Source organism: Juglans regia, chromosome 3 (assembly GCF_001411555.2).
Source record: "Juglans regia cultivar Chandler chromosome 3, Walnut 2.0, whole genome shotgun sequence".
Taxonomy (NCBI): Eukaryota; Viridiplantae; Streptophyta; class Magnoliopsida; order Fagales; family Juglandaceae; genus Juglans; species Juglans regia.
Genome location: NC_049903.1, coordinates 8,700,896 through 8,819,329, shown reverse-complemented (window position 1 = coordinate 8,819,329; position 118,434 = coordinate 8,700,896). Strand labels below are relative to the sequence as shown.

Here is a 118,434-nt window from a genome sequence, read left to right as displayed (position 1 = left end):
AACAATCACCCCAAAAAGTAATAGAAAACAATGCAAAGTGGTAAACGGGTTTATTTGGTACCAATTTCTTGGTCCCTACCCATTTCCTACGAGAGGACATTGTCTTATATAAAGACGGAAATATGTTCGCGAAAATGTAAACGATGGAACCACCGCTTGAGACGGTGGAACCTGCACTGGAAGCAGTAAAGGTGGCGGGTGCACTGTCACATATTATCTGAAGATGATTTTTGGAGAGGTCTACGATCACTCTTACAAGATCATTGGTTAGGAAAAACAATAACATAGGGTAGCAGCTGAAATCTAAGCCGAGTCATCGGTGACAAATCAACACAGCCAGTGGCGGCGTGTGCAGTACACGTGCCACTTGAGGAGGGGGATAGACAAGCAGATTTGAAGGATCTAAGACCTCTGAAGCCGGTGGGGCTGCGCGTGGCTACCAAAGCCACTCTAGGACACGGCTGAGGTTGAAAAACCCACACGGCAGGTGGCAGGGGTCGCGCGTGCGCCAAACGTGCCGAGCATAATCGCATTTTTCTATTGCGAACATGTAGATCTGTAACCAGGGAGGCTGAATCGGCATCGCATGTTGGTCGGAGGTTGCTGGAAAGCAGTAGATTGGAGAGGATCGGCACTAAGGAGGGAAAAAAAAAAAAAAGCAAACAAAAAAACATAAAGATGAAAAAGCATATGAGGCTAGCTAGAGGAGGTGGTGGTCGGAGCCTAAACTCCTAACCCCCTCTGCCTAGTGAAAACAAGGGAAGTTTCGGTCTGAAAATTTTAGAGAGAAAAATGAGAGGGAGAGAGACGAGGTAGGTGATTTTTTCCCTCCTTGAATGTTTGTACTGTCCTAGGCTTCATTTCAATTTCTTTCTTTCAAAATTGTGTCCATATTTTTTAGTATGTATCTTATGGCCGTTGTAAAAAAAAATATTGTTAAAAAATTATATCTATAGGAATAATATGAAAATTAAGAAATTAATGTGTACTTTTTTAATAACAAATAAATATTCCAATTACCATTAGAATTAAAATAAATGAAAATGTCAAAATTAATATTTTAATAAAATAATGATAGATATCATAGATTTAGAGAGAGTGTTATTTAGTGTCATTGAAAAGTAGTTAACTAAATTTGAAAAATTGAATTTTCTAGTCAAAATTTGGCCAAATAATGGCTAGGCCACTACTACTGCTCTTAAGGATGTCAATATGTGATATTGCTTGTTAATCCAATACGAACACAACACGAAATTAACGGATTTAGATTTAATGTTAACGGGTTCGGATCAAAACGAATTGACCCGTTAAGACATGATTCATTAATAGTCACTAACGGATCAACCCGTTTAAACCGTTAGTGACTAGTTAAATTTTTTACTCAAAATTACAATTATATCATTTTTAACTTAAAAATAAAAATATCCTAATCCTATTTCATATTTCCTAACCCTCTCTTTTCTGGTGATTTCCGTTGTTCTTCATTTTCTCCAACTATCTTTCTTTGCTTGTCCATTGTTTGCCCAGTTAACAAATAGACCAAAATGAAATCTCGATTTAATTTTCCGTTGCTTTTATTTGAAAGAACAAATACTTGTAACTCAAGTCAATCGGGACTACTATAATATGTTGAGCTGGAGCTTTTCGTGATGAAAGTTAAAAACTATTGGGTTTTCTTTCTCCTATTTTCCGCCATTTTCTCGGCAAACAAACAGAATATTATTTCGTTGTTTTACTTTTATTTAGTTATTTTGTCCGCTGGGTTGACAAAGGATGGATGACGCTCATCAAAGCGCTGAGGATAAAGTTATCTTTCCGAAGCATTGTTTCTGACGGAAACAAACATTCCGGCGAAAATACCAAAATCCGGCTGGAATGAACCGGAATATGCTGAAATGGCCAGAATTTAATCCCGAACGAAATACCCACCTAAGCCATGCGGGTTACTGTTCCGGCACGATAAATTCAGGAAATCGAAAGTGAAAACTTTCACTCTAACACTAATAATAGAAAGTGAAAAAGAATACCACCAACGTAAAAATTGGAAGAACCAAAAAAAAAAAAAATCTTAATACCATTGGCACATTTAATTTATGTGCATATTCTGCTGGGCTGCAACCAGCAACGTCATCTAGCTTCCCCTAAAAGTACCGTATGCCGTCAAAATGAAGTGCAATCTCGGACTGAACTGCAATCTCGGACTTTCACCTGGAATGAGTTTTAACGCCTTCTATTAATGATTTTCTTCATTTCCTATCACCGGAGGGCGTTCACAAAAGCAATTAAGGATTCAGCGTCCCTCTTCTCGGAAGGATACTTTATCGGCCGACAAGAGCCTTTAGGGAAGCAGAGTATTGTGGGGAAGCTTCCTAGTTGCAGTTCTCGCTTCGCATACTCCTTGTGCTCACCGTCTGCCCTGAACTTTCCCACCTTCACCCCCGTCCCTTCCATTTTATCCGCCAATTCAGCGTACGAGGCTTCCATTGCCTATTCAAAATTGAAACAAACTCCGTTCATGCAATCATTCGGAAAACATGAGTAACAGAATTCAGAAATGTCTGTAACAATAGTTACCTGGCAGAAGGTGCACCATGGTGCATAGAGCACAACAATCCATGGTTCTTTCCGATTCTCCAATCTTGCCAAATTCTCTATCCCGGTCCTGCACAAAGTAACTAGATTCTGGTTGTTGAAAATGTCAGGAACAGTGGCAGTTCCATTTGCTTGGGCTACTGCATTTCCATTACCATTCAGTTGAGCAGTGTTTTCCTCCTTGATATTTCCTTTGTGGAGGCCGCACTCCTTGGCCCTGGCATCCTCCCACCACCATCTTCCCTCCCTCTCATGCTGCCCTGGTAAGACCGGCCTTGTGCATGGCTCACAACCAATTGAGATATATCCTTGTGAATGCAATGAATTTACAGGCACATTCATGGTGCGGAGGAAGTTCCATATGTCTTGACCCTGGACATTTGAAACTGGATTCCACTTCACCAGGCTGCCAATCCCACCATCCACTCCTTCAAAAACTGGGTCCACCTGGACAACAGGAATCTCAGACCTAGTACCCGGAGATTGATCTTTCCTTTGGCCAGTGATCCAAGCACGAAGCCCCTTAAGGGCCCTCCTCAAAGGTCTCACCTTTCTTATTCGGCAGCACTCCTGGTGTCCATCTTCATAAAAAGAAAACAATCCCTTGTTCCTTACTAATGCCTGAACTTCAACAGCATCAGGAAACGTGTATTCAATGTGGATGCCATAATGCTTCTCTACTGTGTCAAATAATCGATAGGTTTCTGGATTTAGCCTCCCGGTATCCAGGCTGAAGACCCTAAATGGTCGACCAGTTAAATGTGCGTACTCAATCAGAGCAACGTCTTCAGCACCACTGCAGAAAAATATGATTTTGTTACTAAGCAGATTGCCTCGGTAGATAACACTCATAGCTTTGCAAAAAGTGCGATTCAGAAATTATACCCAGAAAATGGTCATATGAATACAAGGGATTCTGGATACAGGTCTAAATAACAAGGGCAAGCCATCAAATTGGCAAAAAGTTTAGTAGAATCTCTACACTTTTCAACATGGACGCAACAGCAAGCTTTCATTAGCCAATTTATAATGAATATTTCCTTTTTACTAGATCCCATTTTCTTATCGGTTTTTTACTAGTTCCCCATAAACCTGTTAGGGAGAGTCGAAAAAATCTTGGTGCTCTTTCCCACAAAACTCAACAGCACGTTTCTTAGAATCTTACCCTGAATTTTGGATGAAATAGTTTTGTTCCACTTGGTATCAAGTCAGTGTATACAATAAACTAATGAAAGTTTCAGAAGAAATATCTATATTTTTTTCTGCAAAAATCATTACTAGTATTTTAAAACTCTATCGTTGAGATCCAGAGGATACTAATCGTTGTATACAAATTCTCAAAACAAGGGATATTTGCTAAGATAGTAGCTCATTTGAAATCTTACATTCAACCTCAAAATTATGCATTTGAAATCTTATATTCGTTATACTCAGGCTTATCCAGAAATACAAATTCAACTGGATAGAGTAATCAAACAATGCAACTGTAAACGATAAACCGGTACATAAATAAAATGAATTTGGCCACAAGAAGTGAATAAAGAGATAGACTACCTAAAAGCAATTGCAATGTCGTTGCCAAACTTCTCTAGGGCCTTATCGATGACTTCAAGAGGGGAGGCACATTCAAGCTCTTTAGCCAATTGAATATAGTCCTCCACCTCTACTTTCTCCACCACTTCTACAACTTCTGCACAATTCAAATATAAATTTAACGCAATCGAACGAATTGGAGATTTCCATTCAAATCATCATCGGGATTACTTTAATCCTGAAATAATCAATGACGGGGCACAAACTTACCGGGGGCAACGATAGTTGCCGCAAGAGGGACAATCGAACCGTTCCGTTTAGGCTCGACGTTGACCGGCTTGACCGAGCAATTTCTTCGAGAAAAATTCACACCTTGGGATAGAACATGAGGCCGGTTCCAGTCCGATAGGCGAAGCGAACCGATTTGTGGAGCTGAAAACCCAAACACACACATCATCGTCATCATTATCAGAACAACATAATAAGCAAGAAAAAAACACCGTTCGATTGAGAAGAAAACGGAGGGAAAGAATAAGATTCTGCTACTAAAGATACAACAAATTTCGTTGAACAAAATCTAAGGCGCTAAAAATTCAGGAAAATTGAAGTAGCTCGAAATGAAATTACATTTACCGCTAAGCTCAGACGAATAAGTGGAAAATGGAAAGGGAGAACTAGAAATTGAGGTGGAAGGAGAGGAAGAAGAAGCAACATTGAGCGCCATTGGAGAAATTGTTCTGAACCCGTCTCTCTGAAGTTTTCTTCAGTCTCTTGTTCCGATTGTTCGTCAGACCAGTCGTCTAAGCCTAAAATAAGATAAAAAGAGCACCGTTCTCAGGTTCATTGAATCTGGACGATATTCTGTACCGCTAGCAAGCCTCTGTCGCCTTGCTTACGTGGGCGACTCTGATTGGGTGAAATCCCGATCGCGTCGCTCTCTCTGTGGATGTTCGATTTCGCGGATCCTTCTGGGTCCCTTCCAGTTTTCCCTGAAAATTACGAACCTCACACTTTTTCCCCTTGACTTGGTTCTGATAGCCTCCCATTTTATTTTGCTCTGAACTGAAGAAAGTGGATGATAAATGTATTTTCAGAGTTTTATCGTCCTTTACATAATTTGATATATGGTAATTTTAATTATTTTTTTATTGAAATAATTATTTTATTTATTAAATTACTTAAACTAATATCAGTCTGGATGAGACGTGAGAAAAAAATAGCCAACAAAATAGTCTATAATCAGGTTAAAAAAAAAAGAAAAAATAGAGAGAGATGAGGAAGTATTGGCAAATAAATCGTTTTGGTCACTGAAATTTGGTCTTTTTGTTTTTCCAAAAATTCTCAATTTAATCTCATTTAATCTCATTTAATTATTATAATTTTTTTAAATTTTTATATAAAATAAAATAAATTTTTTAAATTTTAAAATATAAATAATATTAAAAAAATATATTTTAATAATATTTTATTTAATTTTTAACTTTCATCTCAATTCATTTTATTGCAAGCACTCATCGCTTGCAATAATCGACACAAAAGCACTTTGTGAAATTAGAGCCAATTCCTGTGGAGTGGGTGAAATAGGAGGGGATGAATTGGAGAGGTACGTAATGAGCAATGAGTATTGGGTTAATCTAAAGGGATGCAATTTTATCTCTGGACCCCGATGCATAAGAATGAATACAACTTTTAATACATACGACACATTAGTAGGCAGGCCACTTGTTTATCATGGCGGTGGCCGGGAAAGAGGAACAACGTACGGGCTATGTTGAAAGGTACGTGCAATGGCGACCGCATGCAAGAAACCAAGGTGTTAGTTATCAATTTCATATATTAACGCACTATTTATTGTGATATTTATTGAATAACTACTTATTGTGGAATTTGTTACGGTTATAAAGAAAGTTAAAACATTAATATTTTTTTTGGTAGGACATTTTTTTTTTTTTTGATAGGAAAATAACTTCATTACAAATAGGCACAAAAGGCCTGAAGAGTGCTTACAAGAAAAAGCATCAATGTAAACAACATTATCAGTAAAATAAGGAACTCCTTGCCACCACAATTGCATATCAAAAAATGGACCAAGCATGTCTTGCTAGGTAATGAGCTGCTGCATTAGCCATATGGAAACCATGTTGGATCTTACATTGCATGAATCTAAGCATAAGTCTTCTAATTTTAGCAATCATAGTTCTCATAGTTGAACAAGCCTCGGCATCACTGTTTATTTCCTCAACTAAATGAAAGCAATCACTTTCAATAAGTAGATTATGAATCCCAATCTGAAGACAGAATTGCAAACCTCTCAAAACTACCATAGCCTTCACATTTTCTAGTTCTAAGAATTCATCTTCTACTTTGCTAAGAGCCATGATCACATCACCGCAAGCATTATAAAGTATAGCTCTAATTCCAGTTTTATTGTAGTCAAAGAAGAGTGTCCCATCTACATTTAGCTTAAACCAGTCTGGTGGAGGTGGACTCCACCTATAGTTCAAATTCTTGACAGTAGCTTGTTGTTGAAGACCTATAGGCAGAATACCTTTCAAGGAAAGAATATAGCTTAAAACTTGTCGAGGAGGCAGATTAATATTTTCATAAATCATCTTATTCCTTTTATACCAAAACCCCCGTGCCATGAGGATGAAATCTGCTAAACTTTCAGTAGACTGTGTAGAATTAATCTCCATAGCAGTAAGCATAAAAGATTTGAAAGATTCCACTTTTTGTAAAGCAACAAATTTGTTCACCTAGATTTGATGTATAGCTGGACAAAAAAAATAGAGCATGAGCTAAATCTTCCATCGTTTGATCACAGAAACAGCAAGAGTCATCCACCATTACCCTTTTTCTCAGAATGTTAGACTCTATGGAAAGAATCTCTTTGCATGCCCTCCATGCGGAAATTCTGACTTTGTGGGGAATTTTCAGTTTCCATAAAGCCTTCAAAATCTTTTTTTTAGAGGTCCTAGATGATGTCTCCCCTATATTTGTGGTAACTAATCCTTTGAAAAACTTGTATGCACTTCGAACACTGAAAACACCACTCCTTTCATGCTCCCAAATCCACTTATCTGGCTCATTAGAAAAATTGAGATGAATTCTCAACACTGTCTCAACAATTTTTGAATCGAAGAGAGTCTTGATCTTAGACATATTCCACCAATGTTTATTGCACTCAATTAAAGAAGAACCTTGATCATTCAATTAAGTTAGAATATTATTGTACTGGTTGCAATTAACAGATGCTTCCTTACTTAATTCTTGAAAGTCCAGAATCCAAGGGTCCTTGAGGATATAGATACTTCTACCATTACTCACACTCCAACTTGGTAAGACCTATTTTATTGGTGTGTTGAGTGGTATAAAAAATATTGTAAATAGTTTTTTTTCCCATTCAAATAGATTAGCCTTATACGTGTCGTGTGGCTCTTAAACGTCTATATATTCATAATTAAGAAGTTGAAATTGACGAAATTTTAAAGAAAAAGTAGATTTATAAATGGTTGGGAAGGGTGCATTTGCTTATACGAAAATATTTTATTTGTAATAAAAGTTAAATTCTTAAACTTTTAATGTTAATAAAAATCCATGATATCAAAAAGTGCTTGATGAGCTTGTGTCCTCAACAGACTCGCAAGTAAAGAGTTTTAGGGTACGTTTGGTTAGTGAGAAGTGTTGAGAATATTTATGAATAATAATAAAAAAGTAATGAAAAAGTAATAATAAAATATTGAATAGTAGTAAAAAGTAAGTGAAAAATAATGAATAGTAAAAAAATAGATAAAAAGTAATAATAAAATAAAGAATAATAATGAGAGTACTTGAGGTACTCTCACTTGTCAAACATAGCCTTAATTCGAAATACAATATCATTCAACAGGAAGAGATTAACAATCAACTCAAAGGGTTCTTCACATAAAATAAATGTTTATACTTTATAGTAGTCTAAAATCATTTATAGATTTAATAAGCCCAAAAAAACAGAAAATCCGATTTTTCTTAAAAATAAACGAGAATTTGAGATTAGTGTTCATAAGAAAACGTAGCTGAGCATTTTTCACCAAAGGAGAAAGCAAATGCAATCCAAACCCATCATCAGAACGGTCAAACATAAACAGACGAGCAAAAATGGCAGCGAAAAGTGGCTCCCTCGTGGCCACACCTTTTCTAGTACTAGCATGCATCATGCGTATGCATTCTTGTACCGTGATCCGCGTCGTTTGTTTTTGTAAAATTTTTTATTTATTTTTATAATTTTTATATAAAATAAAATAAAATATTTAATTTTTCAAAATTTTTAAATAAAAATAATATTAAAAAAATAATATTTATTTAATTTTTATTTTAATTCATTTTATTTTATTTATAAAAATAAACGAGCGCAAATTCAGGAGAAAATTGATTATAAAAAAATTATTATTTTATTTATTTTTAACCGTTACAAGTACAGATATTTTGAATTAAAGTAAAAAATATTAATATTTTAACTATAATAGTAGTTAAATTGTAATATAGTGGGTGATCTGTCGCGTCAGGGCTTTTCAAACTTTTACACTCTTCTCTTCACTCTCGGACACTCTGTAAGCTCTCTCTCTCTCTATGAATTTGGGATGGAGAATCGGAGATTATTGTAGGGTAAATTAGTACCGGTTTTGATTGTTTACGTTCCTGATTGATCTGTAAGTGCATCATTTTCAGAAACTTTGTTTATGCTTGTGAATACGATGATTGTTTCATGTGTTTGGCTGGACTTCAAAAACACCATTTTGAACGAAATCGTCAAAAGATTGTTACTTGTTTGTTCAAAATGTTGCCTTTGATTTCCTAGAGTCGCAGGCTTTTTCTTAAAAAAAATATATATAGAAATATTATATTGAAGTCTTATGGAACTGGAAGCATTCCGTTAATTTGAAATTCCTATTTCGTCAATTGAAAGATAAAGATGAAGAAATTATTCAACCGTTTTTCTCTTGGGCAAGGGATGGGATTGTTTGGCTTGATCTTATGTTATTTTTCCTTACAACTTTGTTTGCGACGCGTATGAAAGAGAACGTTATTTGGGGGTCGGATTGTGGCAGAGTTCTGAACTGGTGTTTTTAATTAAATGGGTCAAGTTTCGTAGGATTTAATAATTGTATATTGTTATCCGCTAGGATTTAGAAGCTCCACTGTAGAGCCACCGAGGATCCTGATCATAGTTAACTATTAATGGAGGCAATTTCTCATTATTTTAGCTATTTTGACCCAATATTTGTCCATGTAATTGTGGTGGGGTAAGAATGAACGGTAACCACCATTATGGGTTTTTCGCTGCTTGTGGTTTGTACTTATAATAAAATATTTATTTTTTATGTGTGTTATAATACAATATATGGATGAAACTAGATAATTTGGGGCAAAAGAATACTTCTCTTGGATTCATTTCATGATGGATTGACACAGGTAAATTGCATTGATTCGGTTTTGTAATGGCTGAGGCTGAACCTGTAACTGTTCCTAATGCTGAGTTGCTTGAATGGCCTAAGAAGGATAAGCGCCGATTCCTCCATGCGGTCTATCGTGTTGGTGATCTTGACCGTGCAATCAAGTACGTGGTTAAAGGCATTGCTGTTGAAGTTTTTAATGAGTTTTGTGAATTGGCTATGCTAGAATTTTTATTTTTTTTATACTGAATGTTTTGGGATGAAGCTGCTGAGGAAAAGGGACATTCCTGAAGAGAAATACTCTAATGCTTTTCTTGGGTTTCAGGTTTTATACTGAATGTTTTGGGATGAAGCTGCTGAGGAAAAGGGACATTCCTGAAGAGAAATACTCTAATGCTTTTCTTGGGTTTGGCTCAGAAGAGTCTAATTTTGTTGTGGAATTGACGTACAGTGAGTTGCTTAGACTTGTTACCTCGAACTTTATTTTCTCATGGTACACTGAGTAGTGGTTAAACTTGTTATCGGCGCCTTGATCTGATCTGTTAGTGCCCTCTGTTGAAGCATTATTACTTTATTTTGAACCACAGCAAGATAATGGTCTGTTTTAGGGATTCCTTGTTTAGAATGCTTTAAGGTTTGTTTTTCCATTACTAAGATTGTTTTGTTGCTACTTATCAAAAAGTTAAAAAGATTGTTTTGGCCCTGATATTTGAATTTATTGGCATGTTGCTCAATGCCTAGGATGTGATTTATAGATATGGTAAAGAGAGTACTATATCAAATACTTGGTCATGTTCCCCTTCGTTACCTCTACACTTGTATATCTAGGGATGAATATCATTTTTCAATACTCAATTTGTTGGTAGAAGTAGCTTAATAAAATGATTCCAAATTATAAAAATGGAAAAGGTATAGAGAGCATTTTGTGACAGTTGATACTTCTACTAAGTGGGTGAGATTCTTACTGAGTGCATGATTATGCCTTTAGTTTTTGTTAACTTTATGATCTCCAACTCACGAAATGCTATTCACTTATCCCCAAAAAAATATATGATCTCTGAGAAATTAGTTTGATATTGTTTACAGATTATGGTGTGACGTCATATGATATTGGATCTGGTTTTGGTCATTTTGCTATTGCATCTCAAGATGTAAGTATCATTCTCCATTGTAGAGTGACTTTGATCTGATTTCTGTTTTAGTGCTGACACTTGTTATGCATGGCCTGAACTTGTAGGTTTACAAATTGGTTGAAGACATCCGGGCTAAGGGTGGGGTTATCACTAGAGAGCCTGGTCCTGTTAAAGGTGGGAAAAGTGTCATTGCCTTTGTTAAGGACCCCGATGGTTATGTGTTTGAACTTATCCAAAGAGGCCCAACTCCTGAGCCACTCTGTCAAGTAATGCTTCGTGTTGGTGATTTGGATCGATCTATCAAGTTCTATGAAAAGGTATAAGCAATGACACTTTTAAGTGCATATGTTATAAATTTGATGGTTTGATTAATAGATATATATATATATATCGTGTGCATGTATATCAAAAGTCACCCAGCATATTCTTATAAGTGCATAATTTATGCATTTGAAGTGTCAGAGGATTATTTTCTTGTATGATCAATTAGAAAAGATTGAAGACCGGTCTCAGTTTACAGGAGGAAGCCTGGAACTTTTTTTTGTAGCTATTAGCCTTTGATTCTTGTACCACATAAGCACATTAAAGCTTGACACGATTGATATAATAATATACATAAAATTCGTCTATGTTCTTCCAATATGATCTTCCTGATCTTTTTGGTTTCCCTTCTATGCAGGCCTTGGGAATGAGGGTGGTGAAGAAGGTTGATAGACCTGAATACAAGGTTTGTTTTCTCATATGATATACACAGCAATCTTAGCAGAAGCAGATTAGTCTTCTTTAAGCCACCAAAGGGCTTATAGAATTCCTTAATCTGTGTTGCATGTATGTGACAGTACACCATAGCCATGTTGGGATATGCAGAAGAACATGAGACAACTGTTCTAGAATTGACTTACAATTATGGTGTGACCGAATATACCAAGGGAAATGCATATGCACAGGTCAATTTATTATATTATTATTTCCTCTTGGACTAGTTTTCTTCATTATGGAAACTTCTGCCACCAATTTTTTTTTTTTTGTCACTGTGGTATTCTCTGCAGGTTGCTATTGGCACTGATGATGTATACAAAAGTGCTGAGGTTGTCAGCCTGGTCACTCAAGAGCTTGGAGGAAAGATTACTCGACCAGCTGGGCCAATTCCAGGTCTCAATACCAAGATTACCTCTTTCCTAGATCCAGATGGCTGGAAAACTGTAAGTGCTTTTTAGTAGTGATTACTGTGATGCCTTTTTAGTTGTATCGATTTTATAAGCAGTGTTGCCTTTAGGGTTGGAAGTTATTCCATTGTTTTGAGAATGTGGCATTTGGTCTTTCTAAATTAATGCAAGAGACTGCTATGCATATGATGTTACTATTGTTTTGTGGACAGAATTTAATATTGGCCGGAAAGGGTTTGCTGGCTAGTAATTGGGTATATATAACTATATTTTGATAGAAAGTGAAATGGGCATTCAATCCAAGTGGAATATAGAATGAAGTGGTCGAAACTATTCAAATTGTATGCATTTGAGCTTTAATTATTTATGTAAAATAGACAGCAAAAGACACTAGGTTTTCAAAATCAAAGCTCTCATTTGTGGTTAATGAGTAAAGAGCGAGAAAAGAGTATAATTGGCTTCTTTGGGCTGTATTAACAGTATACTCTTTAGGATTGATAATGAATGAAATGAGCTGACGTTTGAAGGAATAGGCTCATTTGAAGTGGGATAAAAGACTTTAGTTGTAGATGCATGATGTTTTCTATAGCTGAAAGATTTCATGGTGTAGGTTCTAATCAAAATCCAATTGGATGCGGATGCTGTTGTGTATATTGGTGTTTGTTCAATATCGGTCAATTTACCCTATTGCTTTCCTTGTTAACCGCATGATATTGCTCTTTTGCTTCATACTCGTAGGTCCTGGTCGACAACGAAGATTTCCTGAAGGAGCTGCACCAGTGAAGAGTAACTGCTTAATGGGGAAGACTATGGATGATTGAGCACTTTCGTCCTGATACTCCACTTAGAATAAATTGGCTGTCTAGCATTGATCGATACCGATAGTGTATGCTTGTTTTGAATGTGTTTGTCCACATAACCAGTATGTTAGTTTGGTATGTATGGTGGTTCTCTGTGCGACTCAGAATCATATTTGAGGTACTTGTATATGTTGCATCAATTGGTGGTATATGGAGTGTGGAGCCAAGTTTATGTATGTATGTATTATGCGTTATGAAAATCTCAAGTCCAAAAAGAAAATTATGAAAAACAAGTATACAAACTTATGCATCAAATTGTCAAAATCTGTTTATTATTGGTTCGACGTAATGCATCACATCATATAAGTTTGTAAAAATGATTCTCATTATAGGATAAGTACCTTTCATTTTGTTTTGCTTTTCACGCCTATTTACGGAAGTAAAAGGTCTAGAATATTTGAGCATGAGAAGAGGAAAACTTGAAGGCTTTAAAACTACGTTTTCTTGTTAATATCGAAGCATTAAGGTTATGGGGGAAATGTCTTAAGCATGAGAATTGAGCAAGAGAGGATTTTTAGGGAAAAAAAAAATTCTCGGTCACAATATGGAAAATGTTGTTAAAGATCCAACTGTTGATGCAACAGTTCTAATACTAATTTGATTAAATTTTTAACTTTTAGGATTAATTAATTTGATCTAGTGGTAGCTATTTTCCTTTTGGTGGTTTCACTCATTTGTCAATATTCAATGACTTTAACACTATACCCATACAAAGTATCAATATATTTTAATCCAGCTCATAAATCATCCCCTCCTTAACTTGTACCCATGACGTGATCTCTACTCTGATACTAATTGTTAAAATTCCAACTATTGATCTAAAAATCCTAGAATTGTTAGATACTGTTTTGATTAAACTTTTAACTCTCAGGATTATAACAAATGTTTTTATCTCAAAAATCTTTATGATTTTCAATGATGAAAATTTGTTCAACAGAAGAACGAGATCCAAACGAAAATAAAAGGCATGTCAGTTCTCTGTTTGTAGCCATGGCACTTTATTTTGGCAATTTTGTGTGATAATACTTAATTTTCCATGTAAATACTAATTATTTCCCCAAAAAATAAATGTAATTGCCGATAACGAGTTATTTCATTCCTTTTCTCTATGGTGGTTACTTCCTTAACTCGGTAAAGAAACATGAGCCCAAGCAAATTTATTGCCTCCAATTACCTTTTTTTTTTTTTTTTAATCTCTATGCAAATAGAGTAATATAGTATTTATTGGGACTCTCCACCCCCTCCTTTTGTATCTTTCTTTTGAACTCATCAAAAAGAACAAAAGATTACAAAGACCTGTAATTTTGGTATGAACATTTGCAGGTAAAATAGAATGGTGAATGGAAATTTCCTTCCATGCATAAACTTGGCCACAATCCAAGTAAAACCTCTTCCAGCACTGGCTCCTGTAGGATCATATCTATGTACAACAATACAAGGTCAAGCTTCTGCTTGCAGGTTTGGCCATCCGAGTCAAACTAACTGAAGTGACCTGCTTCTATAGAACTGTATCTATCGGATAGCTGCCAAGGACACGAAGAAATCTTGCGAATTCCTGCTACAAAAGAAAAAAGGTAACATACCTTATATACTCTTCGATCCATAAAAAAAATTTTCAACTCAATAGCATAACAATGCTGGATTTTCTCTTGCAATCAGGACAATAGACTGACCTGCAGATGTCCTAAAGCATGTTGGGCGCGAGGCTCTGCCATTGAAGCTTCAAAGTCGATGAAGAATAGGTAGTCAAAATGCCTGCCACCAAAAAACATTGAGTATTAACTGCAGCATGGAGGATTTCAGGAGACGATTACCATTCTAAAATCCCATGGCCATTTTTCAATAAGTCACGTATAATCACCCTTTTTCCTTCTCTTTTCATCTAAAAATTTGCAAAGCTCTTCTTTATTTTTTTGGGAAATCTCTCTACAACTTAACCAATGAACTTCTTAAATAGCTTTTATGTGACAACAAATACATCAAGTTGATAGAATTGAGTCCTATCATTTGTTCTCTTTTCTATTTCTATGAATTCTTTTGCTGGAGAAATATTATTTAAGCGTCTTTCTTGGGCAATCAACTACGACGCTAAGGGTGGTAGCTCAAGTCGAGGGAAGACTAAAAAGAGGGCATCATGAAGACATTCTTGTAGAGGGAGTTTCGGGGGGAGTATTAGTCTTACCAGAAACAAGGGGTTGGGGTTGGATAGGTGTGTTTTTTATTCCAATTCGGGCTTAGTGTATTTTAGGTAGTTTTTCACGGGCTTTTTGGGTCTTTAGGAGCTCTCTAGTATGGGCTAGGTGTTTTCTTGTATACGTCCAGTGTACTTGGTTACTCCTATTGATATATATAATATTTTTACTTATAAAAAAAATATTATTTAATTCCACCTGGTCTAATTTTCATAACAATTACTAAAAAGAAAGCCCCATCCATAACATTTAACACCAGTGAATATGCATATTAACTCCAGGATAGCTCAAACATTAAATTCTACAGTTGCAAATCTGAATTCAAAAGATAATAGCACTCACTTGGCACTCCCTTCATTGGAATTATCAACAACACTCAAAGGGTGCTGTTTCCATGGTCGACTCTCAATCTAAAATTTATCCAAAACAGATGAAAACAATCAAAGCCTATTGATACATTGAAATTTAAAAACTTAATTATAATTGGAGATTACCTTAGACAAATTAATGCTCCTCAGAGCAAAGACCGATAAAGCTTTGAATAGTACACCAGGACCTTCTTCTAGAGTAAACACAATGCTTGTCTAGGAACAGAATCAACAGATAAATATTTCATCACCATATTGACAGCAAGGACACAATGCCCAGGAAAAATTATACCTTATAGGGCCTATCAGTTCCGGGAATTATAGGTTCTCTTGCAAGTATCAGGAAACGAGTGATATTATCATTATCATCCTGTCATTACAAGGTGGGAACAATCTGGTTAAGCTGCACTTGCGTGATTCATGACATTAAGCTATTGATAATGAACAACAAAAATGGAAGAGACAAATCAAATAAGAATACTAAACAAAGCCTCAAAGATGTCAATATTTGCAGCTATTACATGTAAAAAAGCATTCATGTACAAACTAGCAAGTAGTTGCATGTATCACGTGTCGAGGAATAGTTTTCCAATAACAGAATAGCATTACAAAGATTATGTGTATGTATGACAGGGTGAGCAATTCTGCAGCTTCACTATTACATTTGACATCGGCACATTTAAAAATTGGGTAAGATTTTCAGTCATACTATGCTGTTGGGTCTCTGAATTATATGCTAGGCTCCAATTGATGTGGAAAACATTGAAATGGGCCACAGTATCAATTTATCAATTTTTGTGACATCAAGATCTTCATTTTGGTTGAAATGGATAAATTGCATTTAATTAAGAATTTTAAGGATGAGATTGGAGCTCTTAAAATTTGCAGACAAATTGAAAATTTCCCTAAATTTCAGTGATAGAAATTAGAGTTTAACCTAGTATTTTTCATTGAAGATGGCGTATAGACTCTGCATGCATCACCAACCCAAAAAAATGCATGAAAATAAAAAACTGCTACAGACACAGAGATTACACAAAAGCAAACCTACAAACTGATGTGGTTTCATGGGATCCGTTAGATCTACTTTACAATAAAAGTAACTTTACAATCTGATGTACCACATCAGTTTGTGGATTTACTTTTGTGTAATCCCTTTGTATCTAAAGTATTTCCCTGAAAATATTAGGAATAAAGATTTAATGGTGTCATCTCGTAAATATATCTATATATATATAGATATATATACATGCCTATCTAATTTTGTCTGAAGACTGCCCTTGTTTCCCAAATTATAGAAGCAAATACAAAATGATGCAAGACAATTACAGCAGTTTGTCTTATTCAACTCTCAATAGCTCTGTATATGTCACTATATGATCCTTTAGTCCTTTAATTGTGCTAGGGAAAATCTTGAAAGAACGGTATTCAAAATTTTCCGCATCTTAGCAATTCTGTCCTTAATGTAAAGAAAGAAGTTTAGACAGATGTTCCCCTAGAACTAAACATGCTATCCACTTACCACGTAGCAATGAATTACTATATACTGCAAAATATTATTATTCTGATATAAAAGATAAAATTAAACATAAAACTAGTTCAATGATCACATAACCCAAAAAAAACACAAATGTAAATTTTGAAACAAAGCATATAAGGAAAACTAATTGACAGAGAGATATCACCTCCCAAACAAAAAAAAGAAATTTACATGATGAGTCCCTGACCAACAATACATGAGATTCCCACTCATCAACCATACAAAATTAAAAAGGGAGAATTTGGCAAGACTGTAAATACCAAAGTTTGGCAATTTGCAGCCTTGGTCCAGATCTGACTGTTATGATCGTGCTGGGTGTCCTATTTTTCATCAGTCTAAACGGTCAAATCTGGACTCTCTACAAATTGCAAAATTTTGGTGGTTTAGGGTACAAATTGAAATAACAATGGAAATTTTTGGGTACAAAATGTATTAAAAATACAAAAAACAAAGATTTTGGAGCCAAAGACAAATACATCGAAAAGAAACTGAGCATATAGAAAAGAAAAAGGCATAAAATAACATAACAAGCTACACTAGAAGAGAATTGGGACCCTGTCTACCCCCTCTCCTCTCACTCTACATCCCAAGCTTTCTGTTACTTTCTTTCCCTTTCCAGCATTCTGCTTTCCTGGGAAATCAATTTTAATTTTAATTTGATCCTATCAAAAAAATACTATCATTTTAATTTGATCCCTTCTAGTTCACAATGCTCCAACCCCAAAAAAAAAAAAAAAAATCATAGCCCTCTTCCTTAAATACGTACTGAAATATTCCTTAAAAGTATTCCTTATATTCTCCCAAGCCATTTTTCGTTTAAGAAATTTATAAAACAGTGAGTTTTTTCTTTTCAGATGGAAACGGTTTTGGATGGATATTGCTTTTTGTGAATTTGGAATCCACTACTTGGCTTCAGGTTGTTGTAGAGAAAGCCTGAGATTTTCTAAAAATTAATAGCCTTCTTTGATTGCATTTTCATTATCTGCATCTTGTCATGGTGAGAAAAAGAATCGAGGAGAACAGATTTGTCAAAAACTCCTTGGGAAAAACATATAAAAATATATATATATATATATATCTGTGTGTGTGTGTCTAGAGAGAGAGAGAGAGATCAGTTTTGTATATCATAACTGGTTGGGTTAACCATGTCGGTACCCCCGTTTAGATAGAGTCCTACCACCGAGAGGAGAAAACACCAACTGAACATTGCCGATTCGAGTAAGTGTAGTCAAGTTGGTTGGTTAGGGCTGACCCAATAATCCCCATAAGCAGAATGTTCCCAGTCTACGGTATTGATATCAAATAAAGGAAATAATGCAAAATCTGTGGTTTATCTTAAACCTATGCTATGAACATTAACTAAAAGTATTTACTGGAACAACCCTTTTATTTCACGTGATATATGCCTAAGGCATATGAGACTGAAAGGGAAGTCTTACCTGGATCTTTTCAGCAAGAATGTCGAGCCCATAAATTTCTGCAGCTTTGGCGCTTGCAATGGCCCCGGTCTCTCTTACGCCAGTTGACGCCACCATCTGTCCAAAATGCTCAAAGCAATTAATATATTCAGCGTCTAATGTAATTCAGAGGAAAAAAACATGTTGAGTTCACCAAGGTTGAACATATAACCTGAGCAGCTCCAGCAGTATCATAAGCACTAATCCTGAGAACACCTAAATCACATAGCATCATGTCACATTGAGCAAGAGCCTGCAAGCGAAAATATTTTTGAGACGGAAACTTAAGAACAAAGCAAACCCATGCCTTTCATCTCAAATAGGATTTACTAGTAACATGGTCAGCTCTATTACAAAAAATATTTTGGGTTTGTAAACCCAAGTATTAGATGGCAAAAGAATTGTATCAAGACCTTGTTGACTAACCTTTTAACTGTTTCAGTGTTTTGTAACAGCTGAGATTGACTGATTGGGACATCCTAAAGCTATTAGGATAAACAAAATTAACTAATTTTTTTTTTTTTATCGGTAAAAAAAATTTTATTGATCAAAAGTGAGACAGAGAATGCCCAAGTATACGGGACATATACATGAGCAAGTTTAAGTGTAGCTTAGGGATACAAGGAAATCATGAAAAGACCTGCCCTGAAAATCAATTACAATTGACCAATGGAGTAAAGTAATGAAAACAAAGTTCTAAGCTCTTCCATTGATCTCTCTTGATTTTCAAAGCATCTTGCATTTCACTCCCTCCAAATGCACCACCATAGACAAAACAAAATTAACTAATATTTTGACAATCATAACTGATATTTTGACAATCATATCGAGTGCCCATGTCATTTGTGCAGAATTAGGTCAAAGAATGCATCAGATTTCCCCTTCACAACAAGACTAGAAGAATGAAAGAGAAGCAAGATGACTGACCATAGGATGGCTCAAAACACTTTTTATCTCCTCTTTTCTAGTGCCAGGCAATCCTAAAAGGCAATGGTTAACTTGCAACTGCACCTCCCCGACTATGTGGAGCCTATGTCGAAGTAGCAGGTCATAATTACGGTGGATGCTCCCACCAACAGAATTCTCGATGGGAAGAACTGCTTTATCCACTAACCACAGTTCAACAGCCTGTCAAATTTCACATCAATAAACACATAAAAAACAATACATTGACAACCAATAAAAGCATGTAAATAACAATTATTTGAACCTTGAATACTTCTTCAAACTGATCACATGGAACGGTCTCACATTTAGGGTATGCTTTTAGGGCTGCAGCCTCACTATATGCTCCTGGTAACCCCTATTATTACAATACACCTGATATGAGAATACTAAAAATTCCATTGGGATAAGAATGATAAAGTGCTATACCTGATAGGCCACCCGTACTTTTGAACCATCACTTGGAGAAGAAGATAGGCCATTTGCAGTCAATGGTTCTGCAATTTATTTATATATTCAAGCCATGAGATTGCAACCGAAAAACATAAATAAAAAAAGAAAAAATGTAAGCTATACATTTTACCAAATGCTCAAGTATTATTAAATATGAAAGAAATCTTTATAGTTATTATTAGTAACTTAAAAAATATGCATTCTAACTTACAAAAAATGACTCATTCTAAATAACTAAAACCATTTTAATTTCAGAGTTGATATCTAACAAGCGTTGTCCCGATCATATGCCACCTAATCTGAAAACATGCAAAACGTGATCATACTCGAGCATCTATAGGTTATTGACTTGTTGCATGCATGAAAAGAGCCATTTTCCAACTGGACAGCATTGACATAAAATTCAAAAATTCCAAAAAAATGCCTTATCCATGATTGATGACTTGCTTACCAGAAGTAATCAAACTATATACTCACAACCTTGCTATTTAGAGCAATTCAGCTCAGCCTTTTAGGAAACGAATCAAGATACCCTACAATTCTATACTAAACACTCTACAATTAAAAAAGATACCGTTGGGTCCAAACAAAAAACTTGTATACGTATAAAAACATGTACAGCAAAATTACAAAATATGAAAGAAATCTTTATAATTATTATTAGTCAACTGGAAAAAAATGCATTCTAACTAATAAAAAAAAGACACTTCTAAATAACTAAACCATTTTAATTTCAGTGTTGATATCTAGCAACTAGGGAGGTTGCATAATACTTGTATTAGAACAAGCATTGCCCCAATCATATGCCACCTAATCTGAAAACATGCAAAACGTGATTATACTCAAACATCTAGAAGTTGCTGACTTGTTGCATGCATGAAAGGAGCTGCCTTCCAACTAGACAGCATCAATGGAATTCACAAATTCCAAAAAATGCCTTACCCATGATCGATGACTAAATGTTTACCAGAAGTAATCAAACTAAATACTCCCAACCTTGCTATTTAAAGCAATTCAACTCAACGTTTTAGGAAACAAATCAAGCTACCCGACAATTCTATCCTAAACACTCTACAATTCAAAAAAAGATAGATACATCATGCGGATCCCAAACAATATTTAATGCTGAAGTCTACACCAGCCACAGGAAACATTTAATACCACTAAGTCCAAACACAAAATTGTATACGTATAAAAATATGTATAGCAAACTTACAAAATATGAAAGAAATTTTTATAATTATTATTAGTCAACTGGAAAAAGATGCATTCTAACTTATAAAGAAAAATAGACGCTTTTAAATAACTAAAACCATTTTTTTATGAGTAAAATTAAAACTTTATTAATAGGAAAAGGCATAACCCAAGTACATGGGAAGTATACACAGAAATAAATAACTAAACCATTTTAATTTCAGTGTTGATATCTACTAACCAGGGAGGTTGCATAATACTTCTATTAGAGCAAGCATTGCCCCAATCATATGCCACCTAATCTGAAAACATGCAAAACGTGATCATACTCAAGCATCTAGAAGTTGTTGACTTGTTGCATGCATGGAAAGAGCCGCCTTCCAACTCGACAGCACCAGTATGGAATTCACAAATTCCAAAAAATGCCTTATCCGTGATCGATGAATAAATTTTTGCCAGAAGTAATCGAACTAAATACTCCCAACCTTGCTATTTAAAGCAATTCAACTCAACCTTTTAGGAAATGAATCTAGATACCCTATATATCTATGCTAAACACTTTTTACAATTCAATGAGAGATAGATACAAATATTTAATGCAGAGCTCTACACTGCCCACAGGAAACATTTATATGTTTGGTTGTTGAACCAAACTCAACTCATCTCAAACCAATAATTGATGGGACCAACTACTTTTTCAATTTTTCATAAAAAAGTTAAACTCATTTAAACCTATTTCATACATTTCAACCTAAAAAGTTTAACCCATCTCAACCTAAAAAAGTTAAACTCATCTCAGTGGAACCCACAAAATACTATTATTCACAATTCATCTCAACATCCAAACGCAGCCTTAATACCGTTGGGTCCACGTATTGTGCTTCTCTCTCACACACACCAAATGACATATCATTAGACCTATATCTATAACTACGAAAACTCAAGACCTACAAGCAGTGCCGAGGGAGAGCCCAACCACCCCCCAAAGTTTTTTTTTTTTAAATACTCTTCCATCTTTATTCTCCACTAAAAAAATAATAAAAAGGAAAAATCTCCGGTCCCCTCTAAAATATTGAAACAACCCCCTCACCCCCAAAAAACTTATACTAATGCATAGTTTATGTTTCGTACATCCAAAAGGTAAACTAACTCAAGTTCTTGCCAAAACTTAAAATTTAGCCTTAAATCTAGAAATATCTAGAGTTTTTCTAAAAACTTAAAGCTTTGGCTGAAAATAAATTTGAAAGCCACAAAATATATATTTTTTAAATTCATAACAACCTTTCTCAATCCTCTCTTTAGTTCAGTCAATCTCACCTTAATCTCCGTTTGCCATGTAGGTTGATACACGCTGATTTTTTTTTTTTAATCGAATTACGTTTGTAATTTTTTTGTATAACTATATATTGCAAAATATATAGTATCTAAGAAAACAAGGTTAATTATTAAAAATTAGTCGACCTCCCAAAGATCAATTCCTGCTTCGCCACTGCCTACAAGCATTATCGTAACATGGCATACCAACCTACATTGCTTAATACCATATTATGACCTATTAAACATAAGTATCAGGTAAACCATATTATTCCAACTAGAAAGAATGAAGAAATAAATAAATCTTAACACAAAAACACAATTACAAATGTGAGATTTTGAGTTAACTCACTGGGAAGAAGATTCAAATCCTTGTGAAACCCCCTGGGCTCATTACCCCGAGTCCGCTCAATGGCCCCAGAAGACTCAACCCCAGGCATATGCGGCTTCTCATCTTCCACAGGAGTGATAGCTTGCTGAGTCAAAGCACCAAAACGACAACATTCCCATTTGCGGAACTTTTCCAAATCGAGCTTAAAACTGATCAAAGCGGCCCCAGAATTCCCGGACCCACAATCTGAGGCCCCGAGATTAGAACAAGGATTTCTGGCGCAAACCCAGAGGGATGCACATTTAAGAGCCATTCACAACGAAGCCAATCTTGGAACCCAGAACACGAAGTCTCGGCCAAATGCAAAAGGTTGTGGTTGGTGAGGAGGGGTTTGTTGGCTAGTTTTGGTGAAACCCAGTACGGCATTGTCAAGGAGGTGGACGAGAATGGTAGTGGGGCTTGTTTGGACCCCACAAAAACGTTATATTCAGTCTGTATTTCGTGCTGTGCTGGAGTGAAAATGGAACTTCTGGATGTATAGATTTGAGAGAGAGAGAGAGAGAGAGAGAAAGAAACTCAGGAAAAAGCGTCCTACTTGTTAAAAGAATGGAGACTTTTAGAGGAAGAAAGACGGGGAGAAAGAGGTAGGTGAGCAAAAATGTTGGCCACGCGTTTTCTCGGATTGCATTAGACAGACAGATAGACGAGAGGGATCAGCATCATGTAACCGCTCTACTTTTGTAATACTTTGAACAAGTGAACCTTTGCGGCTTTGCCCAACCAACAGAAGTTTGCCATAGACAAAAACTTACTATTTTATTAGAAGCATTGCCATTTTTGGAGATAAAATCAGACTGCTTTCCCAATTCCGGCCCACCTACCGTGAAAAACTTATACTTTTCTACTTTTGGTACTGTTTATAACTTAAGGAAACAACATAGCTGGAAATCCAACTTTAGAAAAATGAAATAATTTTTCTTTAGCATGCATAATTATTAATAATATCATATATTTTATATATGATTAATGAATATTAAATAATTTAATTGTATACATAGATTATTTATACTTACTTACAACTTAAGTATCAAATAATTTTATATATGGTTATTCGTGTATGATTTATTATTAATTGATAGCATATATTGTTTTATATTTTTATATGGTTAATGATAATAAATTAGATAAAAATTACATTTTTGTAATGAATGTTATATACGTGAGTAGTACGTGGACGCATTTTTCGTTACATTTGACTCTGCTGGTAGATAGAAGGGGAGATTAATAAGTTTTGAAAATAAGCGAGTCTACTTTAATGCAATTATTAGTTTCAGAAGCATATTATAAATTAAATGAAAGTTAAAATGGACAAAGTGTAATTAACCTGATAATAAACTACAATAGATGAACTAAAAACATTAAGGAATCTTCTAAGATGATAAAATTGATATTTGGAAATGCTAACTTATAGTGCTATCGAGTTGAGAAGATAGAAGGACCGATAACGAGAGCTATGAAATGAAAGAGAAGTAACTTTGATTAGAATGGCCATCAAGGATGGTGGTCCAATGGTCATCAAGTTATTTTCAAGTAGCTTGGCATGTACTAGATTTTCGGTTCATATTTGAATATAAATTTACCTTAAACTATTGATATTGGAGGCTTAAAAATTTATTGAATTTGAGTTAATATGATTCAACGACAATTAGTCCCTCCTACCTTTTTTGGTCACATAGACTTTATTCGGTCTCGCTTGTGGGCTCAAGGTTCATTTGGTTCAGGATGCCGGCTAACTCATTTGGGTCACATCATGTGGGCTAGTTTACATGAATAATCTCGTACTTCCGCTAACAATTTAATTTAAAATAATATTCAACTTTAAATTAGAATGTCCAAAAAAAAATACTGAATAGTAATAAAAAATAAGTTTAAAAAATCATAAAAAGATAAATAGAAGTGAGATATTATCAGAATATCAAAAAATACCTTGACATCCAAACTAAGCGTATAGCTAGTGGCCGGGACATGCACAAAATTAATGAGGACAAGTGAAGAATAGGCTTCGTTTGAAAAGTAAATTCATTTCAATTCATTAATATAATTTTTTTAAATGTCAACATAAAATATAATAAACAATTCAACTTATTTAAATTTTAAAATATATTCTAATAATATTTTATCATCTTAATTTAATTCAACTTAACTCAATTTAACATTCAAATTTCAAGATGGAGGAGATCATAACATTAATTCTGTGGTCATGAAGGTATTGTTCTCTTTTCATCATTTTGTGGGGGTGTCGTCTATTTAATTAGGAAGTTTGGTGGAGCTAGCTTTATTTATTTTATTGGTCAAAACAAAAGAGAGAAAAAAAAGTCCTCATCGACATCACCTAACTAATTTGGTAAGATCAATAACCTAAATCATCACTTGGTTGATTAGGCCAGCAGCTGCGCGCATGCATCCATGCATGCAGTAGTACTACCTGCATGCCCATATATCTACTACATAGTCTATATATATACTAGTCTGAATGAATGGTTTTTTGTCGACTTATATTTAATAGTGAAGTCCTCACTTAAAATTCTCTCTCTCTCTCTCTTCCTTAATTTGGAAACTAATGATCGAGGAGAGAAATCTAAATTGTTGATAAATTATATATAAAAAAAGAAATTATATTTACAGTTTTCAAATATTTGTAATCTCTATTTAAAAATTATATGTGCAAACTCTTCACTTGATAGAAAAAGTATCATTTTAATAAAGATATTATTATAATTTTTAAAAAATTTAAAGATAAAATTAACTAGACTTGCAATACAGTCTCTATTTAAAGATTGTACGTAACATTACTCATATAAAAAAATGAAATAATGCTACGTACAGTCTCTAAATAGAGACTGCATTACAAGTTTAGTTAATTTTATCTTTAAATTTTTTTAAAATTATAATAATATCCTTATTAAAATTATAATTTTTTTTTATTTAATAAAAGACTTATACATGCCGTCTCTTAATAAAAATTACAAATAAAATTCCTCTAAAAAAATGCTTGGAGATAGTCAAGTAAGTTTTTTAGTACGGAAATTATATATGTCTTGCCGGGGGCTATCGTTGGTAGCCCCCGCTCTCAATTTTTTATTATTTTTACTTAATGATTAAGAATGTATTTTTTAATAATATTATAATTTTTTATTTTTTTTTAAAAATATTTTAAAAGGAAAATGCTAGATCTCCTGTTGGGGTCTAGTATTTTATTTTTATGTATTTTTTTAAATTTTTTATATAAATTTTGTTAATAATTTTTAATATCTAAAAATAAATAAAAAAATATAATATTATTAAAAATACTTTCTTAATCACAAAATAAAATAAAAAATTATAAAAATAATTTTTTAAATTTATTAAAAAATTTATTTTATTTTTTAAAAATATTAAAAAATATTAAAAAATTTATATAAAAATAACTTAAATAAAATATATATAAAATAATACTACACTCTCAACCAGAGTTCCAACAAAAACCCTCAGAAGCTGTAGCATGATCCATATTAAAAATATATATATAAAAAAAACCAAAAAAACAAAAAAAAATTTAAGACTAGTGGTGGCTCTGGCGGTGACTGTAGGGCCACTCCTTTTGTAGCGTCAGTGCTACTCTCAAATTTGTTTGACTGTGTCAGTGCTACCCTCTCAAGTTGAAATGGTGAAAGCTAAAAGTACATAATGTCATATGTGAGTTAAACTTTTTAATTAGTATGTCAAATCAAAATTATTATATTAATGAATTTGAGAATATTTTAGTGATACGTTTGAGTGTTGGGAGGTAATTTTAAATATTTTATAAGAAAATTTAAATTTAAAATTGTAAATATACAATATATAAAATTAAATTTTAAAACTTTTATCATATATAGAATTAATATATAGAATAAGATGGTACTGGAAATGAAAGGCCCCACAAGAATAAAAGACCAAACCAAAATGATTGTGACAAAGGAAGGAAAATTAAATGGAATAGGTGGGGTTCACATACGCCGGCTGCGCCCAAATTTTCACCATGAATTGTTCATGTGAATAATATTAATTATGACATGAATTTGGTGGCAATTAAATCAACCATATATGATCATGATGTCAACCCAAGCCGTGGCTTTAATTCCCGGCCGGTGTTTGTACCAATATTGCTGTATTCGAAAATATTGTTCAAATTTATAATCAAAGGCCGTGACACATGATCCATCGACCCCAAAATCAAGTTAACTTATAAATTAATTAATGCATTAAACCAATATCATATAACTACATCCATCAATAATGGAATATATATATATATATATATATAATTCCCAAATAACGAGCTGAGCAATCCTATGCCAGCTTAATTAAATCCTAATTTCCTCCTAATTTAAAGAATAAACGTACATGAACTTATAACATGAATTATACATCTCTGCCAAATTATTATTTAGGAATAAATGGAAATATTCACTAAATATTTCTTTTTTGTTCATGCAGTTGTATTGGGCTTCGCTACCTAACTATGGAACCTTTTTATTTCCGATCGACCGAGAGTACGCACTCATAAGTGAGAAAGTCTCGTTCCGACGGGAAAGTAAGACACGGGAATTGGAGGGGCCGGGCTTGATCTCTTGGAGGACTTGTTCTTAGACTTGGCTCTCTTGAGGACTTTGGTTTCGTTGCTCGCTTTCCCATGTGTCCTTTCCTCTCCTGCTCGATCGTCACTGCATGCAACCCTGCGGCTGCTGCCAGAATCGGTAAAGCAACCAAAGAAGCTTGACAACAAGAAAGCCATTGATTTCTTTTTCTGTTGCCGCAGATAAGAGAAATCAGACTGAATTCTTCAAAAACAGAAAAGCAGCTAAAGAAGATGGCCGGGTGGTCTTATTTGTTCGTGTTGTTGAGCTTTAACATATATACTAGATCTCTTCGATCCTCTCCCTCCTCTCCTATATATATATATATATATATATATATATATATATAATAGAAAGAGTGCCAAAGAGAACATCCTGATCTTGCAAGTTCGAAGAAGTATCTGGGAAAGCTGAATTTATGTTGACAACTTTGGTTAAATTAATGTAGTCCGGACCCCTGCTCACAGAGACGGGGGACATCTGGCATTGGAGGTGCCTTCGAGGAAACGGGATTTGTTAAAGCCACGCAATCTGTGCATGTACGATTGGTCACATTTCTTTACCGAGTCAAATTGTGCACTGACTCAGCACAAAGGCCGACAGTCAACTACTTCGGACGAACATGCACCAGTCGATTTTCAAAATTTGACACGATCATCATGGGTTTAATTGATCGAATACGGCAAGTCTCATGACATAGACCGTACCAGACACGTGATTAATTATAATTGCAATGAACCAAAGTCCTACGACTCGGCCAGTCCGGTTGATCTTGACTTCACCTGGATGCTAATTATCTTACTCATATTTTTAAATTCAGCTACATAACAAAAATAGACTATTTCTTTTAAGAATTCTTCTATACTACAGCCCCCTTTTGACCGCACACCACACTCCAACTAACAAGCAGGTGCTAGGTTTTTTTTTATTAAAAATATATAAAATGTAGAATAATCTAAATTATATGTTACTCCCAACATTAAATTGTGACTTCTCAAAAATTCAAAGTCATCGTCCTCAAATCCCAATCTCTTCCAAATGTGATCTTCATTCTTCCAATTATTTCAACTTCATTTCTATTTTCTACTATCTCACTTAATCTCACTGTCAGCAACCACAATCTCACTCAAATTCATTGTGGGCATCTACTACCATATATGACCTAACTAGCAACTAACACCTCCAAAACTCAACAAAACTTTCTTCTTGATCTCAACACGGAATTCATTCAAGATGATTTTGCCTGGAAAACTTATTGAAAGAACATCAGTCTCATGAGTCTCTCTCAAATCTTGAGTTATTACTTGATCGAAAAGTGAAATAGTCATGCTACTCAGATGAGATTTGGGTTGAAGTGAGAGAAGAACAACGTTGTAAAAATGGAGCTTGAAATGTGTAGGGATAGAGAACTTTAAACTAGGACTAGAGGTTGAAAGCTTGTAAACGGATGAGAGAACAAGGAGAACACAGTTGGAATGGAAGTGAAAGAGAACACCATTAAAAAAAGGACGAATGAATCAAAGGGGAGGGGGAGAGAACAGAGCTGGAAAAAGGAAGGGGGAAAGAGAACGTATAGTGTTGGGGGAAGAATCTCCAAGCCCATTATTTTACTTTTTCTCTTTAAACGGTTAAATAGACTTGATTGACCACGTATTGAACCGGTGTAGGGCTGATACCCTCATGGTGCGGGGCGGGGGGTGCCCTCCCCCTCACCATGCGGGGGTTGGGGATGGCATCGGGGTGGGGGAAAAAATTCAATCCACCCCGTCCCCCGCCTAGGCACCATATTGTGTTTAAAAAAAAAAAATTAAAAAATATTTTTTTAGACTCAAATTATAATATAATTAAAATAATAAATTAAAATTTATAAATATAAAAAAAAAAATTTAAACTCATTAGAGTTAGATTTTGGATTGATTTGGCCTAGGAGGCCAAAGCAATCCAATGATTTGAATATAATTTTAAGTCTATAATAAATTGTATATATCTATAGACAATATATTTATTTATATGTATATAAATAAATAAAAAAATTTATATGTGGAGCGGGGGCAGGGGCGGGATGACCCCTTTTCGATATTGTTGTATGTTTTTTTAAGAAATATTTATTTGTAGAACCCTTTTCGATACACTGATCAGCACACTATTAAATATGATAAAAATAAAAAATTGATATTTTAACCTTTTTTTTGTAACTAATAAGAATCACAACAACTGGTACACTAGGCTTAGATCATTAGTATTAGAATAGCCTATATTTTTGCTAAATTAACATATTTTTCCTTTTGTCTATTGCGTTCAAAAGAGATTTATATATTGAATTATCTGTCAAAATAATAATAAATATTATTAATTTAATAATAATAATATTTTTTATAATTTAATTTTTTATATTTTGCAATTCTACTTATCAATAATCAAATTATAATTAAATTAAATTATTACATAAAAAATTTATAATTAAATTAATATAAATTTGACTTGTAAGCAAGAATTTGCCTTTCGATCGATCAAGCGAGAGAGTCTGAGTAGGAGGAGAGAGAAATTAACATAAATTATTCAATAGATTGGGAACAATAACTATACAAATATGTAGAATTACAGTACCTTGCAATAAATTTTTTTTTTGCCTTTGCCTCTTCTAATGTAGACAATTTTATGGGATTATTAGCTAAATTTTGATTTGCATTTATATTTGACTACACCAATTCTGAAGTTTTAGCTCTTTAGAGCATTCCCAATAGGTTATATAAAACCCATGTTTTTGTAAAATTTGAAAGAAATAGCTTAAAATAGCCCATCCAATGGATTATGTATTTATCACTAATATCCAATTGGGAAATGCTTTGGGTCCCGAAAGTGTCTCCCGAATGTAATTTTTTTTTTTACTGAATGATTAAAAAAATATTTTTAAATGATGTTGTGATTTTTTTATTTTTTTAAAAAATGTTTATAATGATTAAAAAAATATATAAAAATAAAAATAAAAATAAAAAGCAAATTCGGGACACAAAATGGGTCCCGAATTCGGGACCCATAGCAGTTCCCTATCCAATTTGCTATAATACCACCTCTACATCTATGGGACACTATACGCACTTGTATGAATATTTAATTAATTTCTCTCTCTACTTTCTACTTGTTTCTTCACTGTAAGAAGTACCATTTATTAATTTCTCTTTTTACTTTCTCCTTTCTACTTTATTTGAAATGAATAAAATATATTAAAAGGTATAATATTTAAATGATATAAATAAAAAATAGATAAATTGATGTATAATATATTATAAAAGTCAATATGTAAAATAAAAAAAAAAATTTTTTGTGATATATTTTAAATGATAGGATGAAAAAACTAAGTAACAAACCTTGTCAATAAACATCAAGTTGCCTTTGTAGTTTTGGTCCGTACCATTTTCACTGTTCTTGTTGCTTGCTCTTTATAGGTGACATGTTATCTGTAGCATGAGCCCGAAGAAAGCCCATGAACAGCGCTATTAATTTGCTTGAATGCGAGCCCAAAGTCCATACACGCTGCTATTAATCTTCTTGACCCAAACGGCTTAAAAGGAAGACCCAAGATGTAGTAGGGAAAAAAGGGGTCCTGGGCTGGGCGGCCTTGTCAACATGACAACACATTTCTGAATTCTGAAATAGTTGCTTTTACTTTTCAAAGGACAGAGGTAGAGGCCCGAGGGACAGTCATTCAGAAATTCCCGTACGGCGTTTTGTCTGTGTTAAAGCAGACATGGTCCTCTGTTCTCTCAGTTGCAAATGTGGTCACCACAGACTACAGAGTGAGTGAGTGAGAGAGAGAGACGCTGACCACTCAGCTTCTGAATCATCCTCTATCATCAACCCCAAGATTACTGTACAGTGTACACCAATCCCACGCTCCAATCATTCCCATACATTTTTTTTTTTTTTTTCAGCCAACTGTTAGCTTGGCGCCGGCCGGCACATCATAGGCCAATTTGATATGATATTATTGGATTGAAATTCATGGATTTAATATTTTTTAATTAGAGAGGTGCTGCGTAAAAAAAAAAGACTATTTAAAAATAACTTCGTATAATAAATGCGTTAGTTTTTTTTTTTCTTTCTATTGAGTCATTGACATTATATTCTGCCTATTAAAAATGTAGAATGATATTTGTAATTGTGTAATAGGTAAACGTATTTTTTTTAAAAATATGTAAATGTATTGATATTATATTCTATCTTAGGGTACGATTGGATCTTTAATTCCTCTTAATTTATCACTATAATTTTTGTAAATTTCAACATAAAATATAATAACTAATTTAATTTTTTTAAATTCTAAATTAATAATAATATTAAAAAATAATATTATAATAATATTTTATCATCTCAACTCAACTTAACATCCAAACGTAACCTAAATATGATATCTACATTAAAAAGGATTTTTTTTTTTAAAATAATTATGCAATACTTTTATATTTTATAACTGTATATAATATTATTATTTACAAAACCTTTTCACTTTGAGAATTCTTCTAAGAAAATGTATGCTCACGACACTTCAACCAAACAAATTTTAAAAAATAGTAATGCTATGTATATTTATAATTTTACATTTTTTTATAAATTTAAAATTTAAAAGCAAATGTTATAATTTTTAATATATCAATAAGTTGTTATATAAGTAAAACTTATAAATACAAAATTTTCTTTTAATATCAACTGGAGTTGATTTTAAACCGGCCAGTATTTCCAATTTTGGCGTACCTTTTTTTTGTACTTAAGTTTGTTTGGATTTTCTTGTTTTTGTTGTGTGGAGCTTCCTTAAAGGGGCAGAACTTCTTCCAAAAGTTGTAGTATGTTACCATATGCCGCAAGCACCCGGGGTTGTATGGTGAACATGGTTTAATGGTGGTTCAAGTAGCCAACAACTATGTCCAATGAAGATTTTTTTATTGGCATCCTTGACTAATTTCAAGAAAAACTTTATTAAGCAGTCCGATATATTTATTTTTATTTTTCTTCACTTTTTTTTTTCTTACTCTCGAGTTTGTATGTGGTATAGGACTATTGAGTAGAAGAACTCTAATTTTAATGGTGCATCACTTCTGACAAAAGATTTTTCTGTAAATACACTTTGGTTAATTCAAGAAAAAATATTTCAATTTGATGACTTTTTGGAGAGTGAAATGAAAATTTTTGGTTTTAAATTAAAATTTAAAATATTATTATTGTTTTATTATTTAAAAAAGTTGAATTATTTATTATATTTTGTGTGAAAATTGAGAAAAATTGTGATGATGAGATGATATGAGATGAAATGAAAAATCTTATCTGATCTTTACTCCCAAACCTGCCCTAAGGTTAGGTTTAAATGTTGAGTTGAATTGAGTTGTGAATAGTAATATTTTGTAGGTTCTATTGAAATAAGTTTTTTAGGTTAAGATAGATTTAACTTTTTAAATTAAAATGTCTGAAGTAGATTGGAATGTGTTTAATTTTTTTATAAAAATTTAAAAAAGTAAAATAAATTCCATCAATAATTAGTTTGAAATTAGCATTATCTATTACATTAGGTTCTCTGTTTTTTTCCTTCCTAAACTACTTTTCTTGATGCTTCACGTTAGACCATAGATTAAAGGTGTTCCACAACAACACTATTAAGTTAGCAACACGATCGATGCAATAATTAAAAGATGAATCAGGTCAGTTTATAATTTGATCTCAAACTCCCGAACAAAGGTAATGATTGTTGGGTAGTACTAACTACTATATATTGTCGAAGACAATAGTTTAGATGTCTTGACGATGTTGATGTCCATTCAACGAGTAACCCTGAAATATTTGCTCAAAATGACATCAATTTTATTAAATAAAGATTATAATAAATGGTAATGTTCATAAATGTTGAAAGGGCATATTTTCGCACAAAAAGGGATAACAAATTAGGGAAGAGAGGAAAGAAAAAGACGTGGAAGTAGAGGACAGACATGGAAACGACAAAAGAACCGAAGCTAAAGTACCTGAGTCTACTGACATGAAAGGAAAAAAAAAATCTCAACAAGAAAAACTAATATCACTGCTAGAATTACCAAAAGTCGCGCCGATTGCGTGTCTTCAGCCTCTCTCTCTCTCTCCTCCCATCACGTTTATCAATAAAGAACCTGCTGTATGACGATACTACCCCCCTCCCTTCCGTTTTTCCATAACATTCCCTTTTTCTATCGTCATCAAAGTCCACAACCAGAGCAGAGTAGAGCACTCTGCCAACTCACTCCATTTTCCTAAGAATGGCGAAGCACTCCGCGGCCACAACGACGTCGTTCCCGCAGATCAAACCGGAGGACTACACTCATAGCCCTGTCCACTACGCCGTCGCAGTCGGTGATCACACCACCCTGTCTCGTCTCGTTTCCACCCTCCCCAAACTCGCCGACCCTGCTCAGATCCACTCCGAGTCAGACTCTCTCTCTCAGGAACGACTCAGCGACCAGATATCCGCCTTGCTCGACCGCCGTGACGTGCCATTCCGCGAGACCCCTCTCCACCTCGCCGTGCGCCTAAACGACGCCGTCTCCGCTCGCGCTCTCGCCCTTGCCGGTGCTGATGTGTCCCTCCAGAACTCTGCGGGATGGAACCCCCTCCAGGAGGCTCTCGTTCGCCGTTGCTCCGAAATTTCTCTCATCCTCCTCCGCCAGCACCACCGCTCAGCCTGGGCCAAGTGGCGTCGCCGTTTGCCGCGTGTCATTGCCGTGCTCCGCAGGATGCGAGACTTTTACATGGAGATCTCCTTCCACTTCGAGAGTTCCGTTATCCCCTTCGTCGGTAAAATTGCTCCATCCGACACTTATAAAATCTGGAAGCGCGACGGTAACCTACGTGCCGACACGTCCTTGGCCGGTTTCGACGGCTTGAAGATACAGCGCGCCGATCAGAGCTTCCTCTTCCTCGGAGATGGCGATCAGAGCCACGACATTCCCTCCGGGGCTCTCTTGGTTCTCAATCGCGACGATCGCAAAATCTTCGACGCCTTCGAGAACGCTGGAGCTCCGATGAGCGAGTCCGACATTGCTGGCTTCTGCTCCCAGACAAGCGTGTATCGACCCGGTATGGACGTTACCAAAGCCGAACTCGTAGGAAGGACCAACTGGAGGCGTCAGGAGAAAACGGAGAATGTGGGAGAGTGGAAAGCCAAGGTCTACGAGATTCACAATGTGGTCTTCAGCTTCCGGTCACGTAAGGTCGCCGGTGGAGACTCTGACGTGGCTGGTAGTGAGCAGGTCCTTCCTCTAGAGCTTGACGAGGACGACGACGGTTTTTTGGTGGCTGAGAATCCGAATTTCGGATTTGCCCCGGATCAGCGGAGACACAGTAGCTTTGTTAGGGAGGAGAGGGAATGGGTGATGATGCCGAGGAAGAGCGTTGATGTTCTTCCCTCGGCGCCGCTGGTGTCGAGGAGAGCTGCTTCGGCTGTGACTGCGCCGCAGACTAAGGAGAAGGAGTACGTTCGGAGCTTGCGGCCGTCGGTCTGGTTAACTGAGCAATTCCCATTGAAAACGGAGGAGTTGTTGCCGTTACTAGACATTTTGGCGAACAAAGTGAAAGCCGTGAGAAGGATGAGAGAGTTGCTCACGACCAAGTTTCCTCCGGGAACGTTCCCGGTAAAGGTAAGGGCATTCTGGGAAAAGGATATTTCGGGGGTCCACGGATTTTTTTTTTTTCGTGGACCCTTCGCTCTTTGCTTTAGTTTTCGGTTCTTTTGATGGGGCAAAGACAACTAGTAACGGTCTTCCTTGCGGACCTCGACCGCGAGGGTGGGACCTCGGTCCTCTGATTACTGATTAGTGGAGAAGCTTTTGTGGGGGCCAATGGTGGTCGGTGAATTGACGTGGAACTTTTAGATTATAGTTTGAATTTGATCCGACGGTGATAGAGGGTGGGACCCTCATATCATCCGAGGTTTTTATTTCCCTTCCGACACCGTAGGGTCCAATGTTAAAATATATAAAACAGTTTTGACCGTGATTTTGCCACGTGATCTGGACCACCAAAATGCAGGTAATGACGTGGCGAGATCACTGTGGGACATGCATCGTGGATGATCGTTTTTATAATAGACGCGGTTCGGTATGTCAAATATTAATCAGACGGTGATTGCTTAGTTTGACTTTGTTTTGTTTTGTGGGACAGGTGGCAATTCCGGTAGTTCCTACAGTTAGAGTGGTGATAACGTTCACAAAGTTCGTGGAGCTCCAACCAACCGAACAATTCTACACGCCGTTCTCAAGTCCCAGACACTTGTTTCATGGAGGACGAGGAGGCCACTCGGAAGAGGATCATAAATCAGATACCCACTACTCTTCATTACCGTCATCGTCGTCATCTTCAACGTGGTTGCGGCGAAACAATAGCCACTCGGTATCGGCGAGCAAGCAGCAACAACAACAACAGAGAAATTCAGCGGCGGGGGCGCAAGAGTCGGATCCTTTTGCCATACCTAGTGGATACACGTGGACTAGCGTGGACGATAAGTCACGCAAAATGAAGAAATCCAAGTCCACGAGGAAATCCAAGTAATTGCGTCCTCCTGAGAAATGGTAAACAAAAAGACAGATGGAGAGAAAAAAGAGAAGGACAAAACCCAAAATCATTAGAAGAAAATGGTTTACATACATGGGGTTGGCATGTTTGGTTAATTAGTTGGTGAATTTGATTCGTGACCTGATTTTTAACCATCCCATTTAGGCGTTGTGCTATGTTTATAGAAAGACTCGGCAACAGTACTTTTGAACCCAAATTAGAAGTTTTCATCGAAAGAGATGCTCCCAATTTTGCTTTGTTTTTGTTTTTAATCTATTGTGTAATGTTTTTGCCTCCCTTTCCTTTTAGAGAAACTATATATAGGCATCATTTCATGCATTGAACAACAAATTGTGCTATGTTTTTATACCCGCGCATATAAAATTATCATATAATTATAAAATATTGTAAATAGATTGAAAGCAAAATAGAAAGTTGTGTCTTGAATGAAACGTAGTGTGGAAACCAAAGTTTAAGGAGGGCATTTAAGAATGAAGAACTCGAGTTGCCTGATGTATGTCCTTAATCACAATAAATGTAGATTTTCTGACATTATTGATGTTCCAAGACCGCGTGTCCTCAAATGCCGGCCGCATTATTATAAGTGGAACACTAATCTTCCTCGCTTTCCATTCAATTAATGAAAACTATGAAACAATCTACAAAGGGTAGAGATAAGGTTACTACTTATCTACTATCTATTTATTATTCAAGCACATTTTAAATTATTTTTATTTTTTTATCATTTTTTAAAGTATTTTTTTACCATTCTTAATCATTAAGAAAAAATTAAAAAAATATATAATTTTATTAATATTCACTTCCTTAATCATTAAGTAAAATAAAAAATTAAAAAAAAATCAAATACAATTTGAATAGTAAATAGATAGTAATAGGATAACAATCCTATCATTATTCATCTACAAAACCATCTGACAGTACTGCAGTAGATGTTTTATACTTCATTCACTAAAGAGTGGGTGTAAACATGCAATAAAATACTCTCCACCCAGCGGGAGATTAAAAAAGAAATATTGTTTTCACTTCTAATATTAGGAGAAATGTACGTTAGGAGAATTATAGAAGATAAATTTAATTATATAATGATTGTAGTTTGATGCTAATATTTTATAACTGTTTTTATATTCTCACATCTCAATTTGTAAAATTTATTTTTACTTTTTACTACCATTCTTCTTTCAATTTAGTGCTTGCCAGATTTTTTTGGGCCTTCGTTTTGATTATAGTAACAAGCATTGAGATAGAAAATGCCGCATGCCTAAAAGGTTGTCGCACTTAAATAAGTTGTACGGAGTGAGATGTGCCTTACGGTCATGCTTTTTTATACATAGAAATGATAGTTGTAGTTGTGAGTGCGCAAACGTTGTATAATCACTTTAAAAAAAGTGAATAAATACGAGACCCACATGAAAAAAAAAATTTTAATTTTTTAATAGTAGACTCCATTCTTTTTCAAAGCGACTGTGCGGTATTTGCACACTCTATAACTGTATGTAACTTTACTCTCCCATATAGGGGTATGAACTCGGCATTATTCAGTCTAACCTCAATATGAAATCGTTGTTTAATTTGAACTGAAAATCCAACATATTTATGGCAGTGTCATCTATATGAGGACATCGAATAAATTTAAATGATAAAGAGAATGCAAAAGATCGATGACTATCACATACTGAGAAATTTACTTGAATGTGAAACAGTAGGCAAAAGAGTTTTGATAATTGGGCAGAGCCCCGGTGAAACAATGGATCTAGTAGTAGTGGAGGCAAATCAATGTGCTTGAGAGGGTGGTGGGACAAAGCAAACTGGAGACAGACATGAGCTACAAATACTAGTCCAATTATTCGAGGATGAGAAAGAAACATGGGTTGGCCTACTAATTTAATATGCAAAAGATCATACCGATATGATTAGGATTATAATTGAAAGACTTTTAATAAAGAAAAGAAAAGAAAAGATGCCAAACAGAGTTTGCTTCGTTAGATGGAAACTATAACTACTGAGGTGTCAAGTCCCTTTTTTTAACTAAAGTGTAAGATGTGGGCGTACAAGATAATCCCCACCCACATGTGACCTTTGGTTTGTCTCGCCTGGGTATAAGGTCTTTCAACTCTTCCTTCCTTCCTTCCTTCCCCCACCACCATTAACTCCCAACTTTCTCATTCTACTCCTCCTTGCTTATCCATTTACAAGGTATACTCTCTCTCTCTCTCTCTCTCTCTCTCTCACGCGATTCATGTTCTTTGAAAGGTTTAATCTTTGTGTTTTCTGGGGATTAAGAGATTGTGAAAGGTTAAGAGTGTTATATTGTATATTGTTTAGATCTTGCTCTATGTTTCTTTGAGGGTGAAGTGGTTTTGTACAACCGAAAATGCTTTGATATGTTCCTATCAGATCCGTTTTCTTTTTATCACCTCCGAAAAAAAAATGAGAACAAGAAAGATTTTCGTCTCTGCAGACTGCATGCCATTTAGATATGGCTGCTACAGCTGCTTTTTCGGTAAATTTTCCTGGAAAAATCATGTTAGCATTGTTAGGTGTGGAAACGGAAACCCAGACTGGACAATCCCTATGAAAATGTAAGAGAAACTGAATCCCTTGAAAACCTTATCATGTTCCTGGAAATGGAGTTGCAGTTGTAGAATTTCAACTTCTTGAATGAAAACTTCAGAATGTTACAAATAAAGCACAAAGAAATAACCCAATTGGGTAAAACAAACTGTAATTTTCTAAGATTTTTATTGATAATGTTATTTCTTTGATGTTCTTGCATCTTTGAATTAATTAACCATATTCGTTTGAGAAATTAGATTTGCATAGACATACAAGACGATAACATGGCCACTGAAGCACCAAGCTGGGCAGATCAATGGGGTGCTGGAGGAATCGGTGCCATGGAGGAAGATGACAGCGCTAATACCAAGAGAGAAAGCAGCGGCAACAAGAAGGGGAATGCAAAAGCTGGATTGAATAAAGCCAAAGCAACCGCCATGGTTGGAGCACTAAAGATCAAGAGCGGAGCATCAGCCGGCATCAAATGGGTCAAGAATCAATGTCAGAAAAAGGGCTCGCCTAAATGAAATTGTTCTCTCAACTCCCGTTGTATTGAAAAAAAGTAGAATCAAAGGAATGTTTGCAATTACTTTTGAATTTGAATGCAAGCCCATGGTTTTATGCAACCACATGCACAGACTTCTCATGATTTCTTTTATCATTATTCCTTCTCTCTTCTAATGAAAAAGGCGCATCCATTAATTTACCCTATCACTATCGAAATACAATAGAACGTTCAGTTCACGAAATGAATCGAGTAAATTTCATTCTTGCCCATGAGTCCTGAGGATCCCACCAGGGGCGCCTTTTGAATTGCTTTATTTGAACCGAATAGGGTTCAAAAAGTATCATCAAGAACAAGCTGTACATGCACTGAGATGAATAGTTGCGTTAATTTCATATTTCACCCATGTAAATGGTAAAACCATGCTCATTTCAGCAACAAAAGACACTGTTAATGCCAATTCTTCATGATCTTTGAACTTTAGAACAAAACAAACAGAAATTACTTTCATAAATAGTCACTGGGTATAAGGCCTGTGCTACTATTGCAGATTTGACATCTCCAGGGTAATGCAGTCCCACAACAACATCGTTTGCATTTTAGGAGTTGGTCGACGCTTTGGTTGTAAGGATTCACAGTTGTGAGCACTGTACCAAAGTTGTTGATGCACATAGTTTTCGTGTATTATTCGCCTCATATAATTGCAAATGCGAGAGATAATATCATCCAAGGGTTCCACTGGATTTGGAGAGAACACCAGTGCAAGCGATATTCAAGCAACAACGAAGGTAAATACCACGTGGAACCGTAGCATGTTTAACCAGTGCATCTTTAACAAGGACCGTTCTAACTTGTTCAAAAAAAAAAAAAAGAGGAACATCACCAACTAACACAACTGGGAAATTACTCTACATTTGATTCCCTATTTTCAAATACATGGTAAAGATACTATATGTATTCAAACCACTTCCAGCATGAATTAATCCAAATCAAGACCAAGCTCAACAATAGGCAAGCAGGTAAGTCAAGCTGCTTGAGAGAGACCGCTGAGAATTTACACCTTCCAAGCTTTATTTACACAAAGTGGAATCCAGGCTCCAGGCTCTTAGAGGGATCCAAAAGTATTTTCTCCACTGTAAGTCAAGTAAAGAAAACCATCTTCATCCTTGTTTTCCTCATAAATTGCAGATATCAGGGAAGCTGTAACAACAAATGACAGATTGAAAACTCAACTTTGAAAAATGTTACTCAAAATCACTTAAAATTTAGCACATCGACAGTCACCAGTTGGAGGTAGAGTATTCTTCACAAAGACGAATATAGCCTTCTCAGCACTGAGCTTGATCCTTTTCCGCACAACATAAACAAACTGCCCAACAGTCAAGTCAGCTGGAACAAGGTATCTGCAGCAACAAACAAGAAGTATGTGTGATACAGCATCAGCAATACAAGAGTAGAGGATAAATGCTCCAAACAAAAGTCCCATTACAGTGAAGGTAATGCTAGAAAAAAAGAATTGTGGGCAATGGACCAAAGATCAGGGCCCATGTTCCTTTGCAAAAACCAAGGAGGTGACTAGTGGTGGTCCAAATGGGGGACCAAATAGTTGCGGTTGGAACCAAAAAGGAGCACTCCGATGGGCTACTTGAATGTACTTGGTGAAAATATTCACTTTCAATACCTCTGGTTCCTCATTCAGGAAAAGCTGCCAGACAACAAGACACTCAAGATTGAGCGGTCTAGAACTTTGGCTGCACCCAGAGAATACATGCGGCTATACCAACACATGGGGCTCATGCACTTGTTAGAAAGGGGTGGAGAGGCTCAAATCTTGAAGAGTTAAAGTTGAGGAAGTCGTCAATAACGTGTACGGTCGTTGAAGTAGTGATGGCATGGCGTCAAGTGGAACTCATACCTGGCTTGGGTAGCATGTGAGCCCCATGCACTAATCAAATGTGACGATTCTGGACTCATTAGGAAGATCAGTGGCTAGGGGATGTTGTAGTGTTGTGCGTGTGATCGACCAATGAGTGGCTGAAAACAATAAATCAGGACTTTTCTGATCCCACTCCGGGTAATGGCCTTCCAACTCACCTACCACGCACCATATCCATGAGAAGATTTATCATCCTCTCAAACAACATTCCACACACTCTTCAAATTAGGCAAGACAGCCATAGTAAGTATATAACCACAAATAAAAATCTCCTAGCATTTATTTCAAAGAAGAAACTTAGATTATTTACCTCTCTCCAGACTCTTAATATAGTAACACCACCACTAGTTGCAAGTACTGCATTGTTGCAAACAATATGGAGAGGGTGAAAACACGATCAGTCTTACCATAACTCAGTTTTGCGGCAACTACAACCACAATCCTTCCATAATACCAACTCCACAATCCAAACAGCGGTACCTCCATCATCCAGTCTATGGAATCCACCACCCTAGATCACCATTTCAGCCAAACAGCCTTTCCTTAACACACGTTATTACACTGTGAGGTGGCCAGGGAGATATGGGTTGGGGTTCTTAGTAGAGCTGGGTTGAGTTGGGTTATGCCAATGAGAGTGGTGGATCTACTAGCATGTTGGAATAGGCGGCACAGAAGCTCTCAGTTGGCAGCGGCATGGAGGATGATACCTTTGTGTATTATGTGGTGTTTATGGATAGAAAGGAATGAGCGGTGCTTCAACGACAAAGAGCAAACTGTTGAGGATATCTGGAAATTGTTTGTCTTCTTTGCTGCAGTGGTTATCGGCTATTTTCCTTAAGGGAGGAAATGTTCAAGAGTTTTTGTTTTCTTTTCAAGTTTCTAGAATGTAATTAGGTGCTTCTTTTGTATACTTCCTTTGTACATGGGCTTCGCCTAGTTTCATTAAATAAAGTTTTTCTTACTTGCCAAAAAAAAAAAAAAAACACACACACACACATGCTATACCATGAAGACCACCTAACCACGTTATACCATGAAGACCACCTTTATGAAACCACAACCAAAATAAATACCTTCTAATCCTTGCAACATTTATTGTCTCGCATCAGAACATTTATTTTCATTTAAACTCCAAATGAACCACAAAGCAAGAAAAAAGTTCAGCATTATAATTGGTGTACATGTGGTGAATTGCGAATCACAAGCAAAAAAGAGACTCCGCAGATTGAACCCCAAAATCTAAGAGGAGCCAAGAATTGCAAAATAATCACCAAAATTGGATATGAATCACAAGAACAATAAAGTAAGCACATTAAAAACAAGAAAAGGGAAGATGCGACTAACTTCTTCTTATCAATGTCAGGAATGTCACTTCTTTCAGCCTTCTCCACAATCACCTACACAGCAGCACAGCATACTCAGATTAGGCCAGCAAGTATACTGAAGGAATGCATGAAAAGAAAAGGGTTGTCATTGATGTGAGTCCTCACAGGTACTCTATCTGGATATTTGTCTCTGATTCGAGCAGCTTCCGCTAGCCTCCTTTCTGAGATGTAAAAAACCATAAAATTTGGAACAAAAATGGTCATATACATGCATATGATGAAAAAATGCATGAAGATACCAAAATCAAATCAAATCAATGATATAAGAGGATGATAAAAATTGCTTTTCCGCATCCGAAAACGAATAAAAAATTGCACTCTCCAATGGGAAATGGCAACATTTTGTAGTCATGACTTCATTCCTAAATGTACAAGGTCACTTTTTTTTTTCTTTGATAAGTAATAATATTATATATATATATATATATCAATAGAAGTAACCAAGTACACTGGACGTATACAAGAAAACACCCAGCCCATACAAAAGAGCTCCTACTGACTCAAAAAGCCCATGAAACCTACCTAAAATACACCAAGCCCGAATTGGAATGTAACACACCTCCCCAACCCCAGCCCTTTTTTCCTTAAAACTAATCCTCTACCCAAACATCCCACTACGAGATCGTCTTCACAATGCCCTCCCTTTAGTCTTCCCTCAACTTGAGCTACCTCCATTAGTATCGTAGTTGATTGCCCATGAAAGGCGCTTTAACTCCCTGCTTTTCTTAAAATGTGATTTGATTTCAAGCACGTGACTCGCCTCAATCGTAGTGATTAGAGCTTTAAATTGGTCTTCACATTCTCCATGTTCTCCATATGAAAGCCCCAGGATTTGAAGCCCGTTAACTTTGTTCAGAACCCAATCCGATGGTGAACCCGCTATATTGTTTAACGGAAGAAGAGAAACCAGGGGAACGACATTATCCCCAGCCACAATACCCAATTGCACTACCGATTCTAAACCTTCCCCCACACGAGGCACCAACGAAAAACCGCTAGTTTCCTTCCCGCCATATGGTTGCTCGACAGCTATATGGTTGTTGTCTATTGTTTTTGTCACCATTACAGGTTCCTCCCCTCCATCAACATTGCTTGACTTTGAACCACCCCCCAACGATCCTTGCCGTGTCACTTTGTCTGACCCTACTGCTCCCTCCGTAGATCAGGTGGGGGAAGCACTACCTTTTGAAACCCCGTTTGCATCTTCTAAAAGAAGCTCGATTGTTTCTTCCAAAGTACTTGAGACCTTGGAGGGACCCCCGTCTACAACTAAAGATGAGTCCTGGATAGAAGTACCAACCCCATCTGCATCTGGTGCCTAAGGCCTACAGCTCCCTCAAGAGGCATAATGACACTGGCATGGACAATGATGCCGGCGTCCAACAACCCTATTTGTGACGGCGTTGAAACGCCCTTTGCCGACACACTTGTGGCCTTCAAACCCGTAAGATCTACCCCCACCCTCCCTCATCCATACTCGACCCACCGCCAAAACCCACGACTAGGTCCAACCCCTTATCCACTTTAATCATCAGATCTTTCACATACTCCATAACTCCCTTCAATTGAGCTTTGACATCCCACAAGACCCCCTTCACCTCTCCCAATGTCACCTAACAATCTTTGTCTGCTACGAGTGCCTTACTCTTTCCTTCTGCCGCTGAGCTGATCTCAGCTGGACTACCTACCATTGACATCAACACCACAGCATACGAAGCACCTTTGACTAAGGACGACCTTCCCTCCATCAACAAACTCCCCACTTCGAATTGTGGTTTTGGACTCAACAACACTTCAAATGGACTGCAAAAAGCCTTTCCATCCAATGCCATTTGCGCTCTCCGGAATCACCAACAAACCTTTCCTCCTTCCATTCTGGAATTCTGAGAGTTGCAAAAAGTTGCCCCTTGCGTTCGCATGATCCCTCTTTCGTAAAAACGAAAGTTTTTTATTCCACTTTCAACCACCTCTCGCCTTCCAGCTGAGACGAATCCACATCGCGCGTCTTCCTCGTCAAATCCCACTGCAAATTTGTGCCCACTGCTCCCTACTGCCCCCCACTTCATCCTCTTAAGGTAAAAAATAGATATGTGCCCATAGAATGGACTCCCGATCGTCGGATTCCGTCGATCAAGTCAAAAGCAGGTCGCAGGCAAAGGCTCAATGCAACTCAAAAAACTAGTACTGTGCAGACTCAATGCAACTCAAAAAACCCGGTCGCCGGAGGGGAACCGACATCAGAAGGCCCTCAAAAGAATCATCTGAGCCCGTCAACCTTGTCTGGGCCGGTGGTGAGAAGTCACTCGCCAGTGGCCAAGGGCGCGGGGCGAGACGTCGAAGGGCTCAGAGAAAGAGTCTAGCAAAAAAAGCCAGGTCGTCGACGCCAAGACCTACGCCGGACGGCCCTCAACACTATCTTCAGGGCCCGTCGACCTTGTCTAGGACGGTGGTGCAAATACACTCGTCTGTGGTCGACGTCATCTTTGAGAAATGACAGAGAGAAAACTTGCGAAAAAAGAAAACCAGGTCGCCGGCGCTAGGACCTACGCTGGACAACCCTCAGCGGGGTCGCCGGAGTCCATCAATCTTGTCTGTGCCAGCGGTGAGGGGTCACTCGCCGGTCTAAGGTGGTAGCAAGGCAACGGTTCTTCTCTCTCCGTAAGGTTTTCTATCGCACGTTAACGACTAGGGTTTCTCAGAAACTTCTATTGGAAAAAGGCACAAGCAAAAAAAAAAAGGCCACAAATCTTTGTTGATATTGTGTCATTTATACGTTGGAGTTCAGCCTTAAAATGTCAAGTCCACTTGGGATTTGGACTCCTGGTGGGAGTAAAAGGTTATCGGTGCATTCCTATTATACGACCCTCTCGAGATTCTCTAATGATTATTGTTTTCCTTGGAAGAGTAAATGGAATTATAAGGTTCCCCCTAAGATTGCTTTCTTTATATGGACTGCATCTCTTGGAAGAATCCTCACCATTGACAATTTGATAAAACGTGGTCTCAGTGTATTCCTATTATAAGCCCTCTTGGGATTCTCTAATGATCATTGTTTCCCTTGGAAGAGTATATGGAATTATAAGGTTCCTCCTAAGATTGTTTTCTTTATATGGACTGCATCCCTTGAGAGAATCCTCACCACCAACAATTTGAGACGTGGTCTCATCATTATGGATTGATGCTTCTTATGTAAGAAAAATGATGAATCCATGGATCATCTATTGTTACATTGTGAGGTGGCTCGGTTTTTGTGGAATGAGATCCTTAACCAGATTGGTGTGGCATGGGTTATGCCTGGAAGAGTTATGGATATTTTTAAGTGCTGAACAGGTATTAGGGGAAATGTTCACATTGCCGCTATGTGGAAAATGATATTGTATTATGTGGAATTTGTGGTTGGAGAGAAATAATAGGTGTTTTAAAAACCGGGAGCGTTCCTTGAATGAGCTGAAGAGATTCTTTTGTAATACATTATTTCTTGGGCTTCGGTCATTATTTGTAATGAGGACAGCTTTTGTAATTTGCTTGTATCCATCACTAGTACTTTGCGGTACTTGGGCATATACTGTGTATATTCCATGTGTACTTAGGCTATGCCTTTTTCTATTAATAAAATTTTCCTTTTACTTATCAAAAAAGAAATTTCAGGTCCAAACCAAAAAAGGTCCTATCAATGTGGTCACCAACAACCTTTTCTAGTCTCAACCAATGAACTAACAATTTGAAATTCGGCTTCATAAAAATTTGCAAATGCAATTCCACCAAAAAGGGAGTCACTTCTTCACCCTTTGCTTGTCTACCAACTCACTTTATCTTTTCTATTGACAAGTGTATGATTGAGTTACAACTAACTACAGAAACAAAAAGTTGTAAAATTTGTTACCAAAATGTTGCCACAAACCACCAAAAAGACTCACCATTTAAAGGTTTATTAGGTGCCCATACAAAAAATTCAGTGGACTCCCACATCTATAACTTATCCCAATTGCTTCAACTGTGTGTCACCTTCTTTAAACAAAAGACCCATTAATTAAGTTCAACTAAAAGAATAGCTTCAATAAAAGTCACCCCAAAATCCATTTCTTTATTTATTTATTTACAACATGGAACCTCACCAACATAGGGCCCTTCAGGCCCATCCTAGGGAATTAAACCTTGGATACACCACCCAATCTGTTAGAACTGAACTGTATATCAGGTATCCAGGGGAACTCCTATTGAGCCCAAGATGTCCGAGTCTACAGCTCATCCCAAGCCTACCGTCTGACCAATAGGAAAAGTCCTAAAGATTCTAACACAAACAACCGAATGGAGCATAAATTTCAATTAATGAAAACCATTCAAAAAATAAACCACCTCTTCATATCTTCTTTTTTTTTTTTTTTTTTAATAATTAATAAGAATTTTATTACCAAGAATAGGCACATCCCAAGTACACATGAAGTATACAGAGGAAATGCCTACTACAGACTAGAATGCAGGAAACTACGACAGAAACAGATTCAGTACATTATCATCATTCCTTACAAAATCCTAGCCCACAAACTCAAAGTAGAAAAGAAAAAATAACGAAGATCTTCAAAAGAACGCTTTTCGTCTTCAAAACACTAGAAAGCAGGAAACTACCTCTTCATATCAATCACCTATTTTTAGAACTTCGAACAATCACCAACAGAATCCATCACAGAAATTACGGTTATAACTGAAAATCCAAACTTTTCATAGGAGCAAAGGAAAAAGAGAACAAATCCTAACGGCCCTTTCACCAATTTCTCACATACTCAAAACTCGAAACATTCACTCACAAAACTTAACAAAGAAAATACAAGAATATCACCAAAAATCAAAACTTAATATAGAAAGGCGGAAAAAAACAAAGGGCGGACGAACCCAATGGATGTTCGAGCTTGAACGAGGTTTTGGCCATGGCGAAACCAGCAGTACGATTGCTCCCTGAAAAAACCAAATATCGAAACATTAAACCCCACAAACCATTTCTTACCCACATAGCAAAAAATCCAAAAAGAATTGAGAAAACAATAACATCTATGAAAGCACCAGACTTTAACATACCGAACACGAAAAGGGATCGATCAGCGTTGCAGAAACTAATTGAATTATTGATCGAGTGATTAAAAAGACGGGAAAAGAGAAGACGCTCCGAAAATAAAAAAGGAGAAAGAGAATATGAATAGGATAATAAAAATTAAGGGATTTTGGTTCGGAGAAGAAACTTCAGAGGGTTGGTTTCTGATTCCTATACGGAATATAAACATATGGGAAACATATATGCCTTGGCAGTCTGTCCCGTACATGGATTCGATTACCTGCATCACAAGCAAAATCGACGTGGTCCTGTACCCTCTCAACTAAAAGAACGGTGTCGTTTGGAGACTGTATAGTTGGGCTTAAAATCCGTAGGGACTATAGAGTAATCACCGGCGGGCCAATTTTTTTTTAATGTTTTTAACCACATTGAAAAGAAAAAGGAAAATATTTTAATAATAAAAGAATTAAATAAAAATAATTTTATAAACTGATTTAGTTTAATTTAATTTATCTAAAGTTATTATTGTTATAAAAAAAATCTAATAGATAGTACGAAATAACATCAATTTATGAAATTAATTTTATATAATTTTAACATACTTATAACATTTATTAAAGAAAAAATGCTAAACTATAATGGAACAGAATGCGTGGACTCTGGAGGGAAGGAAGCGTGCAAGAGCCGGCAAACTAGCACAGGTAACTCCCAACTATAAATCTTAACTCATTGATCTCCTCCAAAGTTCATCTAGTGTTAAATGATAAAAAATCACCTAGACACAATTATTTAAGAGTAATATTATTATGTCCCTAATTTATACTACTCATTTTACTCTTTTGATGTGGTATTATAATAAGGTATCACGTGACTTTTTAAAAAAATTAAAAAAATATATATTTAAAACAAAATAACTTCTAAAAATACAAAAAGATGAAGATTAAAAAGTCACATAACACCGTATTGTGGTATCACATCAAGAGATAAAATGAGTGGTATAAAGTAAGGAGCATAGTAACATTTTCCATTATTTTATAACTCTTACACAATTGTTTAAAAAATATTATTATATTTTGTATTTATATGCATGTATGTTATTTGATTTTAATGGGTTGAGATTAAAAGATGATAATAATAATATTATATATATATATAAATTATAAAATAATTGTGTACTTACCATTTTTTGCCAAAAGGCTCATCAAAATCCACCATAGTCTAACAAGCATGCACCCGTAACTCCCTTAGGGGCGTTCCTGCACCCCGCATTTGGGGTTGGAGTTTCTCCCTCGGGATCCAGCCCCACACTCCGGGATGGGGTCCCTCATTCAAGTGCCAGGGGGCAGATGGACCAAGATCTGCCCCCATCCAACCCAAATGGGCTCATGGTCTACTGGGGCCAAACTTGTTTTTGGACTAAAAAAATAGCTAAGAACCTATTTCTTTATGGACCATTTTGGGTCCATATATTAAAAAATTTGTCTAAAGTAAAATGTAAAAAAAAAAAAAAGTAAATAAAAATAAAAACTATCTTATACAAATTACAGAAAATGAAACAAAGGTTAAAACATAAACCATAAAAATCTAACTTCTAACTATTAACTTCTAAGTTTTAACTAATAATTCTAACCTATTACAGTAATACAAATTAATCTAAAACTATTAAAAATTATCAAATAGTTTAAATGAATAATAATGTTTCAATGAAATTTAAAGACTAAAATTGTAGCAAGATAAAGACGACTTTGATATTGACTTTGATCAGTCTTGAGATTGGGATTTGGGGGTGATGGCCAAGTGAGACTATAAAATTTGAAAAACAAAATAAGAAAAAAAAATCATAAATACAAATATTATATTGATATGTGAAAAAGTTTAAAAATTAAAAGTACAAACCATGAGATCGTTGGATTAAGATTGGACATGTGACAATGATATTACAAAAATCTGACACGATGGTATGATGCAAAAATCACATAACAACAAGAATTATAGTCATGAACATTGAAACAGTTTTGGGGTTTCAGTTTTGAAACTTTAGATTTAATTTAGGAATTTTAGTTTTAAACCCCAAAACAGATTGGAGTTTCAATATTAAAACCTCTAAATTAATTAATGGTTATGGATTAAAACCCTTTCACACAAATCTCTATACATCACACAAATCCTAACCCTATCCTCCAAATCTATTCACGAATCTTATCCTCCATAATCCAATCTGAAACATCCATTGTAAAACTCAAAATTAATTTAAAGCCCTTGGGATACTTATAGAATGTAGGTAAGAGACACACAGGCTCGACGACGGCTAAAGTGAGACATAAAGGTCTGTGTGTGTGGGTGCGAGAGAGAAAGATGAGAGAGTTGATAGAGAGATGGAACTGGAAGAATCAAGAAGGAGTGGGAAAGATTTATGCATTAAACAAAACGATGACGTTTTGAAGTATGTATAAGTTTTTCTTATGCATTAAACAAAACGTTAACGTTTAATGCACGTTTGCCCAATTGGAAGAATAGGAAAGTTCTTCCTAGAATTAAATATTCTTTGTAAAGGCAAATTATTGCTAAAAATCGACTAAGAATTATGAATATCACAATCAATAGGTAATAGTACTATATGATTGACTGTATAATAGACAGAAACATCAATCTAATTAATAATGGTACGGATTTATTCAAATTCACCATGCGGGTAAGGAATACGTGGATGTCTAAACTGGACATATTATATAGGATATGGTAAAGTAAATATACAAAGTAGTTAAAACATGTTCATAAAGTACGAAGTGGAAGAATACAAAGTTAAAACAGATCGGAAATTGATGCAAGTTTAGTGAAGAAGCAACCATGACAATTTAAATAACAGTCTTTGCAGCCAACAGTAGATACCATACCAATGTGTCATTCATTCATTAAAATAGAACACTTCGCAGTTTGGTGGGAGTCATATTTAGTGTTTTTGTTGTTGTCACAACAAAAAATCTGGCCTTTTGCGGCGAGTAGTATTCGCAGCAAAAGGCATATTTTCCGCCACAAATGACTTCATGCGACCGATATGCGTTCGCAGCAAATTGGCCGAGAATAAATCGTCTGTGTTGATCAATTACGGTGACCCTCAGATTTCGTAGGATGGAATATCTTTTTCTGCGAAAAAGTGTCGTCGAAAATAAGCTTTTTACGCAAGGTAGAATCATTTTTGGCGCTAGATTAGTTCTCCAGAAACAACTATTTGTGGCGAATACTACTCGCCGCAAATAATGATAAACATTAAAAAAATATATCTGCAGCGAATTAGGATTCGCAGCAAAGAACAATTATGCCTAAAAAAAATATAAATGCAGAACAGGGTATTCATCAAAATCCAAGCGATGCACTAATTTTATATTTTAAGGAAAATAAATATACATCCAAGCACAATAAAAATTAACCAAAAGAATAAAAATAAATGTCCCTAAAAGATAAACATCATATAAAAGTTGAAGATACAAACATGACACATGGATTTCACCTGTATCATTGACAAAACATCCTCAGAAATATGTTTGCAATAGATTCACTAAATGCAATCTTGGATAATGTGCACATATGGGTTTCACATACAGCCACAACAACTTTAAATATGTAAACATTTTCACAGCCAAAAATTGTATAGTAACCAAAAAGAAAGCATCAAAGTTCTAATATGTACTAACCTCCAATATATTTATTTCTTCTGTGGCTCTAAGTAATTTTCTTTTCAAATGTTAAACCTCTTGTTTATGATTCTTGGAAGAACAAGTCTGAGAGAATGTAATGAGTCCAACCAAAACAAACATAAAACTTTAAGCTCCAACATAAAAACTAAATGATACAAACATTAAAAAAAACACTGAAGCATGCATGCAGTAGTACTGGAAAGCATCATGTGCAGTGATTATTCCCCTGCCTTCTTTATTGTCTTTATCTTCTCGGTTTGAATAAAATCTTCAAATGGTCAAAATCTTGAAACTAGAACACAAGTTGCATATAGATCAATGGTACTGAGGCATATTTGCTAGTTATTTTAGCTGACTTACATATATGTGTGTGTATATATATACTTTACCAAAATCATTAAATTCTAATAGAATATATTGTCCAATAAAATTGCAGGAAAAATAGCAAATCTCAGTAATGTAGATATAGCTATTGATCATTAATACCATCGGTACAAGGTATAATTTGCACATAATAACTTAATTAAAAAGAATGGTGATCACTCATATTAATCCCAATTATATAATTAATTATTACTTCCTGAGTCGGTTATGAAAACTTTATAAATTCTCTAATCATTGAACTATAGTACTAGATATATTAACATAGGTTGACGAAATTTTTTCTCGATGATTATGTAACGTAAACCAACTTAAGAGCGTAAACCAAAGTCCTCAAGCTAATATTTAATCCTCAAGATCATCAAAATTATACAAGAATTACAAGAGAAAACAAAAGTGAAATGAAAGTCTCAAGATACCAAACCAGCAAAATCAAATTGAGAGATAATTCTAACACATGCCTCAAATACTAACACATGAGGCAGCAGCCTTAATGGCTCGAGTCAGTGACCCTAAATGACATTTTCAGAGACTTATAAATCCTAGACCATTTGGAGATAAGTGGAGCTGATAGCTAGCAAGTCAACCTAGCTACCAAGTATGATCCATGATCAGAAAGAGAGCTATTAGAATTATGTGCTATTAGAAAGAGAGCTACTAGAAAACATCTAAAGAGAGCTATTAGAATCTGGTTTTACGGCAATCAGAACCAGAAAGAGTATGAATGACATGTATTCAACTCATTGAGATACTATGAGCATCCAAATACCTAGCTAGTAAAAATTTCAATAAAAAAAATTTTTTTTGACCGGTAAAACAGATAGGTAGAAATCAGTAGTTCAATAAGAGAACAAGTAAATGTAGCAATTTTTGAAGATCACTATAGCTAGCAATTTTTGAACAAGTAAATCTAGCAACAAGAGAACAAGTAAACTATATCGCCGGCCAAGCAAGAAAGGCCAGAGACTGAGAGTTTTGAAGATCACTTGAAAACATATTTCCGACCCATATTTTACTTGCATGAAAAAAAAAAGAAAAAAAAAAAAGCCCTCCATAAAAGGGTCAATCATGATACAACTACAAACAACCATGAGGAATTCAGAAACACATAGGAAAAAAAATAGCCAACTATTTGGGAAAAGAAAAGGCATGGACCTGAATATACTAAAAGCTCTCGACATCATCAACCTTCCCTGCAAGCATTTAATCTGAAACAAAAAATAGCCAACTAATAATTGAAACAACAGAATAGAGGAATGTTCACAGGATTGCAAATCTACAAAATGAAAACAAACATAGATGAAGAATAGCACTATGCTCAGATGAAATGCTTGCAATACATACCTAAAACGGGAGGGGAAAAATTTGAAAAACACGTACAGACCCATTCATTGAGCAGCAGCCCCCCTCGTCCACGATCCGGCTGAGATCTCCCACATACGACGATGAAACTGAGAGAGAGAAAATTAGGGCGAAATAGAGAGTGAGAGAAACCGACAGGGAGAGAGGCGCACACACACATAGACAAAGATAGAGAAAGAAACAGACGGAGGATTGAGAGACTCATCTCCTCGGCGAGGTGGCGACGGCACTGCAGCAGGCACGGCTTGGGAAGGCGGCAGCAAACTCAAACGATAGAGAGGGAGTCTCGATTTGGGGAAAAAGAAAGAAGCGGGAGAGGTAAAGAAAGAAGGGGGAAAAAGAAAGAAGGGGACGCGCGTTGCACTTTGCGGGATTTTAATCTCACATTTTGCAGCGCTTCAAAATTGCCGCAGATACAGTGAAAATGTCGCCGTCAAAGACCCATAAGTGTTATATTATCTAGGATTATATTTGCGGCGACATGTTGTCTCCGCATATAGTCTTTTTAGCGGTCGTTTACTCGCTCTCCACAAGAAAAACACCGCTACAGTTAAAAAGGCCTTTTGTCGTCCAACACCAGCTCGCCACAATTTTCTTTGGCCGCATAAACGGCTTTTTCTTGTAGTGACATCAAATAAAACAATTGAATATTACCTTCGCTTCCAATTATATAAAACTGTGCATGATACATCAATGAATAATAAAATTCTCAATTATCTAACAAATTTAATTTAAATATAACGAATAAAATACTTTTTCAAAATCAACAAATAAAAAGTTGATTTGATTTGTTTCATTTAATAAGTCGTGGCAGTGGAAAAAAATACATAATGGAGACAAAGAACTCCAACAAAGGTCTAAAGATTGTACATCTTTCTCTCAATGATTAATAGAAATATGCACAACCAATCTCTTTTTAGGAACCGACAATGTTTTATAAAATCCTAAACGAGTATTTGAAAGATTTACCACTATTAAAACACACCGGTGAAATCCAAAATATAGATAAATTTTGGACTTGTAATCTACATTGGACTAGTAAAAAATGTTTAGTTTAGATTTTGAGCTACAGTAATTCCAAAGACTTATCCAAACTTGGAGAGGCACTGTTCATCCATAACCCATATTTTATTCACAAATAACCATCAACAGTAAAACTATATATATATATATATCTCTCTCTCTCTATTTTTTTTCTTTTCCCGTTTCGTTGTCTCTTTCTCTCTCCGTCTAGCCGTTGTTCTTTCGTTGGCTTGGTTGAAGGACCAAACAACAACCCTTTGTGTTTATTCTACACCAATAATCGGTAGCTACTAGCTAGCTTCCTTTCGGCCTGTGCTACGACGCCTTTTGAGCAACTTCGATCCAAAGCCCAAGAATTTTCCTTGCTTGCATTACTTGTGAAGTGGGTCTTCTTTCTTTTGCTCTCAAAGATGAAGGTCACTGTCGTTTCACGGAGTGGTAGAGAAGTTATCAAGGGTGGCCTTGAGCTCAGTGATTCAGTACGATTTTGTTCTCTTTCTCTTGTTCGTTATCTTTGTAATTCCTAAACTAGTGTGGGCTGATGCTCTTCTGTAATTGATATATGCTTTCGGTTCTGGATCCCAAGAAATCGAAGACACTCGATTCATTTGGGTCAAAAGGTGGTGTTGGGTCCAATTTAATTGGAAGATTGATTTTTTAAAAGAGGGCTGCTAGATACACAAATGGATCCCACATATTGATATGACACACTAATAGTGTGCCACATCTTCCTTATTTCTTTCGTTTTTTCTCTCGTTCTCCCCCCTCTCCCCTCCTCCCCCTTTCCATCTCTCTTTCTCCATCCCGAGGTGGTTCCCGACCACCACAAACGGCCAAAGGACAGTGACCATCTACCATGCAAGTTGTTGGCTCAGATCCCGATCGACCACCCCGGCCACGTAGCGGTCAACCACGCACACGGTATGTGAAATGTGCACCAACGTGCATAGCGAGCTCTCGTGAGCTCCATTATGCCGACGGTGCCACTTGGACTGCCAGCTTCTTTTGCCCACCCTGAGGTAGTTCTTGACAACCATGGCCGGCACAGAGAGAGGCACCAGGAGAGGGCAGGGGTGGCAGGCACGGGGGAGGGGGAATCCCTTTTGTGAGATTTCTTTGTGTCTATAGTATTTTTCTTTTTAAAAAACTTTCTTTAAATTATTGTGTTTAATTATATTCCTTCCACCATCGTTTTAACGTTTTAGATGGAGCCCAGGGGATGCAGTTTGTGATATGTATGTCTTGGTGTTAATTTGCAGGCTACGGTAGCAGATCTGTAGGAGGCGATTCATCAGCTAAGTAAGTGCTAGATGTGGTTCCCTTTATTGTTACGTTATTTATGCATATTTTTAGCCTGAACAACCAACTTAATTCGCTTTGTTGGTCAGTTAATCAATGTTTAGCAAATTAGTTTAGCTTCGGTTGTTTTTGGGAGGCAATAGGGTTACTTTCTACTAGCGAGTCTCAGTAGTTAGTACTGATTTCATTTATTAGAGTTCGCGTAATTGGTTGTGCATGGTCTCTAGCTAGATACAACTTAGCATAGTAGCTAGAGAATCAGAAGACGGGTCAGTGTTATTCTGCGCCACCAACAGAACTAGGATGCCCGTGTGCGGAGATTTCATCCTTCAAGAAAAGATGTCTGGCAAAGGCCAAAGAACAACGGTCCAGGTTTTTTTACATCTTTATAAGGAGGTGTTTAAAATTTTTGTGCTTCAATTCTCACCCTCTAGCTGTTTTGCTGTTATAAATAACTTATACCAAAAACCATTTTGCAGCCGTACTTATGAATCGCAGACCCCTTCAATCTGCTTTTTGTGTTTTGATGGCTTTATGGTCAAAACTGCAAGAGAACATCATCAACTTTAGCGGTGAAGTTATACCTTATTAATTGCACTACTTGAGATTTACATTTACTTCTCCAAATTAAGGTTGCCTTAGGTCGGACATCAATATCGTACAGCTGTTCAGGATTTAAACAATGAGAACCCTAGCTAGCTAGACAAAAAAATAAACGAAAAGATAACAAGAGACCAGGGTTTGGTATCGATGATAATATACAGGATGGCGGAATGATCAGTTGAAAGGTAATTAATGCATTGCAGAGTTTACACGTGAAAATAGCCATTAAAAGTGAAATTGTTCTCAAAAGAAGATGGGAAACAGACATGACGTCCAGCCTTAATTCACGTGAGGGAAGGGACACCACGGCGAGCAAGATCTATTGTTTGGCAGGGCTTGCCGGCTTGGGATCGAAATTAGGGTTTGGCAATAATATCCTAATTACTTGCTTCTGTCTTCTTATAGTACTAAGTATTGTTTTCATAATTATTTTCAATTCATCTGATTTAGTCATTATAATTTTTTTAAAATTTTTACATAAAATAAAATAAAAAATTTAAATTTTTTTAAATTTTAAAATAAAAATAATATATTCTAATAATATTTTATTTAACTTTTAACTCTAATCTCAATTTATTTCGTCTAATTTCATTTGCGAAAACAATCGAGAACGCCTAATTCTTCTTCCTTTGATATATGTTTCTTTTATAACAAGAAAAGGAAGAATCCTATAACCCACAAATCTTGCATGCACCCATATATATCATATATATATATATATATATATACTTCAACTTTAAACCGAAGATCGATTAATTTTCTTTGAAGATTAAGGAGTTTGATTGATCATATATAGCAAGATTTAAACAGTCCTTGAATAGTACTTGAGACCAAACTGTGGTTTTCTGATTTTTTTCACCGAATTTAATAATTAGAATTTAATCATTTGTACGTACTTTTCAATCAAAAGAAGATCATAATATAATTTAGCTAAGCCATCCATGGATGGAACCTAAAAAAGAGAAAATAATAGCACGAGGGACAGTTGTAAATTAACTGGAATAATTGAAATATTGGTTAAGATGTCAATTTTCTTTGGAAAGGTGATAATCCACGGTAGTACTACGGCTAGCTAGCAGCTTTAATTTGCTTCTTTTCTCAATCTGTTACTAATTCCTAGGCCGATAGGGTTAAATCAAAGTTTGCTTAGGCTAGGATTACTTTCCAGCTTAATTAATATAAGAGATTTCTTACAAATTTATAATTAATTAATTAATTAGTTGCTCGATCGATCGACTTTGGTTCAATAAAAAACATAGAGGTTTCTTATTAATTCATGATCTTTTTTATTTCCTCCAATTACTTGTTACTATTCTTAATTTGAATCAACATGCATGGGATTATATATATATATATATATATATATATGCTTTTTCTCTAACGTACATTAACGAGGTCTCAAGATATATAGTGATCTTATTCGATCGGCCTGGTGTAAATACAAATCAATAGATCTAACAGCTAGCATTGATTTCTTTTTCACGTTTTCTCTCTTAGATAGTACTCCTCCAATATATGATCATTTATGAAACAAAAACTAATGTAAGGATGAGCAAATATTTATTAGAGAATCTTCCATCACATAAATTCATGCGCTGATTTCGAATTCCAGCTCTGATATCTCTCTCTCTCTCTCTCTCACACACACACACAGACAAAAACGCAGGACATTAATTTCACTTGGTATTTACTCCAAGATTTGTTTCATCTTTGTTCTGTCTATGGACAACACCTTTATGATCAGGAACAGTACTACGCTTCAACCAATAACATGAGTTAGACGTGGATTCTGACAACAATAATGAATGTGTCCAAGCATTGCCATAAGGCGAGGCCATTCTAGCTAGCAGGGTCCCATGCATGATTCAAATTTCTAGGCCCCGCGCTTCCAACATTAATTAGTTAATTTGTGGTTTTATTTGGTTTCGATCTCTTAATTCACTTACTTTTATGTCAGCCAATTTATATTGTTGCATCAGTTGTTTTCTGATAATTAATTCTCCCTAACTACATGATGCTCTTGATATATATATATATATATATATATATATATAGTAAACATGAAGACAGCGTCGGGGCCGCGCGCATGCATGTGATGAGGTGAAACCCTAGCTATTATACCTTTTTAGCTTTTCCACCCATCAGTTTGATGCCCCCTTGCTTGTGATCTAAAATTATTAGTTGATCTGGGGGGTACCCAAGATGAGATAAACTACAGGAGCTATTATTATATATACATGCATGCATGTCAAATTTATATAGACTGGCGTTGTACATGTAAATATTAGCTATGCATGGTAAATCATGGAAGATCAAACACATTTGGGCATGTGAATGGCTCAGGCTTGACCAATCTTCTAACTTAGAAGGTGGTCGCGCGGTTTGCCATAATTTGGTAGAGGAAAAAGACATGGTTTTGCTGTAACTTTGCTTTTAGCTCTTGATATCTTAGGTGAACTAGGAAAGTCGACCGAACTAATTAAGAGACTGTGGTTGTGGTGTCACCTGCAAGGCCAGTCTTCGTGTTGCATCCATTAGCTAGGGACCGGGCTACAATTCAAATGCAACTTCAAAAGAACAGATTAATTAAGGGGCACTAACAAATTGATCAAGTTATTGATGAAATGCAAGTCCACTCACATTTTTTAATGTTAAAGAGATATATAACTATATATACATATATATAATTAGTACTATATATATATATGTGTGCCTTTCTTGATGTAGGTTGAAAGTCAGCATGTTTGGAACTTGGATTGAATTAAGATCAACTCAATATTTCAGTTTAATTTTAAGCTGAATCTAATATTCAAAACACTTAATTCTCAAATTATTAAAACTCATCTCAACTCAAAGCTTCTTTATACGTGAGACTCACAACCCTTTTGAACTCAACATCGCTTTACACATGAGACACACTTTTCAACTTTCCATAAATAGATCTAAACTCATCTTAATATCAAAACACATCTAAATTAATCTTAAGTAGTATTTACAAAACTCACTTTACCATCTAAATTTATTACTATCTATAAAAAAAAAAATTCAACTCAACTCAACTCAACATTAAACAGGCCTAAAACTTTTGTAATTGCTGAGCGTTGATTGTTGACCAAAGCTTCTGGTGACATGCATGGGTCAGAATATAATTAGTTACCGCGCCAAAGTCATGGTCGGAAGCTGTCAGAACACTAAACCAAACAGTGCATGTGGTTAAGGGATTACTTTCTGCAGTGTCGGCTGTTACAAGAGAAACAAAACGAAGATGCCCAAAATATAGTCTGTCGACCGAAGTTTCTTAGCTATATATGCATGGATTTCTACGGGTTTTGTTAGCATATATATCCGTAGAGTAGAAATTTTCTTTTCCATTTCCCAATATATGCATGTTTGTGTAGGGGCCGGGAAGAAATTGGTAAATTTTTGTTTGAAAACTAATTTAATTTGACTGGAATTCAAAAGTTGGTTTGGTGGCACCTAAAGATTAAGTTCACCAACCAAGTAAGGACCTATTTTCTTAGCCTCTCGAATTTCAAATGTTGGTGACACAATACCAACATGCCCTCTTTTAATCCCATAATACAAAAATTGAATGATCAAGGTTTTGCCCTCAGCAAGCTTAGTTTGAATTCAATGCACCCACCACCTTTACGTTGTGGGGTTGTTGGCAAATTCAATGCGATCCGCCTCCCTCTCTCAGGCTCCACATTAATATATGAGATCCTCGCAACGCATCCCATTTACTCCAAACAAACACATCACACTTTCTTTGCCGAGCTCTAGCTTGTTTCTTCTGTGTCCTTGAAGCTATTCATTTCAGCCTCTTGAAGGTCTCTTTGTACACATGCTTGCTGGATATTTTATTGTGTATGTGTGTGCGTCCAGCAGCATCTCTTGACTCTTGATTTCACGACTACGTTTATTCTCTCTCTTAGACAATTACAGCAAAATCTGCATGATGAGACTGTACAAGGAACTGGTTACGCTATCGCTCAGTAAAAATATAACGTGAGATGTTGGCGCGGTTCAATCAGAAAACAGCACTCTCAGGCTAGAGCTCTGTTAATTTGATTGAGCCGTGCCAATATCACATGTAATCATAGCTTGATCTGTGCATCACAACTGCTTCACTTGTTTTGTTAATCTCTCTCTCTCTCTCTCTCTCTCTCTCTCTCTCTCTCTCTCTCTCTCTCTCTCTCTCTCTCATTCAAGGCATTTCGTTTGACCAGATTCAGCAGTGTGGACAGCTTCATGACAAGGTAAGGTTAGGAACAAGTACTGTAGTTCATCTGGATTTCAGCTTCTCTTGCAGGTTTTGGAAGCTCCAACAGATGAGAGAAAAAACATCGTCCTCTCTACCTTATTAATTAGCAGCATTGTCTTTTTGCTAGGTTTTAAGTAACACCATATAACTTTGTATATAATATATTGGTCATTCTTTGAATTCCATTATCTTTTGCGTATAAATAAAGGATGATCGAAGCTCAGAAACATCATCATCAACAACAACAATAATAATAAAAAAAAAGGGGTTACCATCTGTAGTACTCTTTGATGTGAGTTTTAAGTTGTACGTGTGGCGTAGGCTGCTAGCTAGGTACGTACTTAGTGAGCATGGGTTTAGTGGAAATTCTTTTTGTATTAGTTTACTTTTACAGAAAGGTCACAACCTTTTTTCGACATTAATTAATGTTGTCATATAAATGCAACTAATGAACTCTCGGGATTCGAGAGATTTCAAGAGCAACTTCAGATCTTGAGGAGGTTAGACAGAGAGGAAACTTTGAACCTGCGGCAGAGTATATAAAGATGAAGATCTTCTCTCATTGGGAAGCTGTACTTGTTGCTTTGAAGGGGGAAGAGCTAGACATTAACAAAAATTATATTATATATGAAGCAAAAGTTGTTCACAAAGATTATTACCACATTATTGAGCTCAATGGTGATGCATGGCAGAAAACAAAGAATAAAGCCCTCCCACCATATAAAGAATATAGATTGTAATTCTGTTCATTCTCTCTTGCCGCTATAGAGGTTGACTTCCTCTACTAAATTGCAGGCTCGTCAGCAGCAAGACCTCTCTTCTCCTTAATTGTGATCTCTTATGCTGGTAGTGAAAACTTCCACTGTAGTCTATACTTAACAAAATATGAAGAAATTGTCTAGGATATATAATGACCATTTATATGATTTTCTCTTCATGTATATGTAAATCCTTCCTGAGTTTGGAGGAACAGCTGCCTGTCTCTCAGAAGCTTGCAGTCAACAGAGCACTCTCATCCTCACCACACCGCTGGTGAATGTCTGAGATTCTTTCAACAGGCTTGCAAATCCCACTGCACTTCCAATCAAATGAAGCAGCACAGATGTTTCCGGCCTGTGCCTTCCACTCACAGTCTGCAGGAACACATCATCAGGATACACCGACTCTTACCGGAAAATCAATGCAAGCAGCAGTTCATTTTTTAAAATCTATCTTCGCCCTTCTGAAAAAATTGAAATTTTAGCACCATAGAGCTTGGTGCTGTGTTTCCATCGTATGAACATATCATAGAGCATATTTGTACTAATCAGGTAATCTTAAGTTTAACCTTATAAAATAAAATTAGCAATAATGGAAAGGACCGAGAGTTCCATGGTGTCTAGTGAACCAGAATCAATTCTTGAGCATATTTGAATTTTGGACCAATGAATTGTTAGATTATAACAGAGTTGATGAACTGGTAGGCCAAATGCCAAACTTCACGTTATTGTTTCTTCCTTATACTGAAAACTAATACCTGCTCCAACCTACTCAAGTTTTAATTTGAAATGGAGAGACAGTAAGAAAGCATAAAAAATGATCCATAATTGGTACCAATTGGTGACAATAGAGACTAAAGAAAAGCATGATATTTGTGAAGAAAAAGTGTAACTCAGATTTCGTTGAAAACAGCAAAACTATTTTAGAGCCACACAGCAGCCACAGATTAGACTTGGCAATTCAGGATGTTGAGCAGAACTAAAAGCTAGACAAATCAGAGAGAATCAATTTTCTAACCCGGAGCCGGTCATTTCACAGACTTAATGGGTACCTAGTAATTACAATACATGAACAAATGAACATGTATTCAATAAATAAATAGTAAGATTACCTGACAGAAAATCTAAATTTCTATTCAAAATAAAATTAATATGTATTCAATAAATATTTAGAATAACTTTGAGTTATAGATAAGGTATGGGACTAAATAAAATTACTATATATAATTATAAAATAAAGTCTGTTTAGATTTTTTATAATGCATTTCCTAACCAGTGTTTTATTTCTTCATAAGTTTATATACATCGAGTGGCTATGGGTTTTAGAAATAAAATTCTGAGTTGGTTTAGGTTTTAGAAAACTGACATTTGATAAATTCCTTTGCCAAAAAAATATAAGAGTTTTCACATCCAGTATGCACATATTTTAGGGGTGTAGAACTGGGCCAGATTTTTTCCCAATCTGGTCCGAAACCCGGAATCTAGGTGTATCCGGGTAGGGCGGTTGAAACCTGGATCCAGTTACGGATCCGGTTTTATGACCCGATTATCCATAACCGGGTCCCTTTTTTTAAAAAAAAAAAATCATGCTTCCAATTAGTTATGATGTGAAGAGTAGTAGCATTGTATTAGTCTAATTAGTTATGATGTATTATTATTTATTTTGTTCTTTGTAAATTAATATTTTGCATTGTTATGTAACAACAATATTATTTATTTATTTATTTTAAAAAGTGCTATAAAAGTATTTTTTAAAGTTTAAACAGTTTTTTTTTTTTTTTAAATATTAATAAATCTGGTTACAATCCGGATATCCGGATTTATAGCCAAAAAGGGGAAAAAAATCTGGATATTTGAATCTGGTTATCCGCCCGGATTATTTCTGGATTAATCTAGATGGATAACCGCCCGGTTTTTAGAATCCAGATTCGATTATGGCCGGATATCCGGAGCCGAATCCGGTTGCACACCCCTAACATATTTAGACACATTTTTCATTTGCGGAAAGATATTGACAAGTTGCTTTATTAAAAGAAATGCTATTCAAATGGTAGAAAGTGGTCGCAATTCCTCAAAAAGGAAAAGGAAAAAGTAATTAAGTGACAAAATGAAACTTTACATTACCTGGAGGTGTTCCACAACAAAGTCTCCTATCGTCCACATGCTCCACATCTAAACCAATTAACCAAGATCCTAATGCAACATCTTCGTTGGCATATTTGTGCAGTACATTCCTGAGATTATTCCAAACAACATTATCATCTGAAGATTAAAGATCAGCTCATTCAACTATAACGAGCTCTGTGGCATCGTAACCACCTGTTGGCTGTCAGCTCATTCAATCATAACAACTTCGAATTTTCTTTTAACACAAAAAGTAAAAACACTGAAAGCTTACTGGTTTATTGATATATACGTAGCCAAATCTTTTGAAATACCATATAATTGTCCTGTCGCATGACGGAAATAGCGGTTTCCCACCCCGCCAAATTTCCAATACTCTGGTTCATGGTATCTCACTCCCCTGTTTCAGAAAAGGACGATGAAGAAACCAGATTTTTATCCTTTACAATATATTCAGCTAGTTAAAAAACAGAAAAATCAGCTTACTTCCGAGCAAGAACAGGACCAGACTTCATGCAGCCAATATAAACTCGAGGTTTTATACGGTGTCTAGCTAGAATCGTTCCAAGGGTAGCTGCAGTATAAAAGTAAATAAACTCAAATGAGGTTTTTTTTTTTTTATTACTATTTATTATTTTATATATATATATAGAATAAAAGTAAATAAACTCAAATGAGGTAAAGGACCTAACGTATTAAAAAGAGTGATATTATGCACTCAAATAAATTTCTCCTTATTAATAAACTCCAGATAGAGCCAATCGTGTATTTCAATAATAGCCTCTGTGAGCAAATTTTGTGTGGTTTATGCAAAAATGCTTAATAATCAGAATCTAGTTTCCCTTATGGTTAATATTGGAAATGTTTTTAACATGGATAATAAATTTGAAAGGAGTAGATATATCAACAAAAAAATTTTGCTACATGGACATTATTCTCATCAAAATGAACTATCCATTAATCCAGTAATCCCTAGTGATGATCTAACCAGTTCAATTAATCTGAAGTGAGTTTCTCCGACAACCCACTTAGTGGAGAAATTGATTCTTACATGATTATAAATACTTTGAATACCACTATTTTTGCTATCAATCAATTATGACAATTACCAGCAGATAAAATACTTAGTACATAGGAATCAAAACATCAATGTTAGAGGACCATGAAAATCTTCTCCGGCGTAGATAGCAGCAAAAACAAAACAACATGTTAACCCAACTATTTCTATACGTGATTTTTATGAATCAAGTGTTGATACACTTTCTATACCTTTTTTTAGCAATAGACTTCTATTTTTAGCTTGTTTAATAAGCAGTCTAGTTTCTATGTCACACTTTCCACATCTTTTGAAGGGAAAACAAAAATTTTGTAGTGCATTGTTTATGAGACTTATGACCTTTCACTCACAGAAAAAGAATCATCCTTCATTTTCAACTGGTTCATTTTCTTCTTCTTTTTTCTAAATAATTTTTCTGTCTGTGTTTTGAAGAAATAAGAACGATAGCTACATCACTTCTATAAAAATCAGTATACTCATCTCAAGAAACGTAGATCCTATAATTCTTATTTTGAATAGAAAACTAAGATATATAGCAAAGGAGTTTTTAGTATCTACAAATCACAAATCCAAGATGAATGAAAATATATGGGAAAACTGAACTTTCTCACCTAAATTTACATGTACATCATCATCAACTTTAATGTAAAATTCTGCATCCCACAAGGCAACAGCAGTTGAAAAATAAGTCTTTGTCTTGGCTGATAATTCCATGTAGCCCTCTACATGGTCCTGGTTTCATATAATTAGGAAAAAAATTTGAGGGCCTATTAATATTTCTGATTAGTCTATTGCCATACTAACCAAATTTCAAATAACTGGTAGTTTCAGTAGCAGTTAAAACTTGTCCAACAGCTTAAAAAAGGTACAACAATAAGCTCACCAGCTGCAAGAAGTCGGCATGCAACATCTCCTCTGCTTTGATTGCTTTATCAAGGATACCACCAGAGGTCGAACTGATGAAAAAAGAACAATTAATAAGAAATCCATGTAATTTACTCTAGTTCATGCATAGCACCACCTTAAAGTAAAATTGGCCAATTAAAGAAAATACAGAGAACTGCTCTGCTGAGGCCACAAACTTTGTGTCTTATTATTGTAAAAGAACTAGCCAGGCTCAGCAGCATGAGTAGGTAACTTAAAGAATTTTGGGAACATGAATAAATAGGAACAAGTATATGTGGCACTAACTGGCAATAGGTATGAAGCCGTATGAAGATCACCTGTGACCTATGACAAAGCGTATCACTATGCCCTTCTCTTCCTCCAACTTCTTTCTCTTCTCACCTAGTAATGTTTAATCCATGAAAACCCATTGATCACAGATGAGATATGACAAGAAAATAGAATAGCATATAACAGGTTCTCAATTTAGAGAGAAAAAGAGAGAGATGGAGCCAAGTTAATGCACCTTGTGGCATCCAAGTAGCACGAACAGAATCTCTTCGTTTGCGGCTACTAAAAGCTGTGTTGATTCCTATAACCATAAAGTATTTTCTTTTCATATTTGTTTCAATATTTTTCAAGCTTCCTGATATGGAAAAGCCATCCCTTGCAGATCCATGTGCTGCCCTAGCAGCTGTCGATTTCAGCTCCAATTTTGGAATTGTCTTGTCCAGTTTCCTGCATTTCGAAAACAGCAATAAAGTTTCCATGTAAGTCAATGCAGAAGCATATAAGGGAAATTGAGGCTAAACAAGCAACACAGTAGCTTGTTAATAACATGCTGTGTCCTTAACACTTACCCTATACTGTCATTGCTGCTTCGATGTATAACGTTCTGATGAGGCAAGAAAGTTAGAGAAAATATTGTTACAAATATCAAATGCAGGTGATTAACATTAAGAAGCAAAATTAACTCTTAAGATAAACAAATCATACATAATGCTAAGTATGTAAGAAAGAATGATCCCAGAAGCAACTAGAGAGAGTTTCAATCGTCATGGTAACCAAATTTTCAAGGATAAGAAATCAAATGGCATTGTCAGTAACCCACCACCCAATCCTATTCTCCCAAAACTAAAAATGAAGTTATCTGGACTTCCAAAGGCATTCTGTACTAGAAACGACATTTCCAAGCACTATGGTCTCGTTATAAAGTAATTCGTCAATATAAAGGCGATGGAATAGTAAGACTTCTATTGATGGATGACATGGCTCATTATTAGAAGTTGCTGAATGAACTCACAAATTGTGGATCACCATCCTCAGATTTTATGTTTATTTGGGCATCTTCAAGTCTTGATGTCCTTGCCATATCTTTAGTCTCAGGCACCGTCCACATCCTGATACAAAACCTTTTGATCAATATCACTTGCATATGCATAAAAAACAGCTGCCTTTTTTATATGTAAGTTACCTAAAAAAAGGTAATAAAAAGATAGATCCTCTTAGCAACTAGGTTTTTTTCCCTATTTGAAATAATAATAGCCTTTTATCTATTAAGGTGGAACCTGGTCATAAGGCATACAATTATAGGACCGAAAAAGGTAACAATAAGAAAAAATAAATTAATCCCATAAAAAAAAAAAGAAAATAAAAAATAGATTAATAAGCCTGAGAAGCAGTATTAAATATAATTTTTAGTCCAGATATAAGGGGGAAAATAACGTAATTTTGAATATCAGATGTTTCCATAATGGACCTAAAATAACAAGCACCTCCATCAGTTCACCCTACTCCAACAACTTGGTCTGGATGAGTTGAATTTATTTTCAGTAATTAAAACGATATAAAGTAGATATTTCGAACTCTTTGCAATTTCGCTACAATTCATGCAGGCAACACTCTCAACAGCTAATGATAGAGATACCGGGATATGTCACAGTTTAACAAGCACAGAAAATTCGGAAGAAAACGAAGTACTGTGTAAAGGAAAAAAATGCAAAGGGATAGAATCGGTTATTATGTGATTCCAAAACACCCACATTCACAAACCACACATACTACAATACACAGAAAACATTAGTTCACTACAACACTCCTCATGAAATGCAAAAATTACCCGATTCACAAGAGCGGCCACTAAAACAAGTTAAAGACGTACAATCAAGATATACTCTTCGTATTTATTTCACAAAATCCACGCTTTCCACCCTTTACTGATACCCACTCAGTGAATTTCATAATCCAGCTAAAAGCAACCGCTTCAGTGGCTAAAAAGTGGAAAATTGTGAGAAACCGAAACCCATTTGAGAAAAAAATACCTGTCGGTGAAGAGCATTCCAGCACAGAAGCTGCCTAAGCACAGCAAAAGAACCCATTTCCGAGGCATAACATTCTTAGCTAACTCTCCTCCACCCATTCCTCTACTCTTCACAGACATTCTATTGATTCTCTACACTCACTTAGCTCACCGACTTCACCAACAAAACGGTTTTTTCTTTTTCTTTTTATATTTTATTTCCAAGTAGAGACTGGACAGTGCGACGAACCCAGAGACAAAGGTGAAAACTTTCAGTCTTTTTTTCACCGTTGCACACTCTCTCCCACCTTCAAAGGCCTCAAACGTGCATACGAGTGAGGAAGACGCCTCTATATTGCACTTCAGAATCTCAGATACCAATTTATTGAACCGTCCTTTCTCTCTTTAACTAAATGGTTCCGTGTCTAAATGAATAGTTTATATATGCAAGTTCAACGAAAAACAACCACCGTTGCATGTAAAAGATGGGAAAAAAATCTAAATAACACTCTCCAGCACGTTCAACTTGCTGGGGGTGAAATAAAATAAAATAAAATTTATGTGAGGTGTGTGGAGAGTGTGATGTACAATAGAGTGATTTGTAAAATTTTTCAAAAGATGGTAACTCTGATTTCATTAAGACGTTTGGATTCGTAAGTCATCTCAGCTCATCTCAACTCATCTTAACTCATCTCATTACTATTCATTACTATTCAATAATTTTAACTCACAAATCTCACTATTATTCACAACTCATCTCATTACTATTTACAATCTATCTCAATTCATCTTAGTTCATCTCAAGTCATCTTCGAATCCAAAAGTCTGGAGACGTTTAAGAGAAATTATACTCGCAATCGTGTGAATGTAAACGTCGTATAATTATTTTAAAAAAATAAATAAATATGAGATATATATGAAAAGAAATTAATTTTTTAATAATAAATTTTACTCTTTTTAAAAATGATTACACGATATTTACACATTTCACGATTGTATATAGCATTACTCTTTTATTAAATCTCGATTGTTTTCGTAAATAAAAAGTGATAAGTTAAAAATTAAATAAAATATTATTAAAATATAATTTTTAATATAATTTTATTTTAAAATTTAAAAAAATTAAATTATTTATTTTATTTAATTTAAGATTTTAAAAGAATTATAATAAATAGATGTAAATTGACAAATTTTGTAAAAACAAACAGAACGTGATATATATAAAGAGTAATGCTACATACAGTCGTGAAATGCGCAAACGTCGTGCAGTCGCTTTGAAAAAGAGTGGGGTCTATTATTAAAAAATTAATTTCTTTTCAGGTGGGTCCCTTATTTATTTACTTTTTTCAAAACGACTGCACGGCGACTGCACGCTCACGACTGCAAGTATCATTTCTCATATATAAAATATCAATTCTTCTAAGGATAGACGGGCTGCGCAGATGGTGAGTAGTCGGCCATGTCACGTGCATTTAAAAAAAAAAAAAAAAAAACGTCTTCAATCTCAGCGTCTTGCGTGGCTTTTCTCAAAATAGTTCATTCCAACGTTCCTTGATCATCTTCAATTGTGTTTGGATGTTAAAATGAGTTGAATTGAGTTGAGTTGAGATGATAAAATATTATTAAAATATTATTTTTTAATATTATTATTATGTTAGAATTTGAAAAAGTTAAATTGTTTATTATATTTTATGTTAAAATTTAAAAAAATTGTAATGATGAGTTAAGATGAATTAGGTAACCAAACGAAGCCCATCTCAGCATCTTCAATCTTTCTATTTTCAACTTTCAGCAAACTCTCAGTGATTAGGGGGGGCATGTTCTCTCCCTAATTTTCTTTTCTTTTCTCTCCATCCCCTTCTTTGCCATGGAAATCAAATGCATGATTCTTGTGTTATAACCCACAAAGATGTAGTCCCCATTTTGTAAGATACACATATAGAGGAGGCCAAGCTTTTGTCTGACATCTAGGCCAATAGGTTGTGTGAATTCGTTGACAAGAAAAAAAAAGGTGTCTTGGTTTTGTTTGATTTGTTTTGTATTGTGTGGTGGCTTCTATGAGAATGGAAAATGAAGCAAAGAAGAGCGATGACTTCTATGCAGTCTTGGGGTTGAAAAAGGAATGCTTATAAGAAACTTCCGTTGGTTAGCATTGGAAACCTTTTTTCTTTATCTATTTTTTGTTAACAATTCAATCAAATGGATATTCTTTAAATCCTTAAACATGCCCTATAATACCTCTTATGGAGCTTATTTCTGAAATGAACATCTGGATTCCTTCCGGATCCTTGAAAAAAGTGATTTTTGTCATGGTTTTGCAACTTAAAGAGGATTTTGTTTACGGGCTTTCTGAAAAAGAAAAAAAAAAAACTTGGAATTGGAAACAGTAAACTTTACTAGTATGCAAAAAAATTTTGAGAAACTTTCATTCTTAATTTGCTTGTTGGGCTAGAGATGACACACACATTGTTGCTCCCTTGAGATAAATTTTGAGAGGAATAACTTAGAGGGTACCTTTGGCTTTGACGCCAACTTTCAGAGCTTTTGTTTGGGGATGGGGGGAATTACAACAAGATGCTAGAAATGAGAAGGGAGTAAGAGGAGTTTGGGGAGTTGCCGGACAAAGGAGGGAGGGAGAATGGGAGCCAAAACGAGCCGTTTTATTCAAGTCCAAAACGAACCGTTTTATTTTCCACCAAGGCACCGTTTATAGCGGTTATGCATACCGCTTGTATCCAACATTTTTCTTATTGTAAATATATATGTAACCATCCTTATTACCAAAGATAAATATTATATAAAATATAATTTGATGTGATACGTGGTTGAGAGTCTTGGGATTCTTTCTCCTTAAATCACGTTAATTCATGAATTAATATAAATTTAAATAAATTTAAACTTTAGATTTTTTTATAAAATAATTTTTTTATATTTCTTTTTTTAAACTTGCCAATTCTAATTACAAGTATTGGACAGCAAAATGTGCATATTAGATTATCGACAAAGAAAAATGTATATAAAATTATGACACAAAATAATTAAAAAAATATATGATGTAGGAGCTGGCAGATGTTTTGACGTTAATAGCCCTGGATTATCTTGAAAAGACAGATCAATACAAATAGCACTGAAAAAGGTGAAGATTACTCGTTTCGAATAAAAGGAAAGATGGATTATATGTCACACGTGTCAGTATTTTTGCCATAATTTTGACCATGAATATTAGAATCGTGCATATGACTTTAATTTGAAAAATTCTCTTCGACGTGCACGTTGTGGTCATGATTCATCACGCTATGCTTGGTGGTCTATGTTTCAACCTTAAAATCAGCCATTTTTTCCTCTAAATCATCATTTTAAGTTATTATTTTCATTTTAAGTCATTTTTCTTTAATGATAATGTTTATTTTTAAAAATGATTTTATTCTAAATTTGTTGCTAGATTTTAGCGAGATACTTCTCTTATTCTATATTTTATTATTTATCCATAATTGAAATCTTTATTTTTCTTTAACTATTTAAGTTCAGCTTGTAAGTTTCATAAAGTATTCGATTATTTTTAAATAAACCATAATTTCAGAGTTTGTTTTTTGTTTGCATTTTTCTGAGTCTTGATTTTTAATTTCTGTTGTTTAGCTAGCCGTCAAAATAATTCTTATACTGCTCCAACGTCCGTCAATATATTTGGGCCGAATTTGATGGCTCTAATTAATTTGCCGAAGTAAATGTGTAATTAATTGCTAATATATATATATATATATATCCGTCCAAATTTCTCATGCGATATACGTTTGAGTTGAAAATCTTAGTCCTTTTCGCGAATTTATCTTCTTAATTTCTTTATTTTTTTCTAATACAATTTTGTAGTAAAATCCGAATTCCAAGGACTAGTACTTCAACAATATACATACCAAAATCATCAAAGATGTGCCAAAAACCTATATTTATTTTTATCAATGATTGAGAATTGGGTACATATATACGTAATGAACCAGACTTGGTGCAACACATAAATATAGACATATTCATTAATCAAATATCGTGTTAGCAACGTATAAATAAATAAATGCAACATTATTCAGTAGTTGAAACTTCAGACCCTTGGACCAATTAATTAAAGCGTGTGCATGCCCAAGGGAAGTCACTATTACTCACGTGCATGGTACGTAATATAGTCTCGAGAGAGTGGGCATGTGGTACACATGAAAATTGTTTTTTATATTTATAATTTTTACTCGTATAACAATAAGTATGATGACTCGTCAGTTTTTGATATATTAAAAAAATTTAATTTTTAATTAAAAAAAATTGATAAAATAAATATTTTACTCAACATATATAATATTATATATAAAATTATAAATATAAGTAGCACTACACATAATATATACTGCTGATAATTTAATGAGTAATCTTAGATACTGTTGATGTTGAAATCTCTTCAGATTTTGAAATCTGAAAATCGTGTTTTCAGTGCACTGTACTTTCCCCTTTTCATCAATGTCCAGGCTGGGGAAATCCACCCACATTAAGATGGCCCCATAAAATTTATAATTTAATTTATATATACACACCACTCTTATAATTTTATATTTGTTATATGAAAATATTGGATTTAGTAATATGGACTTTAATATTAAGCTTCTTTATAATATGGATCCCATGCAAGGTCAAACAGATATTATATAATTATTCTTATTATTTTTTTTTATGATTGATCGTATATACAAATTAAAATGGTTGAGATTTATCCTCGAGATTTTACTGAAGAAGAATATATATTTATTTATATATATATTAGATTTCAAGAATAGCATTATGAACTTCTGTTCCAATATATATAGATTTTATATGTAGTTTGTAAAAACAAGTAGACAAGTCAAAATGGAAGATAATTTTTCGAAAGATCATTTGATTGTTTATAATAAGAAATAATTGTTGAAAGTTTCAATATATATATATATATATATATAGATGATAATGAATGAATTTTATCATTCCAACAAAAACTATCGTACGTCAAGCATAATTTGAAGAAAATGATAAGTTTTTTTTTTTTTTTTTTAGTAATTTTGTTTGTCAATTATAAACTAGAAGAGTTTTTGTGTTAAAAAACACTCTTTTAAAAAAATGAATTTAGAAAATAGTTATAACTTACTGATATCAATGTGTTTCACATTACCACGCACACAATTACATGCAAACAAAGGGAGAAGTGGCTTGGGGTGCGTAAAAATGACTTTGATGCCTAGGTCAAAAAAATATAATAGGGATCCCTTAGAAGGTCGAAAATGATCTCATTGTCATACTTGAGCAGGTATAAATAGAACCTACAGTGCCCCCTTTTAGGTAGCTAGATTGCATGTCTCCAACACATAAGATCCTAGCTATTTCTGTCCTTATTAATGACTATATATGCGTAGTCCTGATGAAATTAGCTAGGAAGTAATTAATTAGGATAACAAACTTTAAATTGAGGAACTGTGTTTAATTAAAAAATGAGTGCACAACCCTAAATATATATGGAAGAAGAAATAAATAAATTAAATATTACTTATATATGACCGATTAGCAGACATTATTTTGAGTTCTTATGACAAGTGTTAGCGCCTAAACATAGTGCAATAGTTCAAAATGGGAGAAAAATCAATTTTTGGCCCTGTTGAGGTTATTTTGGGTCTCGATTGGTGTTTTGAAGAGCTCCAACGATGGTCTAGTGCGGCTGTACAATGTCTGTATGTTCATCTATGGCGGTAAATAGTGAATGAATGCAGAGAGAATGAATAGAGAGAAACACAAAAATTTACGTGGTTCGGCACTGAGCTTACATCTACGGAGGTTCGGGGAGGAAAGAATCTACTATAATATGCTTGTTTACAATCTCTCATAGTCTCGTGTTCTCACTGTACAATGGAGATATGAGTTCTATCATCTAGCTAGAGTCTTTGTAGTAAGGTTGAAGAATGTGAAGTTTCGAAGAAGCCTGACAAAAAGTCCCTGAAGTCATATGTGTCTATCTATTTTATCTCTTGCCCCCCTTACTTTATATCATTTCCCTTTATTTTATGTCACATCACCATTTTTTCTTTTCGACACTCTGCACTCCTTCAGCCTTTTATCTCCTTCTTCCCTCTCATTTTCTTCCCTGACGAGTCTCCCTATTGGATTGGACTTAAAAAATATTATGGACTTGTTATATTTTATTACTTACATGCAAGAAAATTAAAAGAGTGGCCAGGTGGTCCTGTAAATTATTGGAGAGGGCAGATGCTCAACTTGTGAACATTAGAGGTGGTTATTGAAAGAGGTAAGGAAAAAAAATGATTGATATTCGTGTCGGCAAAAGGGGATAAGCAGCTACACGGGGGACCTGAGAATCTTTGAATCTGTGTGTGTATATATATAGCATAGATACTAGAAAAATAAGGAATCTGTCCATGGAAGAGCAGCCTGAGGATTCTCTTTAGGAACTTTACTCATTATTGGTGGTCCCTAGCAGCTTATTCGAAGGAGAAAGATAGATTTTTATTCTTTGAAATATGTTTGGGGAAGATTCATTTACCTTTCGACGTGGTGGTGAACATCCGTAAATAATAATAAAAAATAATAAATAATTTAGGAAGGAAAATATTATTACGTCCACTCTATTTGACACATCTATTTGACCGTTTATTTATTTTTTATTATTATTATTTTTTACTTAATGATTAAGGAAATGATTTTAAATATATTGATATATATTTTTTTATTTTTTAAATGTATTTAAATATATTAAAAAAATGTGAAAAAAAAAAAAAAACGACCGCCCCGCGGTCAAGATGGGGCGGCAGAGTAGCCACACCCATTTAGGAATAGTAATGAACTGTGTATAAATAATAGCCAAACACAACCGTAACAACTTTTTAGTCCATTCCTTGTGTGTGTGTGTGTATATATATATATATATATATATGCGCGCGCACTTGTAAAGATCTCGCATGCATCGAGTTGTAAGAATAATATTATTTGGCTATGTGAAACTTACCGTCCAGATGATCATTTGGACGTGATGTATACAATTATGTAATGTTATGTGATTTATTAAAAAAATTAAAAACATAAATATAAAAGGAATAGAGAAAACCTAGAGTATGAGTATTTCTCTTTTTATATTTTCAAACATATTTTTTGTTTGAATATATGTTTTCGCAGCAATTTATATACAGGACCTTTAATATGTATGTATATATATATCAATTTTGATATTTATATTATAGGTAGTAGTACTTATTGTTTATCCGTTTATTTATTAGTACATTATTAGGTGACAGAGAAAGACTTGGACATGCATTAATATATAGTTGCACGTTTCAACATGTTTTATTAACTTAATTGATATAAAACTCACATGAATATGTTAATTAATACTATCTACGTAATTTTAATTAAACAAAGGAACTCTCATTCGAGAAATAAAATTTGAATTTCATTGTACTGGAAAGAACTCACGCCTTAATTAAGTTGTTAGGATCGATTATCATTGAGGGCCATGTATGAATAACGCAAGCTAGCTTATAAACGTACAAAAAACTACAAAATCTTCGTCTTTATTGATTTATCTTTGTATATGTAAAACATCGAATCAAATGCATGCAGTAACCTAAACAAGGCTTGAAAACGAAGATGCATGCATGAGAGGGATCGAGAACGTCGTACCATGCTGGATGGTCATGTTCAAATGCAAGCCAAGCAAATCAAATGTATTAATGTTTGCCGTACGTCGACCTAGGGCTACAACCTGACCAACCCGGTCTATGTTTGGACCTGACCCGAACTGAATCGACTTAAAAAAGAGGCCAAACCGCTATGGGCCGACACAATCCGAGATTGGAAGCCGGAAATGGAAGCCCGAATCATATACAAATAAAAAAAACCTTACAAATCCCACTATTCCTATACAATCCAATCAAAACCCAGCATCGGCCAATATAAACAGAGCACATTTAAATTTTCTCGAGAATTCATAGATAAATGCACAATTCCTATACAATCCCCAAATATTTCGCTTTCAGGAGATTAATTCAAGCAGCACAAGCTTCTTACAAGGTATTCTGGATGATGACATTCTTATTACAATTAGAAAACCAATTTAATACAAAAGGAAATTAACAGAAGAAAAAACTAAAAGAACCCAGTGTTCGATTTTGAAAATTTAACCAACCAACGAGAACGGTGTTGGACTGCCAATTCTAACCCCAATTGCGGCTCATGCTCATCCACCCAGTGTTCGATCCTTTAATGCTCACCCATGATATCTCCTGCCCCCGCAACGTTGGTAACCAAAACCAAATTGAAGTAACAGAAGCCGTTGTTAGTGAATCGGATGCCTCCTTGCGAATCCCTATACAAATCCCCCTGAAATCTCATCTCTCACCCCCTAAAATGTTTTCGACTACAAACCATGGAAGAAGAAGCTTCAGAAGCGTGATCCTTGGTGGAGGAGCCGACACCACTTATGTGCAATTTCTTGAGTAGGGACTCAACATCGATGTTGTTCTTGATGGCGACGTCGAGTCCAATGATGGAAGCCGCAGAGGCCGCAACATCTTTCTTGATGGAGGCTAGGGTTTCTGAGCTTTTATTTCATGAGAGTGAATTTCAAGTTTCAACCCGCCCCTTTTTTTATGTCTTTATATCGGTTTTAGCGGGTTCGACCCGCAAGTTACTTCAATCCACTATTTTGGTTGAGTCGGATCCGGCCACACAGACGGGTCGGGTCCTAATGTTTTCTGCACAACCCTACGTTAACCTAACTAACTTAAGATAAACAACAAAGTACCTCGAATGCAAGGTGTTTTTCTGTTACTAGAAAATCACATACATTTGAATATTGCGTTTATAAATTTCGGATGCCATTAAATTTCATCAAATATTCTGTCATTTAAATAATGAAAAAATACTTCTTTTTTTTTGGTGGGGAATTGTAATATTATTTCATCACCGTGCCATTCAAAGGCTGAGCATTAGCATTGACTTCTCTATATGCAAATGCAAAATCATATATTTGGAAGATTGTCATTGTCATTCAAGAAAAACTCTCATATTGAATTATACATCTTTGAGTAAAAAATAATAATAAAATATTTATTTATTATTTTTTTTCCCTAAAAATAGTTTTTTTATATATATTTTGCATGCAATTAACTCCCACTACATACATTTGGCATTAATAGTATAAATATAATAATAAAAAATATAATTTTGTTATATATTATATTAAAAATATAATAAAATGATAAAAAAATATAATATATTATAATAATAAAATGAAGGTGAAGATTATGTTATGTTGTTGAGGGAGGGAGAAGAGGAAATGGTTGAGAGAGAGAGGGAGGGAGGAAAGAGAAAAATTAATAAAATAGTATTTAAGGAGTGAATAATGCATTTTAAAAAATGTATTAATATTGTTCATAGCTATGAAAATATTTTCATATGCATAATCCAATGTAATCAATTTAATGGTCTTGTTATGCAAATATGTATTTACATTTGCATATAAATAAACCAATGTCAATGCTCCCTTCCTCTCCTTTTTATTGCCTTTTGAAACTCTCCAATGGCTGTAGGGCCGGTAAGAGCAATGACTTAGGTGTCGTTTAAATATTGAGTTGAGTTGAGTTGAGATGAGATGAAAGTTGAATAAAATATTATTTTTTAATATGGTTATTGTTTTAAAAATTAAAAAAGTTGAATTCTTTATTATAATTTAAAAAAATTATAATGATGAGACGAGATAAAATCTTTTTACTATCCAAAAGAATCATATTAGTTTCAGAAGGCGCTATTAGTCAGGTTGGAGTTAGCTAACTTTTATATATATATATATATATATATATATATATATATATATTGTTTTTGTTATTAGTTTGTACAGGTACGTACCTCTTGTATTGCCACCAGCTTCCTGCAGAACACATAAATCTTGCTGTTTATGTCTGTTATTATAGTATGATTATACCCCACTGTAGTTATTATAACTATTGTTGTTGTTATATACATTTTTTAAAGAAGAGATTCGTCATCAGTACTGCAAGAAAGCAATGGGCATGGGGACCTCACGCTCTCCTTTGGCCAAAATGACAAATGAGGGAATAGAAGAAACTGTCTCCTACCCACTGGTAATCAGTGATGTATTATATTATTTCTTCATTAACATCTAATGGAGGACTAAAAAATTCGTGATACCTTTGGAAATCAAAGCTGAGACAAGTAAAGAAATGTAGCGCCGAGGGTGAGGTCTGGATGCATTCCATGATGTAATGTTGAAACTTTCAACCAGTAAAACAAAAGGGGATGTCTAATTCAAGAGGACCAAATAAGCATGCATGACAGTGTTGTTATAAAACCCTTAATAAATATTGAAACTCGGCAAGAGATGTTGCAGAAGTGGCAAGAGATAGGAACGTATGAAGAGTACCTAACTCGTTCACTTTTCATTTTCCTGATGCAGATCATGCATTCGTTTGCCAAAGCACAAATTCTACTCAACTACCTGCAGATAAAATCTCAGAGGCCGCCAATGCTTCCCCCCACCCCCTCCTGAAAAACATTCTAAAAGGGGCAGCTCGATCTGACTTTTTTCAAGGGATTTTCCACTCGCCCCAGTACATCACACACTCTATTACTAGCAAGAATTAAACTTAGAAACAGAAAAACAAAGATTATGTGGGAACCTTGGCTCAGAATGAAGATAATTTGATGGAAGTAATGGCACAATATGATGATGATGATGATAATGGATCGTGTGGTAGTAGTAGTGGTGAGCAAGCTACTCCAGGAAACCAGTTTTTGTCAAGATGGCATTCCTCACTTTGCTAAGATCTCTTCCTTTGAGTGTCCTTCCAACACCTTCACACACAGAGAAAGATGAAATCTGGCTCTTTGCAAGCTTCCTAGCAATCCATTCATGTGGAGGGACCATATCACCATCATCATTATCATCAGCCTCATAATCACCAACACCATGATAGTCAACATGATCATCATTAGCAACACCATTGCCAGTACCATCCCCACCACCCACCCATGAAGCATCCCTAGAACCCATTTTGGCACCTTTCCCATAAATCTTGGACCAATCAGGAATGTCCATGGGAGCTGAGGATTGTTGAACCACTTTGGCTTCATGGGTTGTTGGAGTGTTAACCCTTGGGATCATCCTTGGGACAGAAGGGAGGCGCCATGCAGAAGAAGAACCAGAGGAGTAGTCTTTGGATTTCCTCTTCATCTTGCAACTAGAATCTTCCCTCTCCTTAATAAAACCCCACACATCTTCCTCTTCAAAATCCTCGTCTCTAGTTGTGCTCCCACCAAAACCACTGGTCTTACCCATGATACCATTCCAGTCTGTCATTGCTAGTTGCTCTAAGACCCCTGAAAGGCTCAAATAACTAATAAGATGAACACGAGAGAGAGAGAGAGAGAGAGAGTTGCGTGGCAATAGAATCACCTCTTTCAATATTATTAATATTAAGGAAACAATTTCTGGGTGATAATGAGATAAATCTGATATTTTTTTTCCTTGGGAATAGGAAGGGAGAAAGGTGGAAGAGAATAATATCAGGAATCTACCTTGCCTTTGTTAAAATACCCTCCAAAAGAATCAGGGCTTTTCACAGATTTCTCAAATCGTTACTGTGCGTAACCCAAAAAACCAACTAAGACACAGCAAGAGAAGCTGTGGAAACCCTTTTCCCCGGCTTGAATACCTCCAAAGAAGATCACAGATATCAAGGGCCTCAGACTCAGAAAGGTACCCTGCGGTAACAGAGAGCAAAAAGACAACAAATGCAGATGTACTGATGCCTATCATAAAATCTCAAATGGAAAAGAAAAGCAAAAGAAAATGACTTCTGTCGATAATAATCTCAGTTCCCCCATATTGCTAACTTCTTACCTGGTAATGCCTCTGTGAGGTGGCTTTATTACAAAAATCCAAAAGCCCACAGAATAGAGGAGCCAAGAGCAAGCAGAAGAAAGAAGAAAGAAGGAAAGGATGATATTGTGGCATTGAGCAGACCCAAGAGCCGAGTCTAATCAGAGCTTTTCTTTTACCACATATAGAAATAGTCGAATGGAGAGAAGACTTCTTGACATGGTTTGATACCTATATATTCTCTGTTCTTTTACCCTTTTCTTTTAAAATATTTCTGATATGAATAGTGAGTACGTGTGTGAATATATATAGCAAAGCTTATTCGGATAATAAAATGAGATGAAATTATTTTAAATAAAGATTAAAAATTAAATGAAATATTTTTTTTAATATTATTATTATTTTAAAATTTAAAAAGAATAAATTATTTATTATATTTTATATTATAATTTAAAAAAATTATAATAATAAAATAAAATTATAAGATGACATAAAATATTTTTACTGTACAAACGTTTCACTGATTTCCGCAACCTTATCTCCAACTCACTACAACTCACTCTCTTCCGGATTACCAGAGAAAAGCAGAGTGTGTGAAAGGCTGAAAAAGCTCTCTGTCTCTCTTGTATGGTGTGTGTGTGGATGTGTGAAGCAACTTTTTTTTAAGGATGCCTAGGAGGGGGTGCTTAAGGAGTAAAGGCACCTGGTTGGGTAATGGGTGATATTGCCTTGAGAAATGTGGTGGGCTGCTTTGGCGGGAGGAGGATTTAACCATGACTGAAACTTTTTCTATATCTCTTGCTTCTTACTTCAATGCTTCCTGGGTTTTGGGGATTATTGCGCACACAGAGAGAGAGAGAGAGTTGTGAATCGGGTGCAGCAAATATAGGTCAGGCGGAGCGGGAGGGTGAGGAGTCTTCTCAGAACTCAAATCAAATCGTGAGCGTCTGTTGGACAATGACCCGAGAGGGCTGTGTGGGTCAACGCTTCTTTTGGGTTCATGCAATTGCAGATGGCTCTTATGACATACCACATCTGAGTATTTATCTACTTCATCATCATTATTATTATTATTATTATTATTATTATTATTATTATTATTATTTAATTTGAATTGAGGGATGGGAAAAATGTTCCTTTTTCAGTATTATTTAAAATATTAGAACTTTTTCGGATCTCAATATTGTAACGTTTTCTACACTCTTGGCCTTCAAAATCCAATAGTTAAAACATGTATATAATTTTTTTTTTTTGCTCAAAACCCCCCCTCCTTACTGAATTCAACATTGCCATGCTGCAGCATCAAGATCGAGCACGACACGCATGGCACTCGGTATTGACAATGGCATGCAAATTAATGGAATATATGAGAAATTCTATTTATATAGCCTAAGTGAGAGACTGCGTGTGTAGTTACATTGATGAATGAAGGTAAAAGGAAAAAAAAATTATTTTAAAAAGAATAATATTTTAATTTTAATTTTTTTAAACATAATTGTATAGACTTTGATGAATAGTTTCGACTAAATGAGAATTATATGTAGACTAACTCGAAATATAGATGATAACGTCTAAACTCTTATTCATTATTCCTTACAATTCTTAGTAATTAGTATAGTAAAACAGATTTAACCATTTCAACTCAAAAAATGTTAAGAGTTAAGTTTTAACACACTATTATTTTATCTTTATTCTCATGTCATGTCAGTTTTTCAAGAACAATGACATTATCCAATTGTTTTTTTTTTTTAAATATTCTTAATTATGATGGAGAATTGGTCTCATTTGATTACGTACGCAATTCATATAAAATGAAATAAAATATTTTATAAAAAATTGAATAAAATATCCTTATAATATAAATTATTATTTTTATTTTAAAATTTAAAAAAATTAAATTATTTATTATATTTTATTATCATAATTACAGTTCAAATATTACATTTATAGTTACAATAACTATAATAAAGAATTAACTTTTATAAATCAATAATAAAAAAACATGAACTAAGCTAATCATCCACATAATCCAAATGATACGCTATGATAAAATATAAATTATCCTAAAGAATTTAATATTATTACACCTGACGATCGATCGTACTACATATATATTAAGCTATCTCAATACTAATGAATTAAGCAACTAACTTACTTTGCTTTACCGTAATATAATGTATACTTGCACGACATCTTAATTTCTCGGATAAGTTTCTGCATCAGAAAATTAAGTAGTAAAATGGTATATACCCATTTCTTGATTTGTTATACATCATATCATATGCTACACTTTTTAGCAACATTTTTAGTATAGTTAGATGGTTTGTCACTTCCAAAGAAACATATGTTCCCATGAAGATGACATAAAAAAAGATTAAGTCATGTCTCTTGTGGTTTAAGAAACTTATCAGGTTGGCTATATATCTTTGGTTAGTTAGGTGATCTGACATCACTTCGGATTATTTTATTATTATTTATTATTATTATTTATAAATTATTTTTATTTTTATTTTTATTTTTATTTTTAGAATATATCTCAACATCTAAGCATAACTATACATCATGCCATGCATTTTTGTTGGTGGCTGTCGGAAAAAGAGTAGATTGGTAATACAAGTATCGAAGAATTATCACATTAATTCTGAACATGTTTGTACCTGATTGGACAAGGGTCAGTTTAATTCCATTTAGGTGGTAAGTAGCTATCTCAGACCTGTTTCTCTCTCTAGCTATCTCATTCAGCCTTTCTACTTTTAGAAATATTAGATTACTCCTATTGGATTAATCAAAATTAAAAAATATTTTTTAATTATTTTATTTACATAAATCTCTATATTGAAATAGTTATTTTTTTAATTATTAATTTATTTTATTTTATCATATTTTACTATTCTACCTATTATATATTAATTAATAATCATATTCTTATTAAATTAATATATCACTAACTCAAATTAATATATCAATTATGATAAAATATGTGATAGCAAGAAATGAAGAGAAAAATAATTAATAAAATATATATTTGATGTATGTACAATAACTTTCAAATTTAGAAAAACTTTTGAAAGTCATTGTAATTAAATTTCAAATATTTGAAATTTAACTAATCTATTGTGAGCATATTTTACTCTTTAATAACTAAATATTCAATAGATTTAACTTAGCTAATCCAATAAAAGTGTTCTTAAAGATCCGGATGATTTTTGAAAATAGGTACGTATATATAGCTAATAAATCCTTTTAAAATCAACCAAACAGTACTATAGGATTTGTTTAGGGAAGATGTAAAGAAATGAATAACCATTTCGTAATGGAATTAATATTTATGAAAGAAATCTGGTAGGTTTCAGTAAGCAGAATGCTTTTTGTTTGGTTATTATTTTTTCTTGTAGAATGCTTCCAAATATTTTGTTGAAATAGTTTTAGGACTTTTTTAGAGTTGTATTATGAGTCTTAAAAAATACTTAAATAATTTTAAAAATTTTTTAATAGAAAAATTAAGTTGTTTGAGTGTTATATATTAAAATATTTTTTTAATCTTAAATAAACTATAAAATACGTTTGAGGATGTTTGTACTTTTTCGAATAATCTGAAATGTAGTTCAAGTTTTAAGAAAATTGTCAACGAGCGAAAATATTTATACAACTTCAAGGTAATTACAACTCTCAAACTTGGATATAATCATAATCTTTAAAAAATCAAATGAACATCATTTCTATCTCAAAAAGTATTTTTTTAAAAATTTAATTCCAAACTAATGTAATATTGTTTTAAGTGCTTTAAACATATAGTTATCAAATAGTAAATAATTTTTTAATAATAAAACTTAATATTTAAGATATAAGTTATAAGTTATAAGGCATAAAATTATAAATTATATTTCCTACCGTAGTCCTATCATAGGATTGTTCGTTTGGACTGAGTTTTTTTTGGGTCCTATCTTGAGTTTTTTTCTGGTTCGATTTAACTCAAGTACACCCAATCCGGATACCAAGTTTAAAATCCAGAATCAGAATTTACAATCTGGAAATTATTATTATTATTATTTAAAGTTCAGTTTGAATATTTTGACATTTGAATGCTTTTTAGTTTGATATGGAAATCATGGTGGTGTTGTATGTAATGAAAAGGCACTTGAGTTGACTTTGAGACGTTTGGATTCGAAGATGACTTGAGATGAGTTGAGATGGATTGTAAATAGTAGTGAGATGAGTTGTGAATAGTAGTGAGATTTGTGAGTTAAAGTTACTGAATAGTAATGAATAGTAGTGAGATGAGTTGAGATGAGTTGAGATGAACTGTGAATACAAACGTCTCATAGTAGGCAGATCAGACATTTTCAAACCAAGCCTTTTCGTTGCAAGGCTTCCCTGGCGGCTCTTTTGCCTTCAACCATATTTTCTGAAGTATATGATATATGAGACAGATGTGACACATGTATTATCCATAAAATTAGAACTTGTGCCAGTCAAACTAAAAAACAGATAACACTGATTGAAAAAATTAAGGATAAGGATTACCCACCCAAACAAAAATCACCAAGAAAAGTAATTAAGCAGTGTTCGTGAAATATTCAATGATACTTGTAATCGTGAGTGTATAAGTGCCGTGTAGTTATTTTAAAAAAATTAAATAAATACGGGACATACATAAAAAGAAATTAATTTTTTAATTATAAATCTTATTTTTTTTTAAAATGATTGTACAGTATTTACGCATTCTACGATTATACGTAACATTTCATCAACAAAGCTTACACTTTTCATACAAAAATCCTCTCGCCCAAGCAGTTCATCAACAAAGCTTACATGACTTTTCAAACCAATCAATAACCCAACGAAGAGTACTCCCATGAAACGAAATTCACCGACCAATATTCGAATTCTCATAAGTAGAAATTGAACAATGTATCACTTCAGAATCAAATAAAACTGTTTTATGGATGCTATCAATATCAACCACCATAACACAATCCATTGGAGCAGATCAGAAAAGAGGAACATGACCAAGAACAGGCGTGCATATATTCCACATAATTATATGCACTGCCGTAAATAAACGTACAACCAATTACCTGTGAGAAATGCGTGATTCTTCCATGAGGAAAACGATTTGATCTTGAAAAAATAAAGATCTTTAAAAAAAAGGAAAATACTTTGGCTCCCTATAAAACATCCCATGATCGATGGTGGTCCTGATAAAAATTTTTATTTAATTTTTGAAGTATTTTTTTTTTTATAATGATGTTGTGATTTTTTTTTTTAAATGTTAAAGGATATTAAAAAAATATATATGAAAAAAAAAGTATTGTAACAGTCTAACAGCATAAGTATTGTCCTTTGAATGTCAGCCATACGCATGGTATTTTGTTCTGTTTTTATTATGTACAGAATTAACGTTATGCTTTCAATTTGACCGTTGATATGTCAGATCTCGCCCCGCGATAACCATGTCACTCCCAGCACAAGCCGTTAGGTAGACAAACCATTCCCATGGTAGCCATTGGGGAGGAGGAGACATTGTTGTTGGCATTGAGGTGTGAGTGTGGAGGCAGGGACTGACAAAGGCGTTGATTAGAGGTTTTGTGGCTGAAGTGGTAAGTTCCATCAAACAACATTTGAAGCAAAAGTCAAAGGAATCAAGTTAGTGTGAATTTCAGATTTCAAAATACATTGATTAGTGGCATCCTCAGTTCATTGAAACTCATTTTGGGCACCATGTATCACAGCAGCCATTTGAGTTTTTGAAAGCCGTAGGCTAAGTGAAATTACACAAACAAGAACAGACATGTAGTTTAATATCAAGTGACCTTGGAAATCACTAAAAGCGGTAATTACAATTTTAACAAAGCTATACACAGTTGAAACATATATTGCCAAAGATACCATGCGGTGAGATTTTCAAATAGTACAAGTTTATACGGGAGAAAAATTTACATACAAAAATAAGTCAAATGCTCCTCTGTTTCTAAATACATTGCAGTTCTTATTGTGTGCACAAAGTCTATACGCATGAGAATTACGATGAAAAGGTGTAAATTCTGCATAGCTGTCCTTAAACAAGCATATTTGAATGAATTTAGAAACATCCATAAGATTACCTATAAAGAAGCACAACTATGGGGGGGATCAGAATCTTGGTTAACTAGGTTAAAGCATTGGCACCAGCAACAATCTCCAATATCTCACCCGTGATTTTCGCCTGGCGCTCCCTATTGTAGAGAATAGACAGGTTCTTCTTCAACTCCACTGCATTATCAGTAGCACTGCTCATGGCACTCATCCTAGCAGCAAGCTCACTGGCTAGTGATTCCTGCAATGCCCTCAAAATCTGGCTGTTCAAATAGAGAGGCAGCAAAGCATCAAGAATCTGAACTGGGTCCTGCTCAAACTGCAAAATGGACGAGAATTCAGCTGTCTGCGTCCTTACAGTATCTCTCTCCACCGTCAGTTTTCCTTCCTTGGTTGTAAGTCTGAAGAACTCGTCCTCAGCAGCATCCACACAGTTTCCATTCACATCACAAATTTCTCCCTTTGGTGAGAGAGGTAGCAAGGTATGAATAATCGGATCGGACTTCACCAAGGATACGAATTTGGTGTACAAAAGCTCTACCTTATCCACCTCTTCACTAACAAAGAGTGAGAAAACGTCGTCAGCAATGGCCTGAGCTTCTTTGGCAGTAGGGAGTGTATTACCCTCAATAAACCTATCAACCGGAATATAAGGCCATCGAAGGAAGTACGTGTTTCCTTTTTTACCTACACTAATAACAGTATAATCAAGACCAAGATCCTTCAGTTCAGCAATCCTGGCTTCGGCTTTCTTAATAATTGAATTGTTGAAACTGCCACAAAGACCCCTATCACCAGTGACAACAACCAAGGCAACCTTCTTGACAGGCCTAACATTAGTAAGAGGGACATCTATGTCTTCAGTTTGTAGCTGCTCATTGATGTTGTAAAGAACTTCTACCAGAGTTTCTGAAAAGGGTCTTCCATTAACGACGGCTTCTTGCGCTCTTCTGACTTTAGCAGCAGCAACAAGTTTCATAGCCTCAGTGATCTTCTGGTGTTCTTCACAGAATCAATACGGCCTCGGAGCTCACGAAGACCACAGTGGATTGTGGTCACCGATCGAGAGGGGCTGCAAGAGGCAAAATTATTGGAAGGAACCTGAAAAGGGTTGAGAAAGGAACGGAAAGAAAGTGAAGAAGCATCAGGAAGAGAAGGTTTTGAGGACACCCGCATTGTCATATTTGAGCAGGTCATGGTTTTACGGGTCTCCCTAAAGTACAGAGCGTAAAAGAGGATCTGCTCTGTGGATTTTGATTATTCTTTTACGAAATCTTATCTACATCAACATGTATCTTCTTTGTGAGTTCTTTCTGGTATGTAGGCAAGAAGTGGGATGTGTGGAGGAAGGAGAGCGAGGATGATGTTTTGGGATAAGGATTTTGACCGTTGGAGATGGATTGGGGTTGGAATTTAATTCTCATTTTTTATCATTGATTCACGGTGGGGTCTCTGGTACATTAGAGGTTTCCTATCATGAAAAGTATATGCTAATAAGAACAGGTTCTGAAAAGTTCCATGCATTCTCAAGAATTTTTAGTAAAGATAAGTTAGGCGGTGGTTATTTTTCAACGAGTTTCGCGCAACTCCGGCGAAAAAAATCATTAGATGTATTACTATATTATATTTTTTTCAATTTGATCGATTGAAATGAATAAATAAACAGATCTCATCCGTTCATCTTTCAACATATAGTGTTCTTTTTTTGTTTACTAGATGCAAACCAAACTCTTTTTCAAATCATTTACCTTGAGTGTTTATTGTAAAGGGAACTTGTTTGTGTATCCAAGTGGTAGGATCCGGAGGTGAACAAAATTTACTAAATGAAACTAGAACATGAAGAAAAGAAATTCCACAAATTATCTGTGTGGAGCAAAAATGACCCCCATCTGTGATCCTACAAAGGCATCTCTTAAAAGAGTTTACATGACCCTCCCATAAAGCCAAGTAACATGCCGTTGTAACACGATTGTGGCGGGAGTAGAGACGTTACCATTTACCAACATGTTGAATTGGTAGATCAAAAAATTCTTCATTCAAGAGTCTAGGGGGTCCTAAAGCACAAACAAAATATGGATGAATACATGCTTGGTCAACACAAGGAAGTAATCTACAAAGGCTTAAAATGGCCATACTAAACTTTTGAGTTTTTGAAGCTCACTTTGCCATGCTAAACTGCAGTCTTTGCATTGTCTTCGTGAAGAAGTGGGCTAACAATCGTCTTATATGTTTGTCTATCAGGAATTACTCCCTTAAGCACCATCTCATCATGCAATTCAATCACTTCCTCTGGACTGCAATTCTTACTGAAATGGGTAACAAGAGTTGTATATGTTATGAAATCAGGAACAATGCCACGAAGAACCATCATCTTCAAAAGGTCTTTTGCTTCTTGAAAACATCCAAACTTGCAAAAGAAGTTGATTAATATGTTGTAAGTGACTCTGTTCTCTAAAATCCCCACCTTTCTCATTTCCGATACCATCGCAAATGCCTCATCAGCCTTCCCACCAAGGAAATAGCCATTTATCAAGGTATTATAGGTTATGGCATCGAGTAAACCCTTCCTACTTAAAATATCTACCAAAAGTTTAGCAACATCCATTGACGCTTCTCTGCATAAACCATTTAGAAGAATATTGTATATAACCAAGTTGGGACTTTCTTCCACCTTTATCATTTTGTCATAGACCTGAACCGCATGCTCTACATTTCCTTCCTTGCAGAACACATCAATCAAACTACCATATGTAACGAGGTCAGGGATTAAACCATGAACAAACATACTGCCCAGCAGTTGCTTAGCCCCTGCTAAATTTTTGTTTCTGCACATATAATCAATGAGGATATTGTGAGGATAAGCATCTGTAGTGAGGTTCCTTTCCATAATCTGGTTATTTAGTTTAAAAGCTTCTGTCATATATCCATTTATGCAAAGCCCCTTTATGAGGATTGAGTAGGTGAATTGATCAGGGCATATATGCTTATCAATCATGTCAGACAATAGCAAAGAAGCTCCCTCAATATCTCTCTCCTTGTACAGCCAATGGATAACTGTATTGTAAACAACAGCATTAGGAATTAAGCCCCTTTCCACCATTTCATTACACAACTTAAAAGCCTCCTCCAACCTCCCTCCTCTTGCATACCCATCTATCAGAGTCGCATAGGTCCTTTCATTGGACTCAATACCCAACTTAGTCATTTCATTATGCACTTCCTTTGCAGATCCTACACTCCCCATCTTGCACAACCCATTAATGACACAATTGTAAGTAACTGAATTGGGTTGTACAAACCCCCCTGACATCACTTCCATCTTCCTCAGAAGCTTCAAGTAAAGAGCCAAGTCACCCATCTTGCAAGCTCCATCTATGATCATGTTAAAAGTAACAACATTAGGCCAAATTCCATTCTTCAACATCCGGTAAAATATTGAGACTGCTTCTGGTAATCTGCATTCCTTACAAAGAGCATAAACAATCAAATTGAAAGTATTCACATTTTCACTATACCCATATGAAATCATTTCCCTGTACACCTCCCAAAACCTATGGATCTCATTCAACTTCAATAGGTGACCCAAAAAGTTATTCCAAGCATGAATCGTAACTGAATAACTCTCGGTCCTCAACTTCTTGATCACTTCATAAGCACCATCGGTGTCTCCAATCTGAGTACAAGCCCTGATCAATGCGTCAAACACTGCTGGACTTGAATCACATCCTTTATAACTATTAGCCAACCCTTCCAAAGCCTTCAGGGGAGGCACGCCAGCTACACAAATCAAGTTCCCCATAAGAGCCAAGGCATCATCGAATCTCCTTGAGTTGACCAACAAATGAATTACAGTACAAGAAGATTCCAATGAGTGTGAAAATTTCTTCTTCTCTCCAACCCAATTGTAAAACTCTAAAGCTAACAGCGGCGAGTTCTGAAACTCGAGAATGACACGACACACTAAAGAATTGTCGAGACTCCGCCACATTTGCTCCAAGATTCTCCATCTCCTCTGCTTTAAATTAACGCAAATTGCGCTAAACACAATATCCTCAGTACTTGGATTTGAGAACTGCTTACCTACGTGGAAGCCTCGGCGTATGAAAGCACTTCCTTTGGTTAAACAGAAGCTCAAAAACATAGAGTGCCTAAAACCCGGTTCATCAAATGGCCTACTACCTGCAGTAACAGTCAAGGTAAAGAAAAACCAAACCAGAGTAGCTTAAAATTCTACTAAAATATAGAATGCAAAGAACTTAAAACCCAGGTAAAGAAATGACCTTTTTTTCAGCAATATATAGTAAAAGTTGAGTAGACCCAAATAAGCGTAGCACCCAAATTCAATATCCTTTTTGATTTGGGATTTTATAGGAAACAGAAAAGAAATGGTTTTGCACAATAACGACTTAAATAGCGTAAAGAAAAAAAAAAAACCAACAACTCAAACTTTGGGAGGAAAAAATTAGCTGAACCCATATGAAAGCGAGAAATGGACTGAAGAGCTACCTCTGGAGCGTCTTTACTTGGAAGGAGAGATGATAGAAGACAATAGGAGAAAGGAAGGCTCTCTCTTGTGGAAAACAGTGTTCTGAAACGTTTGAGAGTGTGTCGCCGAAAACAAGCTACTAGTAATTTAGATGGTCGTGATAGTAGAAGTTCGGCCCTGAAACCCTAGGCCTATGAGCTCTTCGGCCCAAATCTCTCTCTCTCTCTCACGTGGTTGGAGGAAAGAAAATGAATTGGATTTACTTTTCGCTGCGTAGAAAACCGGTGGGAATTAATAGATCAGAACTTTAAAGAAAAATATTGAAATGTCATGTCACACAATTCCTTTACCCGTATTCTTTTTTTCTGATAAGCTTAACCCATATTCAAAACTAACCATTCGAGATCATATCTATTAATTATTTCAGATCTTATGGGTCCAAGAGCGGATAATCGTTTCAGCCCTTGCTGGAATTTTAGGCTCCGATTGAATACGCAGTTGGTCCCGTATTATCTTATCTAAACGTTCAAACAATATTTAAACATAAATAATTTTTAATTTCTCTTTCATACTTTTGCATCTAATCATTATAAATTTATCAAACTTACATATAATACAATATAAAACATAAAAAAAAAATCAAACTTTTTAAAATTTTAAAACAAAAATAATATTATAATATTTTTTTCAACTTTTTCTATCATTTTTTAAAATCTATAAAATTTTAAATCTAAATCAAACTATTTCACTACCATTTACAAACTATCTTAATATTATTGATAGATTTATCATCTTATCTCATATGAGTATTCAAACTCTCATATGAGTATTCAAACGAGACTTTTGAATATTACCAAATGAAGTGTCGTTTCCCTTGATGAGCTTTGCTACACAATCTTCCCTACACTCCACACTCCACAATTTTTTAAATTTTTTAAAATTTTTTTTTAAGTTTATTCTTTTTAAATTATTTCAAATTTTTTATTCATTATTCATATAATAAATATTTAATAAAAGAAAAAAATAATAAAAATTAAAAATAATATGGAGTGTGGAGTGTTAAAAAATTGTGAAGATTTTTTTGTTACTTTTAACACTTGCACATCAACCCACAAACTATTCGTAGAACTGCTCCTTTTTTTTTTTTTTTTCCTTCATCATTATAAACAGTTTTCTGCTATCGCCTAGAACTTCATTGTTAGCAAAACCAGCCCCTTGAAATGAGGTCATTTTAGCCCAAAACTGAGATCAATGGAGAATATACAAGCAAAATGTCTGTACACGATCCCACTCCCGAAACAAGCATAAACAGAGACAGATTCTATCAACCGATGGAATAATCCGTCAACCACCTATGCTATAATGCATATCCAAAGCCTTCCACCCCCGCTCCACCAAATCAATCCCACTGTTTCTCATGCCTTCATAAAAAATATTCACCAAACAAGCCTAAGCTGACCTCTTTACTTCCACTGTGACCCCTTTTGCTTGCTAATTGGGTTGCTGACATGGGAGAAAGTACTACCAGCCCTCGTGAACATAGACAGAGCAGCAATCAATCAAGCCTATCTTTACCATCACTGCTGGAGCTTCCAAAAGACAATCTTACATTCAAACTTGTGTTAGTTCTGTATGCACGCTTTCTTGGTTTTTTCAAAGTGGAAACGGCAAGAGGACCAAGGCTCAGCTGCCGTGCCATATCCATAGCATGTTTCTGCACAGTAACTTTTGTGCTTGGTTTTTTCTTATTGCAAGATCTGATAGGACGACATGAAGACAAATTTTCTGTTGCAGGACCTTCACCTATACCTCTCTCTTCATGCTTAGTATTTGAGTTCAAAAGACGATCTGGTGCACATGAATCTAAACTCAACCATGAAGAATTACTAGTATCATCCTTTCCTTGATTAGACAAACCCAACTCTAGGGAAGGAGTGATGTCCTTTACAAGGATGCAAACATCACCTTGAGGATGACAACAGGTCATTGGTTCACATTGTTTATCACCACCAGAAGCAACTGTCACTTGATTTTCCACAGTCAAATTCTTGCCGTCCTATTAAGTAGAGACAAAACAGAAACTTGTGAACAAAAACAAAAAGGAATATAAATCTTAATGCAAAATAATAATCATCCTCCCTCCCAAAGAGAGAGAAAAATAATGTCTATGGAGGGTAAAAACAAGAGATGATGAGACGGAAAAGATTTTTTTTTGATAAGTGAGAAGAAGATGAGACGGAAAAGAATAAGAGAGCAAACCAACCTCATGGTGTCATAAACCAAATTCATCGAGGAAATATATGAATATGCATAAAAACATATATGCTTCTAGTGATGCTAGATACAAGCCAACCCATAGGGGTTGGCTCGATTGTAAAGGCCTTGGGCTTGGGGGAATGCTCCCTCCATGTCTAAGGTTCAAATCTCCTTGGGTACAAACAATCTCTAGGGGCTATTAGACTGGGAGGTTTTCCCCTTGAATTCTCTGAGGTGGACTTGCGGAAAACTTCTTGTCAAGGGCCTGTGCACTCCTAGGATTAGTCGGGACACTGTTCTCGAACATCTAGTGCCAATAAAAAAAATGCTAGATACAAGCGTAGGGCATGCAACCCTCGTGCAGTCCATTTTGGGGAAAAAAGAAGTGAGATCCACCATAAAAAAAATAAAAAAAAAAAAAAAAAAAAAAAAAAAAAAAAAAAAAAAAAAAAAAAAAAAGGAGGAGAGAGAGAGAGTAGATTTTCTCAGGTGGGTCCCACTTTTTTTAAAGGGCCTACATGGGCTTGCACACCCTAGGCCTGCACAAATCATTTTCCTATGTTTTGGACCAGGGTAGAAAATATAGAATTTCCAAATATGAGAGGGCATGTTTGCAAGATTAAGGGCCCGTTTAGATACTTAGAATATCTCATTATATCTGTGAATATTAATGAAATGGTTTGGGTTAAGATGTTTTATTAGGTTTTAAGAAAGAAGAGAGAAAAGGTTGAATAAATATCTTATAAAATTAAAAAATTGTTTGACTATAATTTGTCAATATTATTTTTGTTTTGAAATTTGAAAAAGTAGGGATTGTTTTGTGTTTTGTTTGGGAGTTTGGAAAAATTGTAATGATTAGATGAAAAAGTTGAAGATTTGAAATTGAAAAGTGTTTTGTGTTTGAGTGGTTTGAGAAGGAAATATCTGAGGAATAATTGAGAATAGTTGTGTTGCCAAACGGACCCTAAAACACAAGGTGCATTCAGTAAGGTGTGATTGGCCAAACAAATGCAGAAGCATAAGATTGTGCTGATTATTAATTTTTCAAGAAACTGGCCTTTGGGATTAGGCTAAGTGGTCAAGAGTGGCAGGGATGGCGATAGGTATTAGGTTTAAATCTTTCCTAACCAGAAATGGGATCTTTATATAAGAAATCAAAGAATTTATAAGGAAACTCAAAAGGCATAGCTGAAGTGCACAAGAAGTATACAAGAGAAAACACCTAACAAGGAAATAGAAATCAAAGCTGATTATCAAAGTGATGCACAATCCAGGATATAACCATGCTAAATATTAAAAAATAGCAACTACATTGAAAAAGATCATAGCTACCTGCAATCAACAATGCCAATTCTAAAATAAGAAATGAACTTAGAGCAGAACGGCGGAAAAAGTATGCAACAGCAAACACCAAATATTTAAAAAGAATGGCTCTTTTGAATAGATGTTTTGTGTGCAACCCATGTCTTGAGAAAAATTGAGAGCGCAAAGTCCTATTCTAGTATATTTCTTCTTTTGAAGGTGCGTTCTGGTGGGTGGGTGGGTGGGTGGGGAACATAAGTTTGAAGCATTCAAGATATAAAAGGTCAGAGTTCATTCTGGAACACAACTATATAAAAACAATAATAATAAAGTTCTAGCTGCAATAAATAGAATTAGGAGCACTAATACAAAAAGGCAATGCTTTTCATTAATCAAAAGAAAAAGTAGTCACCTTATTTTGCATCTCAACAATTTGTTCACATCCTGATCCGTCCTCTCCTTCAGAATCAGCCATCTCCTCACACTCAAACTCTACATGTTCTTCAGTTTCTTCATCAGAGTCACTCAACTCTTCCTGTTCCATCACAATCTCCGGATGAGACTGGTCACCAATATCATCCACGTTGTATCTGCTGATGTTATTACTTGGTATTGTCAATCCATGGCCACCTGAAATAAGGTTGGTACTGACTTTGGAACAAGGAGGATAACTGATGTTTTGAGTTCTAGTTGCGGCTGCTGCAATTACTGACATTGCTGGATTATGTGCTGTCACATCACTGCTTTCCACACCCTCCCCCTTTCTGGATGTATAACTTAGGTGGATCTCCAAGTCTAGCTCATTAGCTTTCTCAGTAGGGCTTACAGGATTAGGACCAGAAGCTAGACCATGACTTACTAGTGACTCGGTCTGGAGACTATCAAAAGGACTTTGAAGCTGACCAGATGGTCCAGATTTTCCATCCAAACCAGTAGATAGGTGTGCAGTTGAGCAGGCAGCTGCAGAATCAGTACAGACATCATCAGTTCTTTGTAGCAGTTGTTGGAAGTCAATGCCAGAAGTTACTGAAGTAAAATCCTTTGACTTCAATGATTTATTAAAACGTTGAACATAGTTTTCAAGCTGAGGATTATGCAGGAGATTTATATTCAACTGAGGCCGATTTCCTGAAAAGAAACTGAAAGAAGTAGAAGTACTAGTGCCGCAGTTCGATGGATAATGTAGCAAATGCCCATCTTCAGGGGCCTGGATGGGTAAAGGATGCATCTGAAGATCAGAATCAGAGCGTCTTTCATCCAGAAGACATTTATCCTTGACAACTTCAGATTCTTCTGCATGCGAATGTAAAACATTGTCTTGCAGTGGACTGCTTTCATTCTGTCGAGATTTTACTAAATGGGGGGTTCCCAATTTCACAGCACGAGGATTACGAGAAACTACATCTTCTATTCCAGAATTACCAATACCAACTCCAGCAGCAGAAACCTTAGTGGGTGCTCCAAACTGACAACCTTTGAAGTCTGTCTGAGAGACTATACGGACAGATCGTGGAAGATTCACAGGTGGCAAGTCTGGTGCTAATTTCACTATGCGGGAATTAGTGGCACTACTATTTCTACGAGCCCGATAAGGCCGTAAACAGAATGGGGATTTGCTGCTATTTGATGTCATAAAAGAAGCCGGATGATTTGGTTCCATGGTATTAAATGCACAATTTCTAGCGCTATTTACCTGACATGAACTATAGGGTTGCTGCGTATGCTGTGACAAAGGCGGAAACTTGTGCATGATACCAGTCTGGGGTTGAGCCTCTCTAGACCCATTATAGTTTATCTGCTTACTGATTGTAGTCCCTTCTTGAGGCAGTCTATCCTTAGGAAGGATTTTTTCTTTGAGATTTGAGCAAGGATGAGCAGAAGAAATGAGACTGAAGGTACCAGACCTCCAATCTGCTGAAGATGCCTGGTGTACATGCGTTTCACCTGCATTATCTATGCTATCATCTCCACTGTTATTCTCCCCGCCAGTATTTTCAGCCTGATTGTCCTGCACCAAATACAACAATTGTGTAAAGTTAAATCGTCGTTTACGAAAAAAAAAAAAAAAACCTCAATTGCCAATTAAAGAGATGAAGCAAAGCTTTATAGTAAGGCTTATGAGCCAAGCCCCAGCCCAAGGCCAAAATTTTCCACCTTGATGAAACAGAGTAATGCTATGGCAGGTTCAGCAAAAGAAGAATATATAACACAATAATTGTGTTACTACTATGAACATGTAGATGTTACCGGGAAAGTCAAAAAAAGGTTATAAGCAAGCATTGTATTAGCATGTAATCTAAAATTATAAATTATAAATTTCATAATTTAAAGCCCCATGCCCAATTCTATTCCACATTATCATCAACTTGAGAGCATAATAATTGATGAACCAAGATTGTGCTATGTGAATTGGCCGGCTAGTTTACAGCTCAACCACAAATTCCATGCTATTACACAGTATTGTCCAACCATCAGCAACTCATTAGAATATTGTATAAAATGAATGGGAAGATACGAAGGATTAAATGTTAATGCTCGTTTTCTGTCTTCAGAGGATAACAAACCTCCTTTTCAGATACAGTTTGCCAACTTGTCAGATCTGCAGTTTTGCACTTTCTTCTTCTAGCCTCATATAATCGTCTCTTCTCCTTTTTTGCTGCATCCTGCTTATATGACTTCTGAGTTCCCAGGGCAATGCGCCACTGCCGAGGTAATAAAGATGGGTCTCTATGTGGAACAACAAATCTCCACACAGACATCCAATCCAATTTATAAAGCTTAAGTCCCTGTGTGCAATTTGGATTTTACGGTAAATCATACACTATCAATCGAATGAAAATCTTCTTAAGAGAAATACAAATAATCCAAAAAACTCTTAATCAAATTTACCTCCTGAATATATGTGATCTCTTCCACAGTCAAAGGAGAGGTTTTCATTCTTCGAACTGCCTGCATGTAGTAGTAAACAACTACATTATATTTTTACCAAATGAAAAATGAGAACATAACCCAAAGACTTGTCTTGTAGACCTATCAGCTTTCACCACTATTCACATCGTGTTAAACAATATGACTAAAGACCACCTGCTGCAATGAAATATTACCTTTAAAATATCACGGGTTACAATTTTTGGATATCCTAATATCGTAAATTTCTTCCAACCATTCAATGTGATGAATGCTCAATTGAAGAGTCAAGAGCTCATATCCGATCTATTTAATTAAAAAGATGAAGAGATCACAACCAAAAATGCCAAGTTTTTTTTTTTTTGGGAGAGAGAGAGGTAACCACAACTTAAGTTTGTATGCATTATCTGGGAAAAAATCCACTTCAAAATAAGAATAAGTAGCTAGGTAATCAAGATAATTTATCTTCATTATGCTCAAGATTGCAGACATACCTTTATGGGATTTTCTGGTGCTTTAGATGAGCAGCGATTTTTTTGCCTAACAAATATCTGCAATGAAAGTAGCATATGCAAATTCAAAAACACACTAATGCTTAATGCTGAAACATACAGTGATGAATGATGAACTACAATAGGTCTAATGTCAACATCACATCCACATTCACAAAGCGCAAGAACTCGCAAAGGGCAACTCCTCTATTCATCATGATCATGAAGCTTTAAAACCAATTTCAACAATGGATCTATGGGCCCAAAAAAATAAGAATTTTTTTTTTTACCATATTTACCGATTATCATTTTAAAAAGGAAACCCTTAAAAAAAGAACTACAAAATAATTTTTTCTCTCGTAGAGAGAGAAAGATAGGGAGGGAGAGGTAGAATAAATCACATATACTTACACCCATGGAGAGGTAGAATAAACTACCTGTGCCACATCTAATTGGTCCAATATGGAGAACCAGAAAGGGGAATGGGCCAGGATTTCTTGGTTAATAAAAAGTAGGTACAGGCAAGGAGCAAATTAAAGGTGCCCCAAGGCCCGCTATACTCACTAAATTAACCTCAATATCTTTTATAATTTTAACAATAGCCCTACATACACGATGTATGATATAATAGGATTTCGACATTTTTTTTCCTCTAATCTCCAGCAATCACCATTTCTAGCTTCCCTTTTGGTCTAGGCCCCAAGCAGGTCTCCGCATATAGAAGCATAATAGTAGTTTCCATAGCCATCAAGTACAAAATAATTTCTATGCAGTCTTATGCAGTAATCTAGTTTCTTTCATCTTTTAATTAAAAGAAAAAAGTTTCTCAGCCACAGTTTGGAGCTAAGAAAATAAAAGGTGAAGAATTTATTTGCATTTCCTTTTCCAAAACAAATTGTTCCTTCCCTCCTTAGCAGAGACAGCAGGAGGAATGATAGCACAAACGATAACCAATCTTAGAGCTCATCTGGACATGATTACCAGATAATATTTTTCTTTACATGTCTAGAAATACCTGATTCTTCGACTTGCAAGGAAGAAAACGTTGTTGAATCGCCTTCCAATCTGTATTATATTCCATCAATCCCAGTGCTAATAGCCTGCATTGAATCCCAATATAAAACACAAGAAACTTCACAAACATATCTTATAAGTTTATCATAGGTTTTATATGTCAGTAGCCATAACCAGGCCCATTGAAATAATTGAAGGAAACAAACAAGCAACATAAAAGGCTAATAATTAACACCATCATCAGTAATAAATAGGATCTGTAGGCATCTATTTCTACATTGCGAGGTGGCGAGGACCACATGGGATTATTTTTTTACAGGACTTGAATTATCATAGGTCATGCCTCTTAGATTGGTGGATTTTTTAGGTAGCTGGAGAGGTCTCCGAGGTAATTCACAAGTCGCATGTATTGGTCTCTATCTGCATGTGTAGGTGTATATGGCTACACATTGTTCTCATGGGTGGGGGCCATTGTTTGTAATAGACTAATTGTCCATGACTTTTTACTATCAGTTGTAAACTCTAGTTAGGTATTTCTCATGTATACTCTCTATGTAATTGGGCTTTGCCTACTCTTTATGAATAAAATATCTTGATTACCGATCAAAAAAATTAAAATAAAAATAAATACACAAATAAATAGGATCTCTAGGGAACTACAACGACCAAAAAAAGTGTCCTATATTCCCATACTTTTATACTTGAAACTAGGGGTGTAAACTCAAACCAGAAAACCGGACCGGTTTTACCGGTTTTGAACCGGTCCGGTCCGGAACCGATTTTTAAAATGTAAAAACCGGCCGGTTCCGGTCCGGTTCCGGTTCCGGGATTTTTTGGACCGGACCGGTTGATTAAAAAAAATAAAAAATAATATTTTTATATATAAGTTTTATACAAAATATTATATATATATTAAATATTAATATATATAAGTTTTATATATAATATATAATTATAAATTTTTATGTGAAATTTTATATATAACATAGATATTTATATATGAAATAATTTTTTATTATAATTTATAAATTATTACATAAAATGTTAATACTAAATCACTAAAATTTTATAACTAATAATAATATATAACTTATAACTATACCAATAGTCTAATATTAATACTATTATATAGTCTAATATATTAATAAAAGTATAAGACAGTTTTTTTTAAATCAATTTTTTTTTTTTTTATAAACAAATTTTTAATGACAAATTGTGAAATTTACATTTTAAAAAAACCGGAAAACCGGACAGGACCGGACCGGAAACCGGTAAAACCGGAAGTACCGGTTTAGGAAGGTAACCGATGCGTAATCGGTTTTGAAAAATACAAAACCAGTACATACCGGTTCGGTCCTAGGTTTTATCTAAAACCGGACCGGACCGGACCGGTTACACCCCTACTTGAAACAACTTTAAGGGACCTACAGCTTTTTTATGAAAGAAAGTATCCTCATAAATAACTATTTTCCACCTCTAATCAAACCTGCAGTCTTATAAATTAAATGGTTAAACACCAAATTATTCCACATGCTTTGTTATTAGACTGTTAAAACATGCATACATGGAATAACATCAGGCAGGCACCATGGAGAATTTCAAAAAATAATAAATTTATTTAAAATGTTCTGAATTGCTTAAAATTAACAAATAACAAAAAAATATGGAAAATGATAGGGATTCCGCTGGGGGATCCCGCTCATGGCCCCGCTCCATTTTTTTTAGTTTTTTTTTTATTTAGTGATTAAGAAAATGTTGTTTAATAATATTGTGAATTTTTTTCTTTTTTAAAAAATATTTAAAAGTGTTAAAAAATGATGTGAAAAAAAAAAGTTTTAAATATTTTTTGTTTTTTTTTTTTTTCACATAATTTTTTTAACACTTTTAAATATTTGAGAAAAAAAATTCACAATATTATTAAACAACATTTTCTTAACCATTAAGTAAAAAAAAAAAAAGAAAGAAAACTTGAAAAATTTTAAATAAATGGAGCGGGACCATGAGCGGGAGATCCCGCTGGGGATCCCTAGCATTACCCAAAAGATATTTAAAAATGGGCAGGTGGCCTTTGCAGGGCCGACCCACAGTGGCTTGATCCAGGCCACCATAGGTTGGCCGGGTGGTGGGAGGAGACCCTCCCCTCCCCTCCCCACCACCAAGGGTGGCCACTCTACCACCCATGGCAAGAACTTTGCTTGTTTTGGAATAAAATTTATTATTATTTTATTTTTTGGTTTCTGGTTACTTCATATAGACTTCAATGGACTGAGAGTGCACAGGCACTCAGTAAGGAATTTTCCACAAGTGCACTTTGGGTAATTCAAGGGAAAATTCTCCCAGTCCAATGGACCCTATAAATTATTTGCACCCAAGAGGCTTTGAACCAAAAACATGGAGGGAGTAAACCACCAAGATCAAGGTCCTTACCACTTTAGCCAACCTCTAGGATTTGCGTTTTGCAATATTAATAATAATACAACTACAGGGAGTAAACTGTTCAATTAAAAAGTACCATAAGTAATTTAATTTATACAAGCCATAGGGACTAGTTTTGGGTTTAATCTCATGTTAAGATTAACTTTGCATAAAAATTAGTTGTAGATACAAATCAATTAAACTTCATTCTTCCAAAAAATCACCTTGAAATGCTTTTATCTCCCACTGCATAAATCAACATAACTATCCTAATTGGTGAAAATGGCATTAGAAATTATGCAAAAATCATGAATCTTAGGAAAGATTCCTGTTCATAAGCAATCCTAAGACTTTCTTCAAAATGTTATATTCTAAGATAAGAATCTTAAAATCCTCTCAACTCCATGGTTTTTTCTTTTTTTTAAAAAAAAAAAGAGGTTTCCTTTCCTATTACTATCAATACAGAAAGTCAAATACATCAAATTTAAGTTTCTTCTTAAACCTTAACAGAAGTAGAACTATGAAAAGTAATGCACCTTGATGTGAAGCATTTCTAAAACTGGCAAAAAATGAATAATCGAGATAAGTAAATCCACCAATTCAGTAAAAGCAATAAATAAAGCACGCAACTTACTCATCCTCTGCATCGGTGAAAAGCACCCGATTTACGACAGCTGCAGGGGGTGGTTTATGTGGAAATAATGATGGATTGAAGAAAGGGAAAAATCTTTGAGCTAGCTTTGAAATTTCTTTTGGAACTAAAGCAACTGATTGCCTCTTGGTACTTTCAACAAGTGCAGCAGCCAATGTTTTTTTAGGTGGCTGTTGACTGGGTAAAATTGGCACCGTTTTAACAACTGAGGCAATGGGCCCCCTTAAAACTTCACAATTAGCTTCAGGATATGATGGGAAACAAGGAAAGGGAAACAGCGGTTCTCTTACAAAGGGAGCATCACTAGCAGATTTCACCTGACGCTGTCGATAGTCCTGAACAGCTGAGAAAAGAATTTTAAACAAATGAAAAAGCATACTACAGAGGTTAAACTTTTGAACAAGCATATGATTTCAAAAACATGAAAAACACTTTCAAACATTCTAAATGACATACCAGTATAAACATCATCCATATACCTTCCAGCTAAATTGAGTGGAGCTACATCCAAGATGGACAGTACAAGACCGCTTATAAAAGGCACCCAGGAAAAGCCCACATTGTTTTGGAAGGAACCCAAGTGCCCATTAGAAACATATTCACATCTCCCATTAGAAGGAGACATGTTTTGAGAAGCCGCCATCTGGTTAGAGCACGCTCTTTGTGCATTAAATGTAGCACATGATTCTAAGGTGTATTGTGCAGGGGCAATTTTGGGAAGTTCATCTGGCACGGATGAGCAAACATAGGGAGGGTAAAAGCAAATGCTAGGATATGGGACATTTTTCCATGCTAATACTTCATTCCGTTTTTGAAGTATCTCAAAAATCAGTCCACGAACCTGGGAGGCAATGTGTTGCCGAGAAGAGTCAAGAACACACAGAGAAAATACTTGAACGAGAAGTTGCACATGTTCGTGTATCAAACAATGTAACTGGCCAACTTGATGGGGAGTAAATCCTCTAATAAAACCATCTTCCGCTGTACAAGAATCAGGCATTGAGGTTTTCCCATCAGTAATAGGGAAGGGTGCAATGGGTCCATTTGGCAAAACTGGCAAGAGGGGACGTAATGGCCTCTTTGCCTGTCCTGAAAGCTTCTTTTGATATTGGGCAGAGTCTTTTTGGCGCCTATTCTGCCTAGTTTCCGGCCGTCGTCCAGTTCCATTGCACTCCTTTTGGGCCTTTTCCCTATTACATACATCTACATCACTCTCCAGCAGCTCTTCAAGCTCTATCTCAAAATCGGCATCATTATCTTCATCTTCGTCATCAACATTTTCATTCTCTTGATTTGACTGGCCATCGCCATCTCCACCATGTAAAACAGCAGCAAGAAACTTCCTGTACTCTAGTTCATCATCAACATTTTGAAGGTCGTCATCATCATCAGTTTCTTGAAGAAAAGTCTCCAGTTCGTCAAGCGAGAAACTTGCAAGGGAATAACGGGCCCTAGTGCGTGTGCAGATAGCATCCTCTTTCTCTAAATCTGACATGGGCTTTTGGGAATATTGTGTATTACTTAACTCGCCAATCATAACATCATTAGAATCAGCTCCAGTGTCATTTTCCTTTGTTTGGACGGTACCAGTTTTTAATGGAGAGTTTAAGGCAGATTTTCGTTTCTTGGGATTTTGGGCAACAGAATTTTGCAATTCCCTCTCACACACTCCTTCGGGAGAAACTGTAGCTTGCATCAATGTTTCCTCTTCACCGTGCTCAAGAGCTCCAATGACATAATTTTGCACCTCACTAGTTGGCTTTGATGGATTATTTCCTTCACCATTATCAACGATCTTTCCACCATTGTCGAAAACATTCCCATTCAAACCGTCAATTTCAGAGCTCAAGCTCGAAGAAGCTTCCGGTGAAGGGGTTTCCTTTAGAAAGGGATTGAAATCTACATCTTCCTCTTCGTCCTCCTCAGTTTTCAAAGAACTTTGATGGCTTTCGGAATCAGGGCAAGCATTATGACAACCAACATGCCCAGCCTCAGTTGATTGTGCATTTGAATATGTAGACATTTCAGATAAAAGATGAAAGCTATGTGCTCAAGATCCGTATAGACGTCTAGATGCCATGACAAGCCCGAGTATCCACGAAATGAAATTCAACACAAACGCATACCACCCTGAACCATTCCAAAAGCATAAATTAATACAATTTCAAGTTAAAAAAAACATCAATCTCACGTATACACGTTCATCCATGTCAGTGTACCTGTTCAGTATCAATAGCTGATCAAATCCAAGTTGACTATATAACAACTTAATCAGCAGGTTGTTTCGATAAAAGGTAAATCTTAACATGAATGCTACTTTACATCGCTAAACGAGACGCCGATTAGATCGGATTCGGCAAATTCCAACAATGCGATGAGCTTCTCAAGACCGAGAACGAAAATAACAAAGGAAAACCCAAAAGAAAATCAACAGGGAAAAAACGAAGTAGAAAAGGTAAATTCAACAACTAATTTGACTGCATTGTCTTCAAGTCTCAGGAACCCTAGAGCCCAAAACATAAAGAACAACGTGCCGAACCAAAAAACATCGGGAAACCAGTCTGAGAACAATATGGTGGTAACTCTATGGATGGCATCGAAGCCAAAAAACAAAAATATAAGTTGTGATGGACGATTACGTACCAGCGGAACGGTTGTGAGAAGACGGAATTGGGCGCTCCGGGACCGTCAACTCTGTCGTACTAGGTAGGGAATGAGAATGGAAGTTATGAAACAGAACCAGGCGACGTCGTTTCTATCTGTTTTGAACGCAACACGCACCGTTTTGAGTGCAGGGCTTCTTCCCACCGGTTTCTTTGCGGGGTTGATTGAAACGGAGGGCAGGCCTATGAACTTAAGAAAGATTATAAATTAAGGGTGACAATATGTGACACGATCTCTTAATTTAATACAAACACGATATGATAATAGTGGGTCTGAATTTAGTTTTAACGGGTTCTGATCAAAACGAGTTGAACTGTTAAGACACAATTGCTTAACGGGTTGATAAAAGGTCAATCTATTATGACTCGTTAAGAAAGTTAAAGTTACAATTATACCTCTATACCTAAAAGTAAAATTGTTGAAATTTTAATTTTGATATTTTTATATTTGGATTGTAATTTTGGACTTTTAGTTAGTTTTATATATATATTTTTTTATAGATATTATGATTTTAATATTTATATAAAATTATACTAAACTTAATTAAGTCAAACGGATTAATTTCGGATTTGTTCAATCCATTTATATAAACGGGTTGAAACGGGCCGTGTTGTGTCAACTCATTATATTAATGGGTCATGTTAGGGTTTGAAATTTTTACACGATAAGCTTAACGGGTCGTGTTCGAATTGACCCATATAGTATAATATACATGTCTTCATACGACACAAATATAATCCGTTAACACAATTTGACACCCTTACTATAAATAATTTCTGCTCGAACCAGTCATAATAAGGCCATTTTTTACCAATTTATTTGTTGAGACGATATCAATCTCTATTTTGTCAAGATAAAAAAAAAATGAAAAATTATATTCAGTAGTTCTACATCAAACAATTGTTTTTTTTTTTTTTTTTTCACCTCAATAGGTATATGGTGCAAGACTGTTGAGTAGAATAACTCAAAAAAGATATATGTTTTGTCGCCATATTCTGACAACAAATAAATAACATTGGTTTTATAAATTATCAAGTGTATCTATTAGCTGGTTGTTAAATTAATCTTTATTCTATTTATTTTTCAAATAGGATATCTCCAATTAAATCTTAATAGGATGTAAGCTAAATTCTAGATGAGTAATTCTACTTATAAGCTAGTGTAGAAAATACATTACTTACACTATTGAGATGATAGGATTTAATTTGTAAGAGATTTGAATTCTAAATGTTTATGTTGAGATATGTACATATGAATTAGCAAGTTAGTTAGGAACTCATTTATTATGTAGCACGTGTAATTAGTTTTTTATATATAGGACTGAAGTTAGTCTTGTAATTTCTTAATTCATTTTTAATCGAACCTCAGAGGATTTCCTCTTTTGCTCTCTTTAGGTTTTTTGCTTAATAGTTTGGAACTGAATAGTTTAGATTTTATTTTAGAAACCGAATAATTGTTGAATCCAAGGTTTCAAGTTCTATATAATTATATATCTATATATCTATGTTGATGATAACAAATGAATTCAAATATAAAGGAGTCTCAAGCTTACGTTGTCTACACAATAGAGCCAAGCACATCAATGAACCAAGTATGAGCTAGAAAGGAAACAAGCTCACAAATAAAACTCTTAGAATAATTTTGTATATCTTTAAAAAATTCGAAATTGGATTAAGGCTAAAAAAAATTTCTCATAAAGTATTAAATTACATTTTCCGCATGAACATGATATGTTTGAAAATTAAAAATTTGAATTTTAAATTTTTTAAAGACGATCTTTTACATGTGCATGACATGATTAAAAATTTGAATTTTAAAAATTTAAAAGATGATTGATTGTCGTGTTTCACATGTGCATATTGTGTTTGAAAATTTTGAAAAGTGATTGATACTCTTTTTGATATATACAAAATGTAGATGATTTTGTTTGAAAATTTAAAAAGTATATAATACTCCTTAATTTTATCATATGCAAAGAATAAAAAATTAGGTTTGAAAATTTTGAAATGTGATTGATGCTATCTCTTTTCAACATATGCAAAAGGTAAATGATTTTGCTTGAAAATTTTGAAAAATAAATAATGCTCATTTTGTCATATGCGAAAAGTAGAAGATTTGATTTGAAAAATTTAAAAAGTGAATGATGTTGGTTTTGACAATTGTAAAATGGATAAACTTTTATTTAAAAATTTTGAAAAGTGAGTGGTGCTACTTTTTTGACATGTGAATATTTTAAATTTGAAAATGAAGTTTCATATGCATATAAATAGCTCAATTGAGATATACAAATTTACATTAAGAGCATACACATATCAATTATAAGTTTTACAACATTCATTCAAAACCCTCAATCTCCCTTATCTAAACACGGAGCCTTAACCCTTGTTCATTTTGCGAGAGATATAGTTTTGCGCTGTATTGTTTTCATTTCACTTATTGAGGAGTGTTATCTGATAAAGTACCCACTATCAGCTCTTGTATTAGTAAAAGTGTGTATAAATCTTGTGTGTGTAGAAAGTGTTCTACACAGAGAATAGTTGAATCACCACGTGTAAGGTGATTGTAAGTGTAGAGGGTGTTCTATACGGACTCTTTATAGCGGTACTGCTCAAAAGTGTAATATGTCTCTATCTTCGCCTGAAGGAGGTTGAATAGTGAATTTGAGAATCCACAAGGGGTAGCTAGAGGTGAGAACGTAGGCAGTGGGACTGAACGTCATTAAAATACTGACCCTAGTATTTATAGCAGAAACAATACACAGCATAGCAGAAATATTCACAAGAGATTTTATTCTAGAAGTTTCCGTATTATTCCATAAGAGCAGAGTCTGTTATGCAGGTTGTTTTGGACGAGCAGTAGAGGCAATGGCAGTGCCATTCTGTTGAGGATGCGCTATGAGTGCACTGGACTCAGCTGGTGAGAAGTTATCCTCTATGGCAGGTTCGAGTGGACTGAATTTAGCTGGTGAATTATCCTCTATGGCAGGTTCACTTGCTCTAACATCCCCCCGCGATTCAAGCGGTACCGATAAGATAGTGAGGCTTGAACGGAGGAGTGCAAATCGCGCCGAGGAGAGTGGCTTAGTGAAAATGTCTGCAATTTGTTCCTTACTTGGGACAAAGGAAACAATAAGAGTTTTGTTAGTAACACGGTCACGTATAAAGTGATAATCAAGATCCACATGTTTAGTCCGTGAGTGTAAAACTGGATTCGCCGAAAGATAAGTTGCACCAATATTATCACATAACAAGTGAGGTGCGTCAGAAATAAAAATTCCCAATTCTTTTAATAAAGCTTGTATCCATAGAAGCTCACACGCAGTATTTGTCACTGATTTATATTCTGCTTCAGTAGAGGATCTAGCAATAATCGGTTGTTTCTTAGAACCCCGTGAGACCCAAAATAGACACAAAAACCCCCCGTCGATTTCCGATCATCCGGGCAACCAGCCCAATCAGCATTCGAAAAGGCTGTGAGTTTAAGAGACGAAACAGAAGAGAAAAATAGGCCAAGAGAGACGGTGAATTTGAGTTAACGCAGTATGCGTTTGACAGCTTGCCAGTGAGATTGGCGAGGACTGTGCATATATTGACAGACTTTATTGACTGCAAAGGAGATATCTGGACGAGTGAAAGAAAGATATTGGAGGCTACCAACAACACTTCGATAAAGCTGAGGATCCTCAAAGGAGGATCCATCAAGAGCCGAAATTTTTGCAGAAGTTGACATTGGTGTTGACACAGTTTTAGAAAAATTTGAGAGACATCAGATTTTGCATATAAAGGAAAAAGCCAAACATACTTTGTAAAGTCATCTACAATAGAAAAATAAAATCTAAAGCCACTGGAGGATAGCACAGGCACAGGTCCCCAGACATCTAAAAATAACAACTGAAAGGGAGATTGAGATTGAGAAGGGGAGAGCAGATGAGGAAGAGCATGAGACTTGGCTTGAAGACATGCCGAGCAAGGGGACAAAGTGGATGTGGAAGTGACTAGAAGATGGTGATGTCTTATTGTAAAGGAGGTGATCCGAGGAGATGGGTGACCAAGACGAGCATGCCATATGTTGGATGAGGTCCGTTCGCCAATGAACGCATGCCGTGAGGGAGGAGTGACATCCGCATCATGAGTTGGAAGGACGTAGAAGCCATTCTTAACGGGGCCCTGAAGAAGTACTTCCTGGGAACGTAAATCCTTCACAAAAAAATCAGAAGAATTAAATTCAAAGAAAACTGAATTGTCCAAACAAAATTGTTGAACAGATAATAAATTGCGAGAAATGAAATGAACATGAAGTAATTGACGGAGAAGAAAATTGCCAGAAGGTGTCGGAAGTAAGCCAGAGCCAGAATTTTGTATAGCAATGGATGATCCATCTCCAATTGTTACTTGATTTGGCCCATGATAAGGTGAGGACTCGAGATTAAGTTTGGAAAAATCAGAGGTGAAGTGAGTTGAGGCAGCAGTGTCTGGAAACCAGTTTGAAGATGGTGCGGACGTGTTTGAAAAATTGGTAAAATTAGCTGAGAGAGAAGGAGGTGGTGGAGACTGATATGCATGATCAAACCTATGATAACAGGAAATAACAGTGTGACCAATGCGATTACAGAGTTGACATGTGGGTCGATTGTTCTGAGAAGAGGAAAAAATATTCGAGGGAGATGGGGAAAAATTTCGGCCACCCCTTCCACGCCGAAAGCCACGACCACGGCTTCGATTTGGAGGAGTAAACGAGCCACGCACACTGGAGTTGGCAGTGAAGGAATTCTGGGAAAGTAGAGAGTGTGTTTGGTGAGCAAGACGTGATTCATGGTTGACAAGAAAACTATAGATCTGAGAAATAGAGAGAGGATCGGGACGCGTAGTGATGGAAGACACTACGGATTCGAAATCAGAACCTAATCCTGTCAAAAAACAAATGATGAATTCAGACTCAGGGAGAGGATGTCCTGCAGCATTGAGAGAAGCAGAGAGTGCTTTAGTTTTGTGGAAATAAGTGGAGATGGAATCGGACCCTTTTTTTAGAGTTGCAAGTTGAAATTTCATATTCATGAGATGGGCAGTGGATTGAGCGGAGTATAGTTCATGAAGAGTTTTCCAGATTTGCTGGGAGGTGGGACAATCAAGAATTTGAGAAAGAACTGTCTCGGTGAGGGAGGAATAAATAGCTGACATGATGAGTTGATATTGAGTGCGCCAGCAGATATAGCTTGGATTAGGAGCATCATCAACAATGGAGGGAGGCATGGGAGTGGATCCGTCGACATAGCCAAACAGTTGGTTGCCGCGGAGGAAGGTGGTGATTTGGGCATGCCAGAGTAAGTAATTTTCGGTAGAGAGTTTAATGGTTATGAGCTGGGCAGCGGAGTTGGTGATAGAGGGATTCGGAGAAGCTGATTTGGATGGTGCCATGATGATCGGAGAAAAGAAAAATGGGCGTTGGCCCTATTCAGGCTCTCGATACCATGTTTGAACCAGTGAAACAATAAATGTAGCACAGGTGTTTGCAATAATGTCTAAATGAAAACATCTTTGAATAAAAGAGTTATGTGATTCTCGCTTACATCCCTCAGTACAATGACCCTAGTATTTATAGCAGAAACAATTACACAGCATAGCAGAAATATTCACAAGAGATTTTATTCTAGAAGTTTCCGTATTATTCCATAAGAGCAGAGTCTGTTATGCAGGTTGTTTTGGACGAGCAGCAGAGGCAATGGCAGTGCCATTCTGTTGAGGATGCGCTATGAGTGCACTGGACTCAGTTGGTGAAAAGTTATCCTTTATGGCAGGTTCGAGTGGACTGAATTTAGCTGGTGAGGAGTTATCCTCTATGGCAGGTTCACGTGCTCTAACACCAACTCACTCAGTGAACCTTACGTTCATACCACGTTATCCCCACCAAAACATTGCAAACATTCTCTCAAGATCCTTACAAAAAGATTTAGGTAGTTTAAAACAACTCATATTATAAGTTGGCAAAACCTGAACATCTTTTATCAAAATCTCTGTACCAGCTTGAGAGAACAAATTTTCCTTTAAGCCTTGCAATTTTCGCCAAACAATTCCTCTTCGGAATGAACATTCTATTCTTGGGGGTTGAACACACCTCAAAGCAAAGAATAGAAAAAAAAGATAGAAAATGTTATAATTTAAGAACAAAGAAGATCGATGGAGATCTCGTTGGTTTCCAGAGTCACAGCTTCGTCATTGCAGGCAATGGGTCACGACAAAGGCGACGGCTCTACCTTATTTATTCGAGGGTTACGACAATGGCTTTGTGGGATCCCATGGAAGGGGTTCACGTTACCAAATCTCATCGTCGGCTTCGGGGGTCACGGAAGAGAAAGTCAACCGAATATAAGAGAAAACAATCAATCGGTTAGAAGAAACTGCTTAGAGATAAATTTGGAAATAAATCTGGGTGAGGGTTTGGAAGAGAAAGTCGACTGATTGATTTTGGAAAGTAATCACGGAAGAGAAAGTCGACCAGTTAGAAAGAGATAGCTTTGGGTGAGGCTCGCTCATAAATATGAAGTAAGCATATAAGACATTCATTTGCAACCGATTCGTGTTATTCATAAGCCTCACATTTTGTATATTTATTTAAAAATATTATTTTATTATATTTTATTTATAAATATTTTTATAATTATTTTTATTACATAAATAAAAAAATAAAATAATATATTTTTAACAGGATATGAAATTCATATCTAAATTTTTTTTTGTGTTGCTTGGCAAGAAATCAAACCATATCTACAAATAACAAATGAGTGACCAGAAGAGTTTTATTACAGTGTCAAGTGTGGTATCATGACAACTTATAAATAGAAATTTTCTAAAACCTATTAGGCCCAGCCCACTCTGCGGCCCCTCGTTTTTCTGTTCGTCCCCTTCTTCCGTTATTCGTCGTGAAGACTCTCACGAATAGGGTTTTGGAGGGTTTTTTTGGTCGAGGAGAAAACGCACAAATCTTGAAATGGAGTTCGAGAAGAGAAAAGCGGCGACGCTAGCGTCGCTGGGCTCAACCGAGACCGACAAATCACCCAAGGGCACGTTAGACGCGCCCATCATCCCTCTCCTCAACACCCTCAACCACCATCCCTCCTACTTCACCACCAGCTCCTGCTCGGGCCGTATCTCTATCCTATCCCAACCAAAGCACACAAATAATGATAATAATACCAAGAAAAAAGCCAGAGGCGGCACGTGGCTCTTCGTCTCCCACGACCCAGCCGATACCGACTCGGTCATCTCCCTCCTCTTCCCCCCAGAGTCGACTCACCACCAACCCCACTCCGAACTTGTCCTCAGGTTCGAGCCGCTCATCGTCGCAGTTGAGTGCAAAGACCTCGCTTCTGCTCAGTCTTTGGTCTCCACGGCCATATCGTCCGGGTTCAGAGAATCCGGCATCACCAGCGCGGGCAAGCGCGTAATCGTAGCAATCCGGTGCTCGATTCGGATGGAGGTGCCGTTGGGGACCACCGAGAAGCTTCTGGTTTCGCCCATGTTCGTCCGGTACCTCGTCGACGTGGCTAACGAGAAAATGGAAGCTAATAGGAAGAGAACCGAAGGGTTTTTTCGTGCTTTGCGGCAGAGTGATGGCTTTGCGGGGCCTGACGTGAGTGCAGCATTCGTTGGCAGTATCGACTCCGTGTGTAATGAGGACGCTGACTTGGAAGAAAGAGATGGTGATGCGCATTCGGGAAATTTGATTGACAACGGAGGTTTGTTGTAATTGGTTGATGACATATTTCTGCTTGTGAACTTCTTATTGTGTAAATTTTTCAAAGTGATATTTGGTGGTTTGTTTATGATGGCAATGGAAATGAATTAGAGGCAATGAAAAAGGTGATGAAATGCTTCCTGGATTTTCGAAGTAGTTTAGTGTTAATTTATGGATGACAGTGATTAATTCTAGGAGTTAGAGTGAGACAAAGAAACAGAATGCATTTGGAATCAATAAGGCAAAGCGGATTCGTTATGCTTTGTGTATTTCAAAGTTAGATTCGATGAGGACTACATATTGGTTTTCTTTATTTAAGTGCATCGCATTGAATATGCATGGAGTTCAGTGGTGCTATTACATACTAATATATGTTTGAATGCAGGAAACCTTTCCTTTTAATGTGAAAGAACAGTCTGAGACTTTGAATCATTGGCAGGGACGGTGGGAGTTTCCAGTTGTTGTCTGTCTGTTGTTCCAATGGTGATAGTTGGTGAACCCGTGGAGAAGCTTTTTCTCTGGGGTCACTCGGCTTGTATATTGGATAACAAAAACGAGAACAAAGCTATGATATTTGGTGGTTTCGGAGGCATGGGAAGGCATGCAAGAAGGAATGAGTCTTTACTGCTTAATCCATTTGTGGGCACATTAGAAACGATGAATGTAGAGGGCAGTCCAACTCCACGTTTAGGTCACACTTGTTCTTTGGTTGGAGATTTTGTCTTTGTTATTGGGGGCAGGGCTGATCCTGTGAACATTCTATGTGATGTATGGGTCCTTAATGCAGCAAAGAATGAATGGAGATTAGCAGAATGTACCGGAAGTGTTTTTCCTCCCAGGTGAATTTATCTTCCTATCTTTGTGTTGTTCACTTGTTCATTCTGTCGTAACTGTGTCTTTAGATAACTATTTTTTTCAAGGGTTGATCTCTCTCTTCTAAATGCATATGTTTGCTTCACAGGCATAGGCATGCAGCAGCCGTCATAAGCTCAAAGATATATGTATTTGGTGGACTTAATAATGATTCAATTTCTTCATCATTTCATGTCCTTGACACAGTGAAACTGCAGTGGAAAGAGTTACCAGTTGCCGGGGAATGGCCGTGTGCCCGTCACTCTCACTCGATGGTGGCATATAGGTCTCAGATATTTATGTTTGGAGGGTACAATGGTGAGAAAGCACTTGGTGACTTGTATAGTTTTGATGTTAAAACATGTCAATGGAAGAAGGAAAAGACTTCAGGAAGAAGTCCACAAGCTAGGTTTTCCCACTCTATGTTTGTGTACAATAATTATCTTGGGCTTATTGGTGGTTGCCCGGTTCGACAACATTGTCAAGAGTTGGCATTACTTGATTTGAGGATCCTCGTATGGAAGCATGTGACACTAGATTCTGCTGGAAATGATTTGTTTGTACGAAGTACTGCCAACATTTTTGGTGACTATCTTGTTATGATTGGTGGTGGGGCCTCTTGTTATGCATTTGGAACGAAGTTTAGCGAGCCAATGAAAATCAACCTGCTTCCCTTGATATCTTTAAATGACAATCCTTTGCCTTCTAAAATTAGAGAAGTGCACGGTACCCATCGAAATGATGTAGTGATGGGAGAAAAGAATGCCAGTTTTCAACACCCACGATGTGAGAATGGACGAACTTTATCCAAAGCTTCTAGCTTGAATTTGGGGGTTGAATCAGCTGGAATGAATGGAAGTCATATGATTGCTTCGCATTGGGTTTTACAACTTGAAAGAAAATATGCAAAATTAGGAAAGGATATATTGAAAAAATTTGGATGGTTAGATCTTGGGAGGAAGGTTTATTCTAGGGAAGATGGAATGCATATATATTTTCCTGTGACTAAAACATTTAATGGAGCATATCATGAAAGGCTGAATCATTCATTAGATGAATCTAATGGACATAATGACCTTCATGTATTAAAGCCATATACCGGAAAAGTGCTTGTGTTAGATGAGATCTCATGTTTGGAAGCCTTGAATATTTTGGAGGAGTTCGGTGCCAGAAAGTCAGTAGATGAGGTAGTTGAAGTCAAAAGAACTGCAAAATCTCCATTAAAAGTAATGAGTGAAGCTGTGGCCTCTTTGATAAAGCACAAAGGCCTTTCAGAACAACTTTTAGAGGAGCTACCCACAAGGTTTGTGCTTCATTGCTTTGTTTCCTTTATGTTGTCCGTGAGCTTTGGTAATATGAACTGGGAGTTCATTACATGCCATTTTTTCTTCAGTTATAATCCTTTCTAGATGAAAGCTGTGCTTGCACATTCTGATGCTTTTGTTTCTTGTAAGTAAATGCAATGTCCTTGTATATGTGACTCATATCAAATTCTTTGGCATTTTCAGATGGGAGCGACTTGGTGATATTGTTGTGCTTCCTATCATATCCTTCAAGGATCCAGTATGGGACTCAATTGGGCCTGAGCTTTGGCCTATTGTTGCCAAATCACTTAATACTCATCGCCTTGCCCGTCAGGTAAGTTATGTGCTTGAATTACATATGAAGTTGTATATTTCTTGTTGATGCCTGCTTTTCTTCATTCTGTTTCAAAATCTATCATTTTGTGTGAATTCAGTGTAACAGATATTTTGGTTCCTTGAATCTCCATGGACATACATAAATAGTTCAAATTTAATATTCAGGATCTGTGCATCAATTATATCGGTTTACATGTAATTAGTATGTCAAAAGATTTTTTAAAGGCTTAAAGCAAATAGCAGAAATATGATTCTCAGAATAGAAATATTCTGTCCAAGAGGTCAGCATGCCATCATGCATCCTGATTGTTTGTAAAGATCCTTTCAACATGGACATTGTCACGACTTGGATCTTTTTTTCTTCATATTATAATTATTATCCATCCAGATTGTTTAAGTTCTAGATTATTCTCCAAATTGTTTTTTAGTAGCTGATGTTGTGTTAAACTTGTATGCTGAATTAGAAGGAACCATCATCTTTCAAAGCCAAAATTATCTATGACAAAGGCAACAACTTCCAAGAAACATGGACTATGTACCCGCTAGACAGCCAAGACAATTTTATTCTCGTTTCTTGTTTCTTTTTTTGGTTTCTGTCAGGGGGAATCCTAGCTCATTACATATAGGATACAAGTAGTTATGTTATAGATCCCAATCCACGGGCCAATACTTTTCAACCTCCCCTAATTTCCTCTTCTAGAAAAGTGGATACATCTGGGTAGATGATGTCTTATAGTGTAAAGAATAGTTCTACTGTGAGCTGTAAAACTTTGTACAATGTTCAGTCAGAGTCCCAGAAAGTCTCCTCTAAGTTGCACTTGCCAGAAGCTTAGCTATGCTTGTCATTGCCTATACAATGATTACATGAATTTTTTGGTGTTTTCAAGGGTCAAGTTGCACAAACTGGTACAAGGGACAGTTCTTTGGAGATTCTAGTTGGAGATAATGGTTGGGTTGATCATCGGGAAAATGGAATTCTCTATTCTTTTGATGCTACAAAGTGTATGTTCTCCTGGGGCAATCTTTCTGAGAAACTTCGTATGGCCCGTCTGGATTGTAGAGATGAAGTAATTGTAGATTTATTTGCCGGAATTGGATATTTTGTGCTACCATTTCTTGTCAGGTATGTTTTTTTATCATCTCAAGGTTTCTCCGCAGGCGTAGTTTATTAGTCAAGAATCCTCTTATCTATCCATGAAATGAGTTTATCCAACCAAAACAAAGATTAGGCAGCATGCAACTGAAGTTAGGACAACTAGTATTTACCCGTGTCAAATTTTAACTTCTATGTCCAACTTAAAGTATGTCCTAAAAAATAATTAATGTTTAGATTAGTCTTATGTAAACAGAATAAATCAATATAGGCTTACTGGAATGCACATTAGTAGCTGGAAATCTGGCTCGGAAGATCTCCAGCGTTGAATTGATAGGATGATTTTGAGTGGGACTTTCTAGTTGTCTGCTCTGACAAGCAATTCAACTGCTTCTGTACACTAACGGTTTACTTATTGTCATCTCGCTTGACAGGGCCAATGCAAAATTAGTTTATGCTTGTGAGTGGAATCCCAATGCCATCGGAGCACTCCAACATAATCTACAAGCAAATTCTGTGAGTGATCGCTGTATCATACTTGAAGGAGATAACCGGATCACAGCACCTAAAGTATGTTCTGAGATCAGATGCTGGTTTTTTATGTTCGTTAATAATAAGTCATGCTGTATTTGTTTGTCCAAATTATCGGAACCTGAATCTTCACAACTGAATTCGTATTAGGTTATTTAAATTTAAACAACTTTTTCTTGGAAAATTTTAACTGACAGAACATTAGCACAAAGCAGATTATTTATGCATAATTTATATGTGTAGGGCCATGAGTGATAGATGATGTCCTGCCAGCTTTCCCATCGGTGTCTGATGAGAGCTGGATGTAGTGGCCATGCCTTTTTCAATGCTTGAAATTGAACTTAGTTTGGGAGATAAATGATTGTACTTAGCTGCTGCTTCTCCTTCCTCTTAACCTCCCAATCCCCATCGCTACCTTTTACACCTGGTTGGCTACATTTTGTGAAACTGTCCTTTGTTGATATCTCTTTATAGAATACTGGTGAAATGATTTAATTTGTATTGATATTTTACATTGGTCTGGAAAATGAAAATTTTACCATGAAATGCATCCATGTAGGCAGGATGCGCTGCTGCAATTGATTCTTTTTTTTGTTTGCTGACAGGGTGTTGCTGATCGTGTCTGTCTTGGTCTCCTTCCAACAAGTGAGAGTAGCTGGGTCACTGCTGTTAGGGCATTAAGGTAGATATATGGTTCCCTTCATGAGAGTGTGAAGCGAGTGAAGCAATGAGATGGTTATTAGTTCAGTATTAATTTTACAAATCTTTAAGCACTTAAAAAAACTTTTTTTGCGCATTCAATTGATATTTCTTTTTACTGCCTTCTCTCCTTAATGGTAGTACTGGTGATGCAGGATTGAGGGTGGGATGTTACACGTGCACGGGAATGTGAAGGACTCAGAGGAGGAATTGTGGAAGGAACATGTTTCAAAGTCAATATTGGAAATTGCTAGATCGGAAGGTATTCGTTTCTTGGGTAATGATAGCAGATAACGCCAAGGAAGAAGCATTTAGGATGTCTAAAATTGCACTCTTTTGTTGTTTGCAGGTTACTGCTGGCAAGTTTCAATAGAACATGTGGAAAGAGTAAAGTGGTATGCCCCGCACATCCGCCATCTTGTTGCAGACGTTTCATGCAGAGAGACCCGATTATATTAATTTAACAGACGGCATGAAGTCATATTAGTTTATAGGTTTATTTTATGTAATCTATTTGTGTATGTAGCAGTTCTCTATATGAATTGTTCCTGCATGTAGAACGCTTTGTATCAAATATTGGGGGGGTAATTCTCAGATAAATAGAAGAAGTTGAGACTTGTGCTTTATGATGATGCATGGTGCTTAAAAAATTTACGTATATTAGTTTTAGTGGGAAATAGGCTGGAAAATGGGGATTTTGGTAAACTAATTGGAAAGACATGAAAAATGCTACAGTCACCAATGGTTTCTCCGGACTGTTTCTGCCGACTGACGGCATGCCACTTGGCAGTCTCGTGTAATTATTAGAAAACAAACAATAACAAAAAACAAACAGATCAAATCAATTGGAAGTTTCTTTGTCCATAACAGCTTCCAAATTCTCATATGGCAACATTAGAAGAAAAGAAGATGGGAACTATGCCAACCCTGAGTGTCTTTTCACGTTCTACTGACAAGACTCAACTCTTTTTATTCTTCTGATTTCTTTTGTAAACAGTCTGTCAACAAATCTCCCTTCTTTCATCCTCGACCATGTTCGCATAAATGGGTCTCTCGTCTGCAAGTTTCATTTTCTTTTGAGACCAAACCTTTTACGGGATGTGGGTTGATGATATTGTTGATTTACGGCTAAAGCTCAAGATGATTTACAGGATGTGAGTTGATGATATATCATATTAATTACGGCTGATTTATAGGATGTGGGTTGCCGGAAAGGAGTTGCGGAGTGGAACTGCGTGACGGAAGACGGCGTAGGAAATGAAGTTGGGACTGTAGGCCGGTGTCGAATGGAGGGAGGTTTGTCACTTGGAATAGATTTGCCGCTTTAGAATGGATTTTTCCCACATTTTTGTCGCGAGAGATTTTTCCTACATTTTGTTCCTTTTCTATTTCTGTTTTTTTTTTTTAATATAAAAAACATGCCACATGGCATGACACGTTCAGGAAGCAGAATCTGGAGCAGTCGTCGGTGGCTATAGAAGGACTTTAAGACATATTTTGATTCAAACTACAAGCATAATGAAACTCCACTTTTGTAAATGAAAAAACTTATATATATTTATATATATATATATATATATATATCTTTTTTCTTTATCGTTCTAGCATCCCTTTCCAATTTACTTTCATTGATTCTTTTTTCTTCAGTCTTACTATGCTCTGATACTGCTGCTCTTGTGGCCCCTATATGTGCATTTGTACCATCTTTGGTGCTTCGGAATGGCCTTTTTCATTGCATTCCTTTCCATACATGCTGCCCTCATCATGACATTGCGAGAGATCATATGGCATGAATCATCATTATATAACTAGCATCATTATACAACTAGCATCATCGCAATCCATGCGTTATGCATACACCATCACCACCCATCATACATATACATACATATATCATATATCATATATCCAACATCCACCATGCATGCCCATCACAACATCAACCTCATAAGAAGAAACCTACAAAAAGCAGTGTTACAGTAGTTTTAACACCACGGCACAATTAAGAAACAAAAGCATCCAGAAAGCCCCATATTATTCTGCAATTCCCATTCTTCCCCTCGGACCGCAAGGAAAGAAGATCTTAAGTTACAGTAGAGCTTTTAATGAAGCCTGTTGGCAACATTGCACTGCTTCCTGATCTCACCCTTTGTACCAGTAAGAGGGTTGTTCTCAGAGAGAAGGGTGATAGCTTTAGCAAACTGCTTGAAGAAGTAGTCCTGGCTCTTTGCCATTGTTTTCACGTAAGGTTTTGTCCTCTTGTCGGTGGCTAGTTGGTGGTCCACTATCAACAAACCTTTGTTATCCAATATGTTCCTGTAATAATTGCTGTCTAGCTTCATTAGAGTACCGCGGTCATTTCTCACATACTGAACAGCCTTGGGGTCTGGGATAGGGTCAGGGCACTTGTACAGCATGTGCTCAACATGGTTAGGGTTGAGCACAGGGTCAACTTCTGGGTATATACTATAAACGGTGCACTAGCTTCACACAGTGGGTTCGACCAACACTGTGAGCTCCTGTTGGAAACAAGAAGATAAACAATTGAAGTTTTTTGGATACGGATCTATATTCATCTGGCATGAATAAAAACATATATTTTCTTATCTATATATGTCACATGTGTATCCTATGTATGTATATGGACAATACAATGTATATGGGCGTGATGGATGACGGGGCCTTATATATACCTAGCAAAGCAACCACTCCCGGGGTGTCAATACCCATGTCAGCAAACCTTTCAAGGACAACAGAGATGCTCTCATTGTGGTCTGGGAGG

At 35.6% G+C, this 118,434-nt stretch overlaps 11 protein-coding genes, 1 long non-coding RNA gene and 2 pseudogenes across 18 annotated transcripts; 4 read left to right on the top strand and 10 right to left on the bottom strand.

Moving 5' to 3' along the window:
* Positions 1-1,888: 1,888 nt before the first annotated feature.
* On the bottom strand, positions 1,889-4,933 carry LOC109020834 (5'-adenylylsulfate reductase 3, chloroplastic-like). Of its 2 annotated transcripts, none has more exons than XM_018994307.2 (5): positions 4,759-4,933; positions 4,396-4,557; positions 4,147-4,282; positions 2,575-3,388; positions 1,889-2,487 (listed from the first exon to the last, which is right to left on the bottom strand). In XM_018994307.2, the coding sequence occupies exons 1-5, from the start codon at positions 4,847-4,849 to the stop codon at positions 2,257-2,259; spliced, it is 1,434 nt and encodes a 477-aa protein (XP_018849852.2). In that variant the 5' UTR covers positions 4,850-4,933; the 3' UTR covers positions 1,889-2,256. The 2 variants fall into 2 exon arrangements, with proteins under 2 accessions (XP_018849852.2, XP_018849850.2); XM_018994305.2 differs by having other exon boundaries at positions 4,753-4,922.
* A 1,267-nt stretch (positions 4,934-6,200) lies between these two features.
* Positions 6,201-6,821, bottom strand: LOC118347968. Its single transcript, XM_035688669.1, has one exon. The coding sequence runs from the start codon at positions 6,819-6,821 to the stop codon at positions 6,201-6,203; it is 621 nt and encodes a 206-aa protein (XP_035544562.1).
* A 1,829-nt stretch (positions 6,822-8,650) lies between these two features.
* Positions 8,651-12,936, top strand: LOC109020833 (lactoylglutathione lyase GLX1-like). Of its 3 annotated transcripts, XM_019003358.2 has the most exons (10): positions 8,683-8,813; positions 9,577-9,722; positions 9,796-9,875; positions 9,964-10,007; positions 10,644-10,708; positions 10,795-11,007; positions 11,370-11,417; positions 11,530-11,637; positions 11,740-11,892; positions 12,595-12,936. In XM_019003358.2, the coding sequence occupies exons 2-10, from the start codon at positions 9,603-9,605 to the stop codon at positions 12,637-12,639; spliced, it is 876 nt and encodes a 291-aa protein (XP_018858903.1). In that variant the 5' UTR covers positions 8,683-8,813; positions 9,577-9,602; the 3' UTR covers positions 12,640-12,936. The 3 variants fall into 3 exon arrangements, with proteins under 3 accessions (XP_018858902.1, XP_018858903.1, XP_018858900.1); XM_019003357.2 differs by lacking the exon at positions 9,796-9,875 and having other exon boundaries at positions 8,651-8,714; positions 9,577-9,721; positions 9,883-10,007; XM_019003355.2 differs by lacking the exon at positions 9,796-9,875 and having other exon boundaries at positions 9,577-9,721; positions 9,883-10,007.
* A 936-nt stretch (positions 12,937-13,872) lies between these two features.
* On the bottom strand, positions 13,873-23,217 carry LOC109020832 (arogenate dehydratase/prephenate dehydratase 1, chloroplastic-like). 2 transcript variants are annotated; one of them, XM_019003353.2, is made up of 11 exons: positions 22,532-23,217; positions 19,648-19,715; positions 19,484-19,576; positions 19,201-19,401; positions 18,446-18,526; positions 18,256-18,351; positions 15,569-15,646; positions 15,403-15,492; positions 15,251-15,318; positions 14,390-14,471; positions 13,873-14,274 (listed from the first exon to the last, which is right to left on the bottom strand). In XM_019003353.2, the coding sequence occupies exons 1-11, from the start codon at positions 22,821-22,823 to the stop codon at positions 14,215-14,217; spliced, it is 1,209 nt and encodes a 402-aa protein (XP_018858898.1). In that variant the 5' UTR covers positions 22,824-23,217; the 3' UTR covers positions 13,873-14,214. The 2 variants fall into 2 exon arrangements, with proteins under 2 accessions (XP_018858898.1, XP_018858899.1); XM_019003354.2 differs by having other exon boundaries at positions 13,873-14,271; positions 22,532-23,216.
* Positions 23,218-33,288: 10,071 nt separating this feature from the next.
* LOC109022266 (ankyrin repeat domain-containing protein 13C-like) lies at positions 33,289-36,092 on the top strand. Its single transcript, XM_019005128.2, has 2 exons — positions 33,289-34,820; positions 35,344-36,092. The coding sequence occupies exons 1-2, from the start codon at positions 33,444-33,446 to the stop codon at positions 35,728-35,730; spliced, it is 1,764 nt and encodes a 587-aa protein (XP_018860673.1). The 5' UTR covers positions 33,289-33,443; the 3' UTR covers positions 35,731-36,092.
* Positions 36,093-37,787: 1,695 nt separating this feature from the next.
* On the top strand, positions 37,788-38,936 carry LOC109006944. The gene is made up of 2 exons (XR_001998713.2): positions 37,788-37,947; positions 38,565-38,936. It is a non-coding gene; the product is annotated as an uncharacterized LOC109006944 (long non-coding RNA).
* A 647-nt stretch (positions 38,937-39,583) lies between these two features.
* On the bottom strand, positions 39,584-47,403 carry LOC109022264 (autophagy-related protein 8C-like). The gene is made up of 6 exons (XM_019005126.2): positions 47,207-47,403; positions 47,024-47,086; positions 42,239-42,294; positions 42,093-42,145; positions 40,097-40,215; positions 39,584-40,012 (listed from the first exon to the last, which is right to left on the bottom strand). Exons 2-6 carry the CDS (start codon positions 47,058-47,060, stop codon positions 39,918-39,920), a joined length of 360 nt encoding a protein of 119 aa, XP_018860671.1. The 5' UTR covers positions 47,061-47,086; positions 47,207-47,403; the 3' UTR covers positions 39,584-39,917.
* A 13,002-nt stretch (positions 47,404-60,405) lies between these two features.
* Positions 60,406-67,320, bottom strand: LOC108990753 (probable beta-1,3-galactosyltransferase 4). The gene is made up of 11 exons (XM_018964823.2): positions 66,953-67,320; positions 65,935-66,031; positions 65,492-65,526; positions 65,158-65,369; positions 64,970-65,033; positions 64,630-64,702; positions 64,358-64,478; positions 63,176-63,263; positions 62,964-63,089; positions 62,690-62,799; positions 60,406-60,940 (listed from the first exon to the last, which is right to left on the bottom strand). The coding sequence occupies exons 1-11, from the start codon at positions 67,069-67,071 to the stop codon at positions 60,792-60,794; spliced, it is 1,194 nt and encodes a 397-aa protein (XP_018820368.1). The 5' UTR covers positions 67,072-67,320; the 3' UTR covers positions 60,406-60,791.
* A 9,994-nt stretch (positions 67,321-77,314) lies between these two features.
* On the bottom strand, positions 77,315-79,045 carry LOC108988712. The gene is made up of 3 exons (XM_018962040.2): positions 78,866-79,045; positions 78,541-78,726; positions 77,315-78,342 (listed from the first exon to the last, which is right to left on the bottom strand). Exon 3 carries the CDS (start codon positions 78,320-78,322, stop codon positions 77,738-77,740), a length of 585 nt encoding a protein of 194 aa, XP_018817585.1. The 5' UTR covers positions 78,323-78,342; positions 78,541-78,726; positions 78,866-79,045; the 3' UTR covers positions 77,315-77,737.
* A 5,232-nt stretch (positions 79,046-84,277) lies between these two features.
* On the bottom strand, positions 84,278-86,550 carry LOC108988718 (annotated as a pseudogene).
* A 175-nt stretch (positions 86,551-86,725) lies between these two features.
* LOC108988717 (pentatricopeptide repeat-containing protein At1g11710, mitochondrial) lies at positions 86,726-89,523 on the bottom strand. 2 transcript variants are annotated; one of them, XM_035688650.1, is made up of 3 exons: positions 89,426-89,523; positions 87,081-89,098; positions 86,726-86,973 (listed from the first exon to the last, which is right to left on the bottom strand). In XM_035688650.1, exon 2 carries the CDS (start codon positions 89,058-89,060, stop codon positions 87,090-87,092), a length of 1,971 nt encoding a protein of 656 aa, XP_035544543.1. In that variant the 5' UTR covers positions 89,061-89,098; positions 89,426-89,523; the 3' UTR covers positions 86,726-86,973; positions 87,081-87,089. The 2 variants fall into 2 exon arrangements, with proteins under 2 accessions (XP_035544543.1, XP_018817590.1); XM_018962045.2 differs by having other exon boundaries at positions 86,726-89,098.
* A 1,080-nt stretch (positions 89,524-90,603) lies between these two features.
* On the bottom strand, positions 90,604-103,168 carry LOC108988714. 2 transcript variants are annotated; one of them, XM_018962042.2, is made up of 9 exons: positions 103,086-103,168; positions 100,899-102,572; positions 100,425-100,785; positions 97,377-97,461; positions 96,365-96,421; positions 95,853-95,912; positions 95,528-95,749; positions 93,376-94,971; positions 90,604-91,461 (listed from the first exon to the last, which is right to left on the bottom strand). In XM_018962042.2, the coding sequence occupies exons 2-9, from the start codon at positions 102,463-102,465 to the stop codon at positions 90,961-90,963; spliced, it is 4,449 nt and encodes a 1,482-aa protein (XP_018817587.2). In that variant the 5' UTR covers positions 102,466-102,572; positions 103,086-103,168; the 3' UTR covers positions 90,604-90,960. The 2 variants fall into 2 exon arrangements, with proteins under 2 accessions (XP_018817587.2, XP_018817588.2); XM_018962043.2 differs by lacking the exon at positions 103,086-103,168 and adding an exon at positions 102,662-102,978.
* Positions 103,169-110,003: 6,835 nt separating this feature from the next.
* On the top strand, positions 110,004-116,284 carry LOC108988715 (tRNA wybutosine-synthesizing protein 2/3/4). The gene is made up of 9 exons (XM_018962044.2): positions 110,004-110,838; positions 111,277-111,676; positions 111,799-112,992; positions 113,198-113,327; positions 114,217-114,452; positions 114,857-114,992; positions 115,559-115,635; positions 115,808-115,914; positions 116,002-116,284. The coding sequence occupies exons 1-9, from the start codon at positions 110,091-110,093 to the stop codon at positions 116,109-116,111; spliced, it is 3,138 nt and encodes a 1,045-aa protein (XP_018817589.1). The 5' UTR covers positions 110,004-110,090; the 3' UTR covers positions 116,112-116,284.
* A 972-nt stretch (positions 116,285-117,256) lies between these two features.
* LOC108988711 overlaps positions 117,257-118,434 on the bottom strand; it is a 2,371-nt pseudogene continuing 1,193 nt past the window's right edge.

Coding starts and splice junctions, on each gene's coding strand:
- LOC118347968 (XM_035688669.1), bottom strand. CDS start 6,821: ATGGAGATTAATTCTACACAGTCTACTGAAAGTTTAGCAGATTTCATC.
- LOC108990753 (XM_018964823.2), bottom strand. CDS start 67,071: ATGTCTGTGAAGAGTAGAGGAATGGGTGGAGGAGAGTTAGCTAAGAAT. Junction 63,090..63,175: donor GGTCCTGTTCTTGCTCGGAA/GTAAGCTGATTT, acceptor TTTCTGAAACAG/GGGAGTGAGATACCATGAAC. Junction 60,941..62,689: donor TTGTTGTGGAACACCTCCAG/GTAATGTAAAGT, acceptor GTGTTCCTGCAG/ACTGTGAGTGGAAGGCACAG.
- LOC109020834 (XM_018994305.2), bottom strand. CDS start 4,849: ATGGCGCTCAATGTTGCTTCTTCTTCCTCTCCTTCCACCTCAATTTCT. Junction 4,558..4,752: donor GTCTGAGCTTAGCGGTAAAT/GTAATTTCATTT, acceptor TTGGGTTTTCAG/CTCCACAAATCGGTTCGCTT. Junction 3,389..4,146: donor GACATTGCAATTGCTTTTAG/GTAGTCTATCTC, acceptor ATTTTTCTGCAG/TGGTGCTGAAGACGTTGCTC.
- LOC109020833 (XM_019003357.2), top strand. CDS start 9,603: ATGGCTGAGGCTGAACCTGTAACTGTTCCTAATGCTGAGTTGCTTGAA. Junction 10,008..10,643: donor TGTTGTGGAATTGACGTACA/GTGAGTTGCTTA, acceptor TATTGTTTACAG/ATTATGGTGTGACGTCATAT. Junction 10,709..10,794: donor TTGCTATTGCATCTCAAGAT/GTAAGTATCATT, acceptor CTGAACTTGTAG/GTTTACAAATTGGTTGAAGA.
- LOC108988714 (XM_018962042.2), bottom strand. CDS start 102,465: ATGTCTACATATTCAAATGCACAATCAACTGAGGCTGGGCATGTTGGT. Junction 95,913..96,364: donor CACCAGAAAATCCCATAAAG/GTATGTCTGCAA, acceptor TACTACATGCAG/GCAGTTCGAAGAATGAAAAC. Junction 91,462..93,375: donor TTGTTGAGATGCAAAATAAG/GTGACTACTTTT, acceptor TCTACTTAATAG/GACGGCAAGAATTTGACTGT.
- LOC108988712 (XM_018962040.2), bottom strand. CDS start 78,322: ATGACAGACTGGAATGGTATCATGGGTAAGACCAGTGGTTTTGGTGGG.
- LOC109022266 (XM_019005128.2), top strand. CDS start 33,444: ATGGCGAAGCACTCCGCGGCCACAACGACGTCGTTCCCGCAGATCAAA. Junction 34,821..35,343: donor CGGGAACGTTCCCGGTAAAG/GTAAGGGCATTC, acceptor TTTGTGGGACAG/GTGGCAATTCCGGTAGTTCC.
- LOC109020832 (XM_019003353.2), bottom strand. CDS start 22,823: ATGGCTCTTAAATGTGCATCCCTCTGGGTTTGCGCCAGAAATCCTTGT. Junction 14,472..15,250: donor TCCAATGAAGGGAGTGCCAA/GTGAGTGCTATT, acceptor TTTTGGTGGCAG/GCATTTTGACTACCTATTCT. Junction 14,275..14,389: donor ATGCTTTAGGACATCTGCAG/GTCAGTCTATTG, acceptor TTTCTTTTGTAG/CAGGAATTCGCAAGATTTCT.
- LOC108988717 (XM_018962045.2), bottom strand. CDS start 89,060: ATGTTTTTGAGCTTCTGTTTAACCAAAGGAAGTGCTTTCATACGCCGA.
- LOC108988715 (XM_018962044.2), top strand. CDS start 110,091: ATGGAGTTCGAGAAGAGAAAAGCGGCGACGCTAGCGTCGCTGGGCTCA. Junction 113,328..114,216: donor CTCATCGCCTTGCCCGTCAG/GTAAGTTATGTG, acceptor GGTGTTTTCAAG/GGTCAAGTTGCACAAACTGG. Junction 114,993..115,558: donor ACCGGATCACAGCACCTAAA/GTATGTTCTGAG, acceptor GTTTGCTGACAG/GGTGTTGCTGATCGTGTCTG.
- LOC109022264 (XM_019005126.2), bottom strand. CDS start 47,060: ATGGCCAAAACCTCGTTCAAGCTCGAACATCCATTGG. Junction 42,146..42,238: donor AATATCCAGATAGAGTACCT/GTGAGGACTCAC, acceptor GCTGCTGTGTAG/GTGATTGTGGAGAAGGCTGA. Junction 40,013..40,096: donor GAATACTCTACCTCCAACTG/GTGACTGTCGAT, acceptor TTGTTGTTACAG/CTTCCCTGATATCTGCAATT.